This window comes from Cygnus atratus, chromosome 1, assembly GCF_013377495.2.
Source record: "Cygnus atratus isolate AKBS03 ecotype Queensland, Australia chromosome 1, CAtr_DNAZoo_HiC_assembly, whole genome shotgun sequence".
NCBI classification, from domain to species: Eukaryota; Metazoa; Chordata; class Aves; order Anseriformes; family Anatidae; genus Cygnus; species Cygnus atratus.
Window position 1 is genome coordinate 110,602,561 of NC_066362.1, and position 139,645 is coordinate 110,742,205.

Consider the following 139,645-nt stretch of genomic DNA (forward strand, 5'->3'; position numbering starts at 1 on the left):
TCCTGTGCAGCATCATCAGGTCCATCCTTACGCTGTTTCTGCTTCCACAGCTTGTCCTCTACACCTGCTGCAGCCTTCTACTGCTTGCAGAACTCTAGAGCAAGGACCAAAAGCCAGGTCTTCTCCTTCTTTCCTGCATGAGCTGTCCTACCAAAACACAAATCTCATAAATAAACTAATTTTGCAAGTTAAAGATAGACACACATAGATTATTATGCTAATTGGGAATTGTTAGAAATTTCAGATACCAAGTCCCATTTAGGTAAAATCACTCAAACAGGATTCACTATTTATTTTTTCTTTATTTATTACTAAGCTAATATCACTTTGGAAATGTTTCAGGACTGTGCCAAGTCTTGGAGGTATGTCAAAGTATTCATCTCTTAAAAAAATGCACACTTCATATCTGGAACTCCCAGCTCTGAATTTTTGGTGTGGTTTCAAGTTAGAAAAGTGGCATACAGAGCAACATGACTGGAGCAAGTTAACCATGACATACAGGTGAGATTTGCAGTAATCATGCAGGAAGTCTATCTGCATATAATGGAAGGCACTTGGAAAATTAGTATTTTCAGTTTCAGAGCACCAAGATAAATTTTTGTAGCTGAATACAAGACTGCATTCATGTCAAGGTTTTTAATCTGATTAAATATGTAAGGTTTCCCAAATTCTAATTAACACTAACTATACTCACAAGATTTGTATTTATATCAGTTTTATGATGGGATTTGTATGACCAGCAGTTAGAAGGGTGACTGGATGAACTTTTTTTTTTTCCTTGACACACTATGCCATCAGGGAGGTGTGTCACTCCTTTTGTATGTCAGAGATGAAGTCTTGTGTAGTTCACAGGCTGCATAACTAGTAGATCCTTAGCCTATAGGAACCTGCATCTATTAGGAACAGAGGAAGCTGGGCCACAGCTGAGAAGTGCAGAGTTGCTCTACATGAAATCCTGGCTTTAACACGGCACTCCGTACCTCCCTTGAAGGAAGGAGCACAGCAAAGTTGCCCCCTGCACGCACCTGGCTACATACAGGAATAGGCAGCTTGCTGCCCCTGTCCGTGGAGAAGTCAGGGGCAAAGCCTGCAGCAGGACTAAAGCAGGACGGGCGGAGGCAGACACCGGTTGGACCTGAGCGCCTCAGAGCCTGTCCCTGAGCCCTCAAGCCCTCCCAGAGCCCATATGTACAGAGTACATATCCATAATAGTTTTGTGATAGTGTAACGTGTACTTTCACCACTGCAAAACTGTGCTTTCCAACAATCCATTCAGTCATAAGAAATTCTTTCAGGCTTAAACAAAACATGGAAATCTTAGTTCAGGAGTGAGTCACTGGTTTGTTCACATTTTAGCACTGATGTAAACAAGGTGCTTGGAACTTGTCTTGCAAGAAAGCATTTAAATAGCTGACTTGCTTCAACCCCAAAATCAGTGATTACTGTAGTTGCGAGCACACAGCAGCCACGGGCTGATGGTGCTCAGCCTGCAGCAACAATGGGAAAATTGCCAGTCCTAAATCACGCTCTGCAGTACTGGCACATTTTCTGATTTATTGCCAAGGAAAAGGAGAAGAGGGAGATGCAACCTCATGGCTTGCGGGCATCTTGATTCTGAATTTTCTTCATGGCAGGTTACTTACTTGAATGTTGTCTAGCATTGCATTTACCATTTATAGGATCATTTGGACTAGTGTCAGTCCCTACTCAAATCTAAAGCTTTATTTCGACTACAAGCTCATTTAAATTTCTCTCGGAGCACATTAACAGTGTACCAACGTGACACCAGGGATTGACCTGGCAGTCCATTGTGGAGGTTTTGACAGCATTTGTAATACCTTGTGCCTTCTTCTGCAAGCCCTCCTTGGCTGCAAGGCCATTGCATTGCAGGACCCTTAAGCTGAATTTGGCTGTACTTATTTTTAAATTTCACATACGTGTGTGTGGTGGTCTAGGTTGTTGTATTGACAGTCCAGTATTTGAGTAACATACTTTTTCTCTACTGTTATTGAAAAAATTACCCCGGGGAACTTCAGGAGAAATGCAGTATGAAAAGACACACTAATTCCAGAGATTTACAAAAGTCTGATTTCCTTTTCCTTTACATGTCCTCCATCACTGATATCCAAAGGCTTTTTAAAATATAAGGACTTCCAATAGGCATAATTATGCAATGCTCTTGCGTTCCCTCACACGTAAATGGAGCTTAAATTTGAGGTGCTAGCTTTTGACACCATGTGCTGCAAGAAGGGCTTCACAGCTATTTAAGTTCAAAAATGGAACTTCTTAATTAGTGGAATGTGAAAAAGAATAACAACATCAACACAGCTACCCCCTGCTGCCTACTTTGATATTAAATTCAATTTCTCTTATGATACCTCCCAGTCATCACACACTCTTGACTCTTATATCAGCTGCACAGAGCTACATTAAAGAGGCTGCAGGGCAGAGAGCAAGCTGAAGATTTCAGTGGGAGCACAGGGAAAGCTAGATCAGAGCTCAGAGAGACAGCAGCAGATAAACCCATTGCCAACACGTTTCTGTAAAAGTCAGCAAATAGTTTCAATGCTTACTGACTTAAGCACTTTTGCACCTATATTCGTCCCGAATATTTTTGAGGACAAACGTTTGTTCGATATTTTTCAAACACAAGCTTTAAGCTTACGAAAGCTTAACTGTGAAAGTCCCCTTCCTGCTGCTGCTGAAAGGTGAAGTAATCTTTCTCTACGATTACAAGACCACAAGGATTTAGGAATATGACTGTGAACATCAGCCAGACAGTGTCTGCAGCATTCACCCATAGGAAGAGAAGTCATAACGTTATTAGTCGATCCTGGCCATCACTGCTGCGCTGGAAGAGCCGTGTCCTTCACTGCCGTCTGCACTGCCACATGCAGGGGCACGGGCACCCTTGCTGTACCGGGTGCATCATCTGCTACTGCAGACTTTTACTGTGCCAGTAAACGTAGAAGGTCCTCAGCAGCCTGAACTTGGACCGGGATTTGAGCACTGCAAAAAACATGCCCCATAAATCCGTCAAGAAGAAATGGAAATACATTCCCTCTTCAAAAACTATAATAAAAACAATCTTCTGAATAAATATCCCTGTAATATCTGAAACCCAAATATGAGAAACGTGGACACCTGTCCAAAAAAGCACCCTAAAAACCAAGCTGCTATTTTAAAGCAGAAAGAAATGCTGAAGAGAGAATAAGCAATAGCAGCAGAACTTTTTTTAACCTGAGGTATCGGTACTAAGCCAGTGTTCCTCCTGCAATCCGGCTGAAGTCAGCAGTTAACCATTGCCTTCCAAAGGCCTGGTGATGGTAGATGGAGCTTTCCATTTTTAATTTGATCTGAAGAGAATTTACGCATTGCTCCTGTGCAGCACGTTTACAAGTTTACCCGCTTCTTAATTTACCATTGTGCTGTTGAAAAGAGACGCAGTTTCTTCCTTCCTTTGCTCAAGGTCCTCAGACCGCTCCAGAAAGCAATTAATATGGATTGCACACGCAGGTGAGGCGTAAGGAGAATTCAAGCATCCCCGGCGACGGTCCTGTGCTCCAGCAAGGAGCATTTGGCAAGCTGCCACCGGCAGCTGCACCAGAGGAGGCACCAGCAAGGTGAGACGAGCCTCTCTGCTGATGGGCTCTCAGGGTCATGAACATTTCTTTTGCAGGACCACGTTCTGCTGCTGGACCAGCACTTTCCAGCTCTGTCCCCAGCCGCATCCTCCCCTGGTGTGGCAGCAGAGCCTGGGAACACAGCCATAGAGCTTGACCCCACAAAGGACACAGCCCTTGGCACTGGGGATGGGGCTCGGGGGCCTCAGCCTTCCTCAGGACTGCAAAACTCCCTGTCTGCCCACCGACAATGCATTTTACTATGGTATTTTAGAATGGTGCAGACGGCCAAGGACAATACTGTCAGGGTAACTCTGAATTTCTTTGCTTTCACAGATTTAAATCAAGCTTTAAATTATTTTTAGTAGCTTGTTATTACAGCTTTTGCAACCTGAAGACAGACTACTGCCTTTAATTCATTAGTAATTTCAACAGTTAATCAGAAAATGTCATTACCTAGGAGGACTGTGGCTCAAAATAAAGCACACTGGAGTTAAATTTAAATTAAAGCGTGGACAGAAATGAATGCAGCCTTTGATCCCCCTTCCATCCAGACTGCACCCTGATGGGCACAGCTGGACAGGATAGAAATCGTGAGAAGGGAGCAGTCTCGCCTGTTTAAAAGGGCACTGTCAACTCATTACGTCCTCAAGTTGAGCAAATTAAAAAAAAAAAAAAATTCACGGGGTTCTTTTGGAGCTCCACTAACGTTTTCTGCACTGGCCACTACTTGCCTGTTTAATTTTTAAAAGAGGCTGATTTTCAGGTGTTTGACTGAAAAAAAAAAAAACAGCCTACTGTTCACAACTGTTTAACCTTCACGGTGGCCCAAAACCACCTTTCTGTTAGCTGAGTGAGAGCTGTGAGCCTAAACAAGGGCATGTACCTCTGCCTGCCTGTCTGTCTGTCTGTCTTTCAGCATAATCCTTTGGGCAAGCTCAGGGCCCACTCGGCAGGTGCCAGAGCCCCACGGTGGCAGGGTGGCACCAGCAGGGATGCAGGCGCTGAAGGCGATGCCTTGGGGCACGTGGTGTCCCTGCCCGCCTTCCCTAACCCACGAGGACTCAGTGGCAGTACTGTGCCCTCCTTCCGTGCATACCGAGGATGGTATGCGAGGAAGGATTTTTCCCCTTCCATTCTGCAGTACAACTTTTCCCCCCCATACATCCGTGTTGTTAAAAAGCTCATGCACACCACATCCTGATCTGCGGAAGGATGGGGTCACCTTCCCTGCGAAGAGCGGGGCGCCCCGGGCACCTCCCCGCTTCCAGCTTTGATTTAGGCAGCGTCAACAAAGCTATTTCCTGGACCGCTCACAATTGGCGGGAGACAGATTTACCAGCCCCAGCTGATTCAGCGGGGTTGGGACAGTCCAATAATGGCGCGAAATTCGGCTGAGGGTAAAACTAGGGACGTCGTGGCATCCAAGGGGACCCCAGCTGCTGGGAGCATCGAGCTGGCACGGCAGCCGGCAGCCCAGAAGTGGAACCATGGTGCGTGTAGCCACAGGGAATCGATTCTGGAGGCTTTGATAGAAGTTTAAGGGAGCTAAAGTGGGGTAGGGGAAGGTAGCCAGCTGTGCTCCAGAAGGGTGTAGAGTGAGTCTGCCTCCCTGGTTCTCTTTCCCTACACTTTGCCTTGCCTAAAGGCAGCCCTGGCTGTGTTTTTGTCCTGAATACCGGTGGCTTGGAAGCCTGGACTTACACGGGAGAGGCTCCCAGTTGTCATTCGCTACAGTCGGGAGGGTAAAACTACGATGTTTCTCAGCTCTGGCTTGAATTAGGAAGTTTTACCAGCGTAGCCTTGTCAACGAAAGCCGGTGTGAGAGGAGCACACGGCTAATCAACACCTGTGCCAGCCGAAATCCTATTAGCGCTGCGGTTGGGCTCCGGAGGAGGAAGGGAGCAGAGGGCTTCGGCTCAAGCAGCGTTCAGCGTGGAGCGGAGGCAGAGCGAAGGCTAGCAGACGGCAGCACGGCGTAAAACCGCTCTGACATTTTTTAACGAGTGAAAGGAGAGCCTAAAAAAAAAGAAAAAGGAAAGAAAAAAAAAAGAGGTGGCACGGGAGAGCAAGCCCCCTAGCGGGAAAGCAGCCCTGCGAGCCGCCGGCGGGGTTTTCGCTGCGGCCAGGTACAACAGCATCCTCGGGGGGATGCTGCAGGCAGGGCTCCCAGCTTGCCGTCCGACACCCCGCTGCAGGCAGGTCAAAGTCTTTGGGGGTGTGAGGGTGGAGGGTGCGAGCATCCCAAAGGTGGCAGTGGAAGCGGACCCCACTCCCCGGCCTTCCCTTTCCCTGTCCGGACGGGGAAGGCGGGCAGCGAGCCCCCAGCCCCCGGGGCAGGGCTGTGCGACCCTCCCGCGGGCCGTGCAAGCGCTCCCTCTTCTCGGGGACGAAATTACCGCCAGCCCAAAGCGGCGGCGGCAGGAGGAGGAAGAGAAGGAGGAGGAGGAGGCGGAGGCAGAGGGAGGCGCCGTCCCCAGGCAGAGGGGCGGCAGCAAGGGGCCCCCCCTCGCCCCGCTCCTCCCCTCGGCGCCCTCCGCCGAGCAACTTTGCTGCCGGGCGGCTGCACGGCCGGGGGATGCCGGCGGCGGCGGGGGACGGGCTCCTGGGCGATGTGGCGGGCGGCGGCGGCGGCGGCGGCGGCGGCGGCGGCGGCGGCGGCGCCGTGCCGGGTCCGGTGGCGGCGGAGGGCAGGCTGCTGGCCGCCTGGCTCAGCGCCGCGGCGCCCCGGGAGCGGCTCCGCGACTTCCAGCACACCAAGCGCGTCGGAGGCTACCTGATCGGCAGGAAGCTGGGCGAGGGCTCCTTCGCCAAGGTCCGAGAGGGGCTGCATGTGCTCACCGGAGAGAAGGTACCCGGCCGGCCGGGGAGGGCTGGGCACGGCGGGGAGCGGCGCGGGGAGGGCGGCGGGGCGCTCTGCTGCCCCCCGGGGATGCTCCGCTGAAGGCGCACCGACCCTTTTTCCCCCTCCGGGTTGCCCGCTTTGAGTGTCGGCACGGTAAAACCTTACCCCCCACCCCCGCCTTTTTTTCCCCCCTCGGGTGTTAGTAAGAAAAGTCCGCCGAGGGGCTCTGCTCCTCGTCTCTTCTCCCCAGCCCTTTCGTGGAGCCTCCTGCCCATCGATCAGGATGTGCCACCGCGCGATAAAGCAGAGGGTGCTTTAGTTGGATTCACCAGGCTTGGGACCCGCAGAGGAGTTATCCTGCTCCCGTTAGAGCCGCCCTGTTGGATCAGACCATGTAACAAAGCTCTACCTAAAGCAGGACACCTTACCACTGCCGCAAGCTCCCTGGACCACCAAGACTAAGCACCTCCAGAAATTCCCTCCTGCACTAGCAGCACCCTAAATATGCTGTCGGTACGGTTGCATCTTCATAGTATGCGTTCCTGCACTCCTGGGTCCTTTTTCTTTCCCCTTCCAGTAAGTTTGTCGTGGAGTGAAATTTAGAGTTAAGGCTCTGAATTTCATCGGGACAAAAAATGGTAATGTTAGTGATTATTATCATACAGGAACGCAAGAGGAAAATAATTTTGTGCTCTTCTGTTACCAAGCGTGTGCTTCTCCTTGGTAACAGATACATCCAATGATCCTCCCGTTGATAAAAGGCACATGCACACACACGTCCTTCCCACCTCCACTTTTTTGGATTGCTACATTTATCTCAGTCTGTTAAGAGGAAAAAATAAAAAGGCCCACCACACGCCCCTCCGTCTCAGCTCCCAGGCCTGCTGCCTTCCTTTTTTTTTTCCCCCAGTTTCTTGAATAACACATGTTATGACAAAGTGCCGAGCAGAAACTCTAGGAGGATCACCCTTCCCTCCTGCTGAGCCCCCGTGTCCTTATTTGTGGCCGGGTGCGATGATCTCTGAGCTCTGCCTGACCTGATCTTGTACTGCGGGGTCAAAGGAGGCGCTCGCTGTCGGCTTCAGTGGGTAAAAGGTTGGTCGCATAGCTTCAAATTCACACATTCAGGGTCCGCCCGGTCCGCCCAGAAAAATCACCTCTTTAATTTCAGGTATTTATGGATGAGCGATTTGAGTTAACGGATGGGAGATAAGGGCAGCTAATGACTTCCTTCAGGTGAGGCCCTATCTCAGCGAGGTGCCTCCCTCTAACCGGAGGGGGGAATTGCTTTCCGTCCCACGCGTGACCCCACGTGAGGATCTCACAGGATGGTAGGGGTTGGAAGGGACCTCAAGAGATCATCAGGTCCAATATCTTGCCTGGCAGAGAGAGCTGATGGACACTCAGCTCTTCTGGGCATGTTCTTCCACCACGCTTTTGCGTGGCCTCCAGCCAAAGGAGGCTGAAACGTGCCCAAACTGGATCTGCCTCGCAGCTGCCGGCAGCTCTGCCTACACGGAGCCCACCACAGGCGACAGAGCTCTGGCTGTAACATGAGGAAGAGAAGAAAAACATCTGCTTACCCGGGCTCCTTTCTTTGGGAGTGCATTTGAGAGGAGGCTGGGGCTGGCAAGCAAGCGTGTGCATCGAATGGGGAGGGAAGGCATGAGGCAGTGGGAGAGCTGGGATCAGCGGCACCGGGTCGTGGAAGGAGGCCCTGTGGGAAGAGGCCACCAGAGGCCAAGCACAGACCTCATCTGGGGTGGAAACCATGGTCAGGCTGGCATTATCAGGGCTGCCCGGGAGCGCATGACTATGTGACAGTCACCCTTTGCCACCTCTCCATACCCACCTCCGTCCCCCAGCTCAGGACATCCCCCTGGAGCAAGGCTGGGAGAGAACATCACCCTGTTACGGCCTGACCCCTGGTCATTGGGGTGAACCAGAAACTATCTTCCAGTCCGTTCACTTGCAGAGGAAAAGTTAACCTGCAGGAGTGTGTAGTCAGTGCGCCTGCAAGTGGCGTTCAGCAAAGTGAGCTGTGGAAACAAAGCCTTCTCCTGCGGACAGCCCGCTGGATCGTCCCAGTCACTGCATTTTTCTAGGCTGATGTTTTATGAGTCTATTATTCCAGGATTAGTGCCTGCATGTATTTTCAGAGGAAAAAAAATAATAATTGACATCTGATTTTTGTTTTGTAAAGCAAGGGCGCTGTCTGAATTTCAATAAAATTGCAGCGACAGTGTGAAGTAGGGGTCTTACTGCTAATGCCTGGTAGCCGGTTTGGCACAGCCCAAGCTGTTACGGTCACCAGATTATCTGACTTCAGCCAGGGGTGCCCAACCAGGTTTTGATTTGCAGCAGACTTTAGCAACTCTGGAGGAGTTAATGCGCATTATTGTTTCAGAAAATTGTGTATTTAGAAATGAAATCTGTGGATTAATGAGTCCCCAGCTAGGCTCGGATCCATTGCACTGACACAATGCATTGTACAGAATCAAGGCAATGCGGAGCAAATGCCAAAAATCTGCCATTACCTCACCCTGAAATCGCTAGGAGCTAAAGAGGTCTTCAAGAGAGCATGAGTGTGCTGTGGGCCAAGCGCTAGTTGCTTTACCAGCTGCTCCAAGGGCAGCTGGCTGGATTATGCATTTGGAGTACAGCGTGTGGGACTGCAACCAACAGCTCTTACGAGCGCCTGAGCATGGGAGGGTGAGCTAAGGTGAGATCTTAAACCTTAGCTGCGAGTGTCTGCAGCGCTGGGCTTTAAATCCAATCCGTTGCAGTGCTTCTTGTGGTTTATGTTACCATACTGTAAGGCATGTTATTATTTTCTGGGCTTGAAAGATGTTTGGTAATGCCTGATGCAATTAAGTGTATTTTAGCTGAGCATGGGAGAATGCTGAACAGATTATTCTTTCCATTGCTTTTGAACAAAAATATCACAGCCTATAATCTAACATTTTGGAGTAAAAGGCTGATTTGTCAGATCAGCTCAGGCAGTCTTTATTGCCAGTCCTCAGGAAACGTAGTTTCTCTATGAAGAGCAGGCCAATTTAGATTTAAATTGTGGCTACGAAACCCTGCTGAGCTAGCTGTATTGTTATTCAGCTAACTTTTGCAGCCTGTGCACAAGATACTCCCGGATTGTTTCAAGCTTGAGGCTCGGCATGGTCTATCTTTGGGCAGCAGAAAGCAGGCAATATCGCAAGATAATATTTTTGTGTAGTTTCAGACAGCTGAAATTGGGTTCCTGTCAATGCAGAGGGGTAATATGCTCTACTGGTAGACCAGACGGATTGTGTTATCCACTGCGGACCCCAATGAAATGTCTCAATAACTCCATACAGCATCACAGGATGGCAGTATGTTGAGGGGAGAGAACGGCGTGAGCATGAGTCTTTATAAACAAACTTGACCCGAGATTGCTTTTGTCTACTTTTAGGTACAATCTTTAGCTCGACAAAAAAAAGACATTGAAGCAAATTGAGTCATTTGACTTCTCATCCACTGAAAAACGTGTTTATCAGCTTCTTTAGCGCTATTGTTAAGCTCAAAAAGGGGACATTTTTAGTTACAGTGAATCGAGTGGTTTTCTGGTGTTTTGTAACAATGCTACTTAGTGGGAAGTGGCTGCTAAAAATACAGTTTACCAGCTTCTATGAAGGCAAAGCAATTAATATCGAAAGTGGCCTTATCACAAAAGAGTTTGCTTTCAGAATGCTTTTCTGTGTTAAAGTTGCTAAAAAAACCAAACAAACAAAAAAAAAAAAAACGAAAAAGCTGCATTTGAGATTCCTGGAAGTGCCGGGGCAGGCTGCGTGGGCAGTTGCACCCTAGGAAAGGAACAGGGGAGGTGTTCTCAAAGGGCACCTGGGCAGCGGTCCCGCAGGCTCTGTCCCCTGCTGGTGGCACATTGCTCTGCCTGCGTTTTGCAGAATTACATGCTGGCAGCATCGCAGGTGCGTTTCTGCTGGAACATCATGGTCTGTTGTCACCTTCTGAAGCAGATCAATGGGTGCAAGAGCTGGGGGGAGCTGCACGGCTCCGCACCTCTGCAGTGGGTGCTGAGCCATGGGGCTCAAGCTGCCTCAGGGAGGCAAAATGGGATGCAGAGGTGGTTGGGCAGGTTGTGTTGCTGCCCTACACTAGCCAAGGCTGTTGGCTCCTGAAATCCTTGCTGTGGCGGGGAAGGCTGTCAGACAATCTGTACCCTAGTCTCAACATCCCGTTTCTAATCCCTTGCTGGCACCGAGGACATTTGTTGAGTTGCTTATGGGCTCGCTACCAGAAGCAAAGGCTGGAGTGATGTGTTTTGCATAATTCCTATCTTCCAGCAGTGTCCCCTAGGAAACTCACCAACCCGTCAGGATAATATAGCCAGATGGACACAGAGAAACATGGACAGAAGTAATGCCAGCACACATCAGTAGATGTTACAATGCCATACACATTTTATGTTTTCCATTTTATGCAAAGTTAACACATGCTATGGAGTTAAATTTGCCTTGAGTAAATTCACTCTTTTCCTCTTATGTTCTGCCATGGACTTGAGGGAATTGGGGCTTGACTTGGTGGCCAAAAGCCTTTGGGTGCATTGGCAGTTGAGATTTTGCCTTGTTCCTGCCCTCGATAGCTGTGCCACCCCTGTGACCTGTTTGGGAAACCAAAACCTGGTGGGGGCTTCACATGAAGGACTTCTGCATCAGGATTTGCAATCATCAGCTGTGCCTGTATCCCAAGATCCAGGGCTGCCCAAGTAGTAATGCTGGCTTGGGAACAGAGAAATGTGATTTGTACTCATACGTAGTCAGTTCTAGGATCATAAGCTTTCTGAGTTTGGGGGGCTGTGTGTGCATGGGGGTTGCTTCCAAGCCATTTTACCAAGCAAGTGGGCCAGAAAGTTACTTCACTGTAAATAAAAGTTGAGTTTCTAATGTGACCATTGGTCTTTCAGTTCAACCATTTGTTTTTACTCCCAAATACTATCAGGCTGCAGATTGTCCTTCCTCCAGTGATAGTTGTATATCAGTTTCCTCAATGCATTTGTGCTCTCACTGTAAGTATTTAATTAGTAGTTCTCTTCTTAGCTGTTCCTCTACATATTTTAAAATTTTATCTATACCCCAAAAAAAAGCTTGCTTAAGAAAGTACTTACCATAAATTTGCATTGTGGCTTTCTTCTGGGATTTTTATTAACAGCTGCCAACTGTTACACCTGGATGATGTGTTATGATGCCGCTTTTAATTATATGCACCGAGGAAGTGAAATGAGGGTGTTTCTGCAGCCTTAATTTTGACATTTCTGTGCTTCTAAGTGCTTGCTTTCACAGCTTTGACACCATTCTTTTCACAGAGGTTTGTGTACGTGCACGCAGATGCATAATTTGTATTGAAGCCACTAAACACATGCTTTCGTTAACATGCGATACTTCAGAGAAGGATTTCAAGGGGGCTGTCAGGGTTGCAGTGACATGAGTAAGGACTTGACTGGAAGCAGGACCAGACAACCAGATGCTTTGTCAGCACAAAGTTCTCCGAAGCGTGTTCATTTAAGAATTTGAGCGCGGGGCAGAGTAAACACCAGACCGCTGGTGTCTCTTGTATGAGCACCTGCTAACAGTTGGTTCATCGGGAGAATAACCAGTTGTAACAGGCACTTGTTATAAAGCCACGCTCTTGACTCTAACCCTTTTCTGTGTTGCATGCTTGGAGTAAGCAAGAATAGGCCTGAATAGGCAAGAGAGCCTGTTCCTTATTGCAGTCTGCTTCTTCCAGGAAGCTTGTTTTAATATTTATCAGCTGTAGCTTGCAACTTGTTCTGCAATGAGCTGAATTGATGCACATGTGGCAGTTGCTTATCCTCTTGAGATAATCTGCTTTCAAGTTTACATTCAGCAGTTTTAAGGACGTCACTAACAGTGCATGTCAGCAATGTGCTGCTTTTCATACAGACTGTTATAATTTTAGTGGCATAGGCAGGATTGAGGGAAGCTGAGTGTTTAGGTTGAATTGATACCAGGTGTAGTTCTTCTGTGGCACTCACATCTGGATCCCTGTATTTGTTCTCACAAGTTTTGTGTTTTTAACATATTTAATGATGTGTAAAGCTGCGAGCCTGTTTTTGTAGGCATGCATTACCTACAAGAGTGTTAGTAATTAAAACACGTCTTGCAGTTTGCTACATCTCTTTTCACACTAATGAGCTGGGGAATGCTACCATAGCTTCATGCTTTTCAGTGGACATAACACATTAGGCATCTTCGCCCCTCTGACCTTGTGAGTTTTTTGTTAGCCTGCACTGGGGAAAGTGGATGTTATTAACTTGTTTACCTCACAAGTGAAGCAGTCATGAGGTGACGTGATGGCCCTTCTGGTGACTGAATTGTAATAATAGCCTAAAAGCCAAGCTGTTGTGTTGTATAAACAACAATAGACAAATAGGCTGAAAGTTCATGTGCTGATTACGCTAGTCTTTGAGATCTTAGAGAGGGATCTAAAACCATCCATACCCGGTGGTTATGTAGATATTGGCCAGAAGAAGAGTTACGTGGGTTGCTGTGTTGGTGCTCCCCTGGCAGCATGGGGTACAGCTGGACCAGTATAGATGCAGGCTATCCCGAATACCTTCTGCTGGCAGCATGGTCTCACTTTGCACTACTTCTCTTTCAGATTGGCTTAACTACTATTTTCAGCTAAGCCGAGGAGCAAAAACCTCAAACCTCTTCATTCTGTGTCTCTGTAAAACCTTTTCTGCTCTACTTTCCTGATGTGCTGTCTGTTGGCCAATCTCCTCGAGGGCATGAACTTAGCAGTGCCAGTGTTTTCAGTGGGCTGATGGAGCTGGCGCTGATGAAGAGAGACAGGGAGTTTTTTTTCTGTAAGTTTTACTGCAGAAGGAGAGAAGCTGCAACCACAAGCACGACCCTGTGGCCCGTGCTAGGACAGAGGTGCCCATTTCTAAGCTGTTGAGGTGAAGCACTGCCAAAATTGTGTTTGGTGTTGGTGCTTGTAGGGGACAGAGTCAAACCTCCTCCTCCTGAGGGGAAAGACCACTTCAGGAAAGAGTGGTTGAGCATTTAACGTGGTCCCCAAGGGAGACCACCTACAAAAGCTGGTGCTGCTTCAACCAAAGCTTTCTTTTCTGTGCATGCTCTGCTGCAGTATTGCGCTGCCGAGCTGCAAGTCTGGCACTTCCAACGTGGGACCCAGTCAAGCTCTTCTCGTTCCTGGTGCGAGATCAGGTGCCACCAGGAAAATCACTGCAACAAAGAGAACTAAAAAAAGATAAGTTACATATAATGAAGTTCCTTTGCTTTCTGCCTGTTGTGGAAGATTGTCATGGAAACATTTTCTTTCTTTCTTTTTTTTTTTTTCAAAGGATAAATTTATTTTCTGTAATTAATGTCCACAGAACTAAGGGAGAGAACATATGTATAAAAAAACTTTATTGGCAACATCCTTTTCTTGGTTCCCAATGGTTGTAAATGTTTTATCTACTGTATTTTAAATCGCTATAACTGGGCTTTGAAAGCAGTGGTTCTTGTTGATGTAACAAACGTATTTTTTCTTTTTTCCCCCCTTTTTTCCCCTCCTTTTTTTTTTAATCATAAAGCTGTATTGGTGTTAAGGCGCTTTAAATTAGGGACACTTGGTCTTCTGTAAGTCCAGTTATGGATTTGATCACTAAAATGTGAAGCAGGGACTGCTTAATATGAAACATGCCACAGGGCCATGATCACACAAGAGGCAAGCAGCATTAGCCGCAAGGTTTCTCCTATGAGGAGTGGTGCTGGAGGAATGTTACTTGGTATCACTTCTCCGCTTTTGTTTCCGCACAAGTAATCCGAGATCCTCATCCATCTCACAGTGACAGAAGACGTTTTCAGCGTTAAAAAAGCGAGCTTTAGTTTATCAGAAGCAGCTGGATAGGATACGGTTCATTTGTGACCGAGGCATGGAGCATGCCTTGCTGTGCTCCAGTGCTCGCTGCTTCCTGTTGTCCTAGCAGCTTACTGGGGCCGTGTCTGGGTGAAGAGGACCTCTGGTTCCCCAGCAGTTGTCACACAGCTTCCTTCATGCTGGTTGTGAGTAGCCATCAGCTTTGGTCAATGTAAAATAAGGACCTTGCTCCTCTTAGCAGGCTTTCCCTCAGCTGCAGTGGATGCACATCAGGCCCCTATGTGCTCGTGTAACAGGACCTGAAAAACATCTTTCCCTCTAGCTGTTAATACCTTGAGCTCAAAAGAGATCTCGAATTGAGTGATGGATGGTCTTTTAGCATGTCAAAGAGCCCTTTTCTGCAAAATAGCTAATATTTGGAAAGTGATACCAGGCAAATATTTTTACATTTCAACAGCTGGGCAAATCCAGCCATTTCAGGCACTCAGATACACGCTTTCTTCTCACAGCACGTGGCCCAGGCCTGAAGGCTGGTTTTGACAAGCTCGTAAGGATTTTTTGGGGAACCTCGGTATCGCATCCTCGTTTATCTCTGCTTCTGGCTTTCTGCCGCCGCCACGTCCATCGGTCTCTGCATAATCTCTCTTGACTTGTGTAGATATCGCTAGAGGCCAGCGAGGTAAAACGTACTCCCGTCCCTCAGGGGACACTGTTATTGCTACCCCCTTAATTAGCTGACCAAGAGAGCAGTGAAAGGTCACTGGAATTGGTTTCTTTCTGCCAAAGGCTAGGCAGATCCCACCCGTGACCCACTCAGGACAAGTCGTGTGCCCTGCCTGTAGATGTGCTGGCGCTGTAGCAGCACGGACTCCTGCTTACCAGGCTCCTGTGCTGGGCTCTGACTGTCCTGCATCCATACATCATACACATTCTGCTGGTTTGGACATAGAGCTCCAAGAAAAAGTGTAATTTGTGGGGATTTCCATACAGAACATATGGGAAAGGACAGAATTGCTGCAGCCCCTTACCTCAAAACCATCTCCTGGCAGTCACTGAAGGTCTGGCCGTGTCAGCTGGCAGAGATGCTCGCAGATAAGGGTATATCATTCAGTTTGAAAATGGAGTGAAGCAAAAGATGAGGGGGAAGGAGGTAGTTAGCTTTATGGAAACAGCAGAGCAGAAGTATGTCCAGCAGAGGATATCTGTAGTTACCTGTGAAGTATGGCTTGATGTTACCTGTAAATATGGCATGAAGTAAAAAGCATGTTGAAGAGAAATATGGCTGGGAATGGCTCTCCTCCAGTGAAGCTGAGCTGCTTTGTGGAAATAGACCATGTCGAACAGGGCATTAGTTGTGTGTTAGATCAGCAGTTACCTCTGTTTCCTTCCTGACTGACTGAAGGAGGAGGAAGCATTGCAGAAATATGGGGAATGCTGTACCACGTAAAAGGGCATGAAGGTAGGTCACGAGGAAGCTCTGACCAGTCTGTGCTCACAGCCTTGCAATATTGACTGTTTTAAAGCCTTCATATGGTCTGCCCTTGCACATAGCATGGTGGGAGCAGCCTCATAGTATGTCCTTACAAACACCAGTCCCTTGATACATCAGGACTCTGGCTCCTCACGGAAACACTAATTCGACTGTGCTGATGCAATAGGCAGCAGCAGCAGCGTGGGCGAGTAGGGCTGTCTGCAGGAGCATCAATATTTGCCTGAGTCCTCGTGACACTTCGTGTCTTCTGTGCCACAGAGCTCAAGAAAGGATGTCGGAGGGAGCTTTCAACATTTGCATCCCTTGATGTGACTGCTGATTGCTCCCAGAATATCTTGCCTAGCTCAACTCCAGTCTTCCCGTGCTGTGCCTTGCCCCGTCTCTGCTGGGACCAGAGATTCTTCTCACCTGTACAATCACTAAAGCTCGAAGGGATCATGGTGGTCATCCGGCCTGACCTCCTGTGTAAGACAAGATCTAGTATTCTCTTTGGGCGTATCTGTATCAATGTCTTGTTGAGCCATTGCACACTCAGGGGGCAGGGGGATTCAAAATCTACTTTCATCTCTGTAAGATAAGATGTTCCTGTCACTGCTTCACTGCACCTAAAAAGCATGGATCGTGCTTACAGCCTGAGTTTGCTCAACATTACCTTTTGGGCAGTTAATTTTATTTTATTAAAGAGCTGCCTGTTATCAGCAGTCCTTTCCTCCTGCAGGTACTTGCAGAAAATCGTCGTCACTGCTTAGTTTTCTCTTAATTAAAATTTTTGAGCTTCAGTCTGATACTATGACAAGAAGTTCTTGGACCTCAGACTGTTCCTGAAGCTCTTTTCAGAACTCTTTGCAAACTTTTAACATCATTCTTGAAGTGCTTGCGCCAGAACTAGATATAGTAATCTAATAATAGTCCCCAGTGCCATGTACAGGTGTAATTAATACCTTTTCTTACCTTAAGAAATACATCCTGCTTATGCTTTTAAGGATTACATTTAAGTTAGATGTGACATCAAGAGGGTTCATTTGCTTATCTGAATCCTTTTGCACATTGCTGGATACTGTTGTCTTTGCATTTTAGGTAATGGTAAGATTTTTTTCTTATCTCCCAGTGATTTGATTCTTTCCATTCAAGCTACCTTCAGTCTGAAGTATACAAATGAGCATACTGTGAGCTATTTTCCTGTTTATAAAAGTTTATTCTCCTTTAGGGGCTGATTTAAAGCTTTCCTGACTGTCTAGGCTGCCAACAGAGAGAGTGGTCCCCTGCGTACTAAGACATTTATCCTGTGCTTATCTCTCCAGCAGCTGTTTTTATCTCTTGCTAAACCCCAAACTCTTGGCTTACACTGTCATGGACTCTGAAGAGAAGACAATATTTTAACAGAAGTGACTCCTCCCTACGTTTTTTAATTGTTGATTTTACTAATTCCAGAGCAAATACAAATGAAACAGAATATATAATTCAGCCGTCCTGCAAAGAGCAAACACAAAAGTTATCAAAGGCTGAACATCGCCACTCAACTGTGAAGCAGAGAGATGATACTGCTTGTTTAACATGAAATCTCAATGCATCTCTAATTGTATTGCTACTGAGAAGCCTTTTCAGTGTGTGTACATGTACATGCATGCATGTTTAACTCAGTCTCTGATCCTCCTATTCTATTCATAGCAGGCACACAAGGCAAGTATAAAAGGTATCAGATGGTCATGGTTGAATGGTTGGTCTTTTCTATCCTTGATAAATAGAACAGATGTCATTCTTGTGGAAAAGTCTGCCTTCATGCGTTGCTGTAGGTTTGGATGATTGCTTACTTCCTTGAAGTGAATGGCTAGGCTGTAAAGAGAATGGTTAACAAGCATTTATCTTTTTGTAACACTTTTAGAATTGCTCTGCAGTCTTCTCTGAGAGCAGTTCTTGAAAGGATGCTGGTGTTTGTTAAGGAACTGGGCAGCCGAGCAGGATAGCCAAGGGGAGTTCCTCCAGAAGTGCCACCCCAGAACCACTTCAGGCAGATCCTCTGAATTGGCTGCTACGGGCTGCTGGGTAATTTGGTGAATGCCAGTGTCAGGCCATGGAGAAAGTTAAATTTGTGTTTCTGAAATGGTGCATGGACTCATCCACGTCTGACAGTCGTAGCAGAAAAGCTCTGACTTCTCTCTGTCCTGACCAGAGTATGCGTGGTCCTTTCTGAAGGTGTACAGCTAATTGATTGCTGGTATGCATCTACTTGGATGACCCTTTAATGCTTTATTTCTTGGGATATTGGTACTTATGATCTATGAAAATATTCCCCTGATGTACTATAGAATTTACCAAGCTTTAACAGTTAAAGCAAAGAATAAACACTGTCCGGTGAAAGAAGTTAGCGTTTTCTAATCCTTGGATTCAGTTATGAAAAGCAACTTATTATATGCCTGGTTGGTTGGTTGGTTGCCCGACCTGAGATACCCTGAAAGGGATTGCTCTCAAGAATATGCTGAGAACTGGGCAGGCTTCAAAGTTAGGTCTGTTTAGTATGACCTAAATTGGCCCCCCCAAATCACCATCCAGCTTTGAAAACTAAGCTCAGATTTTTGTAGTGAGAGCAGTGGTAATTACCAAGCAAGCTACAAGTGATGCCAGACACCTGTCACCAGAAGGAGGGAAAAAAAGAAAATGAATTCACTGCATGAGTTGTTTTGGGCACCTCAAAAAAGAAGTGGAGATCGACTTACACTAACTATGGCTGTATGAAATATCTACATGGTCTGGCTCTTTGTCTCATTCTCCTCTAAGCATAAATCAGGAAATAAAGGTTTGGTTTATGGTGGAGGCTCAGTCCTTCCCATTGACTGTCCTCCTGGCTGCACCCAGTAACCTGTGGCTCTGAGTTTCATGTGAATGGTCAGGGTGCACTGGGACAGTGCTGAGAACTGTCTCTGTTGCCTGTCTTGGCATCATCTCCAGCAGGGCTGCCACCAGGAGTTCCTGGAAAAAAAAAAAAAAAAAGAAAAAAGGAGGGATGTGGAGGTGGGGAGGGGAGGAGGTGTCCCTCCAATAGTCTATAGCTGAAGTTTCTCCTCTTGTGTTGTGTTGGTCTTCTGGCCAAATCCCACAGTGCCTGCTGGATTCTTATTCAAACCAGCTTCCTCTCAGTTCAGCCGGAGCTCCTTTTGGCAGAGATCTGCAGGAACTGGCTTCCTCTTATTAAAAGTTAGGAGCGAATTTGCAGAAGGAAACTATTCAAGTGGCTGGATAAGTGGGAAAACTCTTTAAGAGTCCTCTAAATATCATACCCTGATTTTGCAAGGTCACGTGCAGTCTTCTGTTCTCTATAAAGTTAAACATGTTATAACATTTTTTGTTAGGCTGGGGCTATTGCTACGAAACTGTTCTTCCAGTTGTTACTGCAAGCGTCTGACATGAGTATTGTTTAAGACCTCTTGACTTCGACTCAGCAAACAGGCCATTGAGAAAACCTGTTTTCTGGCAAAGTGGAAGGCTTGCTTCCATTGAGATTCATCCGCCTGCCAAGAGACAGCCTGCGTAAAGGCATCCAATCTGGCAAGCAAGAAACCTGAGGCGAAATTAGGACCTGGGTTCCCTGGGTGCTAACATACCGTGTGACTGAAGTCACTGGTAGTCATATGCTTGCTAACTTAGTTTAATTCGGGCGGAATGATGGTGTGTCTTAACTGGATAAAGCCTGAGATTCCCCAGGGAAAAGCTAGGTAGTGAGAGGTTTTTGTTGCAAAATCATAGCTTGAATAAAGCTCTTTGCAGCTTTGGAAGCAAACAAAACCCAGTAGCTTAAAACACACACGCACAAACACCACCCAAAAAACAAACAAACAAAAACAAACAAACAAACAAACAAAAACACTATTACCCTCCATCAATTTTGCATATATTTGAAAATCAGCTCCATAGCAGGCTTGGCTTGCCACCCCCTCCAATGTTCTTTTGTTTTGTGTGTTTGTTCAACTTCATTGTGGTATCCAACATTTGGTTTCACATCAGCAGGACACTGCAGGAATACCTATCAAAAGTATTACTCCTTGACCCATGGTTTCTCTGAATGTCACTGTTGGAGTTACAAGCCCTAGAAGGGGCAGGGGAAGGGATGACTGTGGCTTCAGCACACCAAGCACCAGGAAGTTCCTCCTTCCTACCACAGCATCCCCACCCCCAGTTTTGTGGGCCTGGCGTGCTGTCAGGGCGCAGATCTGGGGAGCTGGGACTGCACGGTGTGTCTCTCGCAAAGACATACAGGCTGCCCCAGGGCTTCTCCTGGGAGATGGCAGGGTGAGCCCAACAGAAACCCTTTGTGTGCTGCGTGCTGGGTCAGCCCGAGACAGCGTGTGTTGGAGGAAAGGCAGAGAGAGCTTTGTCAGCAGGATACTGGGTATGGATAGCCTTTTGTGGGGTGGTCTGCTGAGGTCTGTCTGTTGTCAGGTCTGAAGGCAGGGGTCTGTCTTTTGGGCAAGTCATTCCTTCCGTAATAAAGTTTTTCCCTGCCTTGTGTTTGAGGAGCAGAAGGGAAGGATGGAATAGGCAAGGAGGAACCAAGGCATTGTTTGTCCTCACTTGGGATCATGGGGAAACTCCAAACGCTTCCCCTGAGCCGCCTTCCGTGCTTTGTTGCAATTTTATGTGTGAAGGTATGGCTGTTTATAAAGAGCATGCAAAATGTGCTTTCTCTGGATGCTGAAGCCCTTGCTCCCAGCTTTCTCCAGGCAACATCTGGTCCTTTAAACTGTCTCTTCTTGCTTTTTCTCAGGGCCTTGCTGTGACTGTTTTTGTGCTGTCTGGTGCCAGCCAGCTCCACCCCCTGCATCTATCTTGCAGCTTCAGAAACCCTCCTGAAGCACTAAGTGGCAAAAATCCTCCTCCCACGCGTGTCAAACGTGTGCCTTTGTTTGGGTGATGGCACGTGCCTGTATTTGCCGATGTTGGTTTAGCTGCTGGGTTCTGCAAGCAATGCAACCGTCTCCTACAACTATCTTTGGAGAATAGTGGTGTTTACACTTCCCCCTCACCTCCGTTCCAGTACATTTTAGCCCAGCCTGAACTATTTTAGTGCAACGATCGAGAGAAGCAGCAATTGCTCATATGATGTGTCACACCATAAACTTCAGGAAAGTAATTCATTCCAACAGTAATTCTAGGACTCTGGAACCAAAAATATGGCCTATTACTCATCTTCGTATCTCATAACACAGAATAACCTAAACCATTTATTTATTTACATAGCAAAGACTTAGCCAAAAGCAAAGTGTTGAATGTCAAGAGCCACTGTTGATACATATTCAGAGTAATTACTTGCTTTATCATTTATTTTTATTTCTATGCCAATATTGGCTGGCAATTCAAGTCAGGAGATAAGCGTGATGCAAAGAACCCCCACGTGAAACTTGGGAGAGCAAAACAGAATAATTGTCATATCTTGAGTAGGTTATGAAAGCTTGAATGTGTTTGCTTTGTGGTTAGCTAGCATCTACAGAATTTTCTGTACTGAATGCTTTTTCCTTCTGCATGGATGAAAATTTCAGGTGTATGCGTGCATAGGCACCATACATGAGTCCGTGTATATTAAATGTGTCAGGGCACATTCCATCTCCACTTACCTCAGTGTAACTCTGGATGAACTCAAAATCAGGGATATTGAGCTAAGTCAACCCTGGAGTTGCTGAGCGCACAGTTTGATCCATAGATTTCCTCTGTATGCTTAAGAATTAATTGTAAATTGGAGAAAAATCCAAGAAACTCAAACAGGCAAAAACAAAAACTAAAACAAAAAACCTACAACAAAACAACAACAACAACAACAAACCAAACCACCGGAGCTCTGCCTCACAGTGCTGACCCCCTATCATGGGATGCATTTCATTTAGGAAAGAAAAAGGATCCTACAAGAAAACAAAAGCAAGAAGAGCAGTGCAAGGGAAAGGGCATTGACTAGAAGAGCAAAAGAATAAATGAAAGGAGTTGTAACGAAGATGAGCTGGGATGAAGAGAGACAGAGAGTCACAACAGCTAGAAGCAATTATGAACACCTGTATGACAGTCAATAGGATGCTTATGTGTTGGGTCAACTGTGTATTTTTTTCTTTAGATATATGGAGGTTTCTTTAAAGCTTTTGAATTGTCCCTGAGATGGAGAGAGGGGCATCCATCTGAAATATTTCTGGAGTACCCTGTGCTGCAACATGGAACTAGGAGAGGAGGCAAGGTCTTGCTTGCACTGTCCCAGGAGCAAGCAAGGTGTCACAGAAGCTCGTGCCCTCTCTGATATGAGAAATGCAAGCTTTCCATAGTCTTAGTTGGTGTTTTACTCTTCTCTTTCCCCTATGCAAAGCTGTTGTTGAAACAAAACTGTTATTGCTTCTTTTGTCAGCTGGCTGTTAGCTGTGCTGGCGGACCTCTTGGGCCCAATGCAAGCGAAGTCGAAGATATGGAAAAAGTAGCTCAGACTCAACGTTGGGTCTGAAGGCAGCTCTGCTGAGATAGATAGGGTGCCTGACCAAGCATCTGTCAAAATCAAGGAGAAGATTCATCCTTAAGACACAGATAGCTAATTCTTTGTGATAGCGAAGAAGTTGGCAAGTAGTCATGTAGCTGGCTCTGCCTCCTGGGTTCAGGTGTTTGCCCATGTTACCCACAACCGTGCTCAGCCTGCGTAGGAGATATGCATGTGTTTAGTAATGTGCTTTTTTTAGTCAATGAGTTCAGGATGACTTCCTGATATGGACAAGAGGTTACTGCTCCATTTTGTTAATAACCCATGTTGTATATCCTGCAGCTGTGGAAAACAGCAGCATTTTGGTGTGCATTGTTTTCAGCTTTAGCAGAGGTTGTGTTGTGCTGCCAGCAAACAAACCGGTATATCATGTTTCTGTTACCCATGAATTTGTTTGTCCTCACCAGAATAGCTTTTGTGGTTTGCTGTCCAAATAATCCATGCGAGCCTCTGTGTTCTTGGTCTTATTTCATTAGATTGAAGAACATACTAATTTAAGACTGTTTCCTTGGTGAATCACCTGAGGCTTTCAAAAATGGTTAAGTAAAGCTCTGATTTACCTGTTGTCTTATCTTAAAACAAAATGATCTTTCTTTAATGTGACTAGTCAGGAACGTAGCTTCCAGGCATTTATGGCTCTGATGCTGTTCCACATTTCACCCAGGCAGCTGTCATGCATGTGGTGTTTAGCCTTGCCTTCTTATCAAGGGTATTTCATTAGAATCATCTTTTGACAGCAGAAATGTATCCAGCTAATAACGTATACCACGATGCTGACTTCTGTTTGTTAAGACAAACTATTAAGCCCACACTCCTGTAGTTTTATTCCTCAATTCATCTGCTGATAAAAACTTGACTTTGACTCAAGGAGTTTGTGTTAAAGAGTCTGGGTTCATTTTTATTTATTTATTTATTTATTTAGCTTCAATTTTCTGAAGGAAAACCAAATTGTTTACTAATTCAACCTTTCTTTTTCTTGTAGATAAAGGCGAGGCTAGCCAAACTGGGAGCTGTCACATGCCTTATGTGACACTTTCTCATGCGGGGAGGGCAGCTAGGCATTTTGTGAACAACTTTGTCTCCCTGTTGCCCAAGACCAGCAGCCCACAATGCCATGGATTTTAACGATGTAGTTGGCTGTAGCTGGAAGCGAGCATTCTGTGAGTAGGTAGCTTGTCAGCCATGAGGAGGGATGCTGTATGAGATGGAAATGGATGGAAGAAACCTGTTTGGCTTGAGCTGCTGTCTGGGTGTTGAGAATTAGCAATTGGGTCAGTAAAACTCCAAGATTTTCCCCGTGTTTGTTATTTCTTCTCATTGTAGGAGTAAGGTAATGCAGGAGATCCTCCAAGGCCAAATCAAGGCACGCAGCAAAGACGCAAGTGTAGCATCTTTGTGCCTCCATCAGGGAAGGCAGAGGGATTGTTGCATTTTTTCTGCCTTCTGTTGGACCTGTACGTGTGCAAACAAGAACCTTTCCAATCAGTTTCATGTAAAATTCAACATCACTCGGGAATACTAAGCACTGTATTTCCCTCCCCTCATCCTGACAAACAACTGTCACTTGGGTAATGATCAGCGAGCTGTTGGGGCTGGTGCATGCGTTAAAGGACTTCCTTTGTTGCAGAGCTCTGAGGAAATGAGGGGCAGGGGAGGAGGATCCAGCAGTGCCTTTTGTTGCTCTGCTGGCATATGTTGTTAAATCATTGTCTGGCGCAGATGACCTGGAAGTCTGCAGCACGCACTCTAAGTAAGAAATCTCAATAAATAAATATCTATAAATTTGAGGCAGATAAAGGCAGATACTAATTTATTGCAATTGTTTAGTGCCTCCATTAATTCATTAAAAGGAATCAGATTCTTTAAGCATAGAAAAGAGTGATATCCTCACTGGTCCCATCCTTTTGTTCTCATGTAGTGCCTGCACCAGCAGCAGGAATGAAAGCACTTCGACAAGGGCTAGACTGTGTCATAGGCTGTGGTGCAGTGTCTCTTTGCTTTTATTACGTACTTTCACGATGGGCTTCAGTGGACTTGGACAGCTCTGAGTGGTATGCAGTTTAGTACCTGCATTTAAAAAAAAAAAAGTCTTGCCTTCTTGGATTTTGCAAAGTTGCTCAGTTTTAAAAGTAACAAGGGGATTGTCTTTCCTGTATGTTTTAAAAAAGAAAAAGAAATGTGCCAAGAGAGTGGTACCAAAACAGTGGTTTTTCTTAGTAATTTTTTTTTTTCTTTCCAGTCATGTAAAACTAACACTTGGCTATAGTTTCAGGAACTTGTCATGGAAGCATATCATCTGAAGTCACATGTCCTAAGCCAGGAAAAGCCAAAAATGAGAGTTAACAACTTGTACATACCAGCTTGGAGACTTTTTGAGATAGTAGATAAAATTAAATGTCCAGCATTAAATATGCTTAGTATTTGGGAGTGGTTAATGAGATCATTGTCTTCCCTTTGTTACCTATTTCCTTGCAATAACTTTTGTCTGTCACCGCACAAGGGGGTAATTGTCAGTGGAGGCTGGGGTTGCAAAATCAGCTGTTTCTCTGACCTGGGCAGCTGTGCCTGAAACAGTGGCATATCAGCTGGGAATTACACCCCTTTATTTATTTATTTATTTTTATTTTTGAGGTTGTTTGTGCAGGTTTAAAGCAATAAATCATCAGTGTGTGACTGCTCATAGCCCCCCTCTCCTCTGTTTTTCACTAGGTGGCAGTGAAAGTAATTGACAAGAAAAGAGCCAAAAAGGACACTTATGTCACCAAGAATCTGCGACGGGAAGGGCAGATCCAGCAGATGATCCGCCACCCAAATATAGCCCAGCTGTTGGATATACTGGAAACTGAGAACAGCTACTACCTTGTCATGGAGCTGTGCCCTGGTGGCAACCTGATGCACAAGATCTATGAGAAAAAAAGACTTGAAGAGCATGAAGCACGCAAATACATCAGGCAGCTTATTCTGGCAGTAGAACATCTTCATCGGGCAGGAGTAGTCCACAGGTAATCTTTAAAACCCTCTCTGGAAAAAATTTACCTCAGAGCCTCAAAGTGGTGTCTATGCATGTATTTATATAACAAGGTGACTTCCTTTTGAAAGTGTATTCCAGCCAGCTTTTCGGCTACTCTTTAAGATATTGTTTAGTTGTTCATATTTTAGACAATAAAGATATCTCTAGAAAGCACTTATCTAACTGTTTAACTTCAGAAGGAGTGCACAGGAGCTGCACCAACTCCATGTCTTTAACCATAGGCCTGTACTACATCAACATAGGCCTGTACTACATTAGTACTATTTTGCTTCTTTGAAGCTCAGTACCAACATTAACTAATGTATGGGTTCACTGTATCTTTGAGGAGGTCATGTCTGCTGTTTTGCTGGTGGAAATACAGCAGTATAGGGAGATGAACTGATTTGCCCAAAGTCTGTCAAGGATGAAGCCTGAATGGGTTCACAGAAGTCCCTTGCTTGTGCTTCTCTGCTCTTTCCACTATTGTATCGCCCCAACAGGACCTCGCAAGATTGGAGAAAGGAAAGTACAATCCAGAGTATGCAGCTGTTCCGTTCATCTTGCAGTGTCTTGTCAGGAGAAATCCAGAGCTGCTGTACTGCTCTGTGATGCGTTTCTTTCTTTAGGACTTTATTTTAATCAGTGCATAAGCAAGATGTTTACCTGGGCTCAAGGGGAAACAGGACAAGTTAATCAAATAGAGGTCTGCTAAGGGTTTCGGAGTAAGGAATAGCCTTACTGTACATCTGCCTGAAGCCCATGAGCAGCACCTGGCAGAGGCTGGGAACGCACAGGTGGAGATACCACACATGATTGCCTGCCCCTATTTCCTTCTCCACTTATGTGCTCTTGGCTGCTATGGAGACAGGAGGATGGTGGGCTGATGTACCTTTGGTCTGACCCAGTATGTCTCTTATTCTGTTCCTAGGTGTATTTATAGGAAGTTGTCTAAGAAGGAGACTACACTTTCTAAATTCGGTATGACGGGAGTGAAGTCTGAACTCCCACAGATTTGCCACGTGGCGCTGAGCAAGTCATGTAGGCCCCACCCTCTCGGGTAGCAGGAGCGAGGCACCTGCAGATCTGGGACTTCTGCAGATCTGGGACTTAATACAGCCAGCCTACGCTGCTAGGCCCAGCTCCACACGCCTGGAAAGCTGCTTTTTTTGGTCTCAAGGTCTCTCTGCTTGTTCCCTGCGGTCCTTTAGGGGTAGGTGCTACGTGCACCTATAACCTCGGGTGCACTGAGGTCTTATCTCGAGCTAAGCTTCTGGTAGCACTGCACTATAAATATTTGAGCAGCAGCCAGGTCTTGTCTGCAGGTTCTCTATCAGCAGCTGAACTGCTGATCTCTTTAAATTATTAACCCTACAGTTTGGGGCATGGAAAAGGAAGAAGTCTATTTATTGCTTTAAAGGATCAATTCATATCCTGTATGTAGGGAGACGAGGTGCAGGGGAAGAAAAAGGTCAAAGTTTCTGAGAAGGGCAGAGAAAAACCTGTCAGGAACAGATGAGGATGTTGAGCTTCTAGCAGCAGCACTGAGTTCAGCAGCAGCAGTACCTCTCACAGAGAAATCTGCCCTCTGCTTAATGGCATGGTGTCCAGTGTGCTTATGGGGGGCTGGCAGGACTGGCTTTGATTCCCTTGCTGGTCAGAGGATCCAAACCATCATTATACATCTGGATAACTAGCAGGTCTGATTCTGGTTATACCGATAAAATATTTTCTCTGGCTTAACTGTTAGCATCTTGACTTACTATATTAACAAGGTATGTAGAGCAGCACAGAGACACAAGAAAAACACGGGCAGCCCAATCCAGATTTCTTCTCCCATCCCTCCATGTGCAAGAGAGGGACAAAGACTAGTAGTCACTGCAGGAGTTGTCCTTCAGCTTCTTGGGCATTTGACCGTGGCAGTTCTAAAAACAGACTACTTAACTGAAGAGGGGAAAAAATAGTGCAGAAGTCTGATTCATGCTCACCCTGGATGAAATGACAGTGTTCTGTTGTTGTTATTGTTGTTATTTTTAAAACAGGTAAAAATAACAGAGCTTTCATTGAGGTGGTGATCTGTGGGTGTTCACATTCGCTGTGTGTGAAACAAAACACGGCATTGTAGGCCAGGAAGCGGTCTGCTGTTTGCCTCTCTCAAAATGCTTTCATCATTCACCCTGAATCAGGCAGAGCATTGAAAAGTATTCACTGAACCTTTGATTACAAAAGTCACCGGCATTTTTGTCCGCATTATTCAGGGAATAATCTAGATGACTTGCCCTCTTCTATAATTCAGGGTGGAAAAAAAGCCAGAAAGAAGTTGCATGAAATTTGGTTACTTTATTTGATGAATATTACTCAGCCGGCTTCATGATTTACAATCAAGACTTGGCACGGCAGAAAAGCACTCTGATCTTTGGACAAGAGCTGGGACCCAGAACTCAAAAGAAATGCCTCTTTTAGGAAGCAGTGTGACGTGCAAGCAGTCAAAAAATTTTCAAGAAACCTCACTCTAATTAGAGAGATTAAAAAAATAATTTGAGTTTGACTGTATTATAAATTATAAATATTTCTTCTCCTATGAAGTATGAAAGCTGCAAGTACCCCAGGGTAGGAATGGCATCTTTGATGAGGAGTGTCCAGGTTTCAGTGGCCGCTTTCTGGAGAAAGAAATGCCGCTATTCTAAATATAATTCCATGTAATCACTTGTGTTTCATTGCTTTTATCAGAAGAGCTGGCTGGTTGCTAAAAATACCCTTGCAACAAGCTCGACTGTGAATCAGGTAGGAATATTTATCTTTCCCTCTGACAGAAGAAAACAAACCCAAATGGCAGTATCTGGTGAAGCTTTCTCTTTTCAGGGGGTGTTTACACAGGCCTTCATGCTGTCAAAAGGCAGGATGAACAATAAGCCCCTCGGGAGCATAAGGACAACAGAGAAAACGAAGTGAAAGCCTTGGTGCTTGCAACTGCATCCCACAGGAAATTCTCAACAACCCTTTTAAAGTAATTTTAACAAAATTCAATCCCATTCAGTGCAATTACTGTCAGGATGTCAAAGAAAAGAATTTAATAATGTATTGGTAGCAAAGGTAGCTTTCTGTGTTCCCCCTTTTTCAGTCTTCGTGGCAGTATATTCATACCTTCCACTGCCATTTTGTAACTAAAAGCAGATCAGGAGTTTGAGAGACATAAGAAAATACTTGAGGTTTTGAGTGGAGTTTGTATATTTTTCCATAATACCCTTCTGCTCTTTCCCTAACACACCAAGAAGAGTAAGGTGGTATAATGATAAAGTTGCTTAGGGTGCTACAGGAGTCCTTCTTTGGTACCCGCTAATTTGATGTGTGTTGGCTTTGGTAACTTCCATCCCATTAATTTTAAGTGCCAGTAATCTGGCTGCTGATGCAGTATTTATGACAGATCCTGCACTACAGAACAGTCTCTTTTTGAAGTGCAAAGCTGGTTTGTCTTTCTATTTTATGTCAGATTTCAAAATTACCTTTGGGCATTCTCTCTTGGACTGCTCTGCTGTAAACAAACTAAACATTATTTTAGTAAAGACAATGGAACGAATTCCGCTTTTACAGAGTCAACCACATTGAATTCAGTGACTTTCTGGCTGATAGAAGAATCAGGCTCAGTAAACAACACTGATAGCAAAGCAGTGCCTTTGAAATGTGTGTTAACATGATGATGAACCCAAAACTCTGCACCCTTCCCAGCTCTTTCATGGGCCTACAAAGTGAGCTTGTGGGTTGGTAGTTGAGATGTGATTTTTGATGGCACAAGCCTAAGGTAGTTTGCTAAGTGAAGCAGGCTCGTGTTGCTCAGTGTAGTCACTGGCTTGAGTAGGGGTTTCCAAAGTGGTCTGTGAAGCTCCAAGCAAACCAGGGAAAAATCAGCTCCATCAACAGAAGAACAAACTCCAAACCTAAACGAGCCATCCTATGAAGCACGTCCCACTCTGAACTGAAGGTCTCCAGCAACTGCATGTCTTCTCCCCACCTCAGTTCCACATGCTGTGGTACATGTACAGCTGCATGGCCCTCCCAGTCAGAAAGCAGCTGTGTCCTGTTGAAAAGTGCAAGCCACTTGCAAAATTGCAGGAACATCTGGGTCTACAGGGACCTGCATATATGCCTAACGTTTAATTGCCCTGGATCTTCCCATTGACTTCCAAGAAGGACTTGAAGCATTATGTGTGTCATAGCAAGCAACTCACATTCTGCCTTGCAGTATACTGCCATTAAAAAACGTGCAAAATGAAATCTCACCAGAATACATATGGTGGGATGTTTGCTTTTGTTCGTTTGTCAACCCGTTTATAATGTTGTGCAAGAAATTCAGTGTTCCCTAACTTTTCAATGTAATGGTGCTATTTTTTTCCATTGCAATGAATTAATGGAAGCATTCAAACAAAGTAGCAACTGAGCAAGCCTGTCTGTAAATAATGATAATAATAATATAGTAATAATAATTAAAAACAAACAAAAACACTTATGTTGGAACCAGATTGAATTGACGTAATAAAACATTTAGGAACTTGAGGGAAATGAGTGCTGTCTCTACAGGATGATCTTAAGACAGACATAAAACCAGATTGTACAACCACACTTCTTGTCAAAAAGAAATAGCGGGTGATTTGGCGTACTGTTAAAGTCACTTAAAGTATTCACAGAATAAGCCCTCTATCCTGTCTGACGAGCAGGCTGTGTTTGCACTCCTGCTGCCCTGGCCATGGGTGCCAGGTTCCTGCCGTATGTTGGTACCAGCCATCCATGAGCACTGCTGGTGGCCATCCCAGCAGGATTAGGCTGCAAGGTGGTCCTGCCTTGAGCCCTCTGGAGAGTCCATGTCTGTGTAGCAGTGGTTCTCCAGCTATGGTCTAGTCTGGCTTTTCTTGGTCTGGTTTTGTAAAAGCTTTTGCTTTGTGTTTCTGAGACAGGTTCACATGGAATATTCTTGTTAGGTTGTACCAAAGAGTGAAAATATGTTATCCTAGTTCCCAGGGTCACACCAAAAAAAAGGGCTTTCATGTTGACGTGGACTGACAAAAATGTGGTACATATGAACTATTAGATCAGCTACCACTTACTGGCAAGTCTGCTGACGATAGACATATATGGGTGAATGGCTTAAATTAACCAGGTCTGATTGCACTCTATACTGAAGCTATATTTAATTTTTTTTTCCTCTGATAGCTTTAAGATTCCCTGTAATATTTATCCTTAGTTTTATTTTTTGACCATGAATCCTTTTAAATATCCTGTTTATTTTTAGCTCTTCTGTCACTCATTTGTTATTCTAATTGCCTGCATGTCTTTTCGCCTCAACTTACAGCTTTCATCTTTCTGTTTTCTTTCCTCTAGTTTTAAAAGTTTACCTCTTTTTAGCTAATGTTTAATGTACTCAGAACTTCCAAATTGCCTTGCTTCTTGCTTTGAGAGGTTGTACTGAGTGTGTCAGTGTACGACTCGAAGTCCCACTTCGTTCTGTTGGTTTTTCAAGTCTTTTTTCTTTTCCATACTGTTTTTTGGCACTCTCTCTTGTTAAATACCTGGCCCCGATATCTTTCTAGAGGCTAATCACCCTGTCTGTGGAAAAATCTCCATCTGCAAGCAATAAAGGCGTGACACGTGAAGAAATAAGCCCTTTTTTGACAGTGGGGGGAAGTGGAAGTGGGTTGATCTGGATCCATCTGGCAAGGCACGTCACTCTTGTACCAAGCAATTTCTCAGCCGTGGTGGTTACCATACGGCAGAAGCTCCCTTTGGAGGAGGCAGAGAGGTGGTTTGTAGCGCGTTGCAATGCATGGAGTTTCCTGCAAAGAGAGGAATGCCACCGAATAGCAGAGATTTGCAAAATATTCTTCTTCGATAGGCTTATGTATCATTTCCCCTCTTTCTTTTCATGCATGAAGCAAGGACAATCTGCAAGAAGTGCTAACTAGGGTATGGAAACATCTGTTCAATAGGGAGAAGGTCCTTGTGATTGTACAGGTGAAGTGGGTGTCATCCTACATGCAAATATTCTTCTTTCTTAGATTTATTTGAAAGATAGCATGGACATAAAATGAGGGGAGAGGAACATTTAAAAAAAAAGGCTTGGAGTTGGTCACAGTTATTTTCATTTCCCAGATCCTTTCCTGTGAAAGTGCTTTGTTTGGTTTGGTTGGTTTACTTGTCTTATTTTATTAAGCTTATATCTTCATCTGCAACAGAGGCATTCTTCATTACTCCCGTTTCCTTACAAAGGCAAAATAACATGGATGTCACTGACTTCCCATAATTATAGCTGATGGCTTTATTATCCATTTTTTTTCCGAAGTGTACTGAGAGAAACACCACTGGCAGTCTGAGCTATTGATATCCTGGCATGCTAATAGAAATATTTTATGTCTGGATTGTGGAAAAATTCTTGTAAGAAAGACACAAGTAATTCCTAGAAGTCATGGGCAAGTTGTGTAGCAACCTAAATGATTTTTCATATTATACTTAATGCTTATACTGTACTTAAAGCATTTATTTATTTATTTATTTATTCACTGTTTTATTTTTAGAGAGAATAATCTTTGGGATATTTTTCTTATGTAGAACATGGTTTAGAAATTCACAACCACATTGTTAAATGATGAAAGAGTACATGTAAAGTGAACTAAGTGCTAACAAATACATGTCAGCAGACTGGTTGGTAGTCTTGCAGAAGATGGCTGCTTTCATTTTATGCTCTCTCCCCCCCAAATTGTTCCGGGCCCTAGTCTGTGAAGTGGTTCTGGGAAGGTCAAGCAGAGTAGCATGGTGGAGAAAGCACTGAAGTGGCACTCAGAAAACTTGTGTGAGGACTTCTCTCAGCTTTTTTACTAGCATACATGATGGCACTGGGCAAACCATTTCAACCCCTCAGCCTCAGTTTTCAGCTCTAGCACATGAGAATCTTAGAATTGTGGAATGGTTTGGGTTGGAAGGGGCCATCTAATTCATCTAGACCATCCAGTTCCAACCCTCCCTGCCATGGGCAGGGACACCTCCCACCAGATCAGGTTGCTCAAAGCCCCATCCAGCCTGGCCTTGAACGCTTCCAGGGAGGGGGCATTCACAGCTTCTCTGGGCAACCTGGTCCAGTGCCTCACCACCCTCACTGCAAAAAATTTCTTCCTTGTACTATATTTCATCCTTATACTAGCATTCTAGTGTTGACCACCTCTGTAAAGTGTTTGGATGTCTCATCCCCATGGGGAGGCTGATTCTGGTCCCCAGAATTGTAGACAATATCAGAGAAGAGACATTTGGCTCCTCAAATCTCTGCAGTTTATTCTCCAGTTACAGCCAATGAAGAGACTTTGGTTATGAGGAATAATGAGAAAATGACCTCCAATTCAAAAACATATTTGAAATGTTTCCCATGTACAAGGTTTCTGCAGGCTTATAAGTACACGAGAAATTCAAAGAATCTGATTAATTACAAGATTTACTGACAAACGTTTGTAAATTCATTCTGTGCATGAAGAGTTGGTGTGAACCTGTATGTGAAAGTACTGGTAATTACGGAGAGGAGACAGTGCATGGGGCTTTCTGCTTTGAATTTGGAACTGTGTGCACTGCTTTCATAATACCCATTATTATATATATGAATCTTGTAAATGAACTGATGAGAGTGATGGGAAGTTGCTTCATTATTTCGGAGGCTCACTCAAAATATTTTGTTTCTTTCAGAGACTTGAAGATAGAAAATCTGTTGCTAGATGAAGACAACAATATCAAGCTTATTGGTATGAAACTAGTTCGGCAATTCCAGTAATTAAAATTGGTAGTTTTATAAAGAGAATGTTAAGACTTCATAATCCTCCATGTGACAACTGCTAATGTTGCTGCAAAGAGGAGCTGGGAGAGTATAGATAGCAATCAAGCTGTTCCTGACAGCATTTTGTGAAAAAATGTTCCAAATAATTCAGCTTTAACTGGGTATGGGCATAATCCTTCATCTTCTAACCAGCGGCTTTCCTGTTTAAATCAGGTACTTTGTAAAGAATTAGAGAACTGACACCACAGAAGTAACTTATTTTATTATCTTTATAATTTTGCATTTACTGAGTTGGATTCTGCCCCCATATGCATATGCTTCCGCTGAAGTCGGTGGGAGTTGCATGCATTTTTAGCATCTAGCAAAATTTGGTCCTTTATTTATATTTGTTAAGTTTGCTTCCAGAACCCAATAAGAAATTGTTTTAGAGGGCCATTAAAAATATAAAAAAGATCGACAATAGAGACTTGATTGTATTCGGGTGTCAGTTGTATGCAGTACTCAATTCATTCAAGTTATGTGGACGTTTTAGATTAATCATTTGTGGGTATAGTCTCTCACTGCCGTTGTGTAATTGCCATTAATGTTAATGTCTGCACTGAAAAGAAAATATGCCTTTCACTAAAAAAAAAAAAAAAAGATTATATTTATTTCTATGCCTACACTCTTGCCAACAGCAGTGTCTGTGGCTGCAGACTTAAAACACTTGACTGACTTCCTTTCTTCGAAAAGTTTCATCACCTGAAAAGTGATGAAAAACGCTTAACATTCAGGTCAAATGGACAGTCTCTGTAATGTATAAAGCACATACATCTCGAAACAAACAAGAAGAGCATGGTTAATGAAATTTGAAATACTCAAAAATTACTCAGGGAATTTGGCCTCTAGAAGAACTGCCATGACTTCTAGTCGTTACTCTGCAGTGAATCAAATGTCTCTGGGAAAATAAAAGCAAAAGAGAATGCTGCATTACCTCAGTTACGGGTCAAAGGATACTGATATGTTACCATGAATCATTCATCAGTAATGATGGATACCACCCATTATCTTGATTTAGCAGATAAGTGAGACCAGATGGTTTGCAACAGTGCTATATGAACATCTGATAGATTTTAAAAATTTCTATAACTTTCCTGTTATTGGGTGTTTGATTACACAACAGTATGTGAACTTGACATCCAAAACCAGATCTAATCAGATGATATGTGTACAATTAAAACTTACATGCCAAAAAATAACTTCAGAGCTGTTCCTGCAGTTTTGTTTGCTTCAGTTGCATGGAAAGGTCTCCTCACAGTGGGTGGTGTGGGACGTATAGAGAAAGAGACAGATCTTCCGTAGCCTAGCTAGCTGAGATAAATTGTCCTCAGGTCTGCAGCCTGATGTTTTAAACGAGGCAGATTGTACACAGTATGTATTTTAAAACAAAGCAATTAAATTGCACCGTCCAACAGGGTATGTTATAAAAAAATAAAGGTTGCTTTATTAGTAATAATTTCACTGTAAGTAAAAACAGTTTTAAAGTCACAGTCTGCTCAAACACTTGTGTTTTATCAACAGTCAGCTTAAGTCAATTGTTTCATCTCCTCCCATTCCCAAAGGAAAACCTCTGATCTAATTTTCCAGAGAAGTCACTATTTTATTAAACAACCCCAAACAGTTAGGATTTGTTTTCCCATGTTTCACACAAGCTGGCTGTCCCGTGTCCTGCTTCTGCACAACTCATGCAAGGGAAATGTTCCAGCACATGTCTGTGTCTGGTGGAATAGACCTGATAATTTACTTCTTTTCCTCCTCCATGCCTGTTCCCTCACTCATCTTATTCCGCATTTAGTAAAATATTTTATGTAGTCTATCTTTCTAGAAATGTGATGAATCAATTGTGTTGTCAGGTAGTGCTGCCCAGGAAGGTTCTTCACTAGAGAAGAGTATGTTTAGAGGAGTTATGTGCTGCTTGTCATGCTTTCAAGAAGAGACTTTGAGCTACAAAACCAGATGACATTAACTGCTTTGCAGTAGGAGCTTAGTCTCCATGTCTTGTGCAGCAGCAAACACTCTAGTATCTAGTGAAAATGTTCTCTTGTAATAGCTGTGTAATATTAAAAAAATAGGAAAAAATAAAATAAAAACACAAAGAAAAGAGAAGAGGTGAATGGAAGACGAAAAATATAGCATAAAGTGACACTGGCGGTCCCTGATTGCTCATGCATTTCAGTGAGAACTGAATCCCCTGAACCCCTCTCTTGACACAGCTGCTTAGTGACACCTTGCTTTTTGTTACTCTTTTTAGCTACGTGATAAGATGGTTTAGAATATGTGTTTAGATAGTATTATTAGAAAAATTCCATTTGCTGTGTTAAGTGGACTTGCTGCTAGCTGCTTGGTAAGTCTCAAATCGAGGAACATCAGGATTAGCAACGCCGGAAGTGATTCACTTCTCTTTATCTACCATCCCATGGTGGTAGGTGACTGATAAAGGTGCCACAAAAGGCCACTCACAGACCATGCAAAGTCCTCGGCACTCTGCTCAAGGACCTACGGCACCAAAAGGACCCTGCCTATAAGTAGCTCTACTGAGGTCTGTGGAGCTCTACTGCCATAGACAAAGGTCAACCTTGTTCACGATCTCTCACTTTATTCTAAGGCTTGTGCTGTTAAATACCTTTTTCCATATTCCAACTGTCACAGCTTCAGAGATAGCCATGTATCCATAGCTTAATGTTGATTTTCTGGAGGCGTTGAAAAGTAGTAGTGCAATGCGATACTTCGATAGTATGAAGAGTGGGGGTGGTGGAGCTCCCATGTCATAATATTTACTCTGGAAAACCAAGTGTGGCCTTTGATCTGAATTCTGTAATTAGCTAGGCTTATTGAAAAAAAGCCCAAGAAAGAGACAGGAATGGCAGTAAAATTATCAATGCTGGTGGTAATACCATTCTTACCATGATAAAAATGCATCCTTACTACAAATGACCCTGTGATCACGATGTGCTGCCAAAGTATTCATAACAATATTCCCATTTCTTTTGCAATAAAATCCCCGTCCCCAGTATGCATGCATTTGCATGCATTTTTAATTTCAACAGGAACTAGCAAAAAAAAAAAAAAAGTATACCAGCCTGGTTGTAATGAATGGGCTGAGAAAAAGTCAATGAGATGTTTATAGTTTAAGTAAATAAGATAGTGAAAACTTTCACTAGAGGATACCTCTGTTGATAATGATAAACAGATGCTGGTTTATACCAGATCAGAACATAGCCATTATGTATTTTGAGTGTGAAGCATTATGTTACAGTCAAGTAATTTTGAGGTGGTATGTCACAGTAGGGTAAAGACCATGAGTAATACCCTGCAGAGGTATTATTTCTAGTTTTAAAAAGTATTTTACAGCTGACATAACCTATCTCAGGCCATAGCTAATAAATAAATTAATTAAGTAAACGGATCCTCAGAAGTATTTGTATAAGCCCCAGGGATAATACATATCTAACAGAGATGATTAAGCAGTGTCCAGAGACAATTGTTTTCCATCAGAGGCAAGGAAATTGCCTTGATCCTCCCTACAGTTTTTACAGTGCTGTCCAACAAACCCCTTTGAGCCTCTTTGGCTGTTTAAATGTGGTGCTGCTGTGCTTGCCTCCCTCTCAGAGAGTCAGCCAGGCAAGCAGCAAGCACTCTGCAGTCATTTGGACACTCCAACCCACATAGTCGTTTTTGTACTTTTTTTTTTTTGGTAAACATTATTCATTTTTAGCCCGGTTTCATAAGGGAACAAGACTTATGTGAACACCCCAGCAGTGTGCTTTTAATATCTTGAGGGACTCTTGTCTAATTTTAGCCACATTTGGCATAGGGTGAATCCTAAAGGACAGGCCGTTACTTCAAGTCTCATGAAAATACGTAGGCAGATAAGGGACAGAGACCCTAACCAGTGACTGGGTGGAGGGCGGCATGGGCTTAGCAGTAGCCTGTTATATTTGGCCTCCAGGATGCAATGCTTTTAGCCCAGCCGGGCAGGTGGGTAGCACACACAGAAGGCTGTTTTATGAGACACGTGGATAAAAGACATGAGTCTCTAGGAACAGGATTCAGTGCTCTGCTTCTCCACACTGCCCTGTTTATGTATAAGACAATTTTCATTTTAAACACACCTACATTTGGGGAATTTTTAAGAAGAGAGGATGAATGAAAAAGGAGACAAACAGATGTCAGTGTTCTTAATAACAATATTTTTGTTGAAGCTGTCATCAGTAGGAAGCTATTAATAAATGTGAACATCTTTGATTGTGACCCCTCTAGATCCTCTGCTCCTGGATATGATGCCCTGCTGCAAAGGCAGACTTCCCAGCCTGTCAGCTTTGCCTGTATCCTCCTCTTCCTTGCCAGTTTGCCTCACTTCTTCCCCTTTATCATGTCAAGTTGCTGCCTTCTCCCAAGACCCTCTGCAACCTCTCCTCACCTTCCCTTGTCATCTCCAAGGCTGTAGTTTCATAATTGCTCTCTACCAAGCCAAGTGTAGGCTACCACTAGACAGGGCGGGCTTGCACACCCCTGACTGCACATTGCCCCCAGCCTCTTCTGCTGCTGGTGTGACCGAGCTGCAAGCCCATTCCACAGCTGCTTTCTGCGAATTTCTTTCCTTGCTGAGTGGTTTAATTTTTAAGATCCTTTCTTAAAAACAGCTCACCCTGCAGCCATACCAGCGCTGGAGCAGATGAAGGAGGTTGGGAGAGCTCCCTTCTTGGCGCCAGCCTGGGCTTGGGTTGGCTGAGAGCACTTGTGAAACTGCAGCCTCCTCTGGTGCGGGGAGACTGCGTCTTGTTCCTGATCAGTTCATGATGCCAGCCTTTGCCAGTCCCTTGCTATTACTGCCAGCAGAGAACATCAGATACACCCAGGGGCCAGAAATACAATAATTCAAGACAGAAGAGGGGGAGGGAGAGCCAAATCAACACATTCCCCTTCTTGCTCCAAAATCTCCCTTGTGTTGCTTCAGAGCTGAAACGCCGACTCTGCAACCCCATGTGTTTGTGAATCACCACAACAGTCCCAGAAACCAACCTCCCTGCCTTAAATCTGATGGCTCCTTTAAAAGATTTAAAGGAAAAATTTGAAGAAGCAACGCTTGGCCTCTTAGCAGCAGTACGGAGCCCATGACAACCCAAGGCTGCTTTCTGCCCCATGCCCATCATGGAGTGAGGGCATGAGACAAACTCAGCTCCAGTTGCTGCCATCCAGTTCCCAGTGAAACATAATTGCTTTGTCTGTGAAACTGATGATCGTGTGTGTTCTAAGATGTTTTTTATTGCTTGTTGAAATCTCTTTTTATTTAACACAAATTGTAAAAATTTTTCATGTGAATGATTTTTTCTTAGACAGTTCGTTGCTTAGCTTTTGAAAAAAAAAAAAAGTACTTTTTTCCGTGCTGTTTTAGTGCTTTTTTACTGTATCTATCTCTTTCATAACTGTGTCTCTATGCTTTTCACAGACTTTGGACTGAGCAACTGTGCAGGCATCTTGGGTTATTCTGATCCATTCAGCACCCAGTGTGGGAGCCCAGCATATGCAGCCCCTGAACTTCTGGCAAGGAAAAAATACGGGCCCAAAATAGACGTTTGGTCCATGTGAGTTACTTCTCTAGTTTATAATTGTTGTTACTTGTCATCATTACGCATTGCTCAAATGAGAAATAAGCAAGAAAATCTGTTTAATTAGCATGACTCTGTGAACTAAGTTGTGCAGATATTTTGATTTAAAATAGAGCTGTATATAGATTGGTAGAACACATAGCATGGCAAGGTTGCAGTAAAGTACAGCTTCATCAATGACTTTGAGACATAGTAGAAAATACAGCTCTCACACAAGAGGAACAACATTTTGTTTTGTTTTCCCCAAAGGATCTTCAAACTTTTACACGGTCTCCATGCATTGTCCACAGTCACATCTAGCAGGAAATGTGAAATCTAGTCAGGTCATCCCTTTGAAAGCATAGTAGTTAAAAGGGAAGAAGACATGGGCAGAAATTTTGTGAGCCTGAGCACTTAGTAGCATTCAGGCAAAAGAACAGGCTAAAATCACCTGTGCCGGAGAGGGAGAAAGCTATAAATGTGTTCTGGAGTCAGTGAATTTATCTGCAGTACTTTTTTTAGACTGTGTAACTCCCACTGCTCTCCTGCTGGCCATGGCCATGGTGTCAGTTATTGTCTCTCCCTGAGAGGAATTAGGTGAGATTAGCTGAGTTTTAGCTTTTGTATTAGGATCTGAATATTTTCCCTCACCAGTGAACTGGGGATAGTAAAATACAAATCAATTTAAATGAAGTAATAGATTTTAGTGGTTCCCTAGTTTAAGTATCTGGAATACTCTGAAAACATAAAGTGCTGTATAAGTGCTACTACTGCTAAGAAAGTTTGGCCATAGTTTATATATGAGACTAGGACCTGGGTCAACTTCATCTCTCAGGTTGATCTGGTCAGCACCCTGTGACACCTTAATACTCTTTAAAACTTCCCCCACCGGAGCCTGATCTGCAGTCTGTGTTCCAAGGAGACCTGCACCTAAACCATCACATGGCTACTTCACTTCTCGCTCCAGCAGTGGGCCATCCCTCCACATCAAGGGGGAGATTATCAGCCCTGAGGAATGCAGGCACTCTTACTGGGACTGGAATGCAGACAAACAGAGCACAGTCATTCCTGTAAACCATTTAAACTTCCCCAGTAATAATATCCTGCTCTTTTTTTTAAAAAAAATTTAAGAAAGAAACATACAGTTAACCCCTACCCTTCCTCGTAGCTGAACAAATGCTTGCTGTGATCAGTGGTTCATAATAGCACACTGGTTTAGATTCTTTCTGTTCACATACATTTATTCAGCAGACTGGGGAAACAAATTCCCAAAAGGAAGGAATTCCACTCACTTGAATTTAAAGCCCTTTTGCGAGAGAGAAGAACAAGAGTACCCAACCCACTTTTCATCACTGACTCTGCTGGGTAAAAACAAGCAATAAGTTTTCTGCTATGAAAAAATGTAATTGTTCATACCTGATCTTTGAGCTGCACCAGAGGCCAGTGGAAGCCTTTGGGCATCAAGCCAGGACTTGCGATGTACCCATTGACATGGGCAGTTGTACCACACCCAGGGAAGCAGCAGGATAAGGCCCCTGAAAGCACTTTAAGTATTTATGCAGCCTGAGGAGAGACATAATTGTGGATTGGCATTTAGCTGAGAACTTGCCTAACAGCTGGACTCGGTTCTGTGACTCCCAGCTTATGTCTTACACATTGTGTGACCCTCCATGAGCAAACCTCTGTAAACTCTTGCCCAAATCATTGTGTGCAACAGAAGGAGAACACTTTTCATCCTTTTTAGTAGTTGTTAGGCACTGAAAACAGTCACTAAAACTTCAAACTAAGTTTTTTCTTGTTCCTGATCATTTTGGTTTCTTATATTGTATGTTTTCTTTAGTGGGGTAAACATGTATGCGATGTTGACTGGAACGTTACCTTTTACTGTGGAGCCATTCAGCTTGAGAGCTTTATACCAGAAAATGGTGGACAAAGAAATGAACCCTTTTCCCACCCAGCTCTCTACAGGTAATCAAAGGAGTATGTTTGTACCTATTCAGATCCAGTTGGTTGGAACCATTGCATTGAATTCTGGATTGTGAGTCATGCTACCAGCATGGCATGCTAATCGTGAAAAATGTTCTTTTTCATTTTATTCTCCAAAAGATCTGGGGGTGTTGGTGTAGTATAACTCCTTTTGTTTTGACTTTTATATGTAAGCTGTAGAATCATCAAGTTGTACAGAATATGAGAGAGGAACAAGTCTGTGAAAATCTGTGAAATTGCTTTCAGAAAATAGCTGGTCAGTTTTGCATGTTTGGATGATTTTAGTGTAGGGTATGGATGCATGAACTCATTATTTTGGAATAACACATTCCTGGGCATTATCATGATTAAAGTTGAGTGATAAGCTACCTTGATTGACCTCACATTCATTATGGAATAATGACATGCACTCAGAAAGTTATTTTGGGACAGTAGCCTGTGATAACCTTCGTGTGTTCAGAAAATGCAAAATTGTCATTGCATTAATATTAGAAATATTAATTCCTTCTTCAAAGCCATGTCACTAGGCAACAGAATCATGTTTCAGCTTATAGCAAGACTGTGTCAGCATTTGGAACAAACTATGTTTTGTACTTAGGTTTTATTTTTGTATGCTAAATTTGATGCTCATGGAGAGCTTCTGTTCTTATCTGCAGACAGTTTGCAAGGGACATTCAATAGATTTAAAAGACTGCAAATAGGAAAAAATTGAAAGATCATACGTTTTCACTTAGATCACTAATAATGGCAAACCATTGCCATGGGGTATAAGAAAAAGCCTTTGAAAGTTGTGTCACAAGATGAGTTCTCCAAGGACAGATTTCCCTGCATGTGGAAGAAGTAGATAGTTAAGGATTTTCTCACATGGTTTGTCTGTGAATCAAGTGGCGTACGTTGTTTCTCATTTGCTCAGCATCTGTATGAAGTACATATTTTCTGCCAGCAGTTCATGTTGCTGGCATGTTGTAAAGTGGTAGGTTTACAAGTGAGCTGGGATGCTTCAAGTCTTGCCATGTATTTGATGCAGTTAGAGTGTTTGGTATTTCCATTCTGAGGACTCCCCTGTAGGATTCAGTTGCACAAAATTGCTATTTTAATGTTCTAGCACATGTTCTAAAGCCCCACTGAGTAAATTAAAAGGCGGATTATACTGTATAAAGCAGATGACAGCTTCATATTGCATTGATCTGGAAGCCAAATCCTTCATCAATTGCAAAGTTACTCTTGAATTCAGGGACTTGGATATAGTAGTAAAAATTTGCCAAGTTTGCCAAATATTTTACCAAATGGACCTCCCACAGTGAGGCTTCTACCAAAAAATAGCTGTTGTAAAATGACTGTACAGTCACTTTGATCCAATGTACTGTTTCCCCAATTGTTTTATTTCAACCACAGTCATTCTTTAAGTGGGAGGTTTCACTGACTTCACAGGGACAACTCCTGTGTTAAAGTCTGAATCACCCATGAAAGGCCTGTAGAAGACCAGACTTTGTGTAGCAAAAAAAGATAACATTACTTTTGACAGGTTTCATTTTACTGTTTCAGTCATCCTACAATTTTATCGTGGAGATCAAATTTTCCAACAGTCATGTCCTTGTAGAATTTGTGGCTCACTAACAATATGGTCTCCAGTGAAAACAATATTTTATTTATCCTGTGAGAACAATAGCAGCTTGAACTTTCAGAGATGATGGAAAATTAATGGAACAGATTTAAACATCTTAACCTTTACTCACTGTGAAAAAGGTATCCATCAGTTCTTGATTTAAGTCAACAGGCTTGCACATTCACCAACATGGCAAAGTGCGATTTAAGATGACATTTGTTCTTGCCACAGCTAGGCTTTGGGTCAGTAGATAGAAAATCTCCTCTGCCCTGCAAATTGTTTCATTAGTTAACTCCTTAGGTATATGGATCTTTTTCTTAAATCAGGTTTTCTTTTTCTGTTAATTCACACAGAGATCACAGAAGAGATTTTTTGCAGTAGTCTGTTTTGCTTGTTCATTATATTCTCTTTCAACATTTAATTTCACAGCAACTGAATGCAGGGTTCATTGTAAAAATAGCTATTCTTATCACTAAACAAGAGTATATTTTATTTGTATTAGTTACAGTTTTGTGTGACCATGGACACCCGAAGCAACTGTGTAGCAACAGGGAAAATTTGGGGTTAGTATTTGATTTTCCCACTTAGGAAACTGTTTTTCGTTAAGCTGCTTAAACAACACAGCTGTCTGATTATTGATTTTAGGTGAGCTGAGTTCAGTTGTTAAGTAAGTTGGTATTCACCTTGCACACATTGCTTTTTTTTTCCTCAATGTACTGCTTCTGTGTGTTTATGGTCTTCCTTTTGGAACAGAGTAGTGCAGTGGAAACTAGAAGAATCTCTCTAAAAAAGGAGTTTTTTAAATCCTTAGCTCCTTTAGTTGATAAGTTTTCTGTATGGATGATGGTTTTTTTGTTACAGAAACCCATGTCTTTCATAGCTGAGAGTCTAAAAGGTAGCGTCGACTGACACGCTACTTTCTTGTGATTCCCTTTTGAAAGCCTATCAGACACTAACCACTGCACGTGTGGCCACGTATCCCATGCTTTTGGAGCAGAAATGAAGTGTCACTTTTTATGAGCATTCAGAAGTCCATCACTTAAAATCCAGGAATACGTGGGTCATCTGGTGACTTATATTTCTTCTGTGAAGTACAGATTAATTGCAAACAGTCAATCAAGTCAGTACTGGGAAGTTTCCGCACCTCAGCTAGATGTTACCACTGCCAGGAGCAGAGAGGCAGTGTTGTCAAGCCGAGGTCTGTGTAAATTCTTAAGAACAGCAAGCAATCATCTGCCCACGTCTGTAGTTCTGAGCTTACTTATGGCTTTATGAAGTGAAATGACCTTATTTCATTTTCTCTGGCCAGTTGTGTAAGCAGCACCTGTATACCTGATTTTAGCCAGGGCCCACTCAAAGCATGGCATTCTCTAAACAAGACACTAAGCTGTTTTTGTTCATGTCAAAGCAAATGAAAGAAGCAGAGGTCTTGTAGTTCATACCTGAAGCACTCTGTGTTTCTGTTCATTACTGAACTCAATACACTAAAGGAAGTTTAAAGGGAGATTTTTTCTCATGGTACTCGTCTGTCATTTGTCAAAAGAGCAAACTTTGCCCCAAAGTTACACCATGGAAACAAAATTCCATCAAGTGCAGGTCACTGGCTAATCAGATTAGTGCTGTCCTTGAGTTCGTTGTAAATGAGGCCCTCACATTCCCTCACATAATGAAGCATTGGAGGGATAATTCACAGTGTCCTTTGTTCACGAAGCTACTTGGTTCAGCATGAAAAGCTGCTTCAGATGCCATGGGTCCAAAAATCGATTCATTATCTTCATGTTTGTTTCCTGGGGGATTAATTTATCTGTCCTACAGCTGCATGGCTATCTGAAAAAGACCCAGTCTTCCTCACACCATCTAACAGCTCAGGTGAGCAAAGGTGCTGTTAAAAATCCCTACTGCATCACCTGGGACCGGCTGGTGAGGGAACCTCCCTGGAGGGCTCTGACTCTGTTGTGCTTTGTATTGCTTCACAGACCTCATTTACTTTGTCTTTTGACAAGGGGAAAAAAAAGATTAAAGTTTTTAAGGAGCCGTTGGCTGATTTGGGGGCTGAGGGTGTTGGCAGTCGGTTTGGAGAGGGATTGCTTTGCACTGAGAAGCATGCTCTGAGCCCGTGGGATGCATGCGGCTCCTAACAGGGCAGCACTGGGAAGAGAGGAACTCAAATGGCAGAACAATGGGGCGATTGTTTCACATAACAGGGGTCTGCGCCCAAGACGTGTTGACGTGTGGGCTTTCAGGGTACGCAGGGAGCAGTCCTAACATTGGCTTCCAGGAGATTTATGAACTTGGATGTAGTTTCTTCCTGCTGTTTCCACAATATTGCTGTCATAGGAAAATAACAAAAATGTTGGGAAAGATTTAAAGTGAAGTACCTCACATAAATCAGCTATTTGTGAAGAGGGAGCTTAGAAAAAAAAATGAGCTCGTGCCTAGCTGAACTGGTAAATACATAATCATAACTCTCTCTCTTCCAAATATAAACTTCTCAACACTAGGCCTGCACTGAAACAGATATCCTCTCAGGGCCTTCTCTGGCTGATGTTTGATGGTTGCAGGATGGTGAACACAGAGGTTACCCAAGCTGCCTAGAGTCAACACCTATCACGTCTAACCTTGATTTATTTGATGAGAAACCCTCCCTTCCTCTCCTGCTGCTCTGCTCTGGCACATCAGCCCATCCAGCCTGTCCCTTGTTGCGGGTGGGCTTGGAGACCTGAGAATGCTTGGGTGGACAACCAGGCAAACATGAAGAAGTCTTGAAGAAAAGAATTTTATTCTTAAAGGCAGCGGTGCTTTGTCTGCGCGGAGGCTCTGTCTGTGAGAGGAGCAGTGCATTTTATATGCCTAATGAGCAAGGCAGTTCTGGCAAAACTTTTATACATGAGACAAGACTCCATTTAATCTAAAACACCGTTGTTAAATCCAAAGACTTGAAGTGGGGTTAAATTTTTCAGTTCTCAGAAACCCTACCAAGCTGCAGGCAAGGCATAGTGGTGGTCCTGTGCTGCTACTGCCCAAGGTCTCCATGCAAGGTCTCCAAGGTCTGGAAACAAGTAGATGAGACACTCTCAGGAGAGTCTGGGAGGGAAGCTGCAGCTCTACTGCAGAATGAGGTGGAAAAAAGCCTCTAAGATGCCATCCATATGAGTTGGAGAAAACTGCTGGAAACCATCATTTGTGTCTTTTGTTTGCCATTGACTTTGTTCAGGGTGCACTCAGCATCTCACTGGACTGTATCATTCTGGTTTTGGTTTTCCCAGAATTAGGTTTCTTTGTCTTTTGTTTAGAGAATGATAGAGGACATAGTTAACTCTTTATTGTTTTGTAGCTGATAAACTAAATCTAACCTTGATAATTTAAGGAGTAAAGACCAGAAATAGTTAACATAGAGTTTATTTTCAGCTCAGATATTCACTTCTTGTGAGTCTTTTAGCAAATCACTTGATGTCATTGTTCATAACCATATAAGAAGCACATTACTTACAAATATTGGAAAATTACTTTTGAGGCTTTTCATAAGAAAATCCCAAGGTGTCGTGGAATGTCATTGAAAGTTGAAGCTATGGTATTTGAAAACAGAATAAAGTCCATTAATTTTACTGTACCCTTTTAATTTTGCTAAAATCTCCTGCAACTGATTGTAGTTTGGATGGAAATCATAAGGGAATTTCTCGCCATGTCAATGGGAGCAGAAAACCCAATTCTCCATGTCTTCCCTCCCAGCTCTGCATCCCTTCCCTCCCCTCCACTCACTCCCAGTCACTCTCTTTCTACTCTAAACAGAGTATGAGTGATTTGCCTCTAATCTCACTCCAGTCTCCTGTCCTCAAACAAAAATTTTGACTAGCATGCTCAGAAACTTCAAACAAGCTCTGAAACAAAAATTTCTTTTTCTCCTCTCCTTATGACTTTATAAATCTTCGTTTAATTTAGTTACTAATCTCTTACCAGGCTTTCCTTTTTCTCAAGAACATTTGAGCATACTAGAAGGAAAAGGTTGATTTTTAGTATATTCTGTGGTCAGGCTACACAGCATAACATCTCATACCGTGTTAAGTCATATGACATAGCTCTTGTTTTTTCTTGATTTCTTCACAGCGGCCATAAATTTTCTACGATCTCTGCTAGAGCCAGATCCTGCAAAGAGACCAAATATCCAGCAGGCACTTGCAAATCGGTGGCTTAATGAGAATTACCCTGGGAGAGCACCACCTAATGTAACATATCCAAACAGGTACTGTGTGAAAGAGCAGAGAAAACCTGCCAGTGTGTACATTCGTTAAAATGTGAACAACTCTAGTGCTGCAGTTTCGTTCCTTGTGTGACAGTGTCCCACTGCATTTTCTGGGATTGCTTTTTTGACTCAATCCTTAATTTTTTTTTCAGATTGGCCATTAAATATGTGTTTCCTGAAATGACCAAAACCAAACCTTAAATTAGAAGCTGGCATATGATGCATTTGTGGGGTAGTCTGGGGTACATATCAGGTGATTAATTGGCTGCAGACCTTAGAGTAGATGTGCGTGAAGATATTTTGTTGGTTCTGATCTTGTTTGTCAGTAGACCCATGCTACTTTTCCAGTAGAGGCTATACCTATTTGTGATACATATGTGAGGTTCTGTGGATTAGGTAAATGTGCAAACAGTGGTGAGAAAAGTCAGAGTTAAATGATCTTCATTTGTTGGTTGTTGATCTTGAATACCTGTGCAATGCTAAATGCATGACTACATGCAAACAGGTAGCAAATCTCATGGTTAGTCAAATATCAGTCTAAGGAAAAACAAACAAACAAACAGGAAGAAAGAAAAATACTTCTGGTCCACTTTGGTTAGGAATAATCTTGCTTGATTTTCAACATCCCCCAGCATAGAGTTCACATGACTAAGTCAACATGGGCTCTCATTACAGTCAATGGAGAAAAATAAGCGCACATTTTACAGAATGATTCATCTGACTTCTTTTTGATTCTGTAGTAGGATGACATTGTGCCCAGGAGATCTGAATTTCTCTCCCATGAATGTAAATAGAGCCTCAGGCAACTCACTTAGAAATGTATGTCTATATTTGATCAGATAAAACTTCCTTCCTGCATCAAAGCCCTTCAGCACACACAATCTATTACCTGCAGAGGATTCATTGTAGTAGTTACTAGCTCTCAGACAAAGATCCAAAGTAGTACTGAGGCAAAGACAGCAACTTAAAGCTTGATTTTGGTGCTTAGAATCTGACAGTGCCCCAAAATTTCAGTCATAACTCACTAAGAGGCAAGTCCCTAAGAGAAGAGCCTAACTTCCACTCCACAGTTTACTCAAGTGCCAGGTACCTGATGTAGAATACACCTAGGGGCAAGACAACCTCTCTTTGTGTGAATGCCTGAACCATTGTCCTCTACCCAATATGATTTCATGGTCATCAACTAGGCTATCTCTTTGTGTTGGTGCCCTGACAGACTCAGTGCCTAGGCAAGCTCAGACCATGCATACAGACAGCCTTGAGCATTCACTTGAGGCCACAGAACTGCCTCCCCATCTGTCTTCCTCTCTGGTCACCTGCTAGCCAGGTGAATAGAACATGTTTCAGAGCTGTAGGTCCAAACCTTGTGGGGTTGAGAGGTACCTACAGTGCCAGTCTCTTAGTGCTGAAGCGCTTGATACTGCTGACAACTGGGCTCAGGAGATCAAACTGGGTCCCAAAATTCAGGACAGCCTTCAGGAATTTTTGGAGACCTTTCCTTTCAATGTTGCTGTCTTATAGGTCACAGTCCTGTCTGCTACCTGAGTCCCCTCTATATGTATAGGGAACTGAGGTGCCCTCATTCAGCAGTAGGCATTTCCCTTCCTGAGTTAGCATTCTAAGTATAGCATTGTGGAGAATCACTGTGACTATGCATTTCTTTGGCCTGAGGAGAATAATGTCTCTCACTCTCAGAATATGGCTGGATAGTTGTTGAGCAGCTTGGATGCTTGTTTTCCAACGGGTGCCATCACTAGAGCCATCCACTGAAACAATTGTGAGGCTGGCTGCCTGCAATCCTCAGGCCTACGTGGACAGAGTATAAAAATGGCCCATAAGAATGATTGTTTTGCAGGGAATAAGATAGAGAACAGACAGACTCATTATCTTAACATTACTGCCTGAAATTTAAGGGCAATTGAGTTAATTTGAGTAGTGTGCTGTACAACAAAAGGAAATCTGAGTTTCCATGGTGCTTTGGACTGTACCGAAGTGCACTGTACATATGAACACTGTATGGTAAAGAAAGGGAAAACAAGTGTAAACTGAATGAGTCGTTAAGCTAATGAAATCACTGTCATAATGAGCCTAATCAATCTGCTAAACGTGGCATCTGTTAAGTGAATGTAAGTGTAACTGAGAGCTGTATGGGTGATTTAATTCTCTTGCTGCGTGTCTTATCTGCAGAAGAGGAAAAAAAGAAATATGGTTTAAATGTGATTTCAGAATTCTTTTGAGTTTCTAGGTACATTTTCATGCCTTGGTTTCTGAGTTCTTAGCTTGAAGTTATCAGCCCTTAGACAGGCTGTGGTGGAGGTGTCACTTTAGAGCTTGATCTCTGGTGCAATTAGGTCGGAGACTTACGAGAGAGGCCAACCTCTATTAGGAAGAATAGCTGTGCAGTTCTGTTTATGGAGTGCCCATTAATCATTCCCTCCTAACGACAGACAAATGAAATGTAAGAATGGAATAAAATGCAATATTGAACTAGAGAGAGAGCACGTTTGCTCATGCATATATGTGGATATAGTGATGACCATAATTCTTTCCTATTATAAGCACTTTTAAAGGGAGTGTCAATGTGAAGAGGTACCCTTTGCTATTAAATAAATCAGCTACATTTTTTTTCTCATTGCATAGTTTTTCTTATTTTTTCTATTTGAAAATAAGAGAAAAATAGCTACTTCTTTCAGAACACAGGTTTTATGATGAAGTCAGTGAAGTTGTAAAGGATAAAAGCTATGATTCTTTCTTTCCCTTCATTTTTTTATAATATTTTTTATTTTTAATTTAATTAAAATTTAATTAGTTTAATTAGTTTATACCTAAAGCTTGACCTACCTAGAATTTATAGAGCCTTACTAAAGCCTTATTGGGCTTATTGCTGCAAAGTTTGAAATATTTAAAGACCTGACTTGCCTCCTTTGAGTTTGCCTCCAAAAGTACTGCTAGAGTCAGCTTCAATAGAGTTTCTTTAAGTTTCTGTTAGTGTGCAAACATGGGTAAGATATTATCTGTTCTGAAAAATCAACTACCAAATATTCTAGGAATCACTTTCTCTCTTAATCATGCTTTTTATAGCACAAACAAGAAACTGTGTTCTGTTCTTGCAGTCCTCTTCTACCATTTTAAGGTAACCACCTTTGTTTCCAAGGCAGCAACACTATAGGAAAGGGGAGAACATGAAGATAAGGTAGAAGAACAGCAGAAAATGCATTTTCAGGCAAATATTTTCTCAGGCTTTTTATGACCTTGTTTTTGTTAAAGAGGCAAACAAATATTTCCCATTTTGCTGGGCACTTCGAGTAGAAATTGCTTGAATTCTTTTTGCTGTCCAAATGCCCTAATGTGCAATGGCCAAGATAAGTTTTGATTATGAACTTAAAAAAAAACAACACCCAAACTTTTTTTTTAACTGCAGAATGAATGTTCATTAGCATGCTGAATAAAGGAAAACAGTTATTTAAGATTTTCCATATTTTGTTTTTCATCTTGTTTAAGTCCTTATGTCAGACCCAGACTGCTCTCTGGGCATTCCTCACATCACAGGTGTACAGGACAATGGTATAGGAGAGCAGGGGTGAGAAAGGATGAGAATTATCCTTTCGAAGGGGGAAAGCAGGTTGTAAAAAGGCTCATAACCTAAGCTTCCCTTAGTTGCCTTAGCCAAATATTAGGCTTGATATTGGGAGCAAAGAATATCCTTTAGAAAGCAGACAGAATCCAGCATTTCTTTGGAGATGGGTGGAAGTTGACAGGTACATCTGGGAATCTGGCCAGCATATTTAGATGTCTAAACAGGAGGAAAGTTTTTTGGAAAAATTGTTTTTAACTTACACTGTGAAAGTGCTTTGCTATTTCCACAGCCTGCTGTACTGCATTTCTCACCTTGGCTAAGTCTATTATGGACTTTACAGAAAAGCACATCCATAAACTCATGTTGTCTTTCTGCTTCTAACCAATATGAGTATAGCAGGAGTTTTACCATTTTGGGAGCTGCTGTAATAACCCTCCCTGTGTGTCACCTTTCTCTGGGGCGAAATGCTCTAGCCACCTAGTACATAAATATTGTGCAAAAGGTGAGGGGTGAAGCTGAACACTGTGGTGTCTTTAAAAGAGTCATTTCAGAAAGGAAAATGTAGCCATCTAAGTTGGATTTTACATCTTTTCCTTCAAAACCAGGTGGATGATCTTGACGGTCTTCACTGGTCAGATCTAGGGTGACAAACTGAGACATCCAGGGCATCGCGGTGCCATTTCATTTCATGGTAGGATGTGAGGCCACTGTGGCTTGGTTTGTTCAGCTATCACAGTGTGCACATGGTTCCCAAGTAGTCTGCCTTTCTCCTCACAGCCATGTTACTGAGCTTTTCAGGTCCCTTCTCTGCCACTGCTAACAAGGCTCTGTCACTGGGAGGACAGTACGAGCAATGTGCTTCACCTCTCTTTCTGCAGAATCCACCTGGAGGACCTCAGTCAAAGTGTGCTGCTCCATATGACTGAGAAGCTCGGCTACAAGAACAGCGATGTCATCAACACTGTGCTCTCAAACAGGGCAAGTCACACGCTTGCCATCTACTTTCTGCTTAATAAGAAGCTGGAGCGCTATTTGGCAAGCCTTAGGGTAAGTGCTGCTTGGTGTTGATTCTTTGGACAAGCAGGTGAGAGGGTAAAAAAGTGCTTAAAGTTTCCCTGCTCTCTTGCATTTGATCTCAAGGTATTGCCTCGATTTTTATTCCTTCATACTAAAAGCATTATTTCCAAAGATAATTCCCCCAGCTGCTGAGGTAATTGCTTATAGGCTTGATGTCCCATGATTTCGTGCTTTTGAAGATCTTTCCGTAGAAAACTAATGATACAGTTGCCACCCCAAGGTAGGATGTTGTGCAGGCTGTGCCTAGTGTGGTATGCAGTCTGGCCCGCTTGACTTTGCAAGCATTCTCCCAGGTCATTTTTTCTCTTCTTTAGTGCTGCTCTCCTTAAAATCCAGTGACAGGGCTAGTACTGCACAACTGCCCAGCTCATGCAACTGGGAGCCCATTTGTGCACAGGCCCTGGAGGGGACATCCCTGAGAGCCACCAGGCTGCAGTGTGCTCCCTCCCTCTGCAGCAGGAGTGCTCTGTGTGTGGCTGAAAGGGAGCTGTCACCTTGCCACACCACCCTTTCTTGTACGTCTGAGGGAGCTGAGCTCCCTAGCCACATTGTGCATGGCACTTGCTCAAGTGTTAGGATGGGACAAGAGCACCAAGGCAAGCTGCAGCCATGGCTATCTCTCCACACAGCTATCTGTGGTCTGGCGAGGAGTCTTAAACAGTTAAGAGTCTGTAGGCTCCTGCATGACTTGTGTAGTCAGTAGGGTGGGCTGTATTCTGTTTGAGCAACCTGGTGGAAGGGGTTGGAATTAGATGATCTTTAAGGTCCCTTCCAACCCAAACCATTCTGTGAATCTGTGTTTGGAGTTTTCTTTTTGACATGTTTGTTTCTTTGAGAAATTATCCCCAGCAGCACCTTAGTTTTTCTCTTCTCAGTTCTTTTAGCAAGCATGTTTTAATGATGATGCCGTCAATATTTAAAATGTAATGGACCAAATTCACCACATCCATAAGTTGATGAGACTACTGAATGCCAAATGTGGATATGGTCCATTAAGCAGTAGCTAAACATTAGCTTTCTCTAATTATCTTATATACTTTAATTTTCCATGCTTCTCTCTCCACAGAAGTCTGAAGGCCAGGACAACATTTGCCACAAGAACCAGCTATACCAGATAGAAAAGTACAAGGCAAATAAAGACTCCTATGAGGTAAAGCTCATTAAAGCTTCTTAAGGTACTTTGAAAGCAGGCTGAATTTGAGGATCCCCAGCTGTTGGGATTAAGACAATGAGTTTCTGGAGCTGTGAAGAAAAAAAGAGATCTGTGATCTTGCCTGCACAGGGCAATTCTCTCAAGTTCTTTTTGAAGGAACAAATAGCAGACCCTTAGGGGGAAGTTTAAAGACAACTTTCAGCTTTCATGAGGAAACTAAATGCTCTGTTTAGCAGAATAACACAAACATCTTCAGGGGGCTCCTTAGTTTCATTATGAGTTGCAAGTTGCTGAAGAAGACTATAACAGCATTGCCTTGAGTCTAAAGATGTTGGTGGTGTAGGGCAGAGAGCTGTGTGACTGCCAGGGTTCCCTCTCCCCAGCGACTTGCCACAGATCTGCATAGCAGAGTGCAATGTCCTGACTTGACTACTAGAAAACATAAAACTGTATTAGTACAAAACTCTGTCTGGGTGAAAATTTTGCTTCTCAGCGGAACTGATGCAGAACTAGCCCACTGTGTTGTGACACACTTCCCTTGGCCAGAGAAAAGATTTAACCAGATTACCTTTCACTCTGTCTGTCTCCAGTCTTTTTGCCTGCAATAGAGGAGGTAATTTATATTAGAGGAATACATAACAGATATTAGGAAGCTTCTTCTGTGTGGATTTTTCTTCTTTGGCTGTTTCTTTGCCGAGCACTAAAATTACAAGGGTTGTGTGCATTGTGCAAGTCCTATCTAACAACAGAAATAGCAGTATTCCTGAAGAGTTTACCTGTTTCAAAAGCTACTTGTCAATGTTGGATTGATGATCTAATTGCAGGGACAGATTTGTATTATGGCTGGGTTTGTTTATTTTAAAGACTGCTTGCAAATTTCATAGAAAAGCTGAATTGCAAGCCAGATGGATATATCAGGGCAAAGTACTTCTCATTCTTTCCTTACATAAATCAGAACCACCTCACTTAACGTCTGTCAGCAGTGGGTAGACTAGATAAATCTCGTATTTCAAAACACTGTGGCAGTTTACTTGCATGGCTGGCTCACTGTGTCTGCATCCACACCACATGCAGGCAATTCTGCAGCGAGGCTTGTCTGGGCACCTGCACGTAGCCAGGAGAGAAATGCATGCTCTGTTTTCATGCTCTTCCTGAAATCCCCATGCTCCTGGAAGGGAGCTGATGTTTGGCTTCTGTAAGGATCATTGAAAACTAATGATGGTGTGACTGTATGACCCCAGTTTTGTTTGTATGCACAGTGAGGAATAAAGACTCCCTCCAAAGCCTCTCCTGCATTCAGAGTTAGTCCCAGTGTAGCTATTTAAGGGATGAGGGGGTGTCCTTTCTTTCCTGAAATAGTTACCTTGAAGCAATCGCAGTGCAGACACTGTGATAATAATACAGTATAATATCTTTCAACATGGGCATAGCTGAATATAAAGCATGTTTATATCTCTTTAGCTGTGTTTACATGGGGGGATTGTATCACACTTACTGTACCAGGACGGTTAAAACAGCACGCTTGGGTGAACACAGACCCTGAGATGCTCCTGCCACTTGTAACTGTGGGAGACGTTTCTTCTAAAATGCCTTCAGGGGGACGGGAACCCAGCCATGGAAGTGTCTGGATCGCGCTGCTGGGATCAGTGGGTGCCTTTGGGACTCAGAGATGCAGAATTCATAAGCTCAGAGAAATCTGTGGGCTGTAGTTAGGGTTCCCTTACCATCCCCTGTTTCCAGACTGGAACTGGGAGGTACTGGTCCCTGGGCAGATAATGCAAAGGAAGCATCGCTGTGTGTTGCCATGGAAATGCCATGGAGAGAGGTGGTAGGGTTCAGCAGAAGCAGCTGACTGAATTTCTCCCACCTCACTCCCGCCATGTGAAATGAGGACTTTCCCTCGGGCTGGGGGCTGCCTGCCAGCAGGGGCAGGCAGCACGGCACGTGTGCAGCAGACGTGCCCAGACCCTCTTTTCCCTTCGGTTTCCTAAATTCACATGGTAGCATTGGCGTGCTGGGGTGGAGGGTGAGGAGACTTGCTGTCAGGGCTAAGCAGACGCGTGTTTTTGCAGGCTGGCTTCACTTGAGCACTCAGGGCACTTGGGCAGTGTAGGATAATGGAAGGAGACAGCAGTCTGTCTGTCTGTCTGTCTGCCTCTTTTTTGTTGCAGAGGGCTCAGGTGATGAGCAGTCATCCCTACAGCAAAACCAGGGGACCAGTACTGGGGCTATCTGCTTCCCTCCAAGTAGCTGGTGGGCTCAGGCTGGAGGAATTTGTAATTATAAGAACTTGTGTCATTGTCCTATCACAATATTAGGCAAGGCCAAGGCAAATACCCATTATCTTCCTTCCAAGTTCGTTGCCAGGACTAGGATAGATTTTAGGGTCGAGGTCAGGACAGGAAATAGCAGAGGCTGATGTAATGCCGAACCTATTCAAGTATAACATACCGGCACAACTCTTTCATTGTGCAACAGCATGCCATTGCACGGCTGCGTATAGCACGGTGAGGACTGAACTTTTATAACTCCCCTGAAGGAACACTTCCTTTCCTTTTTAAAATATAATAGCATGCAGCACCTTGGGAGTTTAGGATTTTGGCCGTTTCCCCTCCCACCGCTATCATCAAAGAGAAGCAGTCTTGGTAAATTTTAAAAATAAGGCTATTTACAACATTCATCCAGGGTAAAGTAATTCATTGCTAATGCCGGATGTATGAATTTGCTTTTTCATCGGCGCTTTAATTGTACGGTACAACTGTGTTACCACTGCTTATAAAACATTACAGCAGTGTGAAAGCAAAGCCAGGGGCACGTGGCACGTGTTTGAGAGGAGAGCAGTGAGGAGTTCTGGCTTGGCTCTCGCAACATTAGGCTAAGATGCTTGCAGCGCTGCAATGTCCTGCATTCTGACAGATGCTGCAGCAGCCAAAATGCAAATTCTTTCCTCGCCTATCCAAAATAGCAAAAAGCCCTTAAACAATCGTGATTGGCTCATGTAGACTTTAAATAGTCACCACTTGGTCTCATCCTCACAAGTACCTTTAAAAAAAAGGTAGTTGGTAGAACCCAGTCTCTGCTGAACTTGGCAGCAGAGTTTTACAGCCTTGAAAGCAAAAAAATAGTTTGGTGGGCTCAGAATTAAATGCACAGCTCCCACTGACTTTATTGTCATAGTCTGTTATTCACACAGCATTATTGTTATTACTGCTATTGTTGTTATTACTGTTGTTATTATTTCATTGTCATCAATAGTGACTGTGCTCGCCAAGATAGCGTCTGGGACTGATCAGACATTGCATTGTTCCAGGCATAGCACAAGCAGGGAGGAATAAATGCTCCGTACCTGACATGGCTACAGCCTCTAATGGCAAGGGGGACAACATCAGGTGAACAAGGAGGTATAACGCAAGGAAAGCAATGACAGCTCCAGAAAGTGTTGGTTTCTTTCTGTGGAAGAGTTAGCCAGCTTTAGATGGCTAAAGGAAAATAAACTGGAGGGAATAAGGGATGTGTGGAGAGAAGGCTGGGGAAAAAAATGGGTGTGTGGCAGTACACGGAGGGGAGGAAGACAGGGAGGAGCTCCCAGAGGGTCCCTGGTTCTCTCTCCCCCCCAGTTACTTCACAGCTTCTGTAATAAAACTAAAGTCTTAGTTTGTCATTTCCTGAAGCTCTTCCTTCTGACTCTGTAATTTCCGAAAATTCAAAGATCAATGAGCCCAGCAGTGCCCAGACACCATCTACGCAGTGCCCAGTTCTGTCTGATGTGGCAGTGATCATAATGTGTGCTGCCTAGTTATTTTCCTCTTATGTGTCTTAACATGTTTCCAGAGTTGTTTAGTGGACGAAACAAACAAACAAACAAACTGTCTTGTACATCCTTACTTCCCTCTCTCACATTTATGCACATTACTTTGCATCACACAGATGCCCCACTAAAGAAACAGCCCCAAAGCAACCAAAACAAAAGCCCCACTTCTTTGAGATTCACATCTAAAACAAAAAAACCACACAAGTTTGTTCAAGAAAAGTGGGAATTTCTTGAAGTCTTTGAGTGATAGCAAAATACAAGCCATGAATCGGATGCCTGAGGTTTAGAAGTAAAATAGTACCCTTGGCTGCCTCTGAAATCACTGGCCAATAAGGAGCATTATGCAGCTTACAGAACCTAGTGATTCCTGTTGTAGAGATACAGTGCATTTTTACTGTAAAGCAACTCTTCAAAAGCTGGAGCCTGGTATTGTTTTCTCTCTGTCATCACTGGGCATCAAAATTATGTTTTCGGATGTCCATGTTTGCAATCCCAACTTCATTGCTGCATTACAGCATAACGCACACGTAAAATCAGAGCCTGTGGATGCACAGCAAAGGCCATGTTCCTCAAGATCTTGCCCAGAGAGGAGATGAGTGACTCAGAGAGTTTAAAATTCTTTAAAGCTGTGCAGCTTACCTTTGGAAATATCAGAGGAAGTGCAATAAACAGGAATCAAAGACCTTTTTCTGTGTTTAAATGGGCAGGCATATTTCAGATCTGAAAGAGCACAAATCTGCATCTACTTGGTTGAACGAGGTCTCCTAGGACAAATGACGTCTGAACAGAAAGCTGTCCTTTTTCCTTAATTTTCTGAAAGCACCTTTTCCTCTGTGGGTCAGCACAGATGGGGACCCTGACACCGTGTCAAATGGGTCAGAGGAAAATGTGATGTGGAAGATGCAGTTATTTTGAGTAACCTGTACAAGTTCCTTGTAAAGATATTGTTTTCAATCTGACTTCAGTAACTGGTGTGCTTATAACTCTGGGGGGTTTAGGACATTTAAACTTCCTTAAGTAAACCAAATTGTTCTTGTTTGTTTTACAACCTAAAGGACAAAAAACTCAAAGAGCAAGAAAAGAAAGGGGAGATTCTTCACCGTCAGCTCCCAAAGAAAGCTGAGAAAAGTCCAGTTTCATATAGACAGCCTTCTTCCTGTCTTATCTCACAGATACAGAACACCAAGGCTCTGCTGAGGGACCGAAAAGTTACCAAGGCTGGAGGTGCAGAGAAAGGTCAGTGAGAGAAATACCAGCGTGTCTCTGTGCGCTTGTGCCTTCCCGTGAATGTGCTTGCATGGGTCTGCCTGTACCAATACGAGTGTCTTACGTGGCATATGGTTGTTAGTAAATATTCGTGTGCTTGGATTTGCTGCCTGCTCTGGAGGTGGTGATGTGAACGGGGATGGAATAATGTAGTCAAACTTTGAACAAAACATCCTGAGGAAACCATGACAATGTTCAGCAGTCATGAATCTTCACTTTTACTTCTGTTTTTATGTGACAGAATTTCCACTGCGTTTAAAAAAAATAAATAAAAAAATCTTTTCCTATTTTTATGTGCTTATACAAAATCATCTGTACTTCACATTGGCACTTTGAAAGCATCAACACCCACCCCAGATCAGTGTTGGGCTGCTCACTGACAAACCAAAGCTGATAGGGAAGTTTCTTTCTGCCAACAAATGCATTTTGCTCAGAGAGGAAGGAATAAGGGGCAGCACAGAAAGAAATTGCTGACCCTGAGGAGAGTGCTGGTACCCGTGGCCTCCTTTGAGAACTGATGGCAGCAGCTGATGGTGGAGGGAAGAGAGATGGGCAGCCAAGAGGAAAAGCAGCAGGGACTGCCGACCATTGTGTATTTCAAACAGTGAAAGGAGGAGGAAAAGCATTAACAGGAAAAGATGAGACAGACGTAGGAGAGAAAGCATTAATAATGCAGGGGAGGAGGCAGCCTGGGGAGTGCTGGGTGGGACCTGCTCTGAGGATGGCAGGACAAAGGAGGAGGGGAAAAGTGCAGCCAGCAGGGAAAGTGGGGCTGAAGGAGTGCATATGTGGGCAGGACGTAGAGGGGAGCAGGAAGGTGACGTAGCTGGCTGTTGAACAAGAGAGGGTAACTAAAGACCAGCACGGAGAAATACAGTGACTTAAAATGTTGATTGTGGTGTCAAGTGGTTATTTAGACCCTTGGCTTAGGGTGTTTTCATGGCCTTTCTCATAACTTCATAACTTACCACTTGATGCTTTCAACGTAAAGTGTCAAAATGGTGTTCATTTGGCAGCATGGGCACCTCTGCTGTAAGGCAGCAGCAATCTGTAGAGCTGGTCACAAATAGGACATAATTTTTTGAAAAAATAATTTTAAAAAAAAAGGTAAAAAAAAATCTATTTTTCAGAATTTGTCACTACTTTTGGGAGGGAGGCACAGCAGGCAGTAAGCAGCTGATATTTTTTCCTCTCTAGGCTTCTCCTTGCTTTTTTGAACTGAAACCTGAAAATCACCCAGATCTCAACTAAAGCATTTCTTTGCTTATGGAGACTGTGTTTTGATGCTTGTTAAATCAAGCGGTCAAATAATTTGGACCAGTTTTGGAAAGAGACTAGTCAGATTAAACCCGGCCTGCTTTTCCCAAGCTACTCTCAATGCACATGATTTCATCCCATACACCCATTGACGTCTCAACCTCTGCCAAGACCATCCCTTTCAAAAGACATACATGTGAGATTTGTGGCTATTACCCGAGGGCTGCAGACCTCAGTAATTTTTTATCCCTTGTTCTCTCAGTGTGAGGGTGGGAGAAGTCATGGACAGTGATGAACTGCCAGTCTGCTATTCTTTCCATTAGGGGGAATCTAGCAAAGCAGACTCCTTGGCTAGCTTTTCCTAAACACAGCGAAATGTTTTTTTGTGTGTTTTTTTGTGTTTTTTTTTTTCTTGCAACTAGCTTGGCGTGAGTGCCAACATTCTGTAGAAACTGAGTAGATCTTCTCCATGGGCTGTTTTGTATTATTGGGCCAAATCCTGAAAAGATTGTTCCATTTATATTCGGTCCTTGCTTGGGGAAGATTCTCGCTGAAGTCAGTGCAGCAAATCTGTTCCAACTGTAACAGCCTGAGTCTGGCCAATGCAGTTACTCCGTATTTACATGTGGGAAACCAAGAACAGATTTTCTTCCAAAATGCAAGTAGAGACATTAGAAATTAACTCACTGTTGTTCCCTATGTCTGTAGGTATGTCAGTGAATACAGTATGCAGACCCAGCTAAAATCATGCAAAGGAGAAATGTGAGATTTCTCAGACATTGCCTTAGAGGATATAATTATTACAAACAGCTGAAGACATCAGTGGTTTTCTTTTTCATGTCCTTGTCTTACTCACTTCAAGCGCCCTTCCTGCATTTGAGGAAAGTGGCAGATAAATTACCCATGAAACAACAGCGTCAGTATCTAATAAGGATCAGGTTCTTTGGTGCCAAGTTGAATGTATCCCTAAGGCCGTTTGTTTTAGCTGGTGCATTTGTCATGCAAATTTGTTAAAGGTGATGTCTGATGCTATCTGCCATCAGGCAGAGAAGGCAGTGCCATTGATTGCCATTTGCTCTTCTGGTTCCTTTTCTGGTTGCTTTGTAGACTCCACAGGCGGGTTAAGCCCTTTCCACGAGCCCGTGGTTACCAAGACGGGCTGCGTCACGTCCAGCTCCCTGGAGTACTTGGAGGTCCAGCCACCGCTGCCCAGGACCCCGCGGCTCCTGAAGAGGCAGGATTCCCCGCAGCAGGAGCCAGCCCGGGCCGGGAGCCGAGCCAAGGACTCTCCTCTCATCCTGAATATTGTTCACTCGTTCGAGTCCGTCGATAGAGAAGACCAAACAGACCAGGTTTCCCCCTCCCACCAGTACAAGATTTTAGGCTCGCCCATGAATTTCCCTTACAAAAGCTCAAGTGAAAGGACACTCTCCCCGCTTTTTCAGCCAGGAAGTACGTCCCCCGCCCACCCCACCCAAGTCTCTTTCACGTATGAGGAAAAAGCATATCCCGCGAAGGAAGAAGCTGTGTCCCCTACTCAGCTGTTTTCCAACAACCCCTTGGGCAGCCCTAACTGTGTTAAAAGCAGGGGCAGGTTCCCCATGATGGGGATCGGACAGATGCTGCGGAAGAGGAACCAGACGATGCAGTCGGCGAGTGACAAGCCGCTGGAAGCACGGATGCCTCAGCTGCAGCAGATGAGCCCCACGCAGATCACCTTCAATGCTGCAGACACTGTCAGCGGCCAGTGTTAATCTGGCAGGCCAGGATTTGTACTGCTGTTGTCTGGGACCTAGCCTTTTTAATTGTTAAAAAGAGGGGAAAGCCACAGGCATGTTACCGTCGCTACGTAATACACTACAGTTGTCCAGCGTAGAAAATCTGCTTGTAAGGAAGGGGTTGTCCTACGTAATAAAGATGAAAGAAGAGGGCTCTGCTTGTGCTGTTAGGAAATATTAGCATTTGGCATCTGACTGTACAGTAAAACATGTCTTGGAAGAGCCATGTCAGTCTGTGCTTTCACTGCTGTGATCTAGTATTGCAGTAAGTAGGCTGGAAGAACGGTGAGCATTAACAGTTTGATTCATCAAGGTAATCGGTGTGGTGCCATGAGTGCTGGTCCCATCAGAACTGGTGGTAAGACTGTCCATGCTCCACCTGCCTGTGCCACACTGTATGTTGTGCTCTTACAGGCATTGCTCACGTGGCTCGACAAGTGGAAAAACTCGAGATGCTGTTTCCAAAATCAACTTGCTAAAAAGCACTGCCAAGAAGATAAAGTTGGTAGAAGCTTGAATAAAGACATGGGTGACTAAACATTTAGAAAAAGGGGGAATATTGAAAGTCAAAGCAGCTCTTAGTTAATTACATAAAGTAGCTAATAATGAAATCATTTTTTTCTAAGGAAAATGATTTAATGATGTCATTCAGAAGAAACACGATTATTTAAAAACAAGGTACATCACATGGTGATTTACCACACAGAAGGCCCGTTCATTTCATGTAATGGTTTTGCAAGTGGATGCTTTAGGCAGTAATCCCAACTGCAACACGCTGTGTTTAAACAACCCAGTCACCTCCAATTTTTGTAGCTGTACTAGCTCCACTCCTGTGTGCAGGATTGTATTAGCCCCTGTTACAGCAACAGAGCACTGGACATACCTGAAGGCTTTTCTGAGAGACTGCAGTGAATTAAAGAGACTAATAAAGCACACGTGAATCTGTACCAATGCCGTTTTATACTGCAAGATTGGTAATGCAGTGGTTACCAAAAATTTGGTATCGTTATGAGCTGTGAAGATTAAGTTTCTTAAAAGGCAACATGTTCTGCATACTGGTCTTGTTTTTCTAAGTAAATGATACATTTGAGAGGTTGGCAACATTTTTTGGTTCTGTTTTTGTGTTCTCACCATTTCCTATAAACTAGAAGGTTTAGCCAAAGACTATGCTTTTATTTCGTCTGTACTGTGCTTGCATATGTGTTTGTGTATATGGGAAATCTCAGCAAAGCTTGTACTAATCTGGTCCCCCCCTGGGTACCCCACTGCTGCCCACCCACCTCTCACCATTCCACAAACGAGGCAGCAGAAGCATTGCCCTCTTATTGGGGTCTTTACTGGAATATAGGGATTTTGCATCAGTAGGAACCCACGCCCTATTTTTATCAGTGTTACTGCAAATGATTACGGAGCCCCGCTGCTTTGGTTTCTGTACAAATATGAAGAGATTCCCTTGTTTGAAAAGCTTTCCTTCCAGTTTCGTGAGGTGCAAAAGGACTGGGGGAGGAGGGTCACCAGAGGTGGTGAAAGGGTCCCCAGCAGAGCCCATAGCTGAGTGCATATTCCTCATTTTCAGTGTAGCTTAGGCTAAACACCAAAATCTGCAGGGAAAAAAAAAAAAAAAAAAGGCATCAGTTCAAATACTAACAGCACAGATAATTGGACTGTTCAGTACTGTTCAGTATTTTGAGGGCTTGCTAGAAAAAACAGCAGAGCATGAATGCTCATCCCTGCAGATGGGACCTTCACCTTGGTTTCAAAGCAGCCTGTCGGGTTGTATGGGGTAGTCTGCATGCTTCCTACTGTACTCTTAAGGGTAGTGAGGACATACGCCTCTGTGGTAGTTAAGGCAGCTCTAAAATTATATACATAGAAATCCTAACTTATTAAGAAAGCCCTGAAATACTTTTGCTTGTCTCGAGATTGAAAGTTGCTATCTTCTATTTGTACAGAACATCCGTATATCCCAGGGGTCCATTTCCGCTCTTCCTTTTGTTTAAAAACATCAAACCATTTTCTTTTCTTTCACACTAAGAACATGTTTGTGCTGCAAAGCTAGTGAGCAGGGACAACTGAAACACCGTCGTGTGTGTGCATCTTGTGTACCTGATGGCAGATACTGACTTGAATTACAAACTCAGGTTTATTTGGAACCCAATAAAAGGTTGGGGGAGGCAGGAAAGAGACGTATTTTTTGTGAAAACCCAGTAAATATATGTAAGAATCAGAATGAAAACAGAAATGTTAAATCTTTTATTATATTTATAGAGAATATATGAGTACTACACTGCTAAAACATAAACATGTATCCAGCTTAGACAGTAGCTATGTACAGTCAAACTGCAGTGACCATGTAAGGGACTTATTGAAATACAGTAGTGGAAATTCCAGGGGAAAAAATGTATTTGTTATCATTATTAAATATATGTACTTTTTGAACAAGATTGCCATGGAGTGCTGACTTTGTTTGTGAGGTCACTATATAGCAAGGAACATGTAAGTACAAAGCAACCAGCAAAACACCAAGGTGACAAGAGGATTACCAGTGACTTTACCTTCTCCTGTCAAAGGCTGTTCCTTTGCAAGGGCTGCTGATTTGCCTATAAACCCTGAGTGAGCTAAAAGGTGGGTGGTTAGTACAGGGTGGGATTTCCCTAGTGTAACATTAGCCCTCTTCAGGTTGCACATCTCATCTGTGTTCATTATCCAAGTTGTTTGTCACCAGTGAAGGCTGATAGGAAACTCCAACTCTCCTTACCTTAAAATAGAGATTTGAAATAGGGGAATGAATTGCTCCCCAACAGTGCCTAGCTGTTTGAGTTACAAGAAAGGGAATAGAGTCAGTGAATTCAGATGGGACCTGAGCTCTTGGCCATTGAGGTGAGTCCCACAGATAAGAATTCACACTGGTACAAACAGAAGTATTTGTTGATCAGCTTTCTGTGCCTCTAGAGTATATTGCTTGGAGTTGTAAGGACCTTTGCTAAGTTCAGCACAGCCATGCAAACAGACTATCAAGCTTACAGCTTCAGCTTGAGCATTTCTGTTGTTGATCTCACAGTTCTTGTAAGTACTGTTTCTTCCTCCTCCTACCTTTTTGATTTTTTTTTTCTGTATGGCAGCTATTCTGAAGACCTCCAAAATCAGCAGAGGTCTCTTTCAGTTGTTTGCAGTAGGCTTGGCACCAAGCCCATGATGAACCTGTTTGACAGATCCGAAAACACACCTTACACTTCAGGTCATGCCCATGGGGAAAGAGAGCACTTCTGAACGTTAAGTGCAAGGTGAAAGCACTGTGGCTACTGGGGCCTTTTTGAGGTGCTATTTATGTCCGCAACCCAGTGGAGTCAGTGGACCAGTGGTGAAGCACTTGAAGAGCTTTGTAGACTAACTGATCACCGGACAGCAGCTCAGGATCTGTAGTAATAAAGTGGTTTTTAGACTTTACTGCCTAGGAAAACTGGTGTCAAATTTATTCAGCAAGACAAAGAACACAGCATCTGTCGCTAACGGTGTTGTTCTTTGTCATTGCCTTGTAGGTAGGCTGATAAATATTAAAATTGCAGAATAATGAGGTTTACAAATCCTTAAAGTAACTAGCAGTTCTTTTCATGCTTTTGCACTTTACCTCATTTGATCTTTGCAACAAAATCCCTCTGCGTAACTGCAAGATGATGGATCGTGTTTTCAGATGACTCCTCAATCCTCATTGCACCAGTAAAAGGTTTTATCAGTGCCACCCCAGAGACAGCCAGGCACAGATCTGGTTAATGTGATTCTGGACCTTGTTTATCAAGAAGAAAGCAGAAATTTCAGGGAAGCTATTTCTGTGTGCAGTAGTTTTGAATTTGCCTGCCTTTTCCCTGCTTTTTTAAATACTCAGTAAACTTTCCCTTTTGTTCTCCCCCACATACCTTCCTGAGCATAACAAAACCACTGAGTGTAGCACCAGTACCTGTTTTTCCTATTAAAAAGCTATCGTAGCTCTGTGGAACGAGAGCTATAAATCACTCATGCACAAATACGGCTGTGTGGCAAATTGATTCATAGATGTGACTCCTACGGTCCTTAAGCAAGCTCTCTACCTCCTGGTTGTGTGGCTTGTTCGCATCTCAGGCGGCCTCCAGCAGGAACAGTGTTGGGGGGACGCTGGGAGATGGTTCAGCTTAATGTCCTCACTGTTTGTCAAGAGAACCATGCTCCCTCAGAAGGGAGGTGTGTATTATTTGCAGCAGGCTTTCTGTCAAGGAAGGTTCTTGAGTATTCATTCCTAAAACACTGGCATTAGCATTGTGTTTCCTGGGACATGTGTGCATTACGTGTACTTGTCTTTCACAAAGATGGCTTGCAGATGTATGTAGGGGGAAAACAGGTTACATCATTCTGAGTCCTTTAAATATTTAGTATCAAATGAAGCTTGTAATATGATGCTTTCTATTATTTAGGTACAGGCAATAATTAGTTGCTGTTAGCAACAAAGGGTATCAGGATAGAGCCTAAAATAGGATTTGGAGTTCATATGAGCTTCCCTGCGGTGTGGCTGCTGATGCTGGGACAGTGAAATACCCAAGAGAGAAGAAATAAGAAGAGTTTTATTGATTAAAGGTGAGGTGCTAAACTTGTTTCAAAATTTTGGTTAATATTCTAAAAACAGGACTAATGCATTTTTGAGATGCTAAAGAAATATGTTTATTAATGTTGTATGAATAGCACTCCTACTTATAAATGTAAAAATCCCGCAATTTATTGTGTTTCCTGCAACCAGTAAAGATAATATGCCATCTAAAACAAAGACAAGAAAAGAAAAGCCACCAGAGGCTTTATTTCAAAATAGTTTCAATCTTTCATAGAAGGAAACAGAGAAGGAAGTATTGTCTTGTGCTTGTAGCACAGGGCTGACTGTTAGCCAGAAAGGTTTTTCTCTTCCACCTCTACCTGCCCCAAGACAATTTGTTCCCTGCTTACCTGTCCATGAACTTGAACCCATATTTTCTGTGTGTCTCCCTGAGCTAACTTGGGTCTCCTTCTGTATCTGGTCAGTGAGCCACATGAGATCTGTGGAACTTTGGAGACCTCCTTTGGCTGAAGGCAGCCAGGAGTGTTCAGACCTCATTTGGGAGAGACTGATGGATGGATGGACAGACTGATCTGTGATATACTTGTGAAATACCTTTTCCACCCCATGTAGATATGAGTGTTATTTCGGGAAGGTATCTGACACATACTGATATCCAACAAGGGAAGGAGCTATTGCTTGGGCTCTAGTGTAGCAAACCTCCCTTGCATGGTCTGTGCCACAGGTCCCTGTGACACCACAGGCAGGGCCGTGAGCACTGCCAAAAGTTTAGCCACTTGAAATCACTTTCCTTTTTTTTTGACTGCTACAGTCTTTGCTTTTAAAACACTGTTTTAATTCAGCTATAACATTTCTGCCACTCCCGAGGACAGTGTGTGTGTGTAGTGGGGGACTACATATTTACAGTCGCCAGGCTCATGAGCTCTTGCAGCTTCTTTCTTTGACTACAAAGGAGCTGTGGGTGGCCTTTGTGCTGGGAAGCTGTCTGTCTGTCCCCCTGAGAGCCACCCACATCCCCCTGTGGTGGCCAAGTAGAAGCTGGGGGGCGGACAGCGAGCTACCGAAGCCTTTGAAGGAATGATCAGAGAGTTTCTGCAGTGATGTTGCTGCATGCAAAGGGTGCTCAGTGCCACCAGGGACACCAAGAAGTGCCCATGGGTCCTGGAGCTCATCCTGTGAGAGGCCACCTCTGCAGTTTGGGAGTGCTGGCCCGAGGTGCATCCATGAGCCTATCCTTCAAAAACTCCTGCACAGGGAAATGGGAAGTCACCCTTGAAGACAGTGCAGGCCAGAAGTTCCCTGGGTACTACCTCTGTAGCACTAGGTACATCTTCCACACTAATACTTTCATCGGGGCACTTGCCGTCATTCCCCCAGCAACAGTTCCTCTCTTTTATTGATTGTCACTTTCCAAGGAGCAATTAAGTGAAACGTTGGTGCAGAACAGTTTCAGAGGAGGGAAGATGTCCATTTTCATGGTATGTCTTCCGAGTGGAGGAGTTAGCTATCCCAACAGAAAATGTCTGAAATATGTGCTTAACTCTCCAGTCCCTGTAGAGGCCAGCAATTTGTTATGGTTTATGGATTAATTAGATTTTACTTCAAACCCCAGGGCTATTGGTAAAAACTTCAGGCTTTTTACTGATGGGTTTAAGGCTTACCTTCTTAATAACCACACACAACGCAAAACTCCATATTCAGTTACTTAAGCATGCAGTAACATTGCAAGTTACAAAACCAGTTTTATTTACGAAAACAGCAGCATAGTGGGTGTTGTGACCAACATTTTAATGTACACAGCTGTTTTCTCATGTTCTTTTGAAGAGGACAGAAGGGAAGAAGAAGCAGCCTCTTTTCCCTCACGTGGCAGGCAGCATCTACAGAAGGCTGGGGGGAGCGGTCCAGCACTGTGTGCTGGGGGCAGCTCTTCCAAGGGACTTTCCTGGTCTTTGTCACCCCTAAAACAGGCCTTGAAACAAGCATGTTGGTGAAGGGTGTAGAGGGCAAGACGTATGAGGAGTGGCTGAGGTCCCTTGGTTTGCTCAGCCCAGAGCAGAGCAGGCTGAGGGGAGGCCTCATGGCGGCCTGCAGCTCCCTCACGAGGGGAGCGGAGGGGCAGGCGCTGAGCTCTGCTCTCTGGGGACAGCAACAGGACCCGAGGGAACGGCATGGAGCTGGGACAGGGGAGGCTGGGGGTTAGGGAAAGGTTCTGCACCCAGAGGGTGGTCGGGCACTGGGAGAGGCTCCCCAGGGCAGTGGTCACGGCACCGAGCCTGAAGGAGTTTAAGAAATATTTGGACCATGCTCTCAGACATGTGGACTGATTTTTGGGTGGTCCTGTGTGGAGCCAGGAGTTGGACTTGATGATCCTTGTGGGTCCTTCCAACTCAGGATATTCTGTGATCCTATGATCCTATCTTTCTGCATGCTTTTTGGCAACTTTCCTGCTAGCTCAAAGCAGTATTTCCCATTTCTCCCCCAGCACGAATATGCAGCTTATCCTCAGGAGAAAGCACAAAATCAAATTGTTCCTATGAGAAAATTAACAAGGGCTCCATGGGGCTCCCTCCCTGCAGCTCATGCCTTGACCTTGATATGTGCTATATGCACATGGGAAGAAAGCACAGTGGCAACTGGCACCACTGAAGACCACAGACCAGACTGTGAGTGCCTGATGGACGGCATCTCCTAGACAAGAAGTGCAGCTTCCAGCAGTGGATGTCTACGCTGGTGGGTGATGTTTGGCAGGTGACATGGGGTGTCCTCACTGCAAACCACTCACTCACACTTACCCATCAAATTGAGCCCATTTATGGTGCCTCAGGAGCCACTGGAGGCAAATGGAGCCTGGGAAATGCCGAAGGAGAAGTTAATAAGTGACACTTCCCTCAGAGATTGAGTGTCCTGAAGAGAGAGGTTGTGTTTGCACAAACGACCTCAGGGTATAATCTGTGTCTCTGAAAGTACTGCTGAATGCCAGCTTTTTAGGTAGAGATGTCCTTCATTTGGGCTTGTTTTGTGTGTTAGGGGGGAAAATGTAACTTTAGCCTTCAGCCAACTATATACTAGTGTTCATGGATAAGTCCCATATTGGTGTGTGTGACTACATGCAGCAAAGGCTTGACAGAAGCCATCTCGACAGAGACAGTCACGTTTTGCTCTCTCCTAGAGTCACTGCACTAATTATTAACTCGGAAAAAAAAAAAAAAAAAAAAGAGTGGCAGGCAGAGGGAAGACAACAAGTAGATAAGAAGCAATTATCCCATAGTTTGAACCTCTCAAAATCACGGCTGCAGCTGGATCATCCAACTCTTTCTTCTCCAGCCCATCACCCCCCTCCAGCTCTGCTGACTTGTTTTCTGCCCTCTCCCACCCTGGGGCTGTTTTTCTGGCACTTCACAAGGAATGACTTCTGGAGCTGACCTAGCTGAAAAATAATTAACTTATTTGCCAGGCTGGTTTTCAGCTAGAGCAGCTCCCTTAGCCCAGAGAGTTTCTCATTTAAGAGAGGGGACAGGAGGGCAGAGGTGGGGTGGGGGGCCCCTGTCCACCAGCATGCCAAGGCAGCTCCCGTGACCAAAGCCAGGTCCTGCAGAACTGCACCCCCAGATGCTCTTCTCCCAGGTGGGACCTTTCAGGACAGCTCACGAACAGAAATCAAAGGCTTTGTTCTTTGTCTCAATGTGAAAACAGGTTTCAGATGTGAAAGAGCACAAATCTGCACATGCTTGCTTCAGTAAGGGGTCTGCCTCAGCCCTTGTAGCAGACCTTGCTCAACCCTTCGTGTACATGTCCCCAGAGGCAGCAAAAACTCTGTTTCTCATGTGTGGGAGAACAAGGACACCGCGAGCTTGTGCTAAGGTGTAATCACAGTTGGCAGGAATGGAGCTGAGCTTTGTCAGTGCGTGGTGGTAACTGTGACAGGTTACCAGTGCTTCTCTCCCAAATCTCTGAAAGGTATCACTGCTATTAACATTTCTGCAGTCTTGAGGCTCTGGCAACTGCACTAGGTGGCTGGGTGCAAAACCCCATGTAGAAAAACGTTGATGCCTGGGCAGTGAGAGTGTTTGAGAATATAAAGCTACCTAAAAAATGTGTCCCAGATGATGCTGCGTAGCCAAGAGAATTTCATGTGCAGAAACATGTCTGAATAATTACTATTTAGTCATTATTTCCTATAACAGAGCAGTACAATTCAGAGAGAAAAAAAAAAGACTTTTTTTTTTTTTAACTCAGCAAAAACTGCCCAGAACTAGGAGTAAAACGCTTGTTTTGTGTGTGTATGTGTATCACAGTACATAAAAGAAAGGCAGCTCTTACCTCAACAGTGGTTTTTGCTCTCCCAGGCTTTTGTTAGGCCAGTTCTGATGCCTGCACAACCTCTTCATTTTGAAGGAACATGTAGCAGGGCAAAGCCCCAAGGGTTTCTGGGGCTACTGCAACCTCGGTTACCCATGTACCACATCTGAGGGCATGGATTTAGGTAAAACAAGAATGCATCTGGTCCTTTTCCCAAAACCAGTTGCCCTTCCTGAGCTTGGAAAATAGGTGGAACTGCTGCTTTTAAAGCCATGCCTTATCCATTCCAGCAGCTGTGTTATGGGTTTCTCTTCTGACATGTGTGTCCCCCTGGGCTCAGGTGCCTCTGTGCAGAAGCAGGAGGAGGTGGGCTCTGCAGTCTCTCCTTGGGGAGGGACTCTGTATGCCTCACAGCCAAAACTGCACCGTAGCAATCTTGGCAGATATTTCAGAGCGTCTGTCCTATCAAGAAACCACTGGAAAAGGGAAGTGGGAGGATTATTTGGGGTCTACATCTGCTGTCTTTACTGTACATCTATGGAAATGGAACTGGGGCAAAGCAGAGCTCCAGAGCAGGACTGGTTGTCTTGTGCATTACAAGCATGATATATTACCATGCCCTAGGGACCCCTTTCACAACTTTTCATTTAAATATTTATCCATGGATGCATCTGGATGTGACCCCCCGTCCTTTTGTGGCGGCTGGGTGAGGAAGAGAGCCTTTGGGAGCACTGGGAGTTTCACATGGAGCTGTGCTGATGGCTTCGCATCAGCAGCACCTGGTTAAAAAATACTTGCCTTGCTATCCTGGGACCTCTCTGGATGCAGTTATTCATCACTGGTGCTTCACAGAGCGCCTGTCAGGTTGTAGATTCAGCTCCTTAAAGCTGCTGAAATGAGGCATAAATCCGTGCAGTTGTTACCCACGGCTGTCGCTCCCCTTCTCCGCCGGCTCCGATGTCACGCTGACTTGCAGAGGGGCCAGGGACGGGGCAGGGCTGTCTGTGCAAATTCAGCAAGGAGCTGACAGTGCTTTGGTACGGTTTGTCTCTAATCTGGCAAATCCCATGGATGCTCAGAGTTTTCTTTTTGTCAGAGCTGCTCCCTCTTTTCCAAATGGAAAAGATGACATATTTAGGTCTGCTCTCCAGAAGGGCACTTTAAACTACCTACAGCTGACTGCAGTCCCCGAGTTTTCACGTGCGGAGGCACCAGCAAAGGAGTCACGGGTCTAAGGTATGTGCTAGCCTCAGCTCCAAAACATGTTCGAGCAGAACTGCATCCTGACCCCTGCAATGCTCACGCCTAGAGCAATAGGTAGAGTGATGAGAGATGCTTCTGCTCCAGCCTCTCCTTCTGAGGAGCGAGGCTGGCAGATGGCCTGGGGCTGCGATTAGAGCATGTAGCACACTCATTGTGCCTGCGAGGGACAGCAAAATGCTCCCTTCCCCCTCAGCCCAGGTTTTCCCTGGGTTCATTCTTGCATTTCAGATTCTTCACTTGGACCAGAGAGGATGCGCTTCTCCCCAGGGGCTGCACACCCAGGCGTGCCGCAGCTGCTGAAAGGCACAGCGTTTCACTCAGCAGATCCTGTGTTACGGTGCTGATGCTGCTACCCGGCCTCAGGTCCAGATGCAGCTGGGAGCCCTGAGATGGGAACATGAGGTCTGTCTGCACCCACCCCCGCAGACGTACCTGGGGACCCTGCATACCCGCAGCTCCCACTGCCTTCTCTGCCTGTGGAAATGAGTCCCTGAATGAGCCATCACAAGGCTTTAAATATAGCACAGTTTCCTGTGGGGATGAAACCCTCTGTAGGGCGAAGAATTGGAGACCTTCCACGGGAATCTGAATCCAGCCGTTCCCCGATGAATGAGCCCAGACTCCCACCACCTCCACCAGTGACAGGGGCCTGATCCATGTCGTGAGGGTTTTTCCCACTGCAGGAAATCCCACCTGGCCTGTGCACTTATTTTTAGTTGAGAGGGAAAACCTGTCTTTGCCTTCAGACAATGCACATCAGCATGAATAAAAAGCTTTCCAGAAAGCCACCCAGCACCTGTTGCTTAGTGCTCAGCTGAAACACTAATCCCAAATTGGTGACTTTGCAACAGTCTCCATAGTGATTAATTGTAATTTGCAGATAGGGCACTGTGACTTGACAAGGGAAATTGGATGCAGAAGCAGGAAGACTCCTTGCTTATAAAAACTGGGGAGAGACACAATTGATTCAGTGCATCTGTTCTGTGTTATTTATTATTGCTGCACCTCAGCCTTTCCTGTTCTGCAGGAGGGGGTTTGGGCAGCACCACAGGGCTGATGCAGAGATGGAAAATTCCCTCTGTAACCCAAATGGATGAGTTCATGCAAGACAACGCTTGCCTACCTGCCGCATCTGATTCAAATGCGTGAGTGGGGCAAAGACGCAGGCTGACAGCACCAGAGAATGAAAATCCTCGTGGTGTTGGCAGCAGCATGTGCTGAACGTTCATCCCAGGAGATGGGGATGTGATGTCCACCTGATACCACTTGCTGCCTGTACTGTGGGACGCTTGGGCTTGGGCAAGCTTCTTATGAGAATGATTCAAGGATAGCTAACCGTTATGGGGAAGAAAGGATATCATAAGACAAACTTCCTTCACTTATTTTGTCTTTGCAGATGTCTTCTGGGAAAGTCCAGCATCTATCTGCACGCACAGACAACTGCTCTTCTTTCCAGCTCATCCTTTTCTCTGGATATTTTCCACTTCTCATATTGTGGTTGCCAGGAGAGCAGCTTGCATGGATCGTGTCATCTTCAGGGAGTCCTATCTCATCATTATTCAGTTAACTGCAGTCCTCTGACTGAAGATGCTAAATCCCTAGCTCACAGCCAGATTAGAAAAGTGATTAGTTACCTGTGCATCCCATGTTAGAAGTATAGGATTATATGGCAATTATAAGGGATCAGACTCAGCCTATTTAAAAGGATGCTGATATCTTAGAAATATTTTTTACAAGCATTTTACACTGAGCCTCCTTACCTCAAATCTTTTCAGGCATGTTAAGTGAAATTTTGAAGTTGGTTTCTTAAAACCATTATGTTTTGTATGTCGTGCTTAAGTGATTGGGGACAAGGAAGGCAAACTGCTGGCAATTACACTTGTCAGTGAGGTCTCAAGTCCCAGGCAGCACCATGGTGATGACACTGCTTAGGCCCAGGTACTGACCAGAAAACATGATAGGGCTGTGTGGTTTTTTCCCCGTAAAAGAAAAATTAACTGATGTGTTGGAGCTGCTTCAGAGTTTTAAAGATTTACTGAGTATAGAATATTTTTTAAATAGCTACTAATATATCTTGAGGGTTACAGTCATGTATTCATGCATTCTTACTATATGTAAATATTATTGTATGTGAATATATAACTCACAGGTGAGGGTGTGTTACCTGATTCACCCAGGCTTGCACTATTATTAGCTTTTTTCTGTCCTTCAGCGTGTCTGTCTGTCTTCTCCAGTCATTTCTTCACTGTTGGCCAAGCTGAGCCGCAGCAGACAGGGATGCAAGCAGTCAGAGAAATCACATAGTTCCTTGAAGTTTCATGAAAATACACAGGGAGGTAGAGGAGAGAGCCACTGCTTGTCCCCCAGAGAAGGGCTGCAGGTTGCACTCAGCTTGTAACACCAGCTGGGTGCCTGCCATGAGCACCGGAGCCATGGGCAAGCTTCAGTCAAAGCCCACATCCCATCAGGCTCCACAGACGCTGGCCATGGGACTGTGGGTGCGTAAGGGTCCCTTCCAACTTGGGATATTCTATGACTGGTCTGTGGGAGGCCTGGCTTTGTTACTCCCACTGCTCGTGCAAATACTCTACCACTCTTTTACTTTTTCATGTAGTGATCTCCATCTCCACACCTCTAAAATGCAACCAGCTACTTCCAACTGGCAATTACAGTTGCCATCTCGATCCTTTTCAAATCCTACAAAAAAAGAAAGGGCTTTTATTTTTCTTTTCTTTATTTTTCCTTCTTTTTTTTTTTCTCTTTCTTTAATTCAGATTCTAAAAATCCTTGCGCATAACTTCTCTGTATTTCTCCCTAACCTGTATTTATTGTGTAAGCTATTCCTTGGGGAGCAAGTAGCTGTGAGTCTGTAAGATGCCTCCTAGGGAGGCGGGCTTTTTCTGGTGATGGGGAGCCGTGATTCTAACAGTCATGAAAAGGGAGATAAGATCAAAATTGACTAATGCCTTCTCTGTTGCTCATCAGGCCTCTACCTCAGATGCATATGCTGATGCTGGCCAGCACAGGCTACAGGAAATGCTCATAACTGCTGCACCGAGGCACTTCATTTAGCCCATGAAATTCGTGAGAGAAGCTTCTTTCCCAGTCAATGGGGAGATGCAGGCTCCTGCTCTGAGTCAGCTGATGAAGGAACATGACTGAAGTGATCTGAATTGCCCTCGGCAGGAGCCAACCTGTCTCTGCTGACTGAGGGAGGTGGCTGAGTACCTCCATATACATCTTCAGAGAAGTTGCAGCTTCTATTAAAAACTGCTTCTTTAGCAATGTTGAGTCAAGTGCACTCAGCCTCCTCTACAGCAGGCCTCTTCTCCTGCAACTTTATTCCTCGTATCAAGCATAGCTGCATAAACAATACAAAAATACTCTGTCTTGTAGCAAAAAGGCCTTCCAAAGGTGCAGTGCTTGAATACAGGACAACGGGAAGGGGCGGAGGGAAGAAGCTTTGTTTATTCTTCTTTACTTGTCTTCCAGTACTTTTCCTTCTCACTTCTTTGGGAAAGGAGAAAGGGGAGAAGGTAGGCAGGCCCTGAAAGGGCTGCTGTGAGCAGTGACTTGCAGGGTCTGTGGGAAGCTGAGGAAGGAGAAACAGATCCTGATAGAGGAGGTTGAGTGAGGCTGAATGTGCAGGAGAGTCCCCAGGTGGTTGGTTTTGTGGCAGAGCTGGAAGGGTAAGGCTAGGACTAGAGTTAACAGCGAGACAAAGGCTGCATGAGGCCTTGAGATGAGACTGGGGTCAGTGAGGTTGCTGCAGCATGAGTGAAAAGGGGAGTTACGGCAGCAGGAGGTGGGACTGGTGTGGCGAGAGTGCAAATATGGATCAAGGATGACCTCTAAGAGGAGAGAGGGGATTGCGTTTCTCAGATAGAGATGTAGCAGAACCTGGAGGGAAAATGAGCACCATAAACAAACATCTGTCTTCTTCCTGATAGGCATCTCGTGAGAGAGAAAGGATGCACTTCTCCCCCAGCACTGGCACCCAGAAACATCTGAAACCCACAGTCTTGTTTGGCCATTCCTTCCTGTAGGAAGGAGCTGCATATGCATTGAATGCCAGCAATCACTCTTACATTACAGCAGCAACTGAAGAGAACAGCATGGGGTTTACTGGGCAATAAACGTCCAGCTGGCACATTATCTTCCTGTGAAGTGTCAGACCGATGACCCAGGGACACCGCTGTTTTACAGCAGTCATTCCTGGGGAGAGAAGCCAAATAAACCAGGAGATCCCTCACCCCCAAAGCATAGTGAGATACCAGTCCTTGAAATATCTTGCAGTACAAGCAGAACTGGTGTATCTCCATGCTTTAGGCTACAGGATCATCCTCCCTTAAATCAGAGAAACGAGCATTAAAAAAAGAGAGAAAGGGAGAAAATAGTAAAATAAATAAAAGTATTTTCACTCAAATACCAGCTGGAAGAAATCAGTGCTGCTTCACTGAACTCAGTGGACTTAAAGTAACCCACAGCTCGCCACAGCCATGAACCAACAGATCTCATCTTGGACTCAGGCTCTGACCCAGACTCAAACATTGGAGATTTTTTTTATTGTTGTTTGTTTAACTGCTTCCTTTAAGAAAAGGTATAAAAACTTTCTGGAAAAAAAAAAAGGATTAGGAATGGCTCTTCTTGGATAAGGAAGGCTAATGTTTTTTTCTATTTTTGTCTTTCCCTTTGTTCTCTAATCTTTTGCCGATGCTAATGGTTCTAGTGGTATAGGTTGCTCTGTGTGCCACTTGAGGATAGAAGGACTGCTCTTATCACTTGTCTAAGGCATCACAAAGCTTGGCAGAAATCCTGATCTTCAAGGGTTGGTGTTATTTACATACATACTGTCTTTATCTGTCCTTAAACTGACGTCTGGAGTATCTGTGAAAATGGTTGCTTCAGCAAGATTTTGGGAAGTTTCACGATTGCCAGTTTTTAATTCATTCCTTCCCCCCCCCCCCCCCCCCAATTAGTGCAAATCAGGTATATAACTATATTTTACATTTTACATAAAGTTAATATTTACATTTTAAAATTCAAAACTTCTTAGATCCTAGCTAAGAGAAGCAAATATTGTTTATATGGGGACACAGCTAATGGGGATACTCTCACCACTTGCATGTATGGCAGGATCTGGTGGGAGGTAGGAAAGGGGGGTGAAATAGGGGGGTAGCTCGGGACATTGCAGCTGTGCCTGTCTGTAGCATGCAATGCTAAGGGGAAAAGAACAGTCACAGGCTGTAAACTTGCTCCAAATGAAAAGCAGACAGCTAGAGAGCCAAAATTCAAGAAAAATACATGGACAACCGGAGCAGGGTGAGTTACTGCTCTGTTGCTAGGTGATAGATCTGTTATCATGCTAATGACAATAAAAGATGATACTGGTACCAATAAAGCATCTTTCATCTGAGAATTACCAAGGGTTCTCCAGACAGCAAGGCTGTATTATTCCCATTTTCCAGAGGCACAGACAGAGATGAATTGATTTGCCAAAGGTCACCCAAAGCATTACTGATGGATTTCAGAATACAAAATTGTCCTATTTTAGTTCTGTTAGGCCAATGACTGTCATAAAACCTTTCTTTGAGAGCAATCCCTCCCCCCTCACCTCATCAATCACCCCTGTGTCCCGCTCTCCTGAGGGGACATCCTCCCCTGTCTTGTTTGTATTTCTGGTCTTGTTTAGATTACAAGATCTTCTGGCCCGGGAGTGTGGCTTAAAAGGGACTGAAGGGCAGAGCAAATGCATGGGCCAAACCATGCTGTTCTACATACATACCTGGCACTTTCCTGTCCTCTGGCACTTGGAAGTAAATATGCTGTGATAGGCCTGAAAGTTTCTTGTCAGATACTATCTTGTTTGCCCTCGGTCTCTGACTTATAACAACAAATGGTGTTAAGCACCCATTTCTCCTGGATATTCTGTCCAGGAAAAGTGCAAGGGGCTCCTCACTGGCAACAGCTGTGTGACTTCTGTGTGAAGGGCTTCTAGGTTGCCCCCCATGACTTTGTGTTAGACAGTTATCTCCATCAAAGGCCAGGAAATGCCAAGGGGCTGTATTAAGAGAAATGCAAACGCTCCTGAACCCACTGAAAAACAACTTTCTCTATCTGCACATCTCTTCCCAATACTGGGGCTCCTTAGGCATGAATCAGTAAAGACATGAGTCAGGCGTGATTTTGTCTGTCATTGTTTCCCGTTAGAGATCATGAGGAACACACAAGCGAATCTAAATTCTAGCTCTTGTAGGAAAATAGCATTTCTGATTTCCATCTGAAGAACAGAATTTCCATGATGACGAGGAGTAGTCTCCAATTTGCTGATGAGCTGATACAATCTAGCAAGGACAACAGGGCTAGAAACACAGAGGGGATGCCTACATAAGTGATTTTACTCTGAGTCATTGTTCCCTCAGGGGTCTGGGCTGTGCATATATTCCACCAGGTGTTTCCTATGGTGCTTCCAACGGTAAACCCCCAGCAGCTCCCACTATATCTAAAACCCAGGCTTTTAAGACCTGTATTTCCCTTTCCTCATGTGTAAAATAGGGATGCATCTCATTTGTCCCTGACTGTCACTGTGAAAATTTAGCTAATCTTTCTACAATTCAACAGAGATGCAAATTGCAAGCGCAGTAGGTGCTAAGCATTTTAATGACTCCTCTCTCCTGTTTTTCCTACCTCTCAGAGTCTTGGCAATTTTTCTCAGTCTCAAGTATTTCAGCACAGGAGGACACAGCCCCAAAGCAACTGAAGTGCAGGAGCCACACAACAGCTTTGTGGGCTTTGTTCAAATTATGTAAAAGACTAAGACAATTTAAAACCTCAGGGCATGTCTGTAAAACAGATCCTACTGGAGTGCTAAATCCTCCAAACTAATGTAAGGCTGCCACTAACTAGCTAAGAAAATGTCCCAGCCCAGCAAAACATTCATGTGCTTTACTGGATTGGGGCTTTTTCTCCTTTCCATGGGAAAAAAAATATAGAAAAATGTGAAATGGCACTTTTTAGGTAAATGCACACCCTGGCGAAGTAGAGATATTAGCAGCAGTGGAGTGTGGAAAGATCAGCTAAGGAAAACCCTGCTGGCAGCCTCATGGCACTTGCAGTGTAAGTACTGCTCATAGATTTCATGTTATGCTTGAACCTAGTTTGCAGGGGAGCCTGAAAGCCCTGAACAGGATTAACTCCTTCTAAAAGGTGGAGATGCCGGATGGATGGGTAAAGGCTGCTCTGCTTGAAGCACTCCAAAATGTTGCCTGGATATTGCCTATCACCTTTGCAGGAGTTAGCTCAGTTCTGCACATAACAGCTGCAAACAGATGTGGTGTCTTTGGTGAGCTGCATCCTCTCCATTTCTCCAAAGATTCAGTGACTTATCCCCATGGAAAGACTGCTGGCAGCAAAACTTAAGTAGGTAGCATTTTAGTCATTGAATCTGGTGAGGGAATCTGGCAGTCACTTCTTCCAGCAGCTTTCCTAACTCTTGAGCTTCCAGTTTCATTGAATGCCAGTGTGCCCCACTCCATGGCCCAGGGAGTGTGATGGGCAAGAGGCCGTCTCTCAAGCTTCAGCTCTGGAAAATGCTTTTTTGCAAAGTTCCCCAAACACTCTCCAGAAGAGCTTGTTCCCAGATGTGCTATGATGGGACTGTATGGCCATGTCCCACAGGCCAGGCTCAGTCCCTGAGCTCTCCCATCAGAGGGGACAGACACAGCCAAATAACACTGCAAAGGAGCTAGGTGTGGAGATAGGGTATAGCAAAAGGGAGGCAGAATGAGTTGATCTTAGGCATAATTGTTTAAAGCTTGGCAGTAGGGCTCATCTGTGATAATAAAACTGCCACCCCTTCACTCCCAAATCATGACATAGAGAAACAATGCTTATTTTCAAACAAGCCCTGCAATCCAGATAAGGGCTGTGTGCAATTCATAGGAACATGTTTACATTTGGGACACTAGAAGGAGGTTAAGCAGGAAAAATAGCCTCAAGCTTACATTACCATTTTCTGTAATTTCCACATTCAGACCAAAACCAGTAGACCAAACCAGTTCAGAATTGCTCCAGGTTTACACCAGTTGCTCAACGTGGACTATGCTCCAGACAGGTAAGGAGGACACAAACACGAGAAACTGAATTATTTGCCTTTGATTTGCAGCCAAGACTTCCCTCAGGCGGCCCCTTTCCAAAATCAATCCTTGGTTTTCTCAGCTACAGCTCTGGTGGAAAGCTGATGGCTAGACAAGGTCCCACAGATATATCCCAGATAAAATTGTCTCATAGCCGAGGTCTCTCTGCAGCCCACCTTTCCCTTTGGCAGCCCCTTTCAAGCCTCACACTGATAGTCTCACAGCACCAGACTCACCCTGAACCCTAAGCCCTAACCTCACTTGAAAAGTAACGGATGGACAACCTTTGGAGAGGGCAATCAGTCTAAAGATACCTTGCTGCCAAGCTCTCTTGGCAACCCAGATTTTCTTTGGGCAGCCCCTTTCCAGAACAATGCCAAATGCAGCTCCATGATTTCTCCCTCTCAGTCCTAACCCTAACACAAACTTGCAATTGACTTAAGGCATGCAGCAACAGGCATCGATCAAATAAAAAGTACCTTGCATCCAAGCTCTCTTGGCAGGCCTAACCTGCCTTTCACAGATGTCTTCTGCACCCCAAGACGACAGCACCTTCAGCCATTTCCCCTTCTTAACCTCAACCTGAAGACCAAACCTAACACTAACTGATGATCAATCTTTGGATAAGGTGCCTCAGGCATTGCCCAAATTGAAAACTAACACACAGACAAGTACTCTTGGCACCACACTTGCTTTGGGCAGTCCCTTTCCCTCCCCCCAAAAGCTGCAAATCCATGTGGCCTTTGTCCCTCAACTCTAGGCCTACCCCTACCCTTATCTGAGGGACAGCTTTTGAACATGGACTTCCAGATACAGACCATACAAAAAGTATCTCATAGCCAAGCTCTCCTGGAAGACTACTCTTTCCTACTCCATAATGAATGTACATCCCAATACCTTCGTCTCTGAACTTTAATCCTAACCATAACTCTACATGAAGGCTAACCTTTGACAGGTCACCCAGACATATTCCATGCAAAAGATACCTCACAGATGATCCCTTAGCAGCTCACATTTTCCCCAAGCTGCTCCTTTCCATTGCAATGAACTGATTCTTGCTCTTTCAAAGCTAACCCTGGCCCTGACCACAATGCTAACCAATGACTGAGCTTCACACTAGGCACACAATACCCAGACAAAATATATTGCACAGGAAAGCTATCACGGCAGCCTGTTCTTCCCTTGCCCAGCCCCTTACCCACCCCACAGCAGGTGAGGCTACCTCCATACCTTGATCCTAACCCTACATGAAGGACTACCTTTGCACAAAGTTACCCAGGCATAGCCCAACCGAAAAATGTCTTGCAGTCAAGCTCTCTTGGCAGCTATCATTTCCCTTGGGCATGTTTTTTTGGAGCTCTTGAGGAGCAGATGAATCTCTCGATGTATGTCCTCCATGTGCATATCTCTGCTAACTCAGTTGAGTAAGATTTGGGACTCCTGACACTTTTCTTTAGGAAGATCCCACAAGGTGTGGGAAAGAATTAAAGAACCTGAAATGAATATACTGTTTGTTTAAATATTTGTAAGGAACCAAAGAGAACAGGATTTTAAAGGAACCAACAATGCATGCACATCCTAAATAAAGACCCGTGAGAGAGCTGCTTGTTGCTTTATGTATTACGTGAGTTGCTGGTATGCCTGGAAGACTTAGTCAAGGACTAGTGAAGAATTTAGGCTAAGGGCTGTGTAAATATTTGCTATGAAGACAGCTCTTCTCTGAAGGATACTGCAGCCTACAGCAAATAAATGGAGAGGGACCAAGTAACAAGGGGTTAATTTTGGTTAGCGTGAAAACCTGTCATCTCAGCATCCAGCGGCCAGAAGCCATGCCTAGTTTCTGCAGGCCCCACAAAAGGGAGTGTTTATGTGGGGGTTAGGAGGAAAAGGCTAAATTAGTTTTACAGAGAACTTCCCCTCAAGTACCACGGGGAAATCAAGCAGGGCCTGCTTGCTAATGCAGTGCATGTAGCTCTCCTGGCAGACTCCTTGGAGGTGGGAGACGGCCCATCAGCACCGAAGGGAGGCGAGAGGCTCGGGCAGGGCCGCCAGGCCTCACGTGTGCGGCGGTGAAGAAGGGAGGCAGGGCCAGAGGGTGGGCTGGCTCTTATGTTCATCTCCCTCCGCTCCCCACGGGGACCGCGTAATATATCAGTCTGCTTTGCATCAAACAGCTGTCTGACAACAGCCTTCCTGAAAGCGAAAAGAAAAAAAAAGCAAGAGTCCTTAAAATTCAGGCTCTGGCTCTTGCTTTTGTCAATTGTCCTTGTCAAAGCCCATTTGTCAGAGGCTGTGCTCTGCAGGCTGTCACGTCACACGGCTCGGCACCCATGGCTCCTCTGCTGTCCCACAATAACCTTCACAGCAGATGAAAGACTGAGCCTTTCTTCCTCCCCATCTCCTTGCTTTTTTCTTTATAAACCAACACTCATTTATTAAAACGGCATTTATACAGAAAAATTCCTACAATGAATGTACTGGCTTCATAAATGGTGATGCAGTAGGTCTAGATCTGCACTAGTGTTTTAAAAGAGTCCGCAGCAATAATACAGAAACAAAGGACACACTAGAAAAATAATTCCAGGGATGGCATGGATTATAAAATGCTGCCACTTGTTTCATTAACTTGTGTCAGCCTCGCATGGCCACACACATGCCAGCCTGCACTGAAAGACGACTTAAAGGCATTATGGTCTCAGCTTCCCCTGCAAACGATGGCCCCTGGCAAATGTTTCTGAATCCAAATGTCTTCTGTCACCAAAGACTGAAAAATCCCTCCATGGTACATCAGTGCCTGTATCTGCCTCTGGCTAATTTCTGCTATCTGTTTATTATTTTTGTTTCAGATCCTCATGTTTTCCTGAGCATGATAGGTACAACACAGGCGTAATGGCATTTTCTGTTAATTCTGCGTTTAACAGAAGAATGCAACATTGCTCTGGGTAGTTTGTTTGTTTGTTTGTTTGTTATGATGGTAATTTCTTCCCTTGGAGGAGGAAGGATGCAAATTCCAATGGTTCACATAATTCATTGTTGTCTTTTTATTTTTTAAGTCACAAATTAAAGTGGGAGGTTCTGATACTACACACTCTTACTTTTGGTTGAGTCCCTATTACTTTACATTTTTGTCTGTGGAGCAGCCCAGTGCAAACGAGAAGACTAACCTGGGTGGAGCCTTTCTGATTTGGCATCAGTGGATAGTGTGAAATCTCAGTGGAGAAACCTGCAGCACCATCAAGCCACGTGCAATGATCCTGTTAAAATCACAGGGAAGGCTTGCATAAAGACAGGGCCAGACCCGAGATGGATATAAACCACCTCAGCAGAGCCAGCGTAGGCACCGAGTAGGAACACGGCCTGAGCACCAGGTGGCCACAGGATGACCCTACACCTGTAAGGTGCTCTACCTGTTAAGCCCAAGAGGGCACTGCTCTTCCCCTTTGGCTGACAAGAGCAGGTATCCCTGTGCAAGCACAAGGAATGAATTACTGTGAGGGCATCTAGTCACAGAGATGTGTCTGTCTGACCTCCTGTGAGCCAGGCTGAGTTAATTTCCTCACAGCCCTATTAGTCTGCCAGACCCCTTGGAGCAGTGGCAGTGGACTGGGTGGTGTGCCACTCCTCGGCCACCAGTTCTCCCCTGGGGGCTGATGCAAATTGCATCAGACCAAGCAGCACACCACCCCTCCTTCTATCCCTGCAACAGGGATGACAATTTCCAGACCAGGAGCAATAAACTTTTAGATCACCCCACCACAAATGACCAGGGGCTGGCTGGAGGCAGCCTTGTTTATCAGTAATTATTTCTGGTGCAGGTTTCTCTCCCAAAGTCTCCATGTGGAGGGCTTTTTTCTTGTGCAAGGTGTCACTTCCACGACCAGGAGGTGACAATCCCAGCATCCTCCCTGCTGTGTCTCTGCACCAGGCTCCTTCACATCCCCGGTGGCTCCCAGGTTAAACTGCTGCACGCTGAGCTTTTGACAGCACTGTATGGCTTCAAAAGCAACAGAGGCCTCTTTACCAGATCAGTTTATGGTGTTCCTCCTCTAAACATAACATATGGAAAAGCCATTCACTTTCTGCTCAGCAGAGGGGTTTTTAAATAAAATGGACTCTTCACCATAAATATGTCATGATGTTTGTAGGACACATTGGTATTACAGATCCCACTTGACATGAGTCATTTCAGGTTGTATTTAAATAGGAGTGGCTATATCTTTCCTGCAAGCATAAGTCAGTTAAAAGTACCCTGTGGTTACTGCTTTGAAAATGCCTTAAAATCAACTTAATCTGATCACAAAAGGTAGGTCAATGGTGACAGTCTCATCAGAACATCCAGCTGCATAGCACGACTGCATGGAGGTTGGTCCCTGCACATCACTGGCAGCAGGACTTGCCATGAAGAGAGGTGGGCTGCCTTTCTGAAGTCACTGCAGCAGCCCCACTGGCCCTCGAGCTGCCCTCGCTGCTTCTCAGGCTGCTGGCACAGAAACAGCTGCTGATGCCTTCACAGAGGCATGTCCAACACCACCGGTGTTCAAGCACAGGACAGAACACCTCTGCTTTGGACTCACACTACATGTTTGATCTACAAGATGTGCTGTTTCCAGCCACAGGTCCAGTTCCAGAGCCTCAGCCTCCCCAGCATGCAAACTACACCCTAGCCCCAACTGTGAGCCTTTTCCTTTACAATTTACTTCTTCCAGAGCTCTGCAAAGACAGCTCAAGACACAGAGAGGCTTTATGAGAGTTTCAAAGCAAACTGCTGTTTCTCCATAAAGAGAAAGAACTCAGGTCATAGATCTTTGGAGAAAGAGCAAGTTCCCCCAGTGCTGGGCTTCTCAACTTCCCTCCAACCTCCCTCCAGAGGCTCAGGTTGTACACTGGAGCCTGAGCGCCAGGTTCGTGACCTGTCTTCTCAGGTCCTGTACATTTGTCTCTCCTCGCTACAAAAGCCAGCTCAGCCATAAGGGGGGCCCTGGGGGCCCTTGCATGCCCAAACATCCCTGAGTGACCTCATTTGGGATCCCCATGCACCCCTTGCCCGTGGGTCTGGGAGCCCCATTTCAGCCCCATGGCCTGCCCCATGCTGCCTCCTAGGCTGTGCCCCTGCCAGTCCTGGTGCACTCACTGGGCTTTGTGGGTGGAGCAAAAGGGAATTGTTTCACCTGTTGGCAGGGCTGGTTTGATCTTGAAAATCCTGTTGGGAGAGCTGGCTTTCAGAGTTTTCATTTTTCCTTCCACACTGTTCACTCACTTGCAAACAGGCTCCTACTTTTCCTTCCCTTTCAAAACTTTGTCACTAAAAAGGGGAGAAAAGTTGCTCCTAGGATAGGGTATCTAATGCAGAGAATGAACAAAGCCATTTGTTATCATCTCACCAACACTGTGTCACAGGCTGGGTAATACAGGGGAAGATAAAGCCCATTCAGCTCTGATGAATGAAGTACAGCAACTTCCAGAATTGCCACTGACCATCTTACCACCATCTGACCCCCTTCTGGCAGGCTTAGAAAACGTCACAAGCACTACAGACATGAGTGTAGCCCCACAGAGCTTTTTGTCACCTTGCCTGGGAGCCCTGTTCCCCAACAAACATTGCAGAACCGAGAGACAAACACATGCTGATGAAGTTTATAAGCACAGCAAAATCTCCTTCCTTATTAAACAGCTGAAGCAGCATCCCAGTTTTCTTCCAGCTGCTGCAATCCCCTGTCACTAAAGGCTACCAAATCACACTAGCCTTTCTAGAAATCATCAGGTGGGATTAACCCCAGCCCCTCTCACCACTGCCCTGGCTGGGGTCTTTGCTTCCTCCAGCCGGGTTCACCTCAACATTGCCCCTGCTTCTGATCAGCTCCAGGGCTTGAGGCCAGTGTGTTTATACTCTTGCTGTGGGGGATTCCTCCTGCCAAATGCTTCACACACCAGCATGGTTTGTGCACTGCAGCGCAAGCTGGAAGCCTGTCAAGTCCTCTGTTCATCTTCCAGGAGCCAGAAGTGGTGCACTGTCCACCTGGCTGTGTTGTAGTTCATGCTACTCACAAGCTCGCAGGGAGGAGAGCTTGTGAGATGGCTGGACCCTTTCCAGTGCCTCTTCGTGGCACAAGGTACAGCCATGGCTCTACCTCCCCTCTCTGCTCCCACTGCTCTCCTGCAGCAGGCTGGTATTTCAGGCTCGCACGTGGCTATTGCATGGCTTCAAAGGGATCGTGCCAGTATTGTCCTCTGAGAGCCCCACAAGCACCTGCAGCAAACCTGGTGAATTTGCAACATGTCTTTATGCTCCTGCTGGCTCCAGCAGCAGGCTCGCTGCTCTCCAGTTGCTCCGTGCCTACCACAGGGGAGGATATCAAACAGTCCTGGTGGGAAGCCACCAAGTGCAGTAGGAAGATGAACACAGTCCTAGCATAATTTTCCTTATTAGGCTCATAGCCAGCCTCTTTCATTCACCAGCTAATTTTTAATGGCTGACATAAGGGTCACCTATAAAACTGGGCACTTGGTGATTAGACCTGAGCAGACTTTCTGCACATCGATGACACTCTCTGAGGGTCTGCTTTGTCCAATTAGTAAAGTCTATTGTGCAGAGAGTGTTTACTGAAGAAGTAGCTGGTCACTCTAGAAAAGGAAATTCACGATTCCATTCATTTAAATTATTAAAATTATTTATGAAGCCTTAGGCTCATAAATGACAAACATACAGCCAATAAATTGTGTTTTCTCTCATGCAGTTCTCATGTTGTATGACACACTGATCCATGAACATTACTTGGGAAAAGTGGAGTGTTTCTGCTATCACCATGATCATCTAAGTCACACAATGGCATTTGGTTACTCCTAAGTGTATTATAAATATAGCCACCTGCAAGGTCTCAGAGCTGGTTTGTGGATTTTCCTTCAGCTCACGGTAGGAAAGAGGGGCCAGCAGTAACTCTGAACCCTGAATTCCCCTGGAGTCTGGATGCATTTATAACCACTGATGCAATTGCACTCTCTCTTTCATTGGACATACAAAAAGAGCTAGACGTAGACTTTGACTCTAGTCCTGAGCTCTTCTCAGACCCTCACCTATTCAGGCTAAGGGTGTAAACCCAGCTCTGCAAAATAAAATGAGGTTTCAAACTCCAAAAGTCAAATGTAAGCTTTCTCCTGGCATGGAGGCCCTGGATGAAGTGCTAAGGTAGGAGAGTAAGGAATGATGCAGTGCCAAGTGATTGCTGGCATTTGGCTACATTGTTGAGTGAGCTTCACATAAGTCTATTTAAACCAGTTCCATTGGGAAACGAAGATGATTAATTTGTCCTTCTGTACCTGAGGGGAAGAACTGATGGAGCTGCTCTGAACCACAGCTCAGTGGATCTCCTCTCATTGCTGTGCTGAAGAGTGGATTAAGACCCTGCCAGGTTCTGAAATCTAGTCAAGTCACAGTTACAAGATGGCATTTTACAGTGAAATTCATTTTGACATATATATATTTATTTGATTTATTTATACAACTATATATACATATACGTGTATGTATATATACACAGACATATTAAGGGGAAATGAAAATATGCCATGTCAGCTTCTTACAAAAGGACGCGTTAATTCACATATGAAAGTCTCCTGGCTGTTCAAGTGAAGCCAGGACGCTGACTTAAAAACCCACCCCAAACAAAGAAACTCTAGCAGCTCTTGAAAAGTCACAGACGTGGTCAAAGGCCCTTATGTCTTATTATTTCCACACACACGTTCGTAATTTCACTGGGCCAATTGCTTTTGATTGATTTCACTTCTTTGAGACACCACACATCTGGAATTATTCAGGACATTACTGTATATAATGTTATGCTAGAATAATTGTTCCATTTAGCTTTATCCCCTCTGCTTACAAAATCTTAGAGGAACTTAAAATGCTCTTAACATTTGTGTGTGCACATTGGCCTGTTTGGTTTATGAGTCTGAATGACAGGATGAAAATGACACGTGTAATACTTAACCAAAGACTGACTCTGTACACACAATTCAGGAGAATTCAGATTTAATACTCTTACAGCAGTGTTAATGTTCTTTACGTATGTGTCTTCTCATGATCCGTGCTTTGATATCCTCATTTGCACAGCCCAAGATCTGGTGCCAGGATTCAGCTCACTGAGCTCTGCAAACCTTTGCTTGCTGCATTAGGGACTTACTGTAAGTAAAAGTATTGCAGATCCACCCTGTGATTGCATGCTATGTCCTGTCCAGCTTGCCTGTCAAAGAGGTTAAGGAAAAAATGTGCTGGTTTAATAGACAATGATGCATAACTCAGCTTATTTATAGAAGAACAGGAAAAGGAAGATACAAAATACACAGAACAAGTCTCCTATGGTGACGTAGGATTAACTTCTGCATAGTTAGAGCTGAACTGACCGGAAGGAAAAGGGTGTTTGCACTTGCTATAGGTTGTGTGTGGTGAATGAGGATGATGTCAGGGTATTTGTTTGGTATGTGTATTAAGGGAAAAGAGATTGCTCATGCCTTGCTATCAGAAACGTTTGGATTCCTCAGTCTGTCTGCTGTTTCTGAGTGGGTCTTTGGAGGACAGGACAACCTGCCTGAGCTCCAGCTTTCCTCATAGAGAGAGGTGAACAGATACTTTAAAAAGTGTCCTGAATTTGTCAGAAAAGCTGGCAAAAAAGATGAGAGAAAAGTCTCTCAATGGAACATTCACTGTTTTTTTCACCATGGCGTGATCACTACTGCATTTGATTCCTAAGGGACTACCAACTATCCCACATCTAAAAGCAGTGTGAGTAAAAACTTTGTGTTATTTATAATTGTTTGGTAAAGAAAGAATGTCTATGAAGTCTCTTAGGAGATATGAACTGTTACAATTCCTTCAGTGTGGAAGAGGAGCCATGCCAAGTGAGGACATGCCAAAATGTTAAAGATTTCACTACCCGTTGCCAGTTGCATTTTGGATTTTTTGTTCCTCCAAATTTAGCCCAGTCATTTTGAAAATTAACACATATCTATAGTGGAAAGGATTTCCAAAAAGGCCAAAGTGATAGCTCTAGCATACTTCTGACTGGCGTATTTTTGCTAACAATGTTTTGTACAACCATGCAACGCAGAAATTGTGCCTACCATACACTTGAGAACCCATGCAAAGTTGAGGCTGGTTTAAGATGCACTGCCCATGCCATGTTTTCACAATGCAATCTGTGCTGCTTTTTGTAAGGTTCGTTTGTTTGCAAAGCCCTGTCCATTTAGCTAAGACCTGGGCTGGCTGGAGACTGGATTTGTGTGACAGGGACTCCTTCATACAGCTGAAGTTACATTAGTGAAAATGTATTTAATGGCTACTAAACAATCGTTAAGGACTGATGCACTGGTGGTTATGGACACCTTTACGCCAGTACAGCTAAATCTGTGTTAAGGACTGTAGAAATGCCACTCTTTTGGCAGAAAGTGCACTGCTCATCAAAACTGTGTTACCAGAACAGAAGGCAAGCATCCAGCAGCCATCAGGCTCTTTGCAACTGATGGGCTCTCCCAGCGCAAACTGATGAAGCACAGGAAGAGGAATTATCCATTTTTTTTTCTTGCCTCTATTTTGAAAGGATTTGATTAACATTTAAATAAAAAGTTAAGCAGTTGCCCTGTGTTGTATATCATGCACATTTGCAACTACCTCCTGTTTAAGTTAGTTGACTGTTCAACCTTTTGCCTTTCTTTTTTATAGTTCTCTTGGTAGCTTCCTTACCTCATTAGGCTTTTGAATTCTGAAATAAAAACTCAATGCTTGACTTTTCTGTCCCGGGTCTGTTTTTAAAACCCCTTTTGAGGACATTAAATCAAGATCAGAGCCAATAACATTCTGCTTTAGGAGCACAGAGTGACTATTTAAGGTGTTTGGGACCTCCATATGATCATTTATCATAACATTATTCCAGTTCAAATGCTTAATTATAGAATATTTTCAAATCCCTTTCCAGAAGCTCTATAAATACCTCAGCAACATCTAAAGACCAGTTTGGCTGCCAGTAACTAAAACTGTCTTTTCATACAAACTAGCCTTTTCTTTCTCCTCTGCTAACACATGTCTGTGTTTTGCAAGTAGGAGCCCATAAATGTTGTGTCCTTTCTTTGGTCAGCTGGGTGCCACCAGGGGCTGAGCATCGTGCTTTGCAGACTTTGCTGTGTTCCTCCCTCGCTCCTCCCAGGTGGCAGGCAAAGGGCCTTCAAGGCAGGGAAAGGTGGAGATTGAAGTTTCTCCCTGTCTTCCTCCTTGTGTGCTTGTCTCTGCTGTCCTCACCAGAGGCAGAGCCTGGCTTTAGTTCCTCATCACTTCCATCCAATACGTGCTGCCATATGTGAAACGAGGGCACAGCACACTGGAGGAAGATACACCTACCTGATGGTGTTGCTCTCAGTCACAAGAAGAACAAGAGACTGTTGGACAAGGACCCCACAGGTGTAAAGCTAGCAAAGGGAAATACTTCCCCATTAACACACATTTTGCCAGAAGAACACAATGCCATAAATATGACCAAAGCGGAAGTTTTACCATGAGTCTAAACCATGAGTCAGACATGGAAAATAGCCATCGTTATCCCAGAAAAGATTTGGAAAACATTGCAAAGCATTTAGGATTCACCACCTTGGTCAACTGCCCACCTTCAGCCCTGTCAGCAGGGATTTCAAGATGCTTTTGCTTGAAAACCAGTGCCGGGGGAGACATTTTGGGGTTATAAGCAGGGTGACTTTTCCCTTTCTCTTTCCTTCCTATGCAAGTGTAATGGAAATCTCACACAAAGTAAGAGAACAGGAATTTTTTTTCCCTTTCCCAGAGGACTGCAGTGAGGGAATATGTATGCTTTGTGGCCTCAGGACATTTGGTCCCCCTTTGGCCCCTTTCTGAGGGAGCTGGGACCCCACATGCACCTGGCTGCTCCAGCCCCACTGAAGACGTTCAGTGGTCAAAGCAAGCCATCTTAAACCCAGCTTCATGGACACTAGTTCTGCTGGACTTAGTTGTTTTCACTGTCTAGAGTACTGGAAAGCAACCTAAAAGCAGACATTTAACACATGGATGAGTGATATTTATAAGACTCCATGTGAGACTGGGGCAGAGCCATGTATATATATTGGCAAATAGTAAATTCATTGAAAAATGTGGCCTCAGTGTTTCTGGAACCACCAGTGGCTTTAGAACTGTTTGGGCTGGAAGTACATTTATTTTGGGAAGAGATTCATAAAACTGCCTGCAGGCTGGGAGACGGGATTCAACTCTCCTCAAGCAGAGGAAGGAAAAGAACTAAATTTACCCACAGCCCAGCGAGTCCTTTCAGCCCTGAGATGGTGAAAAAAAGGAGATATTTCTTCTTGCAGTTTTTAATACCCCAGCTTTTCATTTTGTTTGCTTTTCTTCCACGAGCCCAGAAATCAGCATTTTGCTCAGGTTGAATGGGTTATTTTGTGCAGAAAAGAATGCTTTTTTTTTTTTTTTTTTTCTTCCATAAGAAGAGAGTTTGAAAATCTTTCATAACTTAGTTCAATCCAGAGGGATTTTCAGATGATTTGCTTTGTTTGGCTGATGTACTGAAAAAAAATCACTTTTATTTTCTTAGCCCTAAGCAGCATTCAGTGAGCTCTTTGGCAATGCTCTGTATCTAGTCTCATCATTTAATGGTGAATCTGAAGAATTAAAAAGATAAAGGAACATTTTGCTCTTACAATTACATTTACATTTTAATTGCCAATCCTCTGCCTTTGACAGCTTTGCATACTTGTAACCGGTACAGTTGTAGCTGCACCCTTCCGAAAAACACACGGATAACATTTAACATACCATACAATGTTTTCCTGCTCAGGATGATATGGAATCCAGATCAGCCCTACAATTAATATAGGTGTCTACCCTGAAATCCTTATCGCATGACAGTAGTAAAGTAACAAGAAACTGGAGTGGCATCGATTATGAAAACAAATCAAAATCTCTATCATGCTCGAACACCAGTGAAACACTGAGGTTTTCAAGGTGATGTATGTTAAGTTGAAACCATTTGTGGAGAAAGTGTGAGGTTAGAGTCAAGCGCTTGCACCTTTGGTTGGTTAATCATAATCCTGGCAAGTCAAGCAAGTCATAGCAAGTGACCGTGCTTACAAGGATGGCTGCATCACCTACCTTGGCAACATAGTCTAAAATCTTTAAAATGTGATTGTAACCCAGGGCAAAACTGAGTAGTGGGAGGTGCACCTGGAACTCCATGGCCTGGGAAGGGCCCTGCAGTGCCCTGCAGGGCACATCTCACCTCAGCTGGAATCAGATCTTGGCAACAGTGCAAAAGTGCTACAAAACCTATATGCACTTGCCCAACTGACACTGAAAACAAGAAGAATAAATAGAAACTAAAAAATTTTAAAAACCCTTCCTACTGCTAGGAAGATGTCAAGCTGCTCTGCTTAAAACCTTGGTGGCAGCTAAGGGAATGATGCTGAAACCTCACACCCACCGTACTCCAGCCCCACAAGCATCTTAAGATGGGGTTAAAAGTTCAGTGTGTGAGCAGGTCCTACTGATGCTGAGCTGCTTTATTCTGTAATTCTCGAGATTCTTTCACTCACCTTTCTGAGAGTCTAATGCCAACATTTCTCCTAGTGGCATGACTTAGCAGGTGTGACTCTTTCTCCTGGGTTTATTCATGGTCTTTTTAGTAATTTGCTGTGATTTTTCTGGTCAACTGTGTTGCACCTGGCGGGTGGAACACATCATCCCACAGACTGTAGAAAATGAGAGAGATGTTTGTGCTGAGCTGCAGAATAAAGAGAAGAAATAACCCTTGCTAGAAAGCCAAAATATGAGTGTGCTTGAGTCAAGGATGACACCATCTCCTGGCCCTATTTCGACTGGCTCTTTTCCAAGACCACCCACTTTCAATCCTTGGTCTACATAATTGGCCAGCACCCAGCAGACTTGCTTTAAATCTTTGCCCCTTTTGGTTCCCCAAACCTCTGCCTGACAAACAGCTTTAAAATTCCCATCAATAACTCTGCACTTAACCATAACAGTGCATGCAGGTTCCCTTTCTCACATGCACTAGAGGACCTGGAAAGAGCACAGGTAATAACTCAAGCACCATCCATTTTGGTGGTCCCCTCACACCTCCAAAAGAGGCCCCCGGGTTGCGTCGGGTTCCAGAAATACCACCTGATAAGCAGCGACTTTCTGAAAGGCTCCAACTCTGCATGCTCGCTGCAAAACCACTCGGTGCGCTGAATAAACTCCTATAAAAGTCAGCAAAGACTGTGAGAGGAGCTGTGGGGTGTCCTCTGTCGCTGTAGCAGAGTTTTCACATGGCTGGGAGCCCCTGTGCACACCACGGGGAGGCAGGAGGCAGCTCCCAGGGCCTGGCTGCTACATGGCAGCACGGGGTGAGGCTGGGCATGAGGCTGGATTACAAACTTCTACCGCATTCAGTGAAGTTCAGGATTTCGTCTTTTGTGTTTTTCTGCTCAGAAAATATCATAGAATTATAGAATCATAGAACATCCCAAGTTGGAAGGGACCCACAAGGATCATCGAGTCCAACTCCTGGCACCACACAGGTCTACCCAAAAATTCAGACCATATGACTAAGAGCACAGTCCAAATGCTACTTAAATTCCGACAGGCTTGGTGCAGTGACTACATCCCAGGGGAGCCTGTTCCAGTGTGCGACCACCCTCTCAGTGAAAAACCTCTTCCTGAACCTCCCCTGCCTCAGCTTGACACCATTCCTGTGGGTCCTATCACTGGTGACTAAGGAGAATAGATCGGCACCTGCCCCTCTGCTCCCCCTCGTGAGGAAGCTGTCAGCCGCGATGAGGTCTCCCCTCAGCCCCCTCTTCTCCAGGCTGAACAGGCCCAGTGACCTCAGCTGCTCCTCGTATGTCTTCCCCTCTAGGCGCTTCACCATCTTCGTCGCCCTCCTCTGGACACTCTCCAACAGTTCAATGTCCTTCTTGTACTGTGGTGCCCAGAACTGCACACAGTGCTCGAGGTGAGGCCGCACCAGTGCAGAGTAGAGCGGTCTCTGTCTTTCTCTCCATCTCAGTACCACTGCATCAGCATATGCTGGGGGACACGAGCGTCCTGCTCAGCATACCGTGGTGACTTTAGGTATGTCTAGTCACCTAACTGCAATTAAACAGTAATTTCTATTTCTGCTTAAGCACATTCAGTGTATAACTACATATGTACAGTCAAGATTCCAAGTCCTATGGTGACTTTCAGATAACTTTTAGTTATTCCCATGTGTGAGAGTTCCAGGACTGAGACCTGTATAGACAGGGAAACACTGAAAACGCAAACACAGACTTAAAATACTGTCTGGAAGTTTTATTGCTGTTTTTGTATTACTTTAATGTAACTCTGTATTCAGAACACATATGACTTCGTGGGATGTAAACCTCTTAAAGCTGCTGACTGAAGAAGGGATCTCTCATCCTCATCCTGTTGGCTATTTACTGAAGGCTCTAAATTGTAGGCAGAAGAGATTTGGACCAAAGTTATTTAAAGTTTCACTAGAAAAAATCTTTTCTATCGAATATTCACTTAATGAAAAAAGCATATACAATTTCAGGCTATTGTTACTGCAGAAAACTTTCCCTGACAGTCCAAACTTTTCTTCTCCAACCTTCTTTCCTTTCAGTACTGGTAGAGACTAGAAGAATTTGGTACAGCCTCATATCTTTACCCAGCTGTGAGTTTAAGTCTGAAGGACAGCACATGTTGTTATCTCTTTAAATCAGGTGTGTGTAATTCCTACCTATGAGCTGTGCATTTATTTTTTGTCCAGCCTTGATAGCAACTAATAGCACACTGCTAAGGAAGTCTTTCTGGTTAGTAGCATGAGGAAACCATAAAGATGCAGCTGGGATCCCGGTAACAGCCTTTATTGGGTAGGTATATAAACAAACACAGCCTAGCTCCATGTGCAGCTCTGAGCGGTGGTGCCTTCCATGGTAGAAAACTGGGAAATGCAGCGGGAGGTCCCAAAGATGTCGTGAACCCCACTCTGCAGTGCAGGACTGTGCACAGGAGCTGCCGGGATCAGGTCCCTGTGGTTTGGTGCTCATCCGGGCTGGCTGTACCAGGTCCTGAAGTCTCTCAAGGCTTCGGGGTGCGTGGAGCCAGCTTTCCAAAGTTGTAGGGTTCAAGTTCAAGCAACGCAGTGCCTAAGTTCCTTGCTGTCCTAAATTAAAAGAGGGTTAATGTTGAAGGAGCAAGAACATTTTACATAAATATTCAAGCACATTTGTATGTCCCAAGTTTGGCCTGAAGAAGGAGTGACTGGCTGCCTCCGCAGGGCTTTCCCATGTGGGCTTTGCTGGGTAGCAAGGTGCCTTCAACACAAAGGCAGGGGATGAGGTTTTTACCCCACTAACACCACCCTGCCTGGAGGAGAGTGGTGGCCCTGCACAGCCACTTTCTGCTGCCACTGTCCCTAATTGATGTTTAGGCAGCATTTTAGCTGAAACAGACACTTTCTTATAGTATTCCTTGCAGGTGGACACAACCAGACATGAAAAGGGACTTCTGAGAAAAAAAGAGTGAAATTATGTCAATATGAACTTTGGGGCTATCTTTTGACTTTTTTTTTTTTTTTTAATCAGAATAAAACAGGTTATGAGTTGCCTTTTGGAAATACGCTATCTCTGTACATACTTGCCTAGAATTTGAGTGGAAAAAAAAGAAATCATGATGCTTGTATTTTACCCGAGGTCAAGTTTCTACATAAAGGAGAACAGTGTGAATGATATATATGTAAACAGACGGCATTCCCAATGTGTGGACCTTCGAGTCCGGGAAATTAATGACAACTCAGAACCCCATTCCTCTCCAATTTCCTCCGCTAATGCACATGAACCAGTTGGAGTGCACAATTAGGAGAAGGCTGCCTGTTTCCAATTAGGTCAGAAGAGAGGACCTGCCTCTTTCCTAAATGAATTGCAGATAAAGCTTGCCAGGAGTGGGCCTCCTTCTGTCCATGCTGGCATAAATCAGGGACAGCAGCAGCAGCCTGCAACATCACACTGGGGCAAAGCGGGGTCCAGCCTGCCCCACATGTGCTGCCTGCCTGCCCGAGGGTCCCACCCTGCTCTGGAAGGGTGGCCACGGTTTGGACTGACTGGCTTTGTCCTCCTTTTTTTTCCACCATTTTCCACTATTCCTGGGTTTATAATGCCTAGCACATCTGTATTTCATTCCCTCCCTTCAGTCTGGAGGGTCGGTGTGGGGGGAAGGTGGTCTCTCTTTCAAAATCCTTGTCAAGAAAATGAAGGCGCTGGAGCAATTTGAAGGGGAATGGCAAGTTATTTTTGTTGACAGGATTTCAACAAGTAACAGTTCTGGCTAATTACACTGTAATTGAATTGGCATGTTAGTACGGACTTCGAGGGACTCTCTTTAGTTTTTTATCCATTACAAAGGGATTTTGAAATATGGGCTGTTTTGCTTTAAAAAGAGAAACAAAGGAAATAAAATTGAGCAATTGAATTAATTTGCCCAACTCCCTCAGGCCCAGGCAACAGCAGTTACCACTGGAAACCCAGATACTCCCATATGAGGAGCACTCAGAGAAGCTGTATGAAAGCAGACCAGGGTAACTGGGTGCTGATCGCTCAGCATTAGCTGCAGCCTGGTTTCCCCTACCAGTCACGACAGAGGTTTTTTTCTGTCCTTTTCATGACCTAAAGCCCTTGTTTCACAGTCATTTTTTCATTATTATTTTAAAAAGGAGAGAAAATATCTGTGTATTCATTTGGGAAACAAAAATCTCAGTTTCAGATCCACATTAAGGAGAAGTTATAAAAGTTCAGCCTTTCTTTCTCTTCCCCTTTATATTTCCGAAGTTAGGCCAACTGGTGCTTCAACCTAATACTGGGAGAAAGATTTCCTCTTGTCCAGGATGTCCTAAAATTGTCCAGTCCTTGTTCTGCAGCATCTGGCATTGAATGATGATGGAATATGAAAGATGATTCTGAACCTAAGGAAATGAGAAAAAAAGCTCTGCTTGCATGAGGATGTATCAACATTGTTTCTATAAAATGTATGCTCTACAGTACAGTAAAGTTTCATTTGACTGCCTGTAGGTGTTCAGCTTAAACTGCATGCACAAGGACAAAATGTATATACTTTGGTTCGTGCATGTCCACACAGTATGGGAGACCTACGTTGTGCTTTCCTCTAACAATAAATACATTCAGTGAGGCTTAAAAACACATCAAAATCTGCACAGAATTCCAGCTTCCCTTACAAGGTACTGTGGTTTTAATGTGACACCACTGTAGATACAACACAATATGCTGATTTTGCCTTGTCCTTAATGGCCTCATCCGGCATCATCTCCCAAATGCTCTTTTACACAGTAGGTGCTTCACTTTCTGTGTTAAATGCCACCCAACACAATCTCAGGGGAAACGGTGCATTTATATCGAACAAATCCCAGGTGAAATCATGGTATTTCTTTCATCATGAAGCATGGTAAAATGCTATATTTGCAGAAGAGCAGCTGTGAAAGCTGCGGCATGGTCGCACTTAGGGTGCACACATGCTGGGGATGTGTCCCATCCTTACCCAAAACTTAGTGGTGCCTGCAGTCCCGAGCCCTTTAGCATCCATGGCCTGGCTTCACCCTGCTGCAGTAGGGCCATGACTTAGTGGGGCCGACCTGACCAATCGCTGAGGTACCAGGGTGTATCACACACAGTTCACATACTGCTCCATCCAGCTTCCCCTTGCAGTACTCAATGTCGGTATTAAATCTCACATGAACTCCTCTGCAAATGATGGATGGAAGGGAAAGAAAGGGAGCTGGGGCCTTTTGTGTGAGTTCATGCACAATGACTTAACATGGCTCCTACGCTGAGTGCCAGTGCAAAGAGACTCTGAAAACACATTCAAAATGCATTTTAAGAACCTCAGAGGTGCACAGGCCTTTTGTGGATCCTCTGCATGGGGTTAGCTTCATGATCTCTGAGTTATCCCTAGAAAAATAGCGACTAGACATAGCCCTCAAAACACTGCGGTGTTGTTATTACAGCGGGATGTATGGTGCAGTTTGATGTATGCATCCACTGATAGCAGTGGAAAAACTTCCATTCAATTGAGTGGGCTGGAAGCCAGGCCCACAGTGAAGCCTTGTCTGTAGCTGTTACTGTGATGGTGGATTCTATAACAACTGTATCATAAAACACTTTACAAAAGAGTCATGAACCCTGGGAAAGAGTAGGGCTTACAGAGTCTATTTAAACAGAGGAAGTTGCTCAGTGACTTGGCAGCAAAGCATGACCCCCAGTTATGGGTAACTGAAGCCAGCATCAGAGAAACTACATAAGCAGATAGTTAATATCAAGGCTCACATCTTTCCAGTCTGTTACTGATTCTGAGCTGGGCCTAGAGATGGATAAGAGGAAAATAAAAGTGATGTGTGATGAGGGTGACAGCCCCCTGCATGCAGAGAGGCCGGGCATAGCTTTTTGCAGTCTGTCAGGTCACTGTTTGAAATTGCAATTTCAGTGAAATTAATAGCTAAATTCCTCTTCACGTCAGTGGGGCCTGAGTTTCCCATTTTGGACCTATAAAACGTCAAAAGGTGAAGTAAAGTAGCAATCGCTGAAAGAAAGAATGCAAACATAAATAGAACAGGGATGAATTAAGAGTTAACAAATATTCTCTCCCAGTCATGTGGAAGATCTGGAAGAAAAACACAGTGTAAGGAATAAGTTAATCCCCAGGTTTCTGGTTCTGGATGATAAATAAATGTCTGAATAAAAGGAGAAAGAGGAAATGAGAGGCAGAAGCACATAACTTTTCACTCAGAAGGGTCTGAATCTTGGCTAGGAGAGGGCTATAGCGTAAAATCATTTTCTTTTATTCTCAGGCCAAGGTTTGGTGGAGCGGAGGCTTTAGTGACAATATTGACTTAAATAGGTGCCTTTCCTGGCCTCATATTTCCACTCCTGAGCAGCAGCACACTGTTCCTGTACTTCATTGTTACAACTGTTTGTGGAGCCATGCTGTAAACACACTCAAATAACTGATGGGGTAAAAAAGAAAAGTTCTAGGGGAATTTGTTGGCAAGATGGTGATGCTGTCAGCCCTGGAATGGGCATGGACCTGGTGACACCAAGATGCTTGATGTTTAAATGTTCTCTGATTAGCTTCATATAATCCTTATCCCCATCCTCCTTACCGCAGAGGAAGGTTTCACTTGCATGGTGTGATTAGGGCAGTGAGTTTGGTACTCTGCCTTGCATGAGCTGTAAACAAGTCTGATGTGCAAGCCCAATCACATGATTCGTGTATCTTATTTTCCCCTTTCTCATGTACTGACCTTCCTTTTGGCTGTGGTTTTTCCTCCCTTTCTCCACTCCAGGCTTCTTCCAAAACCGTCACTAAATACTTTTTCTTCATTTGGCCCAGTTTTGGTTCATCTGTACCAATTTTAATATTTCTGATATTAGTATCTGGGTAATATGTCCTTATATCTTGTTGGCCTTGCAAGGTCCTACTCCCCAAAGACTCTCCGGTGCTTCCCTCCAGGTATCTGTGAATTTGGGCCATTACTAACTAACACCTCCTTAAATCACCTGCAAAATCCAGCCACTGCTAATGGGCACTACCTGCAACTTTTGCCAGTTTCTCATATGTTATCTCTCGGGTCCAGAAATTTTTCATGTCCTCACCAGTAATTTTCATGTCCTGTTCTGTTAATTTAACTAGGCCAGGGCTAAGGCCTTGACATCTGCCTACAGCAGAGGAAGAAAGGGAAGACAGTGAGATAATAGATCTCAGTCACTCACTATCAGCCTGGGAGACTGTGCTCAGCTGGGTTCTCCAGGGATCTCTCCTGGAGCCCATGCTACTCAATATTTTCCGTAATGGCTGATGAGATCGATAGGACACTTACAAATATGCAGATACTACAAAGCTGTGCAAGACTGTAAGCCATCTCAAGGACTGGCACAGAATATAGATTAATCTTGTCCAGCTGGGGAACCAATCTGGAGAAATGTTAGTTGCAATCCAACAAAAAGGTTGGATGGTTTATTGATTACAGGATGATCTTGGATCTGTAATGACAAACTGCTGAGAAGAAAGCACCCAGCGGTGAGAGATATGGACAGGAATGCCGTGCATAATACAACCAAAAATAATCCCCTTACCCTGTTGGGCCTGGTTGTGAAGATTTTGGTTGGACTACTTTGTCTAGTTTTTAGGGACAGTTCTCTAAGAAAGGTGTGAACTGGATAATGTTTCAGAGGAGAGCAACGAGAACCAGGTCTAAGAAACAAGACTTGTGAGGAAGTCGTGGAGGAAATGAAAATATTTAGACTAAAGAAAAGAAAATGAAGGGAAAGACGCCAGCAGTCTTCAAATGCATGAAAGGTAGCTGCACAGAGGAAAACATAAACTGCTCTTCATGTGCTCAGGGCACGGAGGAAGAATTAATGGCCTCACGGGAAGATTTAGGTTAGTTGGGAGGAAAACTTTCTAATGAGCTTTGGACAAGGCTCTGTACCAGTTTGCCTGAGAAAAACAGAGAAGCTCCAGCAGGGAAAGTTTTTGAGAACAAGCTGAAGTAACATCTGTCAGGAGGGGTTAAGTACAACTGATCCTGCATATAAGCTGTGAGACTGACCTTGTGGAGTCCCTTCCAGCCCGCTCCTCTCTCAGCCCATGAATGTTCCCACAGCGAAATGAGAATTTGCTCAGTATATCATTAGCCTGTCTGATCAGAGCCATCCGCTGCAGTCAAGGCTCCTTTGGCTGTTCCTCCAGAAGGAGAAACTGATGGTAGAATTGGGGATCCGTGACAGAAATCCGTTTGTTTACAAAAGGTGGACAAAACCCTGTTGCACTGAATCCAGTAGAAATCCTACAGCAGAGGCCAACTTCTTTGCTTACAGTTTTCAGAATCCTTTCAGCCAACTTGCAGATCAAAAACATTCCCAGAGGAGTGTCAAGCTAGTGTATCCCCAGTGCTGAGTCAAGCTGCATCTGGTGTTTTTTTACTGCCTTCTCTTTGACTTCTTTCCATCTTTCTGCTATTCCCCTTTTAAAAACACCCAGGTCTTCACCCTCCTTTTTTTCCTCCCTGCATCACATTATCCCTTTGTACGTGGTTCCATTTTGTGAAGGATACCTGATTATGTAGAGGCATTTCATTTCTTTCAATCTGTTCTTTCAATAATCAGAAGTGAAGGGGGTTACTTAAACATGCACATTCAAAAAGATTTAATTCAAATCAAGCCAATATTATGAATGACTAAAAACTCCCCGCAAACTGTAAAATGGCAACATTTGCAGGCGACAAAAATGACTTAGTGTTAGTCATGACTGTGAATGATGATTTGGGTGAAGAGATTGTGAAGAGAAACCTAACAGAGCTAGGTGAATGAGAAAAGAGATATTCAGTTTAATGCTGGAGCATGCATGGAGCCTTGAAATTATGCAGGTGAACTCTGCTAAGGCTGGAAAAAAAAACACAAAGTCAGCTGCAAAACAGTTCATACCAGTGACAGATGTGCTATTCCTGTTTAACAAGTACTTTTGGGCTCTTTTGCCTGAAGAGTAGTCTCCTCGCTCACGTTAATGGTGATGGTTCTTTAAAAAACACTAAGTTAAGCAGCAAAGAATAAAATATATTTATTCTAAATGGAGAGGCAATTACCTCACCAATGTTCCCCTGTGCATAAAAATCTACACGCGCTGCTCAGTGGAGCTACAGTAACCTGCTCTTGCAAGTCGTTTAGCACGTGGGATTGAGTTGTTTTTAACTGCTTGTTGAATTACCTGGGTTTCAGCTCTCAGCCAGTTCCAGATGTAACTTAGTTACGAGCTAAAGCAGAGAAGGCAGAAAAGTTGTGGGTTTCAAAGGAAGCCTGAAAAGCGCTTTCCATTTCTGATAGGGTATTTCTGATCTGAATTGGAATTGTTCTCCAACTGGGGAAAAAAAAAAAAAAAGTCACTGAGAATGCACCATTCAGACCTCTAAACAGGTTCTCCCAGATGGAGGTAGACCTGCTTTTGGCTGGTTTTGGCTTAGTTTCTACCTATCAGAGGCAATAATAGATTGTCTCAACATTGTCTCCAGCTAATATGAGGGGACAGGTTAACACCCATAATAACCAGGTTTGTTTGAAGTCTTTTGGTATGCGAAAAGGTGAGATTAAGCGAGATTTTTAAAGGATGGCTTGTCCTGAGTTAACTGAGGATCGTGGTTTGGGTTTGGAGAAAGCCCTTCTGACCCCTGCTGTTAGTTTTGGGGAAAATAACGTTTTCAGCAGCCAACAGCAACGCAATCCTGGAGGCTGACCTGGAGAAGAAACGGTATCGCCGCGAAACATCAGTGAGTGGAAAGCCAAGTACTTGAGGCTGAACCAGCCTTTACTGGTTGCTGCAATACAGCAGCTGAAACTCCCACCAAAGCCCAGGGCAAAGAGCAGGCGCTGGGCAGAGCCCTGCAAGCAAATCTCCTTTACTGCATCTAGCACATTCTCTCTCATCTGGGGGCCTCAAAGTCCCTTCCTCTGCTCTGGATCTGAGCATGCTACTGCAGAAGCAGGGCAGAGCAGCTCCTCTTGTTCCTGTGACGAGAAATAATAGCAGGTAGAGTTTTCTGCCTCATTCTCTTGCTTTTCCCATGCTCCTTTCTTTTTGTGAGAGCGCCAGAATCTCCGAGAGCTCAAACATACTGACCTGCTATGCCCCTGAAAATAATTACCTGTGTCCTTTAAGCAGTTCCCCTGTCCACAGCTCTATTCCTGTGCATTTGCACTGACTCTGCATTGTGATAGCAATGAGGCACTTGTGTCACCTCCACAGGCACGTAATGGCAGGCTTTTGGGTAGTCTTGATGTGAAAACTGACCCTTTGCTCAGCCAGATGTACTGCTACGCAGCAAGGAAGAGGAAGAGGATTGCTGCTTGCAGATTAGAAGATTTTTAGCATCTCGATCACCAGGAAAGCTGGACCCTCAAAAGCAACCCACACCCATGCTTCTGAGTCCTATAAAATAAAGCTGTGATGGCAATTAAAAGCAAAGCCAAGCCCAGCTCTGAAGATACCACTTAATGCTTTGCAAATGTGCATGTTTTGTTCTGTCATATTTGTTTGCCAAATTCTGGCCTGATGCAATTTGAAGCAGCTGGGACCTTTAAGCCCTGTGGTGACTCTGGCCTTCCTAAATCGGAGCTTTTGGCACCGTGCTGTTCCTGGTCACCACAGGACTCTGTCTCCTTTTCTTCTGGCAACAAGGGCTGCGTAGCTGCCACCAGAGCCTTTAACACCTCCAGGTGTCCCCTGGTGTCACTCTCCTGGACACTGGAGAGAAGCTGGCTGGTTGAATCCCACCTCTGCCTTCCCCCACCCCCCCCACCCCCCCCACCCCCCCCTTTTACAGAGCTATGGGAGAGACAAGGACATAAACTCATTCAAGTGCCAAAGCTCCATGCTTTCATTATCTTCAAGCCTTGGCTGTTGCTTACAGTGGCTTTCCTGGAGTGCTTGGTACCCAGTGTGGGTGCCTAAATCCCACCCTGGGGAGGGTGATGTCAGCCGTTCCCACATACCACAGCTATATGCTGCTTCGTGGTGCTTCATCCCAAAGCTGCTAGGATTCTGCCACCTAGCAGGACATCACCCCTTTGAACAGGCCAGGAAATATGGGATTCCACTTTGTTTGCTGCTCACAAGCAATGAAGCTTGGGAAGTGAGTCAGAGGAGAACACACACGTGCTCTCTGGTGGAGGAGCACAGATGCTACAGGGAGAGCCCACCTATCCAGGTCCAAAATAGGCTGTGACAGCGAGCATCGTGAACCAACAACACACTAAAGGTAGAACAACTGCAGTCAAGTGCTGGGCTGAATACACTGAAGAAGCAGCCTAAAGAAGAGCTAAAAAGCTAGTTCCTGTATTACATGCAAAATGTTGGCTCTCCAGGCCCTAGTAGACTGTGTGCTGCACTGAGTTGCTGACTCCTGTGATGAAAACCCAATGGGAAATAAGTCCAGTCAGCACATACATTACATCACACTTTTATTTTCATCTTCCTTTTATTTTTTTATTTTTTTTTTTTTCCCCATTGTGATTCAAATACCAGTCTAGGGAGGTCATTCAGAGAACGGATTTGTTCTTTGCCTATCTGGCTGGAAACCAGTGTCAAACTTCAGACATGGCTGTGCTTTGAGACCCATCCAAGGCAGAAAACACAGTGTTTAGATATCCTTTATGAAGATTTGACCTCTTCTTTCACTGTTCTGTGGTGAGTTACCCACTGGACTCTGGCAGCGAGGTATGTTTTTCTGTGCTGACAGAGCCATCGCAGGCAGAGACAATGGCACTCCAGCACATTCAGGTCATGAGTTCTGCTTTTCACCCTGTGATGGATTAAAAGCTCATAGACATTGCTGGAAAGACTCCCAGTGACTCCAACAGTCTCTGGAGCAAACCTGCACACAGCGTTAATACCTCACGGTAGGCTGCAGCTGCACATCAGGCAATGTTCGGAGCAAGGATGAAATCCAGCCTCGTGTCCTCAGTTCAGCAGATCACTGCCGCATGTAGTCACAGGGGAGAAAGAGCACGTACAAAGTCAAGTAGGGGTAAATTTACTGACTAGGAGGGTTTGACTGTCTCATCCCATTAGCCATGTCTGCTGCCACACGTATGCTCTCAGCTGTGTGGTGTGGCCACGTAACTCCTGATCGGCCCTTGCTCTCCAGCCATACAACAGCTGCATCCAGCCCTACACGCACACAGAAATGCCCCTGTGGAAGTTGTTTCAAACCCATTACAGCTGTGACCTTGCAGAGCCCAGCTCAGCAAGCTGGCAGAGCCAGTGGCACCATGAAGCTGCTTTTAGTGCAGAAGAGGCCACTGTAAAATTCCTTTCTCCTTTCTAGTTATGTCTTTCCTAGAGGAAGTTTTTTGACATGGCTTTGGTCCAGCTGGCTCTCTGAGGAAGACTTTCCACAAATCTGTTGAACACATAAACTTGCTCTGAACTTCATGATATTTTTTTTAAATTGACAAAGTTAAACACGTCAATTTTCAGTTGGTATAATGAAAGTAAGGAGAGGAAAGAAGTAGTTTTATACATGCGAGACCTCTTGTTCTTAAAAACAAAATGGAAACTCAAAACCAATCAGTGCTGCATATGGGCCCAAATGATCTCTGCAGGCAATGGGAATGCAAATAAAGAGGGTTATTTTAAGAACTCAATAAGTAATCAAGTTCCCATTTAGGTTTGGCTGATCACAAGCAAGTGAATAGCTCCTTCAAAAGAAAAAAAAAAAAAGGCTATTTCAGAGCATGTAGCCTTGGAAAGTCATTGCAGTAGTTAGCCTTTAAAGTAGTTCGCTGCCTCTCTGTAGGAGTTAATTGAGGGACAAAAGGGAATAAAATAGGAAGCATATCACTTTGTTGATGTGTGATGTGTGCCTTATCTGTTACTGAAAGCATTCTACAGAAGGAAAAAGGGAGTGATCTTCATGGCACAGTGAGGCCTTTCCACTGACACTCTTACAAAGGGTCTGAAGCAGATAAAAACCTTCTCCAAAATATGTCCGGATCATCCTTACCCTTCTCGAGGAATGAGAGGAATGAGAACTATTGAGATCTCTTTGAAAGGAGCTGATCATGCCACTGTCTCAAAGCAAAGTGACTCCTGAGGCCACTTAAGGTCTTAGAAATACCACTTTTGGCCTAGAGCAATAGATATGATGGACTAGCAATAAGAAAATATGACTGTGACTGCAGCACACCTACCTGTACTGGCAGCAAGGGATTTTTGGTAACAGAACAAGGGATTTAGGGGAACATGGATGTGTGAAACAGGAGAAGCCAAATTCAGCCCCAGTGTAATCAGCCCAAATCTTAGCCACATGAGACTCCATTTGTTTTAAGCATTCCCCAAACTAAAGTCATGCCCTCCTCTGGCATGTGGCTACATATCTTCAAGGCAATAGGTGCACAAGTCTCTTCTGGGTCTTACCAGACCCCTGGGAGCACAGCCACAAGGTCCCTTCTTGAGCTGGGTGGCTCTACAGCAGCTCTCTGGTGGCTATTGAAGGAGTTGTGTGTCCCTCAGAGCCATCAGGACAACTGGGCCCATAAAAGGGATCTGGAGACCAAACAGCATTTTGTGAGGTCCCCTCTACCACCTTGGCAAAGTGAGTGGGTTCCTGAGCTTGACAGAAGCTAGATCTGACTTTCAGCCTCTCACTCGAGACCAGCCAGCTAATTCAATCTGCAAGTCTGACTAACTTGAGTCAGAGACTTTTGTACCCAGACAGGGTAATTGCTTAATAATCCAATTTAATTTCTGTTGAAGATGTATTCCTAGAGTAAATACAATTATTTAGACACGCAACAGCAATTCAGGATGAGCATAACATAGAAATTAGTTATGCTGAGCGATTGTCCAGCAGGGCACACTGGATGTTTTGTAGCTGTACGCTGATGGCAAAGATGTCTCATCTTGTAACTGAGGAGTCACCCCAGCATCTTCTCAAGGTGAGGACTGACATAAAGAATTTTCCAGTCTGGTCATCTGCATGGAAAATGGGTACAAATGGACAAATACATACAATGAGCAGACTGAAAGAAACTCTATCTTTTATTTTAGTTTTGTTCTGCTCCTCTAAAAGTCAGATGAATAAGTTGATTGGTTCTGGAAAGCCATTTTTTTTGTGTGTGTGTCTGTGTGTACATACAGATATCTGTCTACATGTACTATTGTACAAAATATACCAAGAACCTGCATATTCTCAGAATTAGTAGCCCTTTAGGCTGAGGGCTAAGTGCTATTTCTTTTGAATAAAAGGATAATTATGGCTCATTAGTAGACTAGGTGCTCTGTTCTCTTTCACTTTAGAATATTACATTTTCTTTCTATTGAAGGAATGCAATATCATGCTGAAATAAATGCTGAAAAGTGCAGTATAACTCTAAATACCAGTAAGGAGAAGAAAAATGCTTTTAGGCCTAGAGAAATCCTCTTATTCTTTAAACGTTGTGGGTAAAATCTTGGACATACAGAAGCCAAAGGCGAGACTCCCACTCATTTTACTGGGGCCAAGATTTCAATATGCTTTGTGTATTCTCAGTGTGTACAACTTGATCCCTTCTAAAGAGATTTATAGCAGACAGAAGAAACTACAATGCTATAAAATGTTGGTGTGTACATACAAAGTGAATTAATAGACACACAAGATTTTGGCACTTAAAGTTGGGTTTGAAAACATAACCCTTTATCAGCTCGAGTAAATGCATGTAGTAAATCCTGGTAATTCCTGTGGAACTGCTTGCACATTTTTGAGACTGTGGTTTCTGGGTATTACACGCTTTGCTTGCCGAGCGCCAGAGCCTGCAATCAGCGGCAGCTCTGTCTGAGTCAGGACTAACAAGCAAGCCCCAGTAATGCGTTGCAGAATATTCTGCTCCCTGTGTGTTATCTCTGCAGACATTAAGCATAGATGTTAAATCTGGAAACTTTCTGTGGGGAATTCAATCCGTTTCCAATACACAAAAATACTGCCTATATGCTGAAGCAGGCAATCTCTCGTTTGCAGAAAATTCATACACCTGGATACAATGCAGAGTTTTAAACTATCACTCCATGAATTTTGCATGAAGAGGAAATACAACTGAAGGACTCTAAAAAAGCTGTGACATTTCAAACAAATAGCCCACCATTAAACAAATACATCTGAGATTCCTACTGGTAATAAGAGGGAGAAATCATATCTCTGTGTTATACGCTCAAAATTAATCTTGAAAAAGATCTGTAAGCAACCCAATATCCCTGTCGGTTATGAAAGTGCAAGTTGACTATTGATCTGGAATGAAAACAGATTTTAACCTCAGGACCTCCTGTGAAGTGGAAAGGCTGGCCGATGGGCAGGTAAGGGTACATCTGGCTCTCAGCCTGTCATCACAGCAGGTCAGGTACTTTTGCCCACAAGTCCAGCACCTGGGAAGCAGCCATTGTGTCACTGGAAGCACTTCCAGCTATCATCATCTTCTGCCCAGCCATCTCCTACCATATGGAGAGGCTGACTGGGTGGAAGGGGATCCTGCCAGAGCCTCCTGGGGAAGGCCCAGAGCCCCAGCAGGGCATGCAGGAAATGCTTCATCAAACAAACAAACAAATAGATAGACTGTGGATCCAGATAGCTTTTCACGGGAGCTACATGATTGCTAGTTGCTGCTGTTAGGTCTGTTGGGGACACGAAGTGGCATGTGATGATGCCACCAGCTTGACAGGGACGTGCCTTTGAAGCGATTATGTGAGCTGTGTGCCCTGCCAGGGTAGAAATGAGCCTGTAATTACTATGTGGGGACAGGCCAGGGGCATGGTGGAGCTACCTGCCTGGTGGCACCAAGGTGAGCACCACCAACCAGCCCAGCAATGCTCCATCACCTCCTGATGGCCTTGTCACCGCTCAGGCCACCCGGGCCTCCACAGGATGGTGGGCTCTCCCATGACACTAGTGGCATGCCAGTGGCAAAAGCAGTCACTACAGAAAAGGTTTGATCTCACACCAAACAGCAAGCACCCTGAGGCTTATTCCTGCCCCAAATTTCACTAAAACTGGGTTTTACAAGTTGCTGTGTCGTGGCACTTTGCAAAGTGTAAATTGGAAGCGCACAGAGCAGTGCCTTTGTAGGCAAACAGGGCAGCCATTATGTGCCTGGCAGCACGCAGAGCCCTGAACACTGGGGGCTGTTTTATTGAGGGAATAAATGCAGGTCAGAGGGGTGAGGTTGCCCTCTCCTCGCTGAAAAAGACTCTGGCCAGTGACCAGGGAGAGCTCACCAAAAGAGACTCTTCCATCTCTTTCAGGCAGGTTACTTTTCAGAGGTAAAATATTCAGGCTGGTAATAAAGACATTATTCTGCAGCACCGCCTATGCATTTATCTAAATGCCCATAAACTGTCGGACTGTAAAAGCAAAATGTTTTATTTAATTCCAAAATAGACTTGCATAACCTTAACTCTCAAGCTTGGCGAAAGGAAAACATGTGTATAAAATGTGCTATCCAGGATCCAAAGGCAGTACATTTTCAGCCTTAGGCTTTTCCACAACTGTTGTGCTTGGGGCTACAATTAAACTTTTCAACTTTGAAGAGAAATATTTTTAAAATGAGAATAATCCTCCAAATTATTCTGACACAAGTTGGAATGTTTACTTTTCATAAATCAATGAGGAACATTTCCACACCCGGTGATGAACTTTAAACAGGATTCAAGGTGCTGCGAGAAATTTACCACCTAAAATACTCAGGCCAAGGCAGCATGGGGAGCATTTCAGTGACAGGCAGCAGCACATGATGGAGTTAGTCAGGGGAAAGATTTATTTTCTTCTCTTTGTAGGAAATGGATTTCCTAAGATCTTCAAGCCATTGAAACACAGTTCCTAACACTTTAACAGTCTAGGACATGCATTATATACATGATACTCCCTTGCATATTTTGCAAAGGATTAGAATGATTAGTAGATATTGTAAGAAGTCGCTGACATGAGCAGTATGTGCTACAGATGGTTATAAATACGTCAGTAGAAGCTTGCTTCAAAAGATTTCATTGACCAATGGTGTCTTTCTTTCTTTCTCTTTTTTTTTCTAAGCACACTGAGATATTTTAAGGACATCCATTTCGTGGACATTCAGTGTAATGGTGGCATTGAATAACCAGTCATTAGATGAACAACAAGAGAAAAGCTATCAGGGCAAATATATATACTTTTAATGTATGAAAGTAGCGTGATCAGAAGAATTGTCCATACACCCATGTTTCTGGGAAGGGAACAGCATCCACTGTTAAGTTAGCCATGCTTTTGAGCATGGGCAATAGGAAGCGTTCCCACACCCTTGCTCTGCCTTTCACACACCTGAGCTACCTACAGGCTGTCAGTAGGGCGGGCAGACAATTATCTCAGAAGCTACTTAGACCTTGGCTGTCCCCACTGAGGGAGCTGTGAGCCAGTTCGCTGGTCACTCATGTCAGCCAACCCACCGCAGCCCATGCCTCAAGGAGCCAGCTGTCCACCTTGTGCTCTGACCAGGAGAGTCCATGCCTGAATGGCCAAGCCAGAGCTACCTGCAGACACCTCTTTGAAGCCCTGGCATGAGAAACAGAGCATCAGGGCAGCCATAAGACATGCATATGGGCTCTCCGCTATCTGGCATTTTAAGGGGGTGGCTGTTCACAGGTGTTATGGGGAGGTATACACCAAACAGGATGGGTAAAACCTTCTCCTTCCCAGCAGGCAATCTCTGCTTCTGGGGATCAGAGGGCTAGAAATAATAAGAGGCACTTTAAATCACAAATTTAAAGAAGTCAAAGGTCCTTCTTTAAAGTTTGCTCTAACCACTTTCTCCCCAGATAAATTCCTCCATACTTTAATTCCCAGGATACTTTACTAATTTTCATTTGTTGAACTATTTCAGTTCAATCTGAGTTCAGAGCAACAATTTCTCTTTCACACTCAACTCCCCACTTCTTGCCCTGCCCAATAATCAGAAGCGTACCGTGATATTAAGTACACAGAATGCTTTTTGGACGTCTTTTGTTTCTTGTTCATACAAAAAGGAATGACTAACCTGCGCTCAACCATGACTGTCTGCATGACCAGGACGTTTGCCACCATGTGACTGATTAACTCATATACAGAGAAAGGTAAATTGTGAAAACCATTTTGCCTTTCCAAAGTAGTACTTATGCTCCTGCCAGGCAAGGGAATAATTGTGATCCTCTTTATATCAAAATTTTAAAAGAGGTTGGTACAAAGCAAACAGTAAAATGAGCTTAGAGGATTCCTAACTTGATCACAGAATGATGTATGCAGTCTTCTGAAATATTTGCAATTTTTTAGAATCAACAAATTGCCTAAAGATTCAAGCCACACAACAGGCAAATCATTTCTGCTTGACATGTTATTACAGTTTCCTTGGGCTCCATCCGTCCTTCACCCAGCTTGTAAATTCTCTGGGTCGAGGAACGCCTTCTTACCCCCTGTTTGTAGAGTCCCCAGCACCAACAGGTCCCAGGCTGGTGGTTATTGTCATCACAGTAATAATTAAAAATATCAGATTTACAGTGGAGCCCCTGTAGCCCTTCTGAGGTTATGCAACTCTGCTTCCCTTAACTTTGCAGCCCAGTTTGCAAACTGTACTTATTCTGGGGAGTTTCTGACAGAAGCTTGTCTTTTAGCGAGGACTTAAATCTACGAATAGTTGCTATTAGACTGTACCGAAATGCCTTCTTGAACAAGGGTGCACTGAAGTCCACACATACATGCTTTGCTCTAGGTGGTTTTCAAAGCCCACTTCCCTGGAAAGATGTGTTGCCTTACTACTCTCCAGGCCCTAATTTCATGCACTCGTGAGCCAGAGAGTTTCTCTGAGGTGACGGAGGTCCTCTTCCAGAGTCTGCAGTAGTCTCCCAGCCACGTCGTTAGTGCCCTTGGGAAGGAAACGTGGCCCCATGCAGAAGGAACCAGGCTTCCTACCTGGACGTTGAGTTACTGGAACTGCAAATACTGTACTTTGCGTTAGTCATGAAAAAAGGTCTCAAGATCCCTTCTGCCAGCATCCGTGGCCAATATGAAGCATCAACGGCACATGCTGCTATTCTTGCTGGGATTATTACTAATATGCATTATAATAAGAAAGCTGCTCCCTACTCCTAATGAGCAGAGAGGATTTAAACATCTCCCTTGAAGAGAAAACAGGTGATTCATCTCTCTTACTGGGAGGAAAGACTGACATATGCTGAGCATATTGTACCCTCTCTTGTGAAGCTATAAAGCTTCCTCTGTAGGCAAGGATCACTAAGAAGAAAATGCCTTCCTTTTCTCTCCCTTCCCCCCCAAATGGAAACCATTTGATCCTTCCCTACGTTATAAACAAAGCTGCCTGTGTGCAATTGAGAAGAGCTGTTCAAAGATGTGAGATGTACAACTGAAGTCAACCACAGAAAGAACGGCTGAGGCTTGGCTACAGCTAATTAAAGTCATTCCCTTACTTATGCTGGAAACCCAGACGACCTAAAAATACCTTGGCTCTTTTTTCTGCCTCTGATTTTAGGCATGTGCTCTGCGTTTATTTCTTTTTGGTGGCAGAAAAATGTTACCTAAGAAGTTGCCTCTCTCTTTCTTTCTTTTTTTTTTTTTTTTTTACCTTTTCTTTTTCTTCTTTTTCACATGGGCTTTTCATAAATCCTTTTCTGAAAGCCAGGACACAGATTTTACAACAGTTGGGGAATAGCACACATCTGATACGTTGGTAAGGTATATTATAAACTATAGCCATTTGTCTGTTGAAAAAAAATGCAGGTGCCTCGTTTGTGGTGGGATTTTTTTAGACTGCAGACCAGCTAAATAGCTGAAGCAAGATTCTTACCCTTATTTTTTCCAGTTTGTCACACAATTCTAATACCATCAGCTTGACTTCTGTGAAATGGTCCTGAAATTGCTCACACCCAAATTTTTTCTTTGAGCAGAAGGACTGGATTAACAAAAGGAATGTTGCTTTACACCATACTGACGTCTGTGTATGTGCAACATTGGCATCTCGGAGAGAGCGTCTGATCTGATCTGTCTGGCTAATTTTGAAATAAGTCAAGAGAAGTGCTCCAGCTTACTCTTGATGTCTTTTGTTTGAGGCCTGGGTCATAAAAACATATTGAAGATCATGGAATCTGGAGGATGAATTTTGAAAAGTTTTCAATAAAATGGGTGTTTCATCATTGTTAGAAACACAGAAGCAGAAAACAACTATTTATAACAGCTTTTAGGTTGTTGATTGCTCTTTTCATTTTTATTAAGTAGTAAGAAAAAAATAAATAAATGACCTGCCAGTCACACTGGCATACAAAATACAAAAAGAAGTTGATGATTGAAAAATGTATTTTTTTCCCAAACATGGTCATGAAAATGCTATCTTTAACCAAAACTTCAAATGTCAAACAAAATGATGTGTCAGTTTCATTTTTTTATAAGCTTCATAGCTGATTGGAAACAAGATTATATTTTCAACCTTTTCAGCTGAAAATGTTGATTGAAATTAAATATCTACTCCAAAATAGCAAATTTTGCATATTACATGAGCAACAGCTCATTCTTGTGCATATAAAAGTAAGCGTTTCATGGTATGGCTGTAATACTTACACTACAATCCAAGATGTTATGGAAGAAGAAAGCAACAAAAATAAAACCATCTAGTAAAAGGACCATGGTACGACAAGAACAGCAGAAAGCACACGACCCATTCTTGCCTCTTATAGTTATTAAGTTGCAGCTCTTATTCTCGCTTTTGCAAAATCAGTCAGAAACTTTAGTCCACAGGGGATTCTCACAGAACACTTAACATACTTCCAATTTATTTTATTTTGTGGGTGCTCTGCCCTTGCCTTTGGGGAGCAAGCGCCCTGTGAAGCTCCAGCAAAGCAGCTTTCTCATTCTGGCATCCTGGGGCTGCTGCAGTCACTCTGGACACCCAACACTCCCCTCTCCCGACCTTTTGGGTCCGTTTCCCAAGCCCAGACACCGCTGCATCAATAAAGGGGCTGCTCCAAAGCAGTTCCCCCCAAGTTAGCTCTGCAGTCCTGGCATTTGCCTCCTGCTTCCCTTCTCCCTTTTTCTCCTCTCTGTTTGCTCAGCCTCTTCCAGGCCGACCAGCAGATGGGGAAGAAAGTGCTGCTCTGACAAACATGTTCATCATTTGGATAGTCTGCAAAGCTAAACATGTGTGGGAGACCCTCTTGAATATACACACCCACGCACTGACAGGACTCCTGCACAGAGCACTGAAGTGTGCTTTGAAGCCTGGAAAAGACAAAAACTACCTGCAAAGCAGCACCAGGTCCTTCCCCTGCAACCAAGATTCTCTAGGTATGAAAGAAGCTCCCCCGTGGGCTACCAAAGAGCTAAAAAGCAGGTGAGCCTCACCTGGACCAAGCCCCACATCTGAGGGCCTGCAGAAGGAGGGATGTACTAAGGGTTGTACTTTACAATGCCAGCTCGGCCTCATGTGGCCCCAACAACCTGTCCCATCCACAGCCTGTCCACCCATCACGGCATGCAGTGTCCTTGCAACATCCAGGGCTCCCTGTGTCCCTGCAGCATCCAGGAGCCTGGGGTAGGGGGGGCAGAGTAGGTCCCTCGCCCCTGTCCCATTGCTGCCCCCAGGCATGGTGCTTGGAAAGCTCCTTCTCACATGCTCAGCTCACAAACCTCCCTCTCCACTCCTCTGCCCTCCCTTTGCCTCCAACTGCTCACGTGCTGTGGGGAGGTATGCCAGCTTTCCCGGGTGATGCAAGGGATGGTGAAACAAATGCAGTAAAAAACTCATTAAAAAGAGCTACCTCCTGTCAAAGCAAGCCCTGAGCTCTGAATGGAGACCAGAGTTCAGTGGGGTTTAACAGAGAAAAGAAAAACCCTAGACCTTACACTTTCTGCTACAAAATTATATGAATAACCACACTTACACAGAGCATATAAGCACACATGTGGAAAGACTTGCAGTAAAGTATGATTAAGACCCTCAGCATTGCCAAAGCTGAGCAATGGCAAGCAGATGTTTCACAGGGCCTTTTGGTACAGCAGCATCATGGCAGGAGGGAGTTGTGCCTCTCAGAGACTCTCAAAAGCCCCTTCTTGACTCAATCCTATATCTCTGGGAGTTTTCTCCCTTTCACTGCACCCTTGAATTTAAAGGAGATCATGAAATGTAGAGAGATGATGTGATTTGCCCAATCCTGCATGTTAGGTCAATAGTACGGTCCAGGAACAGCCACAGACATCGCTTCATGGAAGGCTGAAAGCTGCATGGCTTCCGGGACAGGCAGTCTCTGCATAAACTGAAATAAATTGCCTAAAGTGGCAGCTTGACAAAAGGGTCAGGGAAAATATATTAAATTAGTCTCCAGAGCAGTGTCTGCCCAAGTACTGAAATCTGAGTTATCCGAACCAAATACACTGAAACAAACTAATATATGTATATATATGTATATAAATATAAAAGGATTGCAGATAAGAGAAATAGGTATGTTGCTCAGAGTTTATTTTCTTACTATTGAAGCTGAATTTTGAGTGGCTGCACGCCAGACAAGGCACGAATTTACCCCAGTCTGTCAAGTCACACCATTTTGCTGCCAGCCCATGCTTGCCTCCAAGGTCTCTGCCCAGTGCAACCGGAGGGCTTCACCTTCCAGACCATGCGGGCTGCCCCGAGCAAGGAGCCATGGGCCAGCTCTACGTGGACATGACCCAACACGAGGCTGTGCTGGGGGTCCTGTGGCCATCGGGATCACAGCACCATGCTGTGCCCCTGCCAGCAACATTGCCTGCAATGCAGCTGCTGCAGCCCTGCAGGGCCACAGTGACCCCTCTGATGCCTGGGAGGCAGAGTGCCCAGGTGTGAAGACCCCATATCTTTCTTCCCCACATATTTTTTAAACTTAGATTGCTAAAACAGTAAGATTTTGCTCCTCTAGGGGCAGAGAGTGTCTTTTCTGCAGACGTGCAATCTCTTCTCAGACAGATGTTAGGAGGTGAAAATATTTTCCTTTTGGGTGTTCTTTTTTACTCCCTCTCTGTGGCACAGTAAAAAAATAAAAAAAAAATAAAATAAAGACTGCAATAACTTTCTGCCAATGCTTTCCCTGGGTCCTGGCAAAGGGTGTGCAGCTGGCTGAGATTCTGACTAGTTAATCACAGCCAGTGAGGCTTTAACCTTTAAATATCTGAGAAGGGGCCACCTGTAACAGATATAAGGTTTGAATTTATGGTCAAGTTCCTATGGAGAATTTATGGTACTTTTCCCCAACATTTTTGTGTTTGACTGCCATAGTGAAATCATGCTACATAAAAACTGTCAAAAGACTTGCGGAAGATGGACAGAAAAAGGAAAAGCAATTGAATTACTAAGTGTAAATAAATTCAGAAAACAAGTCAGAAGATTCCAATTATAGCTGAAACCTTGGGTGAAAGAAACTTCAAAACATCAAGATAAATGTCAAACACTCGCCCCTGGAAGTTAGATTGCTTAGAGCAGGTGAATATTTTTTTCCAAGCAATAAAATCACAGAAAAATATCATTCTGGGTTAACCAAAGCTAATCACAACTCCAGGTCAAAGTATCATACATTGATTCAGTATGATAGGAAAAAAAATAGCAATCAGAAAATTTCAAATGTTTCAGCTCTGTTTTCATAATGACATTTCTAGCTTCTCGTTTCACAATAACATCTTCATTTCAAATTGACCTGAAAAAGATTTTCAAAAAAGGGATGAAGCACTCTGATCATCCTGAGGCAATTCCCTCCTTTATCCTTCCTTTCTTTACTGCTAATGAACCAAATCAAAACCCCAAGCCATTATCACTTTAGCCGTGTTGTTTAAAAGAAGAAAGAATTCTTCCAAGAAATGGAAATCTTTTGTATACCAGCCACCTAATATTTTTTCCTGAGTTACAGATCAATACAATACTGGTTCTCTTTGGATTGTGGACAAATCTAGTAAGTGCTGAATTCGTTTACTCCAGAGCACTTTCAGCAAATACCAAGGATGCCCTCATTAATATTCCACAAAGGTTTCAGGATCAACAGTAGCATGCATAATAGTATTTAATGACAGCAGGGCTTATTATCAGAACAATTTGGCCTCATCTGGCCTCTTTTGGCAAAATAACATGCATAATAAGGTATGTTAATATTAGGCTCTTTGGCAGGTCTTAGAAGATGAGACGGTACAGCTGGCAGGATGAAATGGAAGCAGCTGGAAGAGGAAGACTTGGTTTCTACATATTAAAACATTTGACATTTGGTATCTGAAGGGAACACTGTTTGTTTAGAGCTAATAAATAACTCGCCAATGATGACAACTTGTAATGACAGCTTTTATTATGGTCTGGTTAATCCTCAAATTCAGCTTTGTCCTTTTAGACCATCTGCCGTCAATTTTTTGTTGTTGTTAAGTGTCGTGCACTTGAAAAGTTGTAGCCATGCAAATACAGAGCGCGTGTCCTGGAGTCGCTGCTTGGTAGGGGGCAGAGCTAGAAGACAAGCAGAAATGAGCGCACAGATATCCAAATGGGCAAGCAGAGATGTTACCATAGATCATATGGTATTCCCTCCAAGACGGCAGTCAGCAGATGCTGGTTTGTGTGGAGGTCTGGTTGAATGCACTTTTCTTCGAGCATTCACTTTTCTAGGCATGGGAAAATGCCACTTCTCTTCCCACTGGATGAATGTGGCCTGTTTCTGCCAGAGAAATCATAAGCCTCTCTCTCTACAAACATCAAACACATGCCAGCACCCATGATGCCTTCAAAGCCTGCAGTGATAACTAGGCAAGGCCATACATATTTCTTGCAGACACAGCTGGTCAGTGTGGATGCAATGTTGCTGTTTCTGTCATGGTCCTCATGATGTTTGATGTCACTCACTTTTGGTACATCATTGGAGCTAAAATTAGTTCACAGAAGAGAGTGCTTTACACAGAACTATGCAGAAAATAACCTCTGCATTCAAAATCCTGGCTCCAGTGTAGTGACAGGATTGTCCTGTCTCCTTTATTCCTATACCTAAAATACTTAAAAATGAGGTATTTTTTCACCTTACTGAAAAGAGCCACACTATGGATGCCCTTTCTGAAACCCGTGTGGGAGCTGCTGAGGTGCTGCCCTCCTGGGAAATGCAGCTGCAATGCTGTCTGTGCTGGAGGAGGATGTTGCCCATTTTCTCAGGGCACTGTGGTTTGCTTAAGGATATCTATTTACTAGCTTTCAGAGACCTAGAGACAGGTCAGAGGAAGCTATAGCCTTAAAAGTCGTGTCCCACAGCACATCTCCATAATCCTGTGGTACCTCAGACATCTCAGTAGATCCGTCAAGGTTTTCCTGGCTCACACTTTGGAACTGAGATAAGTAGCTGGCACTTTGAGCTTCCACATACTTTGCTGGATCTCCACATTGAGAATCAGCACTCTACTCCCACTGCAATAAAGATTTCCAGCATGACCTTGAGTGAAGTCTTCAACTTCTTTGTCCCACAGGATTCCTACCTGTAAATGGGAGTAACATCCTCTGTCCCAGACAAGCACTGTGAAGTTAACTTCCCTTGCATTGCTATAAAATGCCTATCTGGAGAACATTTATCATACAGGCCATACTAAAGAAACAAATGTTTTAGGCCAAAGAAAAGTCATTTGTAACACTGTAGGTAGTATATACATAAAAATATTCTTCAGTTTCCCTTAGGGAAGAAATAAAAAACTTCCAAATGAATAGTTCAGCCTTCATCTGTGTGGGATTTCTTTTGTTGTTTAATGAGTAAGATCCCAAGGAAGAACTGACTGCCCTTTTCAGACACTTTTTCGTGTAGCGGAGTGTTTTTTCACCTGTTAATTGATTTCCATCACATTACTCATGTTATGAAGTACACATCACAGCAGCCTTTCCTGAATATTAAGTGCAATATATAAAAACAGGTCTGTCTACTGATCATGCATTTAATCATATCTAATAATGCTTAAATATAACCATGGAGAGTAATTAGAATCAAGAGTGCACATCTTACTACTGATTTCACAGCACTTTTTTTCTGTGAATTTGCCTTTGAGATAGTGAATGAAATGAATCAAGCAGAATATTTTAACACACTGCTGCTTTATGAGCAGCCTAGGATGACCAGTAATTCTCAGCATATTTAGAAACAGGCTCTAATTAGGCCACTTACATTAGTCAGTCAAAATCAATGTTTACATAAAAAGCCTTCAAGTGAACACAGCAGAGTGAAAAATATTATCTTTTTTTTCCACCTGGGCAGATTAGATGGTTGTGCCTGCCAGGCTGTCTGCTATGTGTATTTCTATCAGTGCTGAGGAGCTGCCTAGTGGCCTCAGCACTGCTCAGCCCAAGGCGAGGCAGGCTGCGAAGAAACAGGTCCCGCCCAGGGAGGCACTTTCACCACGTACAGCATGGTTTCCTGATAGCACCCCGTGGTCATCGCACTAGGAGGACAGCAAATTACTTATTCATGTGCTATACTGCTCCTTTTTGAGCAGGCTGGTGATGTTCCTGGAGAGCCTGGCCCAGCAGCACTCTGTATCTGCATCAGTACTCAAGGAAACAGCATGCCAAAATGGTCTGGTTGTTCATCTGCTGCTGCATCCCATCTCCAGTGTCAGTCGCATGTGGGATAAAGGTAAAGTTCCCCCATGGAACTGGGAAGGTTTGATCTCTGGAGAACACCATGAACCCAACCTCTTGTGAGCAGCTTGGTAATTCCTTTAAACTCATGAAAATTTCCCTTTTTGGGTTTGAGAAGAGTCCACTGTGTCCTGTCTCTGCTCTGATATGGCAAGCTCATAGTGGCAAGAGGCCATTGCTGTGGTGAAGGCATTAGCCTGTGTCCAGCTCTCCTGGGGACATCCTCTGTGATGCTGTGCAGCTACCTGCATCGTTTCCTTTGGTTACCTCTCTGTAAACAGGGCATGTGACTTCCTTGTGTGCAGAGATGGTTTGAATTTAATAAAGCTCATAACATCCTCAGCCAGCAGAGTTATAATAGCTGAGAGACACGCTTACAAATATGTCAACCCGGAGGTCAAACATTTCTGCAGTTATGTCCATGTTTTCTAGTACTGCTTCAAACCAGCTTTGTCCACAGGAGTGTAGAAACAGTATCCCAAAGGGGTTGGAAGTCCTGCACATAGCACTGGTGCCTTCAGCAGCTCACAGCTTATTGGTGTTACCTGAGGTAGCTTTCTCTGTCTCTAAAATAACTCTTTATAAAGCACTTACAAATTTAGTGACAAAGGCTAACAGGACACTGAAGAAATTCAGAAATTCAGGACGCTAAACATTGTTTTCGCACTACTCTGGACATGACCATTACAGAAACATACATCAGGAAAGCCTCATAACCTGATAGTCCTAGCTTTTTTTCCAGTAACTGAGCCACAGATGTCCTTTACAGATAGAGCAATAAAATACATGTAAATGTTTGTTGCTGTGTGTTTCTTTTTTAAATCTGTCTCACTCCCATCTTTCATTGGGACTTTGATTTGACTTCTTAGGAAAAGCAATGAAAAACCTTAATTAAAATTTTGCTGCTCCCTGGACATCTGTTCTTGACTGTTATATAAAATATTACACATCGTTATAAATATACATTCAAATTTTATTTTAAACACATTAGTAATTGGGATTTTATAGGGCCATAGTGATTTAAGCATAAGATTGCAGCAATAGAGACATATGCGCACACACATGGCCACAATCCTATATAGATGTCAATATATGTATAGAATGTATATGTATGTATATGTATATATATGTGCATATGTAGGATTTTGTGATGTCAAAAAATTCTGGGAAAGCTTTTTGTCAAATAAACAGTCAACTTTTGCATTTACAGTGTGTGCTTTGCTTCTAATATTCATGCTAGACTCACCATTGCTCTTGCCACTGCAAAAAAAAAAGACTCAAACGTCCTGTAAGTGAGGGTATTCAGGGACAGCAATAACTTGCAGCATCTTTCATCCTTTTTGGTGCTTTACAAATGGATATCTGCTACAAGGCATGCATACTAAAGCGCCTCCTAAGGATGCATTTGTAACCACTAGTCCATTCATGCTGCATCTAATGCATCCATCCGTTACTGTCAATGCTGCAAAACTTAAAATGTTGCAAAGAAAACTGCCAAGGCTCATCATTCATTTATTCACTTGTTCTGAATGATCCAATAGATGCGATTTTTTTTCCCCAGACACTTTTGAAAGAACTTGCAATGGGTTTAAAAATAAAAGCCTCCCTGCAGTTATGAACCTAGTTACCATCAGAGACCTGATCCATCTCCAGGGTAAGTCTAAGTAGTCTCAGACTTTCTGAAACTTCCCTATGATCACTGCATGTCATATGAAAAATGCACGGCTAATTAATAGCAACTCTTTATTGGAAATTGTTCCGAGTATGAATCACTCCCACTTAATGTTCAGCTAGAAAGTCTAGGAGCAAGAGCCCTTGAGCATGCTGCCTCAGAATTGCTACTGCATTTCCAAGGAGTCCTGCTTCAGAACAAAGGAGACAACATGTGGCAGTTTCTCTCTTTACAGAGCTAAACACTCCAGACGAAAGCTGAAGGTGAGGAATTGGCCAGAGCAGTGCTAGCAGAAGGAAAATCTCAGTATTTCTTCCCATGTCATGTCAGACAACATGGGACAACGAGTGCAGCAAATCAACTGCTCCACAGATTCTGTCAGATGGGTTGCTTGATCAACTTTGTACTTTCCCTGAACTCCTATCCCTCTCTGTTTTCATTCTTTCTTCCTTCAACATAGTCTCTGGAGCTACTGCATTGGCCTGTCCCTTTTTCAGCTCAACAGCACAAACTCGAAACGAAAACAGTCTGATGTTGCCAACTCACTGAATAAGTAACATTTTGTCCGGAACAAGCAGCTTCGGTGCGCCTATTACCCAGCCTAGTGCACAGATCACAGGGAAGAACCCAGGTTAGATTCATGGCACGTTGCCCTGGAGCTTGAGGGCCTGTGGCCTGGAAGTCCACAATGACAGCCAGGGAGATCATAGCTTCTGTAGCACTGCGTGGGCCACAGCTGCAAGTGTTGCCACCTCTGGGGGTCTGGCTGAGCTGGGATTCTCCTGCACTCTCTGAGAAGGACCTAGTGCCTGAAGGCTTAATTTCTCATGGGACTGTAATGTGCTGAGCAGATTTTGTTTGGGATTGTTGTTTTGAAATTAACCTTCCTTGGAATTTCACAGGTTGTAGAAAATTGCTAATATTTATGAATTTGATCTGGTTTGGGGTCAAAGACATTAAAAAAACGTGTAGCTCAGACATCCTGCTTTCTAGACTGTTTAAGCATTTGTGAGAACAAAAAATTATGGGGTAGTCTCAAGTAGAAGTTTGACATGGATGTGTGAAAGTCCATGAGATACGTTGTCATACAGTCTGTGGGACACACTGGTCTATTGTATGCGGATGTGTCTAATGCTGGATTTACCTAAGCAAGACAAGGCTTCACAAAATGTTTGCTCTTACCCTTTGGTGGTCAACGGGGGAAAATCTCATGTCCGTGTTGAGTTACTGCCTTTAGCTCGCACGTGCCTCTGCATTGGCTGCATCAGTAGAGGCCCGTTATTTAGTGCTATATGCTGTATTATTTCACAACTTCACATGAAATTTTTTCCTGTCCTCGTTTTTCAAACACTCTTGTAGGTCAGAGGCAATAAAAGGGTCAGATGAGGAAGGATCCCCCCTGCAAAGGTACCTTAAGGAATTTCAGGGTGTTTTGTAAAGTTCCCCAGCCACATGAGAGATATGTCCAACGATTCCTTATAGCTAAATGTCTCAGCTGGGCTTTGCATCTCTTCAGCATTATATCTGATATATGCCTGATGGATTTTCAAAGCCTCCAATTTATTGGTGTAGCTATCAGGAAGATGTGTAGGTCTGAGGCCTCAAAGCAGACATCAGTTTCGAGTATCGACATGTATCATGACACTCTGGTTTAATTAGTATTACAGAATAGGTGAAGAAAATCTGTCTTAATAGCACCCTATCTCGGGAAACAGGTGTCTCTGGGAATGATGTAATACACATAGGAATTAATAGAGTTTGCATCAGATATCGGAGGTGCCTTGCTCCGTGAAAAGGGATTAAAACACAGATAAGCCTCCCTTTTGCAAGCCTGGGAAATGATTACTGGAGCCAGTGAAACAGCCTGAGCTGGTTTGTTGTGCACAGCTCAGCAGTCTGAAGAGCGCTTTATCCAAGCAGTGTGTGGCCACTCTTTATGGGGCAACAGAAACCTCAGATCAGGTGTTGGTCCTGGCGAATTAACAAGGGATCTCGTAACCACCTGACATAACCATGGATTTCCATGTCTTTCTCTAAAGCTTAACAGAAGCCCAAGCTTCCTGTCTTGGTGACTGAAAGAGACTCTCACACTCCATACATGACCTGGTGCAACCAAAACCCAGCCGTGCCACCAGTGCACCATGGGGAGGTAACTTTCTGCTCGCTTCTTCACCTGAGGCATCAAACCCCAGCACTGCAGGCCCTTATACAGCAGACCATACTGAGCTGCAGGTGGGTGACAGGGAGCTGTCCCTGGCCCTAAAACCAGCAGCCAGCATGAAGAGCTGCAGGATGCAAACTATACCCTGGCAGTGGGAGAGGTGGTGAAGGATGTGCTTATCTACCCTCTAGGGAAGAAAACAGCTTGTTTCATGAAGGAGTGGACGTGGCAAGTCTGACCTAAATCTGTGACAGCTCTAGTGCAGCAGACTGGAAACTCAGTGGCAGCTCCAGATAAATTAAAAATGGGGCAGGCTTTTGTTGGATTGTGGAAATGATTAGCATGAAACATGATTGTGTCGTACTTAATTGCATTAATTGAATGTTCCCACATCACATTTCATATTCAGAGCGCTGCTGAATATTGTATGGAAAACAGCCACACAGAGGGGAGCTGAATGTTTAGCCTAGCAGGGAGAGAAAGATAAAGATTTTCTGATTGTGAAAGCATATGGATATATCTGGAATGATCCTGTATGTTGGGTGTTTCCTCTAAAATGAGCAACAGGTGAATAGTCAAGTGCTGGTTTTCATTCCTAGGTTCTAGAGTTAACTCCCACATACACTTTTCAGCAAGGCCAGGAATCAGACTCATCAAGAGGCTGCTTGCAGGTTCAATCAAGCCTCACTGACAGATGGTACAGTGGGTTTGTCTGAGCCACATCTCAGGCTTTTCTTCTTAGTTAACTGTATTAGCTAAAAATCAGAGCTGGCTAAAACCTCCTATTTTGCATATTCAGACAAATGCTCTAAATCTTCTTACACCCCTTCAGTTCTGTAAGCCTTTGAGGGTAATTTTGCTGAGAAGGATGTTTGTAATTCTGAATTTGCCATAGGCATTTTAACTGGAACAGCCAGTATCTGTTTGGAGCTAGTTTGGGTATTTTATGGGAACCAATTTTCTTATGAATATGCTTATCAAGCTCTCAAGTAGGTAATTGTTTAAATCTTTCATCAAGCTCTACACAGATAAATACATACTCACTTTTAAGGGAGAAATCATTTTTCCTGACAAGCACAATGACTGGCTACTTCAACACAAGTTCTTTGTTGTCTGACTGAAAGGTCAAGTTAACAAGTTCAAGCCAGTACGACTGCTCCAGTCAATCCACTGTGCTCCACTGTATGATTTCCTAAATGAGCCTATAATTATTTTAAATTGATGGATCTGAAAGGCACTTCCATTCCAGTATCTTTTTAACTTTAGAAATTGCCAGGCTGATACTCAGATATCAAGTTTCAGGCAGCTACCGCAGGAAAGTGCTGAACCATGGTCATCACACTCTATTTTGATCTAATAAGATCTATTTTGATCTAATGAAGGTTCCTGAGCACACAGAAAATGTGCCTGCAGTACAGGGGGCATTAGGCAGGCGTCTGAAGTTGCGGGGACAGAAAAGCTGAAACAGTTTCTGGAGCGGACATGAATGCTTCAGCTTTGGTGGCTAAGTGTGACAATTTGGGCAGGTGGCTGCCAAGTCAGAGGGGTACCGGTGTGGACCCACCTATTCCTGCTCCAGAATGGATGCTGGGTGGGTCACAGCACCCCTGTTCACAGCACACCCTGTTCCCCCTCCTTTTTTGGCCCATCTCCTGGCTCAAGAGCTACAGTTCTCATCACGCAACATAAGGAGTTAGTCCCAACATTATAAGATAGTTTAAGAGTCAATACTGTACAATCAGGGTCAAAATCCAAATGCTGTGTAGCAATGTGGCAATACAGATACAGAGTGTTTGCTGTTGTGTCGGGATACTACCCGCAAAACCAGGTGCATTGGTCCTACTGGAGGTGTTAGGAAAGATCTCAGCACTTCAACCAAACAAAATGCTAAAGTAATACATAGATATTGGCCAGACTAGAGAGTTTGCAACTGGCACAAAGCTGGGAGTGAGCACTGCCAGTCATGCCAGTAACGTTTGGTACAGGGACTATGCTGAGAAAGGGTGGCATTTCAATGCTGCAGATGATGCCTAAGCTAAGCCTACATGTATGGTCACTACATTGCACAGCTATACCTTCTAATCTACCTTGGGACTGATGCTGACAAGTCACACAGCCAAACAGTCCCAGTTGCCCTTAGCTGGGAAGTTGTCGCTCCCTCTTGGCAAGCTCTGAAGTGCTCCAGTGGGAAGTGGAAATGTGGTCAGCAGGGGCAATGGCAGGCTGTTGGACTTTCATGTCTTCAAGCCCTTGCTTTGATTAGCTTTCTCCTCACCTGCTCAAGATGGCAAAGTTTATAATGCTGTGTCTGAAAACAGAAATATTATTTCAACTACTGGCACTGTCTACATGTACATGGGAGAACCCTGTTATGTTTTTCTGCTGGAATTGTTTGAATTGAAATGTTACTTTTAGAGACATTTCAAAGATGATGATGTTTTGTAATAGTTCATCATCTCGAAAATTACAATCCATTTCCACTTCTTTCATGAGGAAGGCAGTAGGTTGTCTGCAAAAATCCTGTGTCCTTGATTTATGTGTTTCAATTCCTGTATTGTTTGCTCATTTTCTTCAAAAAGAGCAAAACACTGTCATGCCCTGCTCTTATCACCTGCCAGATACCACTGAGCACTCCTTGTTCTGCTGGCTCATCTTCCTCAGACATTATGTTTGGTCATAAAACGGTCTCCTCCAGCAGCTGTATTGCCAATGAAAATCCTTCATACGCCATGTATTAGAATTTGGCATGTTGTACACGTGAAGGAGTCAAGGTTATGAAACCCAGGCGTACAGCATGAGTTTTATAAGTCAGTGTCCGTGCCTCTAAATAATGACACTGTGTGTTTTTAGAGGAGTCTATCTTCATTCAGATTTCCTTGCCCTTCTGTCATTGCTGATCCTGTTTGCAATGCCTTGGGCTTTAGATAAAGGGGAAGGGATAGACACAAATCGCAGGGACATCTTGGAAGCCAAAGAGCAGGAGAGCTTCAAATGATATGTCGCCTGATATCTGTCATCTCAAGAGTCCCACCCGTTCCCGGGGGATGTTGCCTCTCTTTGAAATCAGTGATATTTTCTGCTCCTTCCTTCCCGCAGTTCCCAGAGGAAAGCCCCCCATGCAGTGCTGAGGGGAGGTGGAGACCCGCCACTCCAACACAAAGGTTTCAAAAGGATGGGACTCCAACAGCCTGAAAGGCAAAACGAAAGCTGAGGGATATTTCCTCTTCACCCTGTTAAAAGGTGAAAAGAGACTAGCAGGGTCTCTTTTCTCTCCTTTTTGTTTGCAGCTGAAGAGGGGCTGGGGCTCAGCTGGGGGAGTTCCTCTGCTGGAGGAGGCTGCTGTAATTGCTTTTCCAGCTGGACTGCTTGGAGGCAGCCTCTCCTGCACCCTGTGAATGAGGACCCTTTATTTACATGCCCCGAGCACAGAGACACTTAGGGAAAGGCCAGGGCATAGACATCGTCCTGCTAGATTTCTAACAGATACAAGGCTCTCGAGCACGTGAGAAATTTTGGGTGCCCTTGCAAAGCCAGAACCACTCCCATTTAGATACCAGTGTGTGATCAAGCAAGTTCATAGCTTGAATTAATGGACAGGGCTCACACAGCATTGCAGTCAGTTCGTGGGCTTAGGGAGAAAGCAGAGGTTTCCCCCAGAAAACCATAAATGAAGCACTGCTGTGGGGTCTGCTGAGGGTTGTCTCCAAAGAGAAATGGAGTATTTTCCTTATGGTGAACCACAAGAGAATGTTACTACATCCTGCTCTTTGTATGGCATATAAATAGAACAAGGAAAGGAATGACTAGTTAACTGTTTGACCTCAGTTCAGAAAAAAAAAAAGCTCCCAAGAAACCTCAGGAACTCACCCCATTAAGCATACAGGAAAATGTCACAGATCTGGTACCTTAATTATATGCTAATAGCATCCTACTAGGAAGAAAAGCTTCAGATGTCTGAAGGAAAAATGTTTGACTGAAAGGGGTTGTGTATGCTCACATAGCATTTCCCAACAACTATCACTTCTTTCTTTTTTGTCTTTTTTTTAGCATTTGAAAAACAAAAAAAAAAAGAAGGCTGAAGAACTAGGTGAACCTTTGACATTTGTGTTTGATTTTCAGCCCCTAGGCATGAACTGAAAACAAAACAAATCCTGCTGCAGATTTATTCGTCAAATGTGCAGACTTTCAATGACCCTTCTGTTCATAATACTTTTCTGATTTGAGTTTTGCTAATATTGCAAAGGGCCTTTACCCAACACTTCCTGGTGAACTTGTCTGCAAAACACTTAGTATTTTTCTATAGACTTATTTGCTCCACATGAAAAAAAGTCTCAGCTGGTATAAATATGTAGCAAGGTTAATGAAAGTATGCCCAGATATTCAATGCAATCGCCTGATATGACTTTGATTGACTGACTGATTTGTTCGAATTATTACTTCACAAGGACTTTTGCATTACACCTGAATGCTCATTGAGTCCTCTACTAATACCAGAAGCTAATGATTACATTTAATTGGGCAGTTCTTCTGACTAATATTTACATCCATTTGCATGCAGTGCACTTATTAACATTGGAATTGTGCTGTATTTGATTGCTAAATATTCTTTTGCAAAACTTTTGACTGAGGACCTTGGATTACTCATCGTTTCAAGCCTCAGTTTGATTGGTACTTCAAACCAGGCCTGAAACTGCAGGCAAGGAAGCCACGAATTGTCTGCTGGATCCCAGAGGAGTAGGAGGCAGCCTGGCATGCCCAAGTCTTTCCTTCAAGAAGGTTTAGAAGTGGGAGATGTTTCATGGGGCTCCAGCTGGGGAGCTAGGACTCCTCTCCTGGTAGAGCTCACTGTGGGAGCAGAGGAGCCTCAGCTCTTATTACAAGGCCTGCAAAACAGCACATGAGATGTGAGCAGAGTCAAAGTTGCTTGCATGTTTTAAGAATTACAATAATGAAAGGAAAAGAGATTTCAATGTCTGGAAATAATTAGAAAACAAACAAACAAACAAACAAACAGTTCCGGAAAGACTACTGAATATTCGTAGCCAAAAAAAACAAAAAAAAAGCCTCCATCATGATGAAAGCAATCCCTAAAATAATGGTAGAAAACTTGTCTTTGTCTCCACTGAGTTGAAAAAATATTTGAGCCCAGAATGCCAGTTCCAACCCCAACTAGCATGGGACTCACGTGGCAAAGGCTGCATGGAGAAACTAGCAAAACTGGCGATGGCAGAACAGATACTATTGTAAAAGAATTAGTGCGTTTCCAGGGAGAAGTCATTATTCCGGAATAAAATTCTTTATATTCTTTTATTTAAGAATAACACAAAGAGGTTATTCCAGGATAGCTATGTGAAAGCCTAATGTGACAGTAGGTCTTCCAGTTATTTTATCCAAATGGGCAAGTCTTTACTTACAAGGATAGTCCCGCTGACTTCCCAAGAGTGTCTCATATATGGAAATGCTGCAAACTTGAGATCTCCACCTTGCTTGTTACAAAAACATTACCAAAAAATGTCTTTTGCTCCCATTTTCTTCCTCTTTCCTCCCTGGGGATGGCTATTTTTTCCTTTTATTAATTTTGGGGTCTACAATTCTCAGCAAAGTCTATGTGATAATCCCTATAGGCTTTATTTAACATTCAGGAAGTAGCACTGCTACTTGTGCAATAAAAAGGGTTTTGTTTTCTACCAGAGGGCATACATTGAGTTTATTAGATTTAATTTATTGGATGAAAAAATGTTTTATTTAAATTATGCTAAAAATATTAGCCTTGTGTGTGTCACAAGGATTAGCAGTCATGGGACACAACAACATGGTTTTAAGAGACGTAGAATAGAGACAGATGAAGCTAACCTGAGGCATTCTTCTTGCTAGATGTGCTGTTTACTTCAATATAAGCAGGCTATATGGGCTAGCCAAAAGCAAAACCCCATTCAAAGCTATTTGAGGTGTGTTAGCTTTACTTTGAGATAGTCTTGCCAAGATTAGCCATATCCTCCTACCACTGGGGTTAGCTTTAGCAGGTTTGTTTAAGGACGAAACACAAGGACTGGGTTCCTTGTTGATACCACTCACAGGTATTAGCTTTTGTCTGTGAAAAAGACATTTCCCCATGGTATCTTCCCGTTGAAAACATCCCAGTCCGGGAGCCTGTTGGTGTGAGCAGCCCCCCTCCACCTAAGGGAAGAGGTCCCAGCCCTTCTCCACCATCTTCCTCCTCCTGCTCTGCCTCAGGCCACTTGCTTTGCTGCTGCCCTCCCTTCAGCTGATCAGGTGGTCATCAGATTCAAACTCACCAGTATGACAGAAAGCAGCAAAGGAGTAACATTCTTCTGTTGTGCTTTTGGTAGTATTTTTTTTTGTTTGTTAGTTAGTTTGTTTGTTTCATCTAGCTGAGCTTGGCCAACCCTACAGCCTCTAGATCCCGTAGTCTCTCATACCTGCAGTCCCCAGAGTGGCAGGTCCCAGCACCGCCTGCTCTTGGAGGTGCCATCCTCCTCTCTGAGGCACTTCTCACTGTTCCTCCTCCACCTCTGGTCCTTGTGTTGGGAATGGGATGTAAATGTCTTTTGCAATGCTACGTAGAGCCAGGCATTTTTGTATCTAAAGATGCATTCCCCTCCTATTTTATAGCTAAATAGCTCAAGTACAGGTAAAATAGGTAATTTTCTGGGTAGGACACACGATGCTAGAGGCCCCGTTGGATTGACCAAGCGTACCAACGGTCAAACTGTCAATTAGACATTTGCTCCATGAAATTCATGATCACTAATATATAAGCAGCCTTTTAAAGAGAAAATTTGCCTTATATTATTAATGCCTGACAGGCCTCATAGCGAGTTGCTCTGCCTGTACAAGCTTGTTCCTCCCACCACCTCCATCCCAGATGAGGGGATGTGGCCATCACTTCTTATTAGCATTATGTGATGCTCTCTCTGCCAATTAATAGGAAAGAAGTTGTACATATGTCCATAGGATCTGCATTGAGATCTAATAGAGAAAAAGTGTCTGCATGTGCTCATTAGTGCATGAGGAAGTGGGCGTGTGTCTGTGGGCATGTTCGTCTGTGCGTGCAAGTGTGTCTGCACACAAGTGTTCACAGGCCTGTACGTGCAAAATGGAGAGAGACAAACAGGCTGTATGCTTGAAGCAGCTGGAGTCCATGTGAACAAAAATGAACAACAGGAGCCTCTGTTCAATCCGAATGGACAAATGGGGTCAGGGAAGTTCTCCCAGACTCTCTGCTGATCACTTCAGCTCACACAGCAGCACTGAACGCGCTGCTCGTTACTCGTCTACTTGATGGAGCTTCTAACTCTTTCCAGATGAATGTTGTTTATTTAGCTTATTGATTAAACCAGCTGCTGCAGCTAACAGGAACTTCACATTTTCCAGAAAGACAGATATGAAACTTTACAAACTTTAAAACTGGTGACCCTTTCCCCTGCCCCACTTTCAAGAGGATATAGCTGGTTTTTGTGAAGAGAGGCAGCTTGTGCCACACAAGGCTGAGCAGCCCCACGACCAGGAGTCCTGGTGGGGAAATGAAAGGAAGTTCTGCTTGAAGGAAATTTCTGGAGTTTGGGTGGCTGCTTCACTTTTTAAAAAGAAAATAGATAATTTCCTTCAGCATGAAAACAAAGGTGATATCAGAAAATACAGTCACTAAAACAGCTTCATTTACAAAAATGTTTTGACTGCCTTGCCATGCTGGTGAGTGACCTGGTGCACTGGACAAAACGCTTTGGACTTGAATGGAGGAGCACATGGAATGTCTTGGCAGCCACTGCAGCACCACCTGCATGGGTAACATGGCTCTCAGTGACCATGTGAGGTTACCTGCAGACTGACTTTCCTGGGGATTCGTCACTGGAACACCTTGTGAGCATGCAAGAGCTAAGATCCCATTCCCTCAAGGTGTAAAGCTGCCTTGGAAAGCAGGGAACAAGAAGTTATTTGGACAAGCCAACAGAGCAGCCTGGTGATATACCTGGAAACAGGGCTCAGCTCACCTCCGCATTTGGTATTATAGGCACAAAGCCAGCTTTCCTCAGTTAGCCATGCCTGTGGCCTTCGTTTTTTCAGTGGGAGGTGACATGGTTTCTTTCTTTGAGGAAGTTTTTGACACATCTGTGCACCTGGATCAGTCATGACCAGTGCAAAACTGCATTGGTCCAGTTTTTACTGAAATCACACTCACTCCCTAGCTGGCACTCTGGGGCAGATGAGGAGGCAGCAAGCATTGCACAGCTTCCTCCTGGCTCGGTCTGCCTCACAGCTGCACACATCCAAAACGCAATCTCACTGTCTGATCGCCCACTGATCAAGGACTGTGTAGTGGCTCCATCAAAGTAAACTGCAAAGTTTTCCTTGATTTTAACATGAGAAACTGGAGACTCCAGATCACTCAGTCTGCCTTTCCTCTCTGTTTAGGACATGCTGGTCTTACAGCATCTCACTGTCATGTACGAGCAAGGTCTTTGTTTCCCAACCTTCAAATACATTCACCAGCCTATTCAAGACAGCTGAAAATCCCTGGAGGATAAAGGGGCAAAAGGATAAGTCTTATTATCAGGCTGCTGAACCTGAATAACTGCTATGCGGCCATACAGCAGCCTTAGTAGTTCATGCACAAACATCTGAAAAGAGAAGTTGGGCAGAGTCTAAACCAAACTGCTAAAGAGCATGATTTCTTACTATGTCCCATCCCCAAGACAATGAGGAGCCCAACCAGCCGAGATAATCAGTTAGATATTAGGACACCCATCAGAAAACCCAGCATACAGTCTTAAACTGCAGGATTTCCTGTGGAGTGATGACTGATCTCCACTCCCTTTGCCATTGTTGCAGGAACTCTAGCTGCTCCGTGTCCTCTGTCACACAAGTACCAGATGAGCACTGTCATGTGCTGCAGTTCTTCTGAGGCTATGTTATTCCCAAACATATAATGATTTAATTCTGCCCACCTTTCCCTCAGTAGTACATTCTATACTGCCTTCCCACCACACTGCTGTATTTAAAAAAGTCTATAGCCCTCAGTTACCTTGGAGACTCTTACTGCATTGTCAGTCTTATCTGAAATGTCCGCCAAAAAAGTTATTACAGGGAGAGACAACAGGCAGTCAGGCAAGCCCATCTCCATAAAACAAAAATCCCAGACAAGTACTGGCACAGTGCATATGAAACACATTCAAATGCCAGCTTGTAGGAGACTCAAAGCTGTGTGATGAGGCTGTGCCACCGGCTTTCCTGTGCACTTCTCCCATGCCTGGTGTTTCTCCCCATGAAACAACCACCCTTTGCTGGTTACACTTCAGAGAGAGGCACTGGGACTTCCGCAGACAAACACAGAGCAGCCTGGAAGGAAGTTGCCTTCTTGTTCCTTCCTGATAGGGAGCTAATCCCAGGGAGTATCTGACTGAAAGCTATACATCTCGAATGTGCTCCCTTCTGCTAAGAAAACATCCAAGGGAGGACATCTTTTCTACAGCTTGGAGAAATTCCAGCAGCTTGATAAAACATGACCACTGTGATACGCAAAAAATCCCAGAGGAAAAGATAACTCACAGTGATCTCTCTGCTGGATGACACGTGGAACATGTCCTTGGGCTCCTATGCTTCATTGAACCCTAGAAGCCTAGATTCTTCTAGGTTGGAAAAGACCTTCAGGATCATCACGAGATATCTTACCACACCAAGCAGAGAGTTAACAAACAACTATTTTGCTGTGAGATGCCAACTTATCTGTAATAAATCTAATTGAAATGGTGATTTTCTTCAATTCTTTCTTTTCCTCCAGGAAGAAAGGGAATTACAGCTGTGCTGGAAACCAATGTGGATAAAATGACTGAATTTGTGAACTTTTTGAAAGGTCACTTTAGCAAAAAAATTCAGTGCTTGATCCTCCTTCTTCTACCACCACTGGCAATGTTTCCATTAGTTTTGATAGAGGCATGAGGAGCACTTCAGAGCAGGCATCTCAGACAGAACTGACCTGAGTAACCAGAATGAGAAAATAGGAACAAGACTGAATGGAAATCAAGAATTACCTATCTAGGTTAAGGTGAGCAAAAGACACAGGTCAACCTAAAAGCAGTAATGAAAAGTAAATGAATGCACTGCACTATTCAATGCTGTTGAAAAACAACGACAACAACAAAACAGGTAAGTTTGGTAATTTTTATTTAAGTTTCACGTAGGATATTTTCTAATTCTGGCTTGTAACTACACTCAGCTTATTTTCTCTTCTGCAGTGTACTCATGATGAGGCACACGTTCATGCACACAAGCATACCAACAAATATAGACAAGTTTTCTTGTTTCCTCATTTAGTACCCCCATTCACTGCAACTTTTTCAATTCCCATCCTAAGCATAAAAGTCTGAAAGGTACAGAACTTTTTAAAAGCAATCCTCTCAGCCATGCCACCCAGCGGTACTTCTACGTCACCATTTTCTGTCAGTTCCTTCTGCGTCCTTTCCACCCACCAAAAAGACTTCTCAAAAGAAAGCAGAGGGCAGATAAATACTACTCCCATTTTGTGCTGTGTGACTGAAGTGTGACTTGCAACTTGTTCATTTAGAAACTGGAGATGGATGAAGAAGTGAAGGAACAGCTGACAAGCTCTTCTCCACCCCAAACAGGAGAATGCCCTCTTCAGTGTCTGAAAATCACTTTTCCCATATAGCATCCTGAGACTCCAAACACAACAGTTTTGCTTATGTTATTCAATCCTTTTCTTGTTAAAATAAAGGGCAAAGATCCTCACTGGCTTTAATGAAGCTAGGCTCTTGGCTGGCTCGTGTGAGCCAGCACAGTCCCTGTATGGGCAGACTGATTCCCCTTAAAGCTGTGACTACCAAGGATGGGAGTGCACTACAGGGACAGCAGGTGAGAAGCACGTTTATTAAAAGCCATACTGTTAATGCAAATAAAAGCAGATAGCATCTCCACTTGAGCGAACGCAAACCCCTAAGAGCTTCTGAATATCCTGAGAGTTTTAATGACCTGTTCAGTGCTTTAGTGATTTTGTCACTTCAGTCACAATTCAATAGCTTTAGCCATACAATAAGGCTGCTATCTATAAGGGACAGTATTTCTCAGGTCTTCGCTAAATAATAATTTAAAATGGCTTTCTTTTTTTTGTTAGTGAGTATGATTTTTGCAAGCCAAAAATCCCAGAGGAAAATAATGGATTTCACCAGAACTCATAGAGGTTTTGAAGTGACTCCAGTGTGAAAGTATTTTTCTTTCAAGCAGTAACTCTACCCATATGTGTATTTTGATCAGTATCAATGTCATCATCTGTGGTAAGGCAGCCTCAAGGTGCCCCAGCCAGGCTCAGGGGTTCGTTCTCCTGAGCTTTGGTGACAGTCAGCTGAAGAACTGTAGCAAATAAAAGGCAGAGGAAGGATGGAGAGAAGAATGTGATTGCATAGGAAAGTGTAGGCATGAATTTGTGAAAATACTTTCTAAACAATATAGTGGTTTTAAACCAACATGCAAACACAGTAGTCACCAGCATCTTCCAGTGGCTTCTTGTTATTTCTACAAAATCCCTTGAGGAATGGAGCATGAGAAGAAACACATACGAAGCTGTGGTATAATTCCTAAAACTGTACAGGGCACCGTGATAGCAGACTCTGTTATTGGTTCCCAGAGATCAGATGCTTTCCAGGAAATTACACCACCTCCAATTCTACTCCCTCCAGATATGACAGCTGTGGTGTCCAGGCTCCTAAACTATGTGAAGCCATTTACTGACAGGGTTACCATTGTATTGTTTCTGTTTTCAGAGATAACATTCACTCTTCCCAAGCAGAACAGAAAAAAAAAGTAAAAATAAATAAATAAATAAATAAACACACAAAAGCACACAATCTCCAAGGAGAAGAATGTGATCATCCCCGAAAATTCTGTCATGTGCCATCAGGGCAGACAGATGTCATTGTAGGGGTAAAACAGGCAACAAATCAAGAGTTCCTAGGGCTCTTACTGCAAATATTCTGAAATATATTTGAGAAACCAAGGAGGAAATAGAAACTAAAAGATCTCTTTTGGATTAGCAGTGAATAAAATCTTGTAAGCAGGGAAAACATTGCAAACAACCAAGACAGTGTTAGCAGCATGCCAGGTCACAGTGAGATATTGAAGTTGAAGTGCTGGTCCCATTGGAATCAGACAGTGCTGGGTAGCTTACTGATTCCAGCAGATGCAGTATTTCCTTCCCTGTGCAGTGGCAGCTATTTGCTTAGCTGCAAGATCAAGAGACAAAAATAAAAAACAAAAACAAAAACAAAATAAAATAAAATAAAATAAATGAAAGGGGGGAGTTTTTTTCTGGCATTTAAGATAGGTTTTGTTTTTGTTTTGTTTTGTTTTGTTTTCTTAGCTATCTACTTTAGATAACAACTCTGCCTCAGTCTTATTAATGCTACTCTCTGCTTTGTTGGAAGACTGCTCTCTGTCCTGTCAGTGCTACCTTTCTGCTTTTCCTGGTCAAATTTACAAACACAATGTTGTTTAATAAACTTTTAAAATGGTATTTCCTCCTCTCAGTGTGGAATTGGATCTGCCTCCTCTGACAGACAGACCATGCAGCCTTAAATTATTTGGGTCCTTTGGCCATGTTGCTTATTGACTCACAGGATTTGCCCTGCAGCCTGATGCAACCTTCTGTTCAAAGTTGTCTTTTACCCCTGTATGTGCCAGATTTGACAACAGCCAGTGTCAGGCACATGGATTTCTTTAGCTTAGGCCAGTAACTCTCTGCCCTTGGTGAGAACAGAGTAATCTGAAGGACATTGCTGTTCAGTGTTGAACAACTTGCAGCCTCTCTACAACTGTGCCAGACATAGTTGTGTGTCCTTGCTCACCATCGCTGAGGGCCCACAAAACACATGGACAACAGAGTAGAGGACTGGAGCATCCCTAACACCCCAGCTGTGGAAAGAGGGAGACATGATAGGAGACAAGCTCCATAATAGCTCCCTGCATTTACCCTGACACATCGAGATTTTTAACATCTGGCCAGGCTTGTGTTTCGCCAACAGATGTGATTGTTTACCCCTGAAGTCACCCTTGTATTTTTTTAATTTCTCTTAAATGCCAAAGAGCCATGTTTGGCCAGAAGCTGGACTATGTTTAGAATATCTACTGAAGCTGACTTTTTATGCAGAGTAATGTTCGTATTGTATCATCTGGCTTGTGCTGACATGGTGTCCAGTGATGAGGCAATGTGTCCATGGTTTCTCCTGTACATGTCCCAGGATCAGATAACCGTGACCATTTCAAAAGGATCATACGTGAGCTAGCCCAAAACCATTTCAGGAAACTTTACCGATCTGATCATATGAACATAAGGCAGTTAAGTATCTTGGTTTTCAATAGAAATCAATAACAGTAGGTAAAAACCTATCCAAGAAAAAATCTGACGGGTTTTTGTAAAGGAATGCAGGGAGCGCTCTGTGCAAGTTTTCTACCTCATGACTACTGCCATAGCCAGGGCAGAGGAGAGGACAAAAATGATCATTTGGGAACATTTTATTTTTACAAAATGACAAATTCCAGACTGAAGTTTACTTTTTCAGCGACGATTTTCCATGTACATTACTGCATTATGTTGCACCATCACTCTGGGTTTAAGGAAGAAAAGATTGTGTGTGCCTAATAATGAGTCAGTGCCATCAGCAATTTAGTCATCCTAGTCTGATCAGACAGAAGTTTCACAGCTGGGGACCATGAATTCAACTCTAGTGGCAGCAGAGAAGGCAAGCTCAGTGAGGTGGAGAAGGACTACGGGCCATCTGAAACATGCTCACAACTCCCAGCAATAAAAGGTCTCCAGAATTTTTGAAAGTAACTTTGTCTCTCCACTGCTCTGACAACTATGTGCTCAGAGGTGCCTTCGCGAAGTCTGTGGTGAGTAAAGCACAAGCAAGAGGGGTGCAGAGTGGCCAGAGAGGTGAGCTGTGAGCTGCAACTCCAGGTGTTTGCACAGCATTGCTAGCCAGTTGAGGGAAGGGATTGTCCTGCTTTACTCCACACTGGTGCAGCCTCAGCTCGAGTACTGTGTGCAGTTTTAGGCATCACAATATTAGAAGGCTATAAAGCTATCAGAGAGCATCCAAATGAGGGCAACAAAGATGGTGAATGGTCTGGAGGGCAAGACGTATGAGGCCCCTTGGTTTGTTCAACCCAGAGCAGAACAGGCTGAGGGGAGGCCTCATGGCGGCCTGCAGCTCCCTCACGAGGAGAGCGGAGGGGCAGGCGCTGAACTCTGCTCTCTGGGGACAGCGACGGGACCCGAGGGCACGGCATGGAGCTGGGACAGGGGAGGGTCAGGCTGGGTGTTAGGGAAAGGTTCTGCACCCAGAGGGTGGTCGGGCACTGGGACAGGCTCCCCAGGGATTTTTTGGGTGGTCCTCTGTGAGCCAGGATGACTTGCTGATCCTTGTGGGTCCTTCCAACTGAGGATATTCTATGATTCTAAGACAGAGCATAGAACAACTCTGCTCAGTTTTTCTACTGGAACAACTCAAACAAGTGAGAGGAGGTCTTTTGTCTTTCACAGCTGGGAGTGACAGCTCACAGGCTGGGGAAAAGTGCCTTGAAGTGAATCTGGTCCAATCACTTTCCCCAGGATTATTCAGTATGGCTCGTTTCTGCAGAATAAAGCCATTGCATCTAACTAACATTGTGGTCAAATGACACGTACAAATAAAGAAAGAGGTTTGCAAGTAGTGTCCCAGAGCCTGGGCACCCCAGCTTGGGGACCGAGCTTTCACCATGCCTGACGGACTGGATTAGTAGTTGAGCAAGGCGGATAATGAGACACTGGGCTAGATAAAATAAGGAGCCTGAAATTTAACAGCATTATTATGAATGGGGACTTTCATGGCTAAGCCAACCCTGCCTGCTGTATTTATTACAGCTGGGGAGGAGGCACTTCAAGAAAAGGTTGGTTTTGGTTTTTTTTTTTCTGATAGTGGCAACCGGGAAGAGTTCGTGTATTTGCAAATGGCTTCCAAACCCTGTTAATTTCTGCTAAAATATGGAGCACTGTAAGCTTAACCTTCTTTTCTCACCAGCTGCTTTCAGAAAAGCCCTGCTGGCTTGATATAAGGCAGTTCTATGCTTATACAAATCTTAAAGAACAGCCATTGAAAAACAGCAGTAGTTTCAGAAAGAAGTTGGTTTTCATGGGTTCAACTTAAATCCAGTGTTATTCTCTGGATGTATGTTACAGTTTAAAAAAAAAAAAGGGGGGGGGAGGGGGTGTACAGAAGTCAGTGATTTGAAAAAAAAAAAAGAGAAAACAACTGTAGTGTGAACAATGAAGAGCCTATTGTTACTCATGCAGAAATCACGGCATGAAATCACTGTGTCCCAGGATATTTTTAAATACACGTTCAGTGGGAAGCTGTTTTGGTTCTTTTAGGAACTAAGTATTCAGATAAGTGAGATTTGCCAGCAGCATTAATTAGCTAGTGGTTAACGGTGTGCAGTTTGTCATTCAAAAGTTCAGCTGTAGGCTCATTTTCTGGAGCATCACAGTGCCACTGAAAACTAGATTATGGTTTATTTGTAAAATTCTTAAATAGGCAAGTTTTCATGTTTTCTACCTCACATTACTTTGCTTTGTAAAAATAAGCTAAAGGGTTTTAGTTTCTGTCAAATCATGGAAATTTGCTCCTTAATATGGATTAAATGAATGCTTGCTGCACTTTATTGCTTCTGTAACATCTCATGTGTCAGAAGCAAAAGACAGATGTGAGCTCCAATTTACTCTCAGGATTAGAAAAATCTGTTTTATTCAGGTTTCTTTTTCCTTTTTTTTATTTTTCTTTTCCATAGAAAGCATCATAGGAGTAATAGCAATCCTCCCCAAGGAACCCCCAGGGAAGTAACAGATAAGAGTCCTACAGACTCCTTTATGGCTCAATCATAATAGCTTTGAGTCTAAACAGTATTTATTCAACAAACCTACACCTCCTACCTCCCAGTAACAAAATAGGGCAGCTTGCAGTCCTCAACTAGGCTGCTAATTCATCTTGAAAAGCAAACTGGTGAAGAAAGGAAGGCAAAACATACAGCACTATGTGGTGGAAAAGCCAATGTCCTGAGTGAGCAGAATGATTAGGAGAGGAAAATCTTGACTGCCACTGTTAAGCAGCAGTGAAATTCTTATGGAGATGTGCCCTCTCCTGGCCTCATTGGGAAAGCATGAAGGGACGACGTGTGGGGGGGGCACAGGCACCAGAGGGAGGTTTGGGAGCCCGTGTTACTCTGCTGAAACATTAGTAAGCAAATAAATGAAATGCATATCAGCCTGGCCATTACGTATTAACAAGCCAAGTCGTTTGGGTCAAGATTTAAATAAATAGAGGGGCTGCCCAAAATTCAGGTCCCAGATGGCCATTTAAGCACTGATTTTTCATAAGTGCTGGAACACCTGAGCCTAAAGTGGGCTTAATCCCCTTAGATTTCACGGATGTTTGCCAGCAGCTTGAAAGTCACACCTTCTATTTAGATGCCTGAAAATGGTTATTTGAACCCAGCTTTCGGTCCCTGTTTTGTTGTTATTGCTGGTCTTGTTTGTTTGTGGTTGTAAATTGGGGCCCTGGAGGAAAAGCTTTACCCAAACGGAGCCAGGAAAGGCTGCCCAAACAAGCTCTGCCAGACTGCATGAGTCCTGGCTGCAAGCCCCACACCTCTCGGGGACTGCTTTAGACTTTGGCACAGATATGTGGCCCAGGGACCCTACAGCAACCCACAGGCAGCTGCAAGCAGTGCCTATCTTACAGATTTCCAGCTGTGGATCATCCTTTATTTGAGTACATCGGTGTACAGGAGTTGGATCACTGGTTGTTAAAAATCACACACTTTATTTCAAATATGACTTTTGTGTAGCTTGCAGTCCAAATCACCAGCCCTTCCCCTTGTACAACTAGACCAAGGGTGCCTGCATTAGCAGATCCCCATTCCCTGGGGATGAACTGACAGACAACATTTAAAGTTCTAGTCCTGGGATAAGCTAAAGAGTTTGAATGGTTAACCTATGAAATGAAATAAAGTATGATTTCCTACCCTTCTAACATTCTCCTGGCATCTTCAGTATCCCCCCTCAAAACATGGATGTCACAGAAGAATGTAGTCTAGGAACAGAATCCCGGGTCTTTCTCGGTATTCCTGTCTTTAGTGTGTGGTCACTACTTCAGTAAAGCAGGGGGGAGGGAGATTGTGATGCATCTTACTGATCTATAAGTCTGTGGCCTATACAAACACAGACCACATGGCCATTCAGCTACCAGAGCTGTTATATGCAAATATTTATACTTGGACCCACACGAGATTTTGGTTCACAATTAGATCTCATTTTTCAATTGATCAAGACAAACTGTCATTTGGAAAATTTTGAGATGTCCTTCTGCTTTCCTGAGTGGCTGTTGGTTTTTGTTTGTTTTGTTTTCCTGCCCAAACATGAATATGGCATGAATAAGATCCCAGGCTGTTCCCTTTAATTCCAGTGAATCCCAAATGTGGCCCCAAAGAGATAAAATAATGGTTAGCAAGCCTTGGAGTTAGCTCAAACTATTTAATTCTTCCATCTTAAACACCATGAGAAACACACGTGTCTAATCCTCTTGTAGCAAATTCTTAACAGAGAATAAAATTAAATGGAAAGTGAATCGTGGAATATCCTGAGTTGGAAGGGACCCACAGGGATTATCGAGTCCAACTCCTGGCTCCA

The 139,645-nt window shown here is 43.9% G+C and overlaps 1 protein-coding gene across 2 annotated transcripts; it reads left to right on the top strand.

The window, feature by feature from the left end:
• The first annotated feature begins 6,160 nt into the window (after positions 1-6,160).
• On the top strand, positions 6,161-63,003 carry HUNK (hormonally up-regulated Neu-associated kinase). Of its 2 annotated transcripts, none has more exons than XM_035545794.2 (10): positions 6,161-6,474; positions 25,071-25,363; positions 33,085-33,140; positions 38,661-38,796; positions 40,640-40,767; positions 46,496-46,631; positions 51,087-51,255; positions 52,352-52,435; positions 57,305-57,485; positions 59,880-62,905. In XM_035545794.2, exons 1-10 carry the CDS (start codon positions 6,202-6,204, stop codon positions 60,524-60,526), a joined length of 2,103 nt encoding a protein of 700 aa, XP_035401687.1. In that variant the 5' UTR covers positions 6,161-6,201; the 3' UTR covers positions 60,527-62,905. The 2 variants fall into 2 exon arrangements, with proteins under 2 accessions (XP_035401687.1, XP_035401688.1); XM_035545795.1 differs by having other exon boundaries at positions 6,202-6,474; positions 57,422-57,485; positions 59,880-63,003.
• The last annotated feature ends 76,642 nt before the right edge of the window (positions 63,004-139,645 follow it).

Coding starts and splice junctions, on each gene's coding strand:
- HUNK (XM_035545794.2), top strand. CDS start 6,202: ATGCCGGCGGCGGCGGGGGACGGGCTCCTGGGCGATGTGGCGGGCGGC. Junction 46,632..51,086: donor AATGTAACATATCCAAACAG/GTACTGTGTGAA, acceptor CTCTTTCTGCAG/AATCCACCTGGAGGACCTCA. Junction 57,486..59,879: donor GGCTGGAGGTGCAGAGAAAG/GTCAGTGAGAGA, acceptor GTTGCTTTGTAG/ACTCCACAGGCGGGTTAAGC.